Source organism: Ursus americanus, chromosome 26 (genome assembly GCF_024610735.1).
Source record: "Ursus americanus isolate L20-20 chromosome 26, mUrsAme1.1.p, whole genome shotgun sequence".
NCBI lineage: Eukaryota > Metazoa > Chordata > Mammalia > Carnivora > Ursidae > Ursus > Ursus americanus.
Genome location: NC_142152.1, coordinates 7,512,354 through 7,624,439, shown reverse-complemented (window position 1 = coordinate 7,624,439; position 112,086 = coordinate 7,512,354). Strand labels below are relative to the sequence as shown.

Below are 112,086 nucleotides of genomic sequence, written 5' to 3'. Positions count from 1 at the left end.
TTGAGTCACATGGCCAGTGATTTATGGAAGGCAGTGATCACAGAGGTTTAACATGACGCATACAGTTGGAAGTCATTGTAGTGTTTGTCAGCATCTAAAAACATATTAGAAATGACAGGATCATTTCAAAAAGCTAGTTGCATCCATTCCTGTAGTAATAATGACAAAGCCAGTGTGACTGGCAGCCAGAGTTAAGGAAAAAGGGTGTGGGGGAGTCATAAAGAAATAGAAGGGGAGGATCCCAGAGCCATCTAAAGTAGACAGTCTTCTAAGATGGCCACAATGATCCCCATCTCCTGCTATTCACATCATTTTATAATTCCCTCCCCTTGAGTATGGGCTGGACCTCCCATCTAACAAACAGAAGGTGGTGAAAGTGATGAGCTGTTACTTACAAGATTAGGTTGCCAAAGACCGTGGTTTCTGTCTTGCTAGAACTCTGTCTTTCCTTCCAGCTTGTTTGTGCTGATGAAGGAAGCTGGCATGGTGTGAGCTGTCTTCTCCATAGACAGGTCCATTTGGCTAGGAACTAGGGGCAGCCTCCAGCCAACAGCAAGTGAGGAACAGAACCCTTTGGTCCAACAGGCTGGAGAAACTGAATCCTGCCAACAACACCATGAACGAGCTTGGAAGGGGACCCATCCCCAGTTGAGCCTTGAAGTCACAGCAGCTCTGGCCAACATTTTGATTTTAGACTGTAAGAAACCTTGAGCAAGAGGACCCAGGTAAGCCACCCCCAGGTAATTGACCAGAAACTATGAGATAAGATGTGTTCATTGCTTTAAGCCGCAAAGTTTCGGGGGTAATTTTAAAGCAGCAATTGATAATTAATATAGCAACTCACCCCATGATTTCTTTTTTTTTTTTTAAGATTTTATTTATTCATTTGACAGAGATAAAGACAGCCAGCAAGAGAGGGAACACAAGCAGGGGGAGTGGGAGAGGAAGAAGCAGGCTCCCAGTGGAGGAGCCTGACGTGGGACTCGATCCCAGAATGCTGGGATCACGCCCTGAGCTGAAGGCAGACGCTTAACGACTGAGCCACCCAGGCACCCCCAGCCCATGATTCCTATACCACCACTAGCAATATTACAATGATGCTTAAAAAATTTTTTTGTAACACAGTTCTTTCTGTGGCCCTAAATATATATGGTATATTTGTTTAAAGTTATGGTAAATAAAAATAAGTTTCATCTTGATACATTTTTGAAAAGTTAACAACATCTTTTGAAATAGTTAGAGAAATCCTGTAATGTCCCAAACCCAGGGACGTCTACAATTTTGGAAACTAAAATGGACTGAAAGAGATTATATTCTCTTCTTTTCCAAAGACATTCAAATTCTAGCAAGTTTATTCCAGATTTGTTACTTATAATTTTCTTTTCTTATTTTTAAAGACTTTTTAAAAAATTTACTCCTTTGAGACAGAGAGACAGAGAGAGAGAGAGAGCATGAGCAGGGGAGAGAGGCAGAGGGAGAGAGAGAAGCAGGTTCCCTGCTGAGCCAGGAGCCCTACTCAGGGCTCAATCCTAGGACGTGGAGAGCCAAAGGCAGATACTTAACCATCTGAGCCACCCAGGTGCCCAGTTACTTTTAATTTTCTTAACTGAAAATCAGAACGTAGATAGGTCTAAAGAGTCCAGAATTGTAAAGAGGGAGGATGTGACCCATTAACATCCCGCAAGAATAAGTCTCCTTATTCTATAAATATATATAATTATATAATTTATATATATAATATATATATTATATATATAAATTATATAATTATATATATAAATATATAAATATATATATTATATATATATAAAAGCAAATATTCTTACAGTGTGGTGAACAGAATAATGGACCCACCAAAATGTTCACCTCTAATCCCTGGACCCTGCAAATATGTCACCTTATGTAGCAAAAGGAACTTTGGAGATGTCATGAAGTGAAGGGTATTGAGGTGGGAAGATGATCACGGATTACCCGAGGCACAGTGTAATCACCAGTGTCCTTACGGGAGTGAATCAGGAGGAGCAGAGTCAGAGGAGAAGGTGTGATGATGCAAGCAGAGGTCAGAATGATATGAAGAAAGGGTCACAAGCCAAGGAGTTAGGTGATCTCCAGAAGATGGAAAAGGCAAAGAAACGGATTTCTCCCTAGAGCTTCCCGAAGGAGCAGGGCCCTACAGGCAGATCTTATTATTTCTGATCTCCGGAATGGTGAGATAATACATTTATGCTGTTTGAAGCCACTGAGTTTATGGTAATTTGTTGCAGCAGCAACAGGAAGCTAGGGCATATACTTGACTTCTTTAGGATCTTAATTTGCTTCTTACTGCTATTAGGAGATATTTTCAAATCTAATTAAATAATGGCATTTTAGTACAGAAAACCAACTGAGCATCAAATCACTTGGAAGTCTTTTTAAATATACAGTCCCCTGAGCTTCATCCCCAGGGATTCTAAGTTGGGAATTATTGCTCCAGAATTAAGTATGGCTTGAAGGGAGAGCCCACTCTAACAGGGTAGATGGTTAAAGTGTAAATGGCAACTTTAAACCCACTTAAGGCTAAGGTATATTTTTAATGAGACTTTTACAATCAGACTAATTGTTTTTTAAACCTAGCATCTGGACTTCTCCAGCATTTACAGATTTCCCTTTCGATGACCCCTATTTGATGAATGAACTTGGATGCAAGCATCACAGAGAGAAGCTGACTGCTATCCGGGTAAAAAACAAAACAAAACAAAACAACAAAACAAAACCACCCTGCATGGGACTGGGAATAGGTACTGATACAGACGTACCCAGCACCAGCACCATGGTGGGTGGAAGATTGTTCAAGTGCCCTGGGACTACCCTACCAAAGTGCCACAACCTGGCTGGCTTAAACAACCAAAACTTACTGTCTTACAGTTTGGGGGCCAGAGTCCAAAATCAAGGTTTCAACTGGGCAATGCTCCTTTGGAAGGCATTAGGGAGGAATCTGTTCTAGGCCTCTCTCCTAGCTTTTCATTGCTTGGTTTGTGACAGCATAACTAAAATCTTAATGTGGCATTCTCCCTGTGTGTATCTGTCTCCAAATTCTTCCTCTCTCTCTCTCTTTTTTTTTTTTTTGAAGATTTATTTATTTATTTGAGAGAAAGCACAAGCAGGAGGAGCAGCAGAGGAGGAGGGAGAAGCAGACTCCCCACTGAGCAGGGAGCCCAAAAGGGGGCTCGATCCCAGAACCCTGGGATCATGACCTGAGTCAAAGGCAGACACTTAACCGACTGAGCCACCCAGGTGCCCCAAATTTCTCCTCTTGATGAGGACACCAGTCATATTGGAATAGGGGCCCATCCTACTTCACTATGACCTCAATGACTCATTACATCTGCAAAGACCCCATTTCCAAATAAGGTCATATTTTGCAGTCCTGTGGGTTGGATTTCAACATATGAATTGGGGGAGGACACAATTCTACCCAAAACAGGGATGTGAGTCCTGGGAGACTAAACAAACACAGGCTTGTGAAGGAGATGGTGGGATAGTAACAGCCACCTTTTATTTTCACAGAGGCTGTTCAAAGTAGGTGTTTTTCTCTCTTGCTCTGAGACGAGGAGTCCGAGACTGCGAAGGACGAGGCAATTGCTCTGAGTGCATATAGTCAGGGGCACAGCTGGGTGCCTGCCCAGGTTTCTTGGACTCCAAAACCCAAGCTTTCAATCACCTTACTGTGCCACCTCTAGGAATAGTCACAAGAGCGAAGACCTGGTTTGTAGGCCCAGTTCTGCCACAGAATAACATGAGACATTTAATAAATCATTTAACTTCTCTAGGGCTTAATTTTCTCTCCAGTAAAATGAGCCTAATAATAATATATGGGGAAGTGCAAGTACTTCATAGACTGTAAAGCATCCTGCCATTGTAATAAGTGTTATTAAGAGCAGCATCAGCATAAGGCAAAGACAATTAACATGTTCTCAGTGGAGAATGCGGATATCTTTCTGTTCCCTAGGTGTTTAAGCCTTGTATTGCTTCTATGATCCTCCACCCTCCCTCTGTGGGCCTCTCCATCAGTCCATGCACTTATCATCTAATCTTTCACTCAATTCAGACCTCCTGCCTTGTACGGACAAATGAATTCCAGGCTTTTTTTTTTTTTTAAACCAAGTTTCCTGGGGCACCTGGGTGGCACAGTTAAGCGTCCAACTTGGTTTCGGCTCAGGTCATGGTCCCAGGGTCCTGGGATCAAGCCCTGCATCGGGCTCCTTGCTCGCAGGGAGCCTGCTTCTCCCTCTGCCTCTGCCTGCCGCCCCCCCTGTTTGTGCTCTCTCTCTCTCTGTCAAATAAATAAATAAAATCTTTTTTAAAAATAAACTTAGGGGTGCCTGGGTGGCACAGTGGTTAAGCGTCTGCCTTCGGCTCAGGGCGTGATCCCGGCGTTATAGGATCGAGCCCCGCATCAGGCTCCTCTGCTATGAGCCTGCTTCTTCCTCTCCCACTCCCCCTGCTTGTGTTCCCTCTCTCGCTGGCTGTCTCTATCTCTGTCAAATAAATAAATAAAATCTTAAAAAATAATAAATAATAAAAATAAACTTAGTATTGAGTATTTTCACATCTTTTAATGTTCTTTAAGAACATGATTTTTAATTACTGTATAATATTCCGTGCTATAGATATATTATAACCCATTTAACCAATTCCCTATATAGAGAGATTGCGTTCAGATTGTTTCCATGTTTCTGCTATTCTAAACAGGGCACAGGAGGATATCCTTTTACTTAAATGTGCACTTCTAATTATTTACTTAAGATATGTCCAGAAATTACTAGGGAGAGCTTTCTGTATATATTACTCTATCAGTCAAACAACAGAAATTACAGCAGGAATTTATTGCAAGGTGTTGGACAGCCCACAGATGTGTCAGGAAAGCTAGACCCTCAGGCGTGGGTAATGGGCAGGGATGGAGGAAGGCTGGGCAGCCAGAGCCCCAGCCAACATCTAACCAATGACCCAGTGTGGCAAGGACTCCTCTGCTACCACCACTGAGGTGGAACAGGAGCCCGCGCTTGCTGCCACTGGTGGCACTGGGCCTGGACACTAGACACCATGCTGGCACCGCTGCCCCGATGGCTCTTGGATACTGGATGCTGCTGTGGCAGCCAGAAAGTTCTGCTCTCTTCCAGCTTCTAGGCATGATAAGCAACGGACACACGATCTTGGGTCACTACATCTGAGTGCCCAAACCTAGAGGTTGGGAATGACAGTCCCGGGTGTTTGCACCTCCTATGGGAAGAGAAGCCTTCCACCAAGACTCACAGGGTGGGAGAGTCCTCTCACTGCCAGTTTCACAGGAAAATATTAGTCTCTTGGTCTTACTTTAATTTGCATTTACTTGTTTGCTAGAGAGGACGGATCTTTTGGCTAGAACTGTTGGTAGTTTGTGATTTTTCTTTCGTTAACTCCTTAACCATCTTTTGATGCCTTTTCTATAGGAATATTTCTATTGGGGCATCTATCTGTCTTTTTTTTAAGTACTACTTTTAATAGCCCATGAACACCTTGACAGCCAAAAATGTTTTATCTTTCCCCCAATTTGACCTTTAACTTCATTTAGGTATTTTTTCTTTTCCCTTCAGCACTCCTGAGGGCATGTGGAAAGCCTCCTGCCGAAACTGTGGGTTAGAAGTAGATTGGTTAGTTAAGAGTGCATCTACAATGACGAAACTGTGGGTTACAAGTAGATTGGTTAGTTAAGAGTGCATCTACAATGACGAAACTGTGGGTTACAAGTAGATTGGTTAGTTAAGAGTGCATCTACAATGACCTTACTTTGATGTGCTTCCATGTTGAAAGAAAGTGAAAAAATGAAGCGGCTTCTTATTCAGGGTAGTGGAGTTTTTTTAAAAGGTATGCTACTGTAGATCTGACATTTGAGTCTCCATAGAAAAAACTCCCTTTATTTCTAGACTGTGTGCGTGACCTCAGAGGGGTGGGAGGGATGTAGGAAAATACCGAAGAAAAGCGGAGAACGCTAATGTTGCCGGAGAAAGACAGTGAAATACTCGATGATGACTTTGTATTGACTGGAAGAAGTTGCTTCTGAATCTCTCGCAGGTTGTAGTTGGCATTGTAAGAGCTGGTCACTTGCTAAGTGTGAAGAACCAGGGGTGGGCGAGGCTGGGGAAATGCAGCATGCAGCACTCCAGAAGGGCAGCAGAAGGAAAATCTGCAGGGAACAGGTGCCTCTCAGCAGTGCTGAGAAAAAGGCGCAAGAACTAATAACCACGGATTCCCGACAGGAATGGTGTGGGCGTAGCCTCTGCTTCACCCCATCAGGAAGGGAAAGATTCCCGCCCTGGGATTGTGGGGATGGCTGTGACAGCCGACACCGAACTGATGAGATCAACAACAGTTTATCGGTCACGCACACTTAGCTTGGGAGAGGACACTCCATGCCACACAGGGCCACATGGGGGTTGCACTAAGGGTCAGAGTGAACAAGCAGGGGCTGGCGGAAGCAGACCTTGTAGTATCAAGAGCGTGAGGTGCCACCTAATTCCCAAGGGAGGATGTGATTGGCTTGTTTGAATAATTCTGGGGGCGCCTGGGTAGCTCAGTCAGTTAAGTGTCTGAGTTCAGCTCAGGTCATGATCCCAGAGTCCTAGGATCGAGTCCCCATTCAGGCTCCTTGCTCAGTGGGGAGTCTGCTCCTCCCTCTGCCCCTCCTCCTGCTCGTGCTTTCCCTCTCTCTCTCTCTCTCTCTCTCTCTCTCTCTCGCATTCTCTCAAATAAATAAATAAATAAATAATCTTTGAATATTTCTGTGGGCTTGCGGGGAACTGCAAGCTGCTGCTCAAGAATAAGCAAGCGGCATGCCTGGTCCCCGTGATAAGGAGGGTTGTTTGGCTAAGAGACCTTATCTGCATGAAGAGTGCGGGGAGGAGAACTTGCAGTTAGGCTGCTGGAAGGTCTCTGGATTTTATAAGATGTCAAAACAGCAAATAATATTGAGCCTTCATTTCAAGCCTTACACCATGACAACATTTCAGGAGATTGGTTGGCAGTGAGCTCTAGTGGTTAGAAGGAGAGAAATTCAAAGTCCTGGGCAGAAGTTACTTTATGCCTTCAGAAATCGGGGACCTCAAAACCAAATGGCACAAGCAAGACAAATTATCAGGACAGGCTGGGAGTCAAAGGTTTGAGCTAAGAAGGATCTCACCCATGGTAGCAGTCAGGAGACAGCTCATTGCCCCAAACCAGCTCTCAGTGCAGCGAGTAGAGAAGACAATGCCTATGTGTGACTTAACCTGTTCTTTGCCAAAAGTACGTATCCTTCAGCCAACAGTGTGTATGTTGCACTATGAGAAAAGGGGAAGGGAAAGTGAACGCCATGGGACCCGACTCTGGAAATCCACATGTCACTCAAGTGATGGCAGCAATAGAAAGCAGCCAGACAAACTTCTGGGGGCTTCCCGGGGGTGTTTTGTCACAGTCTGACATAAGGTGCTGGGGTGGTACTTTCCAAGCAAGCCAGTCCTATCGTGGGCCTAGGGTTAGCAGCATAAAGTACAAGGTCTCACAATATTTAATGCTTCATTAAGCATTTGATGAGCACTTACCAAACACCCAGAATTCCACATCGGGTTGCATAGGACAGAATCTCTTCCCTCAAGGGGCTCCTCCTCTGCTTGGGGGAATAACTAAATTTTTATAATGAAATGGCAATGTAATATATAAATATGTTCCAAGATGAAGAGCATGGGGAAATGCTATAATAAAAGTCAGTTTTCTTTTTCATTGTATTGCTTGCATTCTATACTTTAAATGACTTACTGTACAAAAGACATTATACGGTGAAACACTTCCTTGACCTACGAGATGAATGTCTTACAAACTAATAATGGCTAAAAGTTTCTTATTGCTTTAGAACGTGTCCATTTTAGTCCAAGTACTTACAGACACCAGTTAAGTGGAGTATGGTAGAGAAGTCTCCTCACCCACAGTGCACCTTGTCCTGAGTACCCTGTTCGACAGCCCTTGAGCCTGATAGTGTTCAGTTTCTCCAGCCCTTCAGCCAACCTCGCTGTAACCATTTTCCTGGCTCCCCACCAAGACACTACAGAGACACCTGGGGGAGACAATTAGAGGAAAGCATTGAGATTTGGTCATTTGGATGTTAAGTTGGATAAATCTAGAAGGTCTAAGTCAGTTGGAGACTTTCTTAATATATCTTTCCCTATTCTAGATGAACTCCTATTCAGGGGTAGAGTTTGAATCAGACTGGGCAGGTTTCTGTCCTTGCCATCCATAGAACTTGATCATGTTGTTAGCTCCAGAGCATTCTGCCCCATCTGCAGGTCATTCTTGACCCCTGGGTCAGTGGTGGGCAGTCTTGGCTGTCCCTCAGCCACCCATGGGTGTTTTAACTAGATAAGCCCAGTTCTTTTCCTTAGAGATTCTGATTTAGTCTGGGACTTGTGCTACAAAATCCATGTGTCAGGGTTGAGCTGAAGACCAGGCATCCAGTTTAATGTAAGGCGAAAACTTCAAACAGTTATAACTGATCAATTATATGATCCTTCCTGTGAACTCATTGTTACTGAAAGTTTTCCAGCAGAGGCCAAATTTGTGAACAATTACTTCTCTATCTCCATCATAAAACATAACTATACCCTAAAGCACCTTTCTACATTATCTCATTAATCTGAGCAAATGTCCTGTGGGAGATGTGTCATAATTATTTTCATTTTGCAAATGAGAAAAGTGAGATGGAGGGAGCGTAAATTATTTTTAAGATCAAATAGTTAAGAGAAGATAAGGGCAGAACTACTGTGAAGGTAATTCCTGATCTATTACCCTGTTTGGCCTCACTTCTGAAGACACACCCTGGTTCAAGGAGATGGCTGAGAACCTAGGCCACTTGTCAGTCCATTCAGGGACCCTTAGATCGAATTGGAGATCAGAGCGGGCAGGGATGGGGTCACCACAGCCAGAGACTACTGCTGTGGGTTTTCTTTGCAAATCCCTTCTGCTTACCCATCTTAGGCCCTTGATCTCTTCTGCTCAGTAGTCACTGAGGAAATAATTATCACCATTTATGAAGGACTTACCATGTATCCAGGATGTTGTGAGCTGATTTATATGTGGTCATTTAATCATTACAACCATCCCAGCAGGAAGGTATTAGATCCATTTCACAGATACAGAAACTGAGGCTGAATGTCTTTCCCAGGATCACACAGCAAGACCACGAATCAAATTCAGATCCATTTGTTGTGAAAGCCTGTGCCCGACAAAGAGGTCACTCTTTGGGCAGTAATGTTTGAAGGGCAGGTAGGATCTGTAGGAATTAGTTGCACCTTTGGAGTCTCCCATTATCTCTCTGTGTACACTGTGGGCATTGTGTGGCTAGCCCAAGGGAGCACCAAAAGATGACATTTCACTGGGGTATCTCCAACGGGAACCGTTGTTAGATATAAGAGGCTCTAGGATTCCTGGAACTCAACTGGCTGTTAGGGTGATAGCAGGTACGGATGCAACATGCTCAGATGGAAAACGTAGTATGTGCACATGCAAGCATGTGTGCGCTCACACACACACACACGTGTGCACACGTGCACGCACACACACACGATTGTATGATGTAGAGGATGTCAGGAGCATGGGGTTCAGGCCCTGTCTGCCACTGTACATTTAAGAAAGTCCTGAGAGGAAGTAGAGAAGACCTAGGGCTTTTTGAGGACATGGTTTTACTCTTCAGATGAAGCCTTAGATGTTCTAAAAAGCCTTAAGATGAACTCCTCTTCACCTCATCCTCCAACCTTAAGCACTTCTTGGCAACCATGAGTCTCCTCAGGCCATATTCACATCACCAGCCCCTCTCCTCTCTCTGAGTGGCCTGGAGCTTCCCCGATGGGGTCTGGGGTTTGCAGCACTGGCACGGAGGTCCATGGGATGCCATAAGCTTCTGCTCCTGGGGGCATTTAAAGGCCACTGCCACCTTTCAGAGCTCAGAAACACAGGAAAACCCAGACTTCCAAAGGGCACCCTGGTCTTCCCTTCTATCCCTGGGAGTATAGCCTACATCAAAACATGAAGTGGGAAATTGTGTCCACTTTTGGTGCTAATTGTACTTTGAGTCCTGAAAGGTGTCATTTGGTGTCCTACTCCCATGCTTTCTACCACTGATTGTGACATGTGTGTGTCATATTCTCTGGCTGGGTCCTCCCCAGAGCACAGAAGCCTTTAGGAACTAGGGGCTCCAGAGAGGCAATGCACCATGGCACAGACCTTTAGAGCAGGCAGCTGTCTTCAGGGGGTGTTAGTTTAGGACATGGCTTTGGACTCAGACAGACTTGAGTTTAAATACTGACTCTGACCCAAGTAGCTGTGTGCTCTTGGGAAGGTCACATGCTTCTCTGACCTTTACCTTTGTTTCCTCCTCTGGAAACCAAGGGCATTAATGCCTGCTGTGCAATGGCCTGATAGAGCCTGTGCCCCGGACCTGGCAAGTGCTGAGCGGCACAGAGATGGTGTGACTTTAGTGGCACTGAGAAGGACCCTCGGGCCAAAACAAACCCTTTCCCAATCAGCTTCCTGACATGATCTGGACTCTACCCACCTCAACCTCAAACAGGAAGAAAGTTCTCGCTCTGCTTCTTCTTTTTTTTTTTCTTGTAAGGTTTAATTTATCTGACACAGAGAGAGAGATGTGCACAAGCAGGGGGAGAGGCAGGCAGAGAGAGGGAGAGGCAGGCAGAGAGAGGGAGAAGCAGGCTCCCCGCTGAGCAGAGAGCCTGATGTGGCTTGATCCCAGAACCCTGGGATCAGCGACCTGAGCCAAAGGCAGACACTTAACTGACTGAGCCACCCAGGCGCACCCTTCCTCTGCTTCTTGAATAGCACATGCTTTCTCCTAATGCCAGACATCTATCCCTGTGTTCCCTCTCCCTAGAACGTTGTTCTCCTTGTACCTCCTCCCCGTTCATCTGGTTAGTACCTGCCTCTAAATGTCTTCAGATGTCTCAGCCATGTTGTCACTGGTGTGACTATTTTATTAATGTGGGGAAGACAAACATTGTTTAAAGAACAGAAGCTTCTCGAAGGTGCCCATCTTACTCACTGGAGCCTGGCATACACTGCGCCTCAGTAACTATTTGTTGAAAGAATGAATGAATGAGCAATGCATTCCTTTAACTTAAAGGAACATGTTTCTCACAGGGCTAGCGCCCCCTAAAATGTTAAGTTATTCTGAGGGCATTCTGTCCATGGTCAGATACGTTGGGACACTTTGGATAGAACAGAGTTAGACGGCTCCTTTTCTGTGGGACTTCTCAATACTTCAGTGTGCTAATGTGCATTGTGAATTTCTAGGAGGAGGGTCAAAACCAAACAAGGAGCCATATTTGTCGTTTATACCTCATTGTGAGTGAGTTTAATCCACACCTTGTGAGTGAGTGAGTGATGAAGAAGTAAAGAAGTTGTGGGCTCTGAAAATGAGGAACTCTGCCTCTCGGCCACCTGCCCCCAAACTCAGAGCTCACGGACTCCTGGGAGCAAAACCAAGTCAAGTCTTATGTGTCTGAGGCAAGGGGACTGTTCACAACTCCCCCCTCACAACGGAATCTTGGCCCAGCAATCCCAGCCTGGACCTGAGTTCTCTTTACTGCTGTTCTTAAAGACTTCTTACTTGCATCAGCTATGGAGGGATTTTATCTGTTTGTCATCTTCAATAAAAAATGACTCCGGCAGCATGGTGGAAGGTTGATGTGTCCCAAGAAACAGACCTGTTCTCTCTCTGGTTTTGTTTTCTTTTATTGCTTTTGAAATCCAGCGTTCCTTCTCTCTTGCTGGCTTGGGCTACAGGGCAGTACAACTTTCCCTGAAATGGAATATCTATTTGGAGATGATTGAAAAAACAAAGCTGGCTAAGGGAAGGGTCAGGCCAGTCCTAAAGAGAATTACAATAGAAATAAAAGGGTGACACATAAGCCAGACGGGTATCCGAAACTTGGCTGGTTTCTATATTCCGAATGCTGACCTCTGGGACACGGTGTTTGAGGACGAGTTTGGGGCAGTGCCCGACGCCTCACGGTGCATGCAGCGTGTCCACGAGGTTGGAGAAAACAGAGCCGACATGAGCCTCTGAGTCCTAGTGCTTCCACCATGCTCCACAGTAACAGGCATAGTATTTATGGGCACGGCAAAACTGCTGGGGAGGAAGAGTTTGTCTCCAGCCCTTCTTTTCCACATCTCGCTGGGGGACTCCGACTGCTTCCTCACCGAAGGTTCCGTTGCTATTTCCCACCTCGGCCTGCTGGAGGCGCTAACTTCTTTCCATCCCATACATTCAGGGTCCTGATCCTGCTTTGAAAACGAATGGTTTAAAAATGCGACTTCCTCCTAGGTAAAGCATTGAATTTTCACAGGGGTGTTCCGGCGGACACCGAACAGTGGGCAATCAGGCACTGGGTGGATATTTCAGGGTAGATGGTCCTCCGGTTCCCTTCGAGGCCTCCGCAGAGGCAGCTGTCTGCTCCGGCTTGGTCGGGCTGGCACGGTGACAGGTCTTTGCTGTGCTGTAAAGGTGGGTGAAAGGGCAGCGGTGCACCAAGTGGAACCAAGAATAGAAAACAGCACATGGACGTGGTATTTTGCCCGTGGATTGGGGATTACTGTCCTAAGCAGCCAGGCTTTTTCCAGTGGAGTTTTACACAATAAAATAAATGTGTTCTGCACTTTTAGTGTTTAAATAAACATGAAGGATTTATTTCTAGCCATAATGTAAATTGGTGATGTGGAAAGTTATGGAAAGAAAATGCATGCTAAAACTTCAGACCTCCTGGTTTCTGTCACTGCTCTGCGTGCTTAAACAACACTGATTTCTACATAAATAACTTACCTCTTATATAAAGTCTGTAAGATATTTTATTCTAAGAATATATATATAATATTTTATATAATATATATATATTTCCCCCCACTATATAGTTGTGCTTAAAATTATAATTGGACACTATGACCCAGGATGTACATTCCTAAAATGTACCTTGGAAGAGTGGCTTTCCATCCATTTTTTTACTTTGACCTGCAGTAATAAATCTATTTTACCTTGTAATCTAACACACACACACACCTGAAATAAAAGTTTCATAAAACTAAGCTTACACTTGTTACATGCAATGCACTCTAGTATTTTTTTTTTTTAAGATTTTATTTATTTATTTGACAGAGACAGAGACAGCCAGCGAGAGAGGGAACACAAGCAGGGGGAGTGGGAGAGGAAGAAGCAGGCTCATAGCAGAGGAGCCTGATGTGGGGCTCGACCCCGGAACACCGGGATCACGCCCTGAGCCGAAGGCAGACGCTTAACCGCTATGCCACCCAGGCGCCCCTGCACTCTAGTATTTTTATTCTATCCTCCTCAATTTATTTTTCTTCCTTCTTTTTAAAAAAATGGATTGGGACCCCCAGTTTGAAAAACACTGCCCTAGGGAAACTCTTGCACACATATGTAAAAATGTTCATAGGAGCACTGTTGGAAATAGGGGGAAAAAAAGTGGGAAAATTACATCCAGCCAATGATAAACATTGTGTATAAAGTAATGGCAGGGGTAAAACTTGGATTGGGGTATTAGGAAAGGACTTTTTGAGGAAATGACATTTAAATTTAGACTAGAAGGCAAAGCCTGGAAAATAGCATTATACACTAAGCAGGTCTTGAATAAGCAAAGAACTTGTCACTCTCAAGGAACTGAAGGAGGCTAATGTGGTTGGGTCACAGTGAGCCAACAGGAGAGACACGTGATGAGACTGGGCTGGTAAGAGGGAGATAAATTACGCAATGCTTGAAAGGCAGCATCGAAGGTAGCAGACTTTTTTACAGAGAACAAACCAATGGTTGCCAGAGGAGAGAAGGGTGGAAAGTTGGGCAAAATGGGTGAAGGGGAAAGGGAAATACAGCCTTCCAGTTGCGGAATGAATAAGTCACAGGGACAGAAGGCACAACATAAGGAATACAGTCAATGACATTGTAATAGCAACGTAAGGGGACAGATGTCGGCTATACTTACGGTAAACAGAGCATAATGTGTAAACTTGTCAAATCACTAAGTTGTGTACCCCAAACTAATTGTGTACCAACTCTATTAAAGGAAAAAAGAACACACTTATAATGATGAGCACTGAGTATTATATAGGATTGTTGAACACCTGAGACTTATTGTACACCTGAAATTAATATAACACTGTATATTAATTATACTTGACTACAAAATAAAGAAAAAAAAACCCCAAAAGTAGCCGAGTTTTATCCAAGTGCAATGGGTAGCCATTGAAGGGCTATTTTAAGCTGGGAAATGACATGATCAACTTTATCTTTTCAATCATTGCCTGACTCTTGTGTGAAGAATGGATTAGAGAAAGTATGGAGGAAAATCAGTTAAAAGGATATGGTAAAATTCTGTGGTGGTTTGGATTGTGGCTAGGGTGGAAACAATCAGAAGTGAATTGATACAGGGGATATTTTAGAGGTAAAATTTATAAGACTTGGTGATGTCTTATTTGGAATTGAAGTTAGGATTGAAGAAAGGAGGTGAGATGGAAGGTAAGGGCTATGTCAAGCACAAAGAAATGTAAAAACACAATTCATTACTAAGTTTTTCTACAAAGGTTACAAATATAGTGACCTGAAGGGGCACCTGTACCCTAATGTTTATAGCAGCAATGTCCACAATAGCCAAACTATGGAAAGAGCCCAGACACCCATCGACAGATGAATGGATGAAGATGTGGTATATGTATACAATGGAATACTACTCAGCCATCAAAAAAATGAAATCTTACCATTTGCAATGATGTGGATGGAGCTAGATTAAAATTTTTCGGATAATTTTTTTGGATAAAGTTAATCGGATAAAGACATTATCATATGATTTCACTCATGTGGAATTTAAGAAACAAAACAGATGATCATAGAGGAAGGGAGGGAAAAATAAAATAAGATGAAATCAGAGAGGGAGACAAACCATAAGAGACTCTTAACTATAGGAAACAAACTGAGGGTTGCTGGAGGGGAGGTGGGTGGGGGGATGGGGTAACTGGGTGATGGGCATTAAGGAGGCCACTTGATGTAATGAGCACTGGGTGTTATATACAATTGACGAATCACTATATTTTACCCCTGAAACTAATAATACACTCTGTGTTAACTTATTTGAATTTAAATAAAATAAAAATTTTTTAAAAGGGGGGGCATGTCAAGGTTCATGCACACAGTCTTCTAGCAAGACCATCTGAGAAAATTAAGATGTCATTTATTGATGTAGACGACCAAAGGGGGAAGCACATTTGAGTGGGTAAAGATTAAGAGCCTGGTTTTATAAATCTCATGTCTGAGGTGCCTGTGAGCCCTCCAAGCAGAGAGTCAAGTTAGCAATCACCTGTGCAAAGATGGAGCTCCCAAAAAGTTTAGACTGGAGATAAACATTTAAGAGTCAGCTGCCTACACAGATGAGATCATTCTGGAATGACAAACAGAGCAAAAGAAAAAGAGAAAGGCCAGGAGAGAGCCATGAAGAGAGCCGACATTCAGAAGTGGCTTGAGAAGGAGGAATCAGAACAGGATTCTGAGATGCTCTGGCCACGGTCGTGGTAGTAAGCCAGGAATGTGCGGTCTGATAGGAGACAAACGAGAATGGTTTAAGAACTGGTCAATAGTCAATAGTGTCAAATGCTGCTAAGAAGTTCAGTATGATAAGACTGAGAAGCAACTGTTGAATTTAGTTACATAACTGTCACAATAACCTTAGTAAGAGCCTTTTTTTATAGATTGGTGGCATAGAAGAAGGAAAGGACATCGAGATGGTGAATGAGGCTAAGGCTTGTGAGTCTTGACTGGAAATGAAAGAAAGATAGGAATACAGGCAGAGAAGAATGTATCAACAAAGGAGGTATTTTCTATTTGTAGTTTGTTTGAGGGTGGAATATATAAGAGGCTTTGAATATTGTTTGGAAAGTTTGGGTGGGGAATAAGAGGCTGAAGATGCAAAACAGAGAGGATGACTACTAGAGCGAGAGCCTCGGTTGGAAGGCGAACCACAAGTGGCTGAATGGCTTTCAGTTAGAGGCAAGATGTCTCTTCTACTGGGGAAAAAGGAGAGAAAAAGTGTGGGGATCCAGGAAATTCTGTGGGATTGGGGTTGGGAGGCACGGTCTGATGAATGCAATAGTCTCTCTGAGAAACGAATTAAGAAGGTGAGTCAGTTTGGGATGCTTTGGCTGCAAGTAACAGAATATCCAACCAAAAGCTGCTTAAACAAGTAAAGGTCTAGTTTTCTCCCTTAACACAAAGCCCAGGACTAAAGAGTTAGAATTGTTATAATTGAATATCTTCATCCGAGAGGACGAAGATAGCTTTGCATCCTAGTTTGCATTTAGTGAACTTATTGTCCTAAACTTGTACATAAATAGAAATTCTACTTTTCATAATCCACTCTGTGCAAAGTTACAGAAAATAAGAGAGAAAGAGGGGCAGAAGATAACGGGCCCTTGTCAATTCAGGCTTACAAAGGATCAAGGATTGTTGTCAACGGGACTGCCTGGGAATGGTTCTCCCTGGGGCTGTACGATGTTGTAGCACCAGTTGTTAAGTGCATAGTAGAATCCACTGCATACTTCTGTTGGGAGAGTCCAAAACATGTGCAAGGATGGTAGGTATAAATAAACTAACAAGGGAGTGTTTGATGCTGACAGCCAGCTGAAGATGTTCACTTAAGGAAAAATGAATGTGGATTTACAATATTCAAGAATCTTTTGGTAAATAGTAGTGAAAATGTTATCCTCCTAGTCTGAAAAAATAAATAAAACATTAACTTTGATTCATGGTTTTTTACTCTAAGCTGTTATGGTTTACCTGTGGGAAGTCAGCGTAGAACTTTTCACCACTTTCTCCTTGAAATCCAACAAAATATGCAACCAAGGCACAACTGGAGACACAGATAAGAGAAAAGTATTCACCTGATGCTTTTTCATTCCTGTGCATGGTGAAGATTCAGAGACTAGCTTTCATGCGGAATGGTACTGGCCAGCATGCTTTTTACAATCTTGAATACATGAATTCCAAGATAGAGAGAGAGAAGTTCTGGAACCTTGCCAAAGATAAAACAAGGTACACGACTGTCCACATTTCTTCTAAGTCATTAAATGAAAGTTGTCATCCCTCCCACTGCCACACTCTATATCATAATTCAAAATATCCTGATATAGGGCAAATGCCCTATTTCTAAAACTATGCTTCACTTCTCATGAAATATGTTATAAAGACATGAATTCCAGGGCACCTGGGTGGCTCAGTTGGTTAAGCGGCTGCCTCCGGCTCAAGTCATGATCCCGGAGTTCTGGGATCAAGCCCCATGTCAGGCCCCTGCTCAGCAAGGAGCCTGCTTCTCCCTTTCCCTCAGTCTGCTGCTCCCCCTGCTTGTGCCCTCAATCTCTCTCTCTCTCTCTGTCAAATAAATAAATAAAATCTTTGAAAAAAAGTTGTTAAAAAAAAGACATGAATTCCTATCATAAGGTTATGATGCCTTAATTAGAGAAAGCTTCTCTGATAATATTTTGAAATATCCCTTGATCTACTGCCTCAGAGCTTACATCACTGTACAATTCCCACAGTAAGATTTTAAAAAGGTGAAATGCATGAATTTCTTCTATAAAGTCAAAAAAGGGTAATTGCCAGAGGGAAGTGAGAATAGAGGACCAGTAGAGCATTTTCAGGTGGATCAGTGCAGAAAAATTTACTCATATTCCCTTGGAAAGTTTTTGTGTTCCCTTGAAGATTCACATAACACAGGTTAAAAACTGCTGGCTTAGCGCAAATGGGATTCCATGTCACTGAAATAAAATCAGAATTTCATCAACAAGGACAAACATACAATGTCTGCAACAGGTGGTCTTCTGAGAGCAAGGGGCAAAGGGGGTCAGAGAAACAGTAGTTGGGAAGAATGGGAACTCAAACTTTCTAGAGAACAAAAGTAAGATTGCTGGGCCATGCAGACCACCCATTGAAATCTGTAGTTGAGATTTTATTGTGATAGTAACCTGGATTGGTCCTGTGACTTTTATACCAACACTCAGCTGCTCAGGCACCGACACGGGGGAGGTGGATGGTGAAGTTCATTCGGGGCTGGGGTCCTGTAAGTAGAGGCTGTGAAAGAAGAGATCAGGTAAGCCCAGCATATTTGCAACAGGACAATTATAATGATGGGCCCAGGAGTCTAAGCTGGTATGGGGGAAGGGAGGACAAAAGTACAAGCAGAAACAAAAACAAAACCCAAAAGAACCAACGTGGAAGGATCCATGGATCTAAAACCTCAATGAGGCCAAGCAGGAAAGCTGGAAAAGGGAGGTCATGGATGAGAAATGGAATGTTTGAACTTGTGATTTGTGAGGCGATGAATTTCTGATGGTAACGAGTACAGGGTGTAACCAATGGGTGGCTGTTAGAGGAATGGAGATCATTAGGAATCAGGAGGTTAAGGAACTGAGATGTAGGGATGTTATGCCCTTGCATAATGAGATCTTCAAAGGTAAAGGTGGGAGCCACGTAGAGAGGAAGGTCCTTCAGCCGGTGGGAGCAGGAAACAAAGAGGTGATCAGCAGACTGTTATTCTGAGGTGGGTAGGGCATGGTGGAGTCTGTACCGTGTGAACCAAAGAGAAGAAGAGTGTAGGGTGAAGTGGAATTGTCTGGAAGTGTCTCTGGAGACAAGAACACTTCTACTTTCCAACTCTGAGGGGTCTGGCGCTTATCAGATTGTATGAGCTCTCTGTACGGGAAACAGAATTCCACTTGCCTTCCTACGGTTGAAGTAACCTTGTGATTGTTTGTAGGTCTCCAGAGTGCTCTCATGGGGTTAATCCTGAAACGTTGCATACCCAACACCGAGAAACAAAATCAAAATGGAAAAGATGCAGTTGACCCTCGAAAACATGGGACCCTTGAACTGCAGAGTCCACTTATTTACAGACATTTTCAGTAAATATATGTTCGGTACTGTAAATGTATTTTCTCTTCCTTACGCTTTTCTTAATAACATTTTCTTTTCTCTAGCTGACTTTGTAAGAATATGGTACACAAGATACAAAATATGTGTTAACTGACTGTTTATGTTATTGGGAAGGCTTCCAATCAACAGTAGGCTATTAATAGTTGTTTTGGGGAGTCCAAAGTTATATGTGGACTTTCTGCTGTGCAGGGATCAGAGCCCTTAACCCCTGTGTTGCTGAAGAGTTGACTATATTTAAAAATTTATAGTTTCCAAATGCATGGATGCTTATTTTATAGAAAAAAAGTGCAAAGTTGCCAACATTTTTCAATTTTCAGCCACTTCTTTCGTATTCTTTTTTCCTGGATTTAGGCAAGATGTAGGCCTTCTTACTCTATGGGAAGATACTAAAATACAATTAATTTTTTTCAAATTCTACCAAGAGAATAATTTTGGATTTCATGGCCTGTACTTACTTTTTCCTGTACTTATATGGTGAGTGCCAGGCACTATGCCAGGCACGGACTCAATGGTTTAAAAAATAAAGTCCTTCTCCCCTCCAAGGAAATTTAATCTAAAAAGAAACATAGTATAGATTGCCATTGGATACCTCATTAATTTATGTATCCATCCATACATTGATTTATCATCATTTGTCCACTCATCCATTTGTCAGCAAACATTTATTAAGCATCTAATTTGGGCATAGTCTTGCCTTAGCAACTTTGACCATTGTGCATCTGTAGAGATCCATAAACTGTAATTATAGGTCTGATCAGTAAAGTATTTTTTGGTATTCCTTAAGATAAAAAGTACCTCTTATTAATACTTGACATTTGGTAGGAGGCATGCGACTGATCACCAAAATGCTCTAAGAGGTAGTATTATGTGGGTAAGGGCCTGGATTTTTAGGTCAGGTAGATTTGGATTCAATCAGACGTCAGGCAAGTTTAATATCTGTGCTCTTCAATTTCCTCATCTGTAGATTGGGAATAACACCTATCTCACAGAGTTGTTGGAATTGAGCACGATACTATCCATCTAGCGCTTAGCAAGTAAGTGCTTAGAAACTGACATGATGGGGCGCCTGGGTGGCACAGCGGTTAAGCATCTGCCTTCGGCTCAGGGCGTGATCTCGGCGTTATGGGATGGAGCCCCATATCAGGCTCCTCCGCTATGAGCCTGCTTCTTCCTCTCCTGCTCCTCCTGCTTGTGTTCCCTCTCTTGCTGGCTGTCTCTATCTCTGTCGAATAAATAAATAAAATCTTAAAAAAAAAAAAAGAAACTGACATGATGCCATTGACAAATAATTATTAAGGCAAATAGAAACAGACAAGACTGTATGGCAGCACTCCATCACTTCTTCCTTGCCTTCCTTGTTGTCAAATTCAATAACAACCATCTCGAAAAGAAAGGGTATGAAAACACAAACAAGCACACACGCTACAAATCTGTGAACCCACAGGCAGAGGGGAGAGCCCTGATAGCCCAAGGGATTCCTGTAACCTCTGTGACAAAAGGCTTTTTCCATTTTACTAAGGAATGAGCTGTTCAGAGTGCCAGTCATAAAATCCCATTGTCTAACAGAATTTGAATTACGTTGGCAAGATGCTTCACCTGGGGCTGAGAAAGCCACTGTTTCAGATCTGGCAGTGTCAGAATTTTGCCAGGTTTAAGTTTCACGTTTTTGCCATGTTTGCCATCTTGGCTTTGCCTGATCCATGAGTGGAGGTTGTTAATTCCTATAGGTCAACCAATGCATTAACTTCCTGTTGAACAGAGGATTTTTAACCGCCTGTGCATTGGCTGTGAAGCAGTTAAAATGTTCTGATGCCAGGTCCCACCCCCCAAGGTTCTGATTTAACTGATCTGGGATGCAGTCTGGGCATGGGGATTTTTTTTTAAGATGCCCACATGACTGTGATGAACAGCTGGGCTATAGAATCCTGGTCCTAGAGCCTAAGCTCCAACTTAAGCCACAGAGGAGTTCCCATCTATACTGTGAGAAGCTGATGGTGCCTGTACACACCCAAAACACTCTAGCCACCTGCTATCCTCCAACCTCACTGAGACACCATAAAGTTCATGTTTGGTCAGCAAGGTGGGAAAGTGCAAGACTAAGTTTTTCTATCTTGTTGTTCAGCACCTAGGAGCAGCTCAACACATTATCATTCTTAGGCGTTTCTCCCAGGCTACAATTACAAAACTGCCGTAGGCAATGGCAGCTGCTCTTGTCATGTGAAAAGCCATCAGAGTCTCTTCACAAGCTATGATGAAGACAGGACATCGTGTGCACTGGGAGGTCCAGATGAGTGGCAAGGGCTAGGGAGAGGAGTGTATGCTTGCTTAGGCCACGAATGGGAGCCGTCTTGTGTCGCTCAAAGCTAGTCACAGTTCTTTCTATGGTTTACAGCGTGGAAAGCTGCTGATGCTCAGGAGAGTAAACAATTGCTTGAGTGGAGAGTTCAGATAATTGTGTATGTAGAAATCTCTTGGGAGACTTGAGAGTAAGCAGAGTCTTAGGCATTGCTCGCCTTCCCATTCTGATTCATTAGGTCTGGGACAGGGTCAAGGAATCTATACTGTAACAGGTGCCATAGGTGGTTTTCATGCAGGTGGTCCCCTGATGCTTGAGGACCCTAAGCAAATTGGTTGTCAATTATATTTAAAAAATCCAAAATATGAAGTTGCATTCGAGGAGCATACAGTCTATTTGCTGTTAGAAGATGTGTGTATATGAGTGTAAGAAACAAGGACCTTGTAACAGGAAATGGGATATGATGACTGCTATATGGAGAGGCAAACCAAGCATGTGGGAACTGAAATGAGAGAGATGTCGCATTTGGCTGAGAGGATGAGCAGAAACTTCATGAAGGAGGTAGTACTGAATTGGACTTAGATGTATGGATAAGCATTCTATAGGTGGTAATGGGATAGAGCAGAGAAGAATATTATTGTACTGGAGATGTTAAGTATTTCCTGTCTAGCCACAGTCCCTTCTAAGGAGACCTGGTCCACTCAAAGCCCTAGCTGACTGGACAGTAGATCATAAGGTCCCATCCTCTGGTCAGCATTGATTGGACCAGGTATTGCCATTTGATTAGGTGAGCTCACTTACAGGCTTGCTAGCTATCTGTCCTTGATATCCTCTGCTCACAAAAATATGCTCTTCTCTTGGGAATAGAGAACTGGGAAACTGAGAGACTGAGTGACTTAAAAGAAAAGTTATGTCAAGGTAAATTGTTTGGAGTTATTAGAAATTATTTTGGAACATAAAAAACCCAATCTGTGTTTTAGAGGAGTTTTACAATTATTATTCAGTACATTAAAATATACGACTTTATTAAACTAGGCTTAATGAAGTATAATGAAGTGGAATGGAGGATGGATTAATGATGACAGGACAATTGGGAAGTTACTTTGACAATCCAAGGAAAAATTAATAAGAATGACTAGTATTTATCTTGCATTTATTAGATTGCAGGAATAGTACTTGACAGGTATTATTTCAATTAACCCCAACAACAACCCTATTAGGTAAACACTGTTGGTATTCCCATCTGAAATGGGAAATGAGACTCAGACAAGTTAAGCAACTTGCCCAAAGCTATGGCTTATAAGTAGTGGAGGCAGAGCCAGAGCCTGAACTGATCCTGATTTCAGAACCTCTGTTTTGAACCAGTGCTCTATGCTCCCCAGATTGCCAAGTGGTAAACTTTTGGCAATGGTGACAACAGGGATGGAAAGAAGGGGATGATAGCAGGAGGCAGCATCCACTGCAGCACTGGCATGTATACAATCGTGGGCTGTTGGAGTGGAAACAGATCTTAGAGACCATTTAGTACCATAACCTTTCTACAGACACTGAAAGGAGAACACACTTCTCCTGTGAGTTCATCAGGCTACAAGCAAAGACTTAACATGAAAATTAATGAAGAGGAGAAGGGAGAAGGAAGAATCAACAATACTTCTGAGATTTGGCATCCAGATGACCGAGAGAGTAGAGGTAGGGGCAGATCGTGATGCTGAGTTCCATACAGATGGAGATGGCTAAGCTTAAAGATTGGCTGAAGTCACAGCAGAGGGTGAAATCATTGGAGAGACCTGAAATAGAGAAATGAAAGTCAAGACAGAATGAGAGACAATGACAGAAATAAGATAATCCATAAAAAGTATAGGGAAGGAATAATAAGAGAGATAGGAGGACGTTCAGAGAGTATAGGGTAACTAAAGACAACATAAAAGAAGTTTCAGGAAGGTGAGGATTCAGTTTCAAATGCTACAAAGAGCTAAGGGAGGACGCAACTGAGAACAGTCCTTTGCATGGTGACGAGGACATCTTTTTTTTTTTTTTAAAGATTTTATTTATTTATTTGACAGAGATAGAGACAGCCAGCGAGAGAGGGAACACAAGCAGGGGGAGTAGGAGAGGAAGAAGCAGGCTCATAGCGGAGGAGCCTGATGTGGGGCTCAATCCCACAACGCCGGGACCATGCCCCGAGCCGAAGGCAGACGCTTAACCGCTGTGCCACCCAGGCGCCCCTGACGAGGATATCTTTATCAGTCAGGGTTTGTGGTGGCAAACAACATAAACCAACTCTGACTAACTTCAGAAAAGGGTATATTGAGGTGCGCCTGGGTGGCTCAGTCGGTTAAGTGTCTGCCTTCGGCTCAGGTCATGATCCCAGGGTCTGAGATTGGGCCCCACATCAGGCTCCCTACTCAGTGGGGAGTCTGCTTCTCCCTTTACCCCTCCCCCTGCTCGTGTTTTCTCTCTCTCTCTCTCAAATAAATAAAATCTGAAAGAAAGAAAGAAAGAAAGAAAGAAGGAAAGAAAACGAGAAAGAAAGAAGAGAGAAGAGAAAAGAAAAGGGCGCATTGGAAGAATATTGGATAACTCAAAACAGTAAGAATGAGAACCAGACTAAGAACATTGGCAGAAACCAGAGACGCTGGGAATTAGGGAACATGGTTAGGGTTTTGCCCAAGGAACTGTCTGGTGAAGAATTGCTGTGGGGTCCACCCCTCTGACGTATTCACTGCATTAACCAGAAAGTTCCACCTCATCTCTGCTTCTATGAATAATTTCTAACTGACTCTGTGCCCTTGCTTCATTCTCTCTGAAATCAAAGTTCCTTTTGCCTTTTTGACCAATCCCATTGGCCAGACCTAGATCGTGTACTCACACTCTCACAGGGAGAAGGACAAGTCTGATCATCTTCAACTTGAATAAAGGGTCAAAGAAATCTGCATCCACTAAGCCTCATGAATGGGAGAGTTCTTACATATGAAGGTGTTTCTTTGCTGCATATCCCCAAATGGTCATCACATCACTTGGGACATCTGAGACCAGGATTGCAGAAAAGGCTTTAGTGGCAAAGATTGTTTAAAGAGTGAATGAATACTGAGCAAGTTTTAGCTATAGTTATAAACTATTCCCCAAAATGGGAGAACATAGTTGAAGCAAGAAACCCTTTAGAATGGAAAACACAGGGACAGTTTGTAGGTTCAGGGAGAAGGCATTCATTAGAGACAGAGAAGCGATAAAAATCTCATTGGCCCCTGGATTTTCAGCACCTAGGATAGGAAGAATGAATGAAGGAAAAGGAGGGAGCAAGGATAGAGAGAAAGAGAGAGATGCAAGAGAACAAAGATGTATGGATATACGAAGTCTGCTGGGGAGGAGAGAAGATCCAGTTGATGCTAGGCACGTATTTATTGGGTTCCCATCAATTTAATTTGTGACTTTCTTTAGCAGCCACATCCCAACACTGTCGTGAATAATCGTGGCCCTAATCTCTGCCCCTGACTCAACACATTTTCTATTTCTATTTCCTTTTTTTTCTTCTTCTCCCATTGATTTTACAATAGGCACCATGCCCTGATTCTCAGCCCAGTCCAGCTCAGCCTGCAGTCCATGAACTAAGCGTAATGCATTCTAATTTGCTCTAATGTTATGCTGCTGCTTTTTGAGTGGGGCAAATAGATCTGCCCTGGTACCATTTATATGGTCTGGTTGGGCTTCTCAAAATCTCCAGCTCTCATGTATTAAGTCTGGCAAGGTTTAGAGGTTCAGTAGGCACTGAGGAAGAAAATGCAGCTAAGTGGCCCTGCAAGAGATTACATCCAAGACTTTGATCTCTTCATACAGTGTTCAGCACAAAGGGAAAGGGTAGTCAATTGGCGTCAGTAGCTCCTTCCCAGAATATCTCATGCAATCCAAGATAATCAAGTCTAAAAAAGTGCACTTTTTCTACCTAGCTCATTTTCGCCAAAATGTTCATAAGGAAGATTTAATTACATGGCAATGAACACCAAGAACATACAGCCTCTGTCCTTTGTTGTGGCTGTCTTCTCATGTAGACTTTTCATTTGCCAAACAGCTTGATGTTTGATGCCCATAGAAAGATTTCTTTGAGACCTAAAGAATAAAAGATGCCCCAAATATGAGAACCTGTGAGTTCTCCATTAACCTAACACACATTCTGTCAATTGTGAAATTGAATAAGAAACAATAGGGCAAGTTTTATTTTTTTTTTATTTTATTTTTTTTAAAGATTTTATTTATTTATGTGACAGAGACAGAGACAGCCAGCGAGAGAGGGAACACAGCAGGGGGAGTGGGAGAGGAAGAAGCAGGCTCACAGCAGAGGAGCCCGATGTGGGACTCGATCCCGGTACGCAGGGATCACGCCCTGAGCCGAAGGCAGACGCTTTAACGACTGCGCTACCCAGGCGCCCCAATAGGGCAAGTTTTAAATGATTTCCGAAAAAAGCTGAATACCGCCAAGAGACATGGCAAAGGATATAAACAAGCGGTGGAGATATAAAAAGGTATAATAAAATTTAATATAGCTCATATATATTTATATAATATATATATTTATGTAATATATGTATACTCCCTCCCAGATATATATATATGTGTGTGTGTATACACACACACACACACACACACACACATATATAGTGTCATTTAGCTTAGCAATTCTTTTTTTAGTAAATTAATACCTTGGGAACAATTAGTACAAGGATAATGTATAATAAAAAGAGACTGCAATGATATAAATGTCCATCAGTTGGGTTTGTTGAATAACTCATATACAGCAGCAAATACTATGGGATACTATGGAGCCATTAATAAAAATGATGGGGTGCTACATTTATCGACACAAAGAGATGTTCACAATATTAGGTTAAGTAAAAATGCCAGTGGCAGAACAGTGAGCTGCCATTTTGAAAAGTTTGGAAGAGACATACTACAACGTGGCAGGGTGAGAGGAGAAGCTTGCTTTCTTCTTCCCCTATGTCATTGATTTTTTACAATAAGCATCCACTGCTTTTATAATCAGCATAACCACTAAACTATTCCACTCACACCTCCCATAAAGCACAAAGAAATGAAAAATATTTCTGTGAGCTAGTAAGAATTTATATAAAAGGTAATGCTATTGAATCCCCCTCCTTTTCCTCCTGGTATGGGATTTCAAGTTCAGCATCACTGTGGCAGTGACAAATGGGGGATGGTTTGGTAGAAGCACGATGTTCCAAGAACTTTGTTGAAGAAATTCACAGCTGCGAGGATTTGAGGAAAGTCTAAAACGCTGTCTCCTTTTATGGTGCTGTTGTGTGTATGCCTGCATGCCCCTACTCATAGCTTCTCAGGCAGCGTTTCCACTGAACCTCAGAGCCTCTGAGTGAATGTCAAGGGTGTGGACTCCTTTCACATTCCCTTCCTCCCTCCCAGATCCCCAAAGGAAGTCCTCCTTTTAGAATGCTCAGCTGCACCCAACCCCAGTCCTGGGAAAACCTTAAGTACAGGAGCCTCTCACCACCTCCTTTCTCTCCATGGGACTCTGTTACTCCTTCCAGTCCCCTCTTTCACTTCTGTCACTTGAAGCTAATGTCCAACTGGCTGGTTTTAACTGTGGTCTCCCACCACGCATACCATACTCTTAAAGTCTTCCTTCTCTCCAGGCTCTGGAATAACATTACCTTCTATTCCCATCTCCCCTTTGGACTGTGACAACTTCTATCATGTCAGGGCTAATTTCTTAGTTAGGAGGAATTGAAATCACGCCACAGTATAGATAACAAATACCCTGACAAGTATTATGTCACAGGGCTTAGCTACACCTTAGAGAGTTAACCTGGAGTAAGGAATCTGTCATAGTGGAATTTTAGTCAGAGTTACAAACTAATAAGGAAGATATTTTTAGTGGTGGTTAAGCTCGTTAGCACCAATGGAAGTACTAGAACCTTTGTTTTCCTGTTGCCCAGTCCAGGGTCCTTCCAGCTATAGTTTGCTACCTCTTCTTTTCTCCTTTGTTGCGATTCAGAATTCTTAGCGCCATGTTATAATGTAAAGAAAACTCCAACCTTCACCACTTTAAAGGAAAAAAAATATATTGCTATAGAATATGCCTATGAAGCTGATTTGAACGGTGTTTTTAATCATCGTGGTGTCTCGGGCTTATTACCTTACGGTATATCCAGTTTAAAGCAAAAAAGAAAAAAAAATTGAGATAACATTAACCCTAGCTATACTGTTTGATAGATGGTGAGCTCTGGAGCCAGACTGCCTGGATTGAGTGACCATGTTACATGCACTAGCTAGCTCAGCCTCACACTAGCTATGTGACCTTGGGCAAGTTTACTTAACCTCCCCATGCTTCCATTTCCTCTTCTGTAAAGCACGGCCAGTGAACAAACCTACCTTATAGGGTCATTGCTAACATTAAATGAGTTGATGCGTGTAAAAATACTTGAGTGCCTGGCACAAAGCACTCAATAGATGTTCTCTGTCATAATTTAGCAGTTGGAGAAATCAAAGTACGGGGCATAATCTATATATGCATTTAGTTCGATGCTCAATAAGGAAAAAATTTGTCAAATATATTGTTGGAAATAGGAAAACTTCTAAAAGAACAATAATAAAATGAATGCTTGCATTTCCAGGCATTACAATATACAAATACAATTGATCAACGCAATCAATAAAACAAAGAGATTATTCCAACAGTAAACAGAACAATGGAACACTACAGAAATCTTTGAAAGCAATCCCAAACACACAAAAATTGAGTATCTGACAAAAATGACATTTAAAATTTGAATCTGAAGAAAAGTTAAGCCACCCAATAAATAGTTGTAAGACAAATGGTGAGCAGTTAAGAAAAGTTGTCATAGGGGCACCTGGGTGGCTCAGTCAGTTAAGTGTCCCACTCTTGGTTTTGGCTTAGGTCACGATCTCGGAGTTGTGGGATTGAGCCCTGAAGCCGGGTTCCTCGCTTAGTGGGGAGTCTCCTCGAAGTCTCCTCTGCTCCTCCCCCACTTGCATGTACTCTCTCTCTAAAATAAATAAATAATCTTTTAAAAATATTTAAGAAAATTAAAAAAAAAAGTTGTTATATATATTTTTTATAATTTACACCAAAATCCAGGTGGATTAAAAAGTCAAACATAAAAACAAAATAAAAATACAAAAAGATGAAAAATAAGTAGAGTTGATGAAGATAACTATAAATCAGCCTTTAAGGTGAGAAAGGACTTTATATATTGAAATTAAAAGGAATAAGCTACTAAGAAGCAGCTTAATTTGAATATGCAAAAATGTGAAATTTCTGTATATTAGAAAAATTAAAGATTTAGGGGGAAAAGTTGCAATTGAGGTTAAGAGCCTTAATATATAAAGTTCACTTACAAGTTAATAAGAAAATATAGGGCCCACTGAAACAGAAAATGGATAAAGGACATGGGAAGTCAATTCCCAAAAGCAGAATCTTAATGGCTAATACATTAAATAATTTAACTGGACTAATATTTAAAGGAAACAAAGTTTCAAAATGAGATACTATATTTCTCTTATAAAATTTTATTAAAAATTACCAACTTTTGATAAATTATAATTCTTATTATCTGTGAGAGTTGGAGAATAAATATTTCACTGTTTTAGGAGTGTATTTTGCTACAACCTTTCTCTGGATTTTAGTGGTAAGTGTTAAAGGTCTTAAAAATGCTTATACCCGGGCACCTGGGTGGCTTAGTCAGTTAAACGTCTGATCCCAGGGTCATGGGATTGAGTCCTGTATCAGGCTCCCTGCTCAGCGGGGAGCCTGCTTTTCCCTCTGTGATCTCTCTCTCTCAAATAAATAAATGAAATCTTTAAAAAAAAATAAAATTAAATTAGTTTAAAAAAATGCTTATACCTTTGAGCAGTAATTCCACTTCTTAAAATTTATCTGAGGGAAATAATCAGGAATGTGACCAAAGGTTTATCTGCAAAGATATTCACTGAACATTTCTCATAATAGAGAAAAATAGAACAAAACTAGGGATTGGGTAAATAGATAATGGTTTTTCCATATGAAGAATTATATGTAGTCATTAGAAATAATGTTTGTTATAGGAGACTACATAATGATATGAAAAAGTGCTCACAGTATATTAAGGGAAAATACTAGCTTATAAAACAGTATGATACCAATATTTTTAATATGAAATTTTAAAAGGTCAGAAGGATACACTTTAAAGTCTTAACAGTTGTTCATTTCTAGGTGATAAAACTGAGCATTCTTTTATTTGTCCTCTTTATACTTTTTCTTTATTTTCTATATTTCCTACAGCGAGTGTGTACTATTGTTTTAGTTGAAATGTTAATTGAGATAACTGTATGCTCACAGAAAATTGTAAGAAATAATACAAGGAGATCCCAGGTACCCTTTATACAGTTTCCCCCAATGGTAACATCTCACAAAAAATACAGTATCACAAGCAGAAATATTGACATTGATGCAATCCACTGATCTTGTACAGATTTCTTATTTCATCGTACTTGTGTATGTGTGTTGGGGGGTTCTACACAATTTTATCATATCAGTAAGTTAGTGTGTCCACTGTCACAGCCAAGATACAGAACAGTTCCTTTACAGTAAGAAGCATCCCTGCTGTTGTCTTTTATATCCATACCTACCCCCTCTTCTCCCACCCTCCCTCTTGATCCCTAACCCTGGAAACCACTGATCTGTTCTCTGTTTCTCAAATTTCTTATTAAATAGGGCAAATAAATGTTTTGATTTGTTAAATAATTTAAACTATGGAATGTTAAGTGTTCAAAATTTTAAAGTATATTAAATATTGGAATGTTAGATGTTAACATTTAAGTGTTAAGTAAATAGAATAATACAGTATATAACCCTTTAGGACTGGCTTTTTTTATTTTTAACTCAGCATAATTCCCTAGAGATTAATCTAATTTGTTGTGTGTACCAATATTTTCCCTTGCTTGCTTGCTCACTCACTCGTGCACTCTCTCTCTCTTTCCCTGCTGAGTAGTATTTATGCTATGTCTGTGTTACAGTTTGTTTAACTATTCATCTGTTGAAGGACCTCTGGGCTGTTTCCACTTCGGGGCTATTATGAGGAACATTTGTGATGAACATTTGTCAACCATGAACATTTGTGTACAGGTTTTCATTTGGACATAAGTTTTCATTTTTCTGGGATAAATGCCCAGAGTGCAATTGCTACATTTTATGGTATTTGTGTGTTTAGTTTTCTGAGAAATTACCAAATTGTTTTCCAGAATGGCTGTTCCATTTTACACCCTCACTAGCAACGTTAAGAGTGATTTAGTTTCTCCATATTCCTTGCCAGCATTTAGTGTTGCCTCTAACTTTCATTTTTACCCTTCTGATAGATGTATAGTGATATATTATCATAGTTTTAATTAGAATTTTCCTGGTAGCTACTGATGGCGACATCTTTTCATGTGCTAATTTGCCATCTTCGGTGAAATATCTGTTCATGACTTTGACCATCTTTTTGGATGATTTTTTTTTTTAGTGTTGAGTTTTAATTTTATATATATTCTACATACCAGTCCTTTGTTGGATATGTGGTTTGCAAATATTTTCTCTCAGTCTGTAGCTTGTCTGTTTATCCTATTCACATGGTCTTTAACAGAGCAAAGGCTTTTGTCTTTCTTTCTTTTTCTTCCTTCCTTCCTTCCTTCCTTCCTTCCTTCCTTCCTTCCTTCCTTCCCTCCTTCCTTTTCTCTCTTCCTTTTCCTTCTTCCTTTCCTTCCTCCCTCCCCTCCCACCCCTCCCCTCCTCCCTCCCTTCCATCCTTTTCTTCCTTCCTTTCCTTTCCTTTCCTTTCCTTTCCTTTCCTTTCCTTTCCTTTCCTTTCCTTTCCTTTCCTTTCCTCCCCTTTCCTTCCTTTCTTTTTGCCTGTGATTGTCCAGTTGATTTTAAAATCTGTCTAAAGAGGGGTGCCTGGGTGGCTCAGTCAGTTAAGTGTCTTGACTCCTGACTTTGGCTCAGGTCATGATCTCAGGGCTGTGAGATGGAGCCCCATTTTGGGATCCACGCTGGGCGTGAAGCCTGCTTGGGATTCTGAATCTCCCTCTCCCTCTGCCTCTTCCTCTCTCTCTCAAATAAATAAATAAACAAAATAAATAAATAAAACCTGTCTAATGAGCATTTGAAACATTAGGTATTTTTGATAGTGCTGACATAAGATTGCTGGGTTATACAACACCAGTTAATGTCCAAAGGACCACACTGTAATATTTGAGGTTTCCCATTTGCCAGACAGAAATTATTTGCATCTCTACCAGACAAGAATCTATAAGCTCACCTCCACTCTTACGGTTGTAAATCCCCCAGACAATAGAATGTCAAACTCAGCACTACAATGTAAGAGCACTGAGTAACCCTTTTTGCTTCTTCCCAGGTTTAATAGTGTGCCAGGAACACAAAATTACACTAGAGCCAGTGAGAATCTTCAGGTTTGAGTTTTCAATGATAGATTTCAATGCACAAATAATCAATGCAAACTTCTTGTTCTTGTTAGAATGTTCTGTTTGGGGCAGACCATCCGCTCTGACCAATCAATGGAACAAAGTGAAGGTATTTTGCTTTCCAAGTCACTTTGAGAAAGTCTCAATAGTCTTAACTCATATCTTCTTGGGCAGCAGTTCAAAACCAGGGAGTGAGTCACGGGGCCTCACTGGTCATGGCAAAACGTAATGACAACTCTCTACTCATTACTCTCTCATTCTAGGTTCCACCTAAAATTATTGGAGTCCTGCCTCTAGGCTAATGGTCCCTGAAACGCTTTCTCCTTCATATCAGAGAACTTCCATGAGTCACAAAGCCCTATGAGGATGGACCAGCTTAATAAACATGCCTGTGTTCATGACCCTTCATGACAGTGACGGACAACCCGAATTCAGATCCAGAAGCTGCAACTTGAACTTCTCTGTTGGCTGGAAAAGGTGCCAGCCTGAACTAAAAGAGGACTCCTCCCAGTGCACAAGCCTCCAGGACCTGCAGAGAACTCTCATTTCTGCTGTCTGGAGCCTTTCAAAGGCGCTATTCTTGCTGGTCTAATGCCTTGCCTTGAGGAATTCAAAAGATCACATTTATTTACTAAGTAGTGCTTCTGAACCATGTTCCTAGAGAACCAAATCTTGAAGGTGGTTCGGTTTCATTAAACAAGGTCTGAACTAACTTCTCTACCCTTCACTCCTACTTCAGTGACCTGAAAGTGGTTTCTGTTTCTAGAAAAGGTGATTTCTCCACCTCCTCACTCCTGACACATAGACCTTTATGTTACGGTCTCCTCTCTTTTATTTTTCAAAACACAAACTACAACATACACAAAGAAAGGAGTGTAAAACACGAATGTACTGCTATTTAAAGCAAAATTATGACGGGAGCATCTGCAAAACACCATCTAATCAAGAAGGAACACTTCCAGGCCAGAAGCCCCAGTGTGCCTCTTTCTTAACAGACTCCTTCTTCCCTTCCCTCCCCAGAGGTAGCTACCATCTTGACATCTGAGTTAATCATTTCTTTACTTAATTTTTTTTTAAAGATTTTGTTTATTCATTTGACAGAGAGACAGAACAAGCAGGGGTAAGGGCAGAGTGAGAGGGAGACGCAGGGGCTCGATCCCAGGACCCTGAGATCATGACCTGAGCTGAAGGCACGCACTTAACAGACTGAGCCACCCAGGCGCCCACTTACTTTACTTTATGGTTTTACCAATTTTGTAAGCATCCCTAAGTGGCATAGTTTAATTTTGTCTGCTTTTAAACTTTTTATGAATGGAGTCATACCATGTCTCTTGCTTCTTTCATTCATTGTCATGTTTATGAGCTTTGGTTGAGTCTAAAAGTAGTTTGTATACATTCACTGTTATATAGTATTGTGTGATTACACCATGTGTTTACCTTTTTAAAAATTCATTCTACTGTTAGGAAATGCTTATATTGAGGGGCTTAAGACTCTCTCTCCCTCTCTCTCTGCCCCTCCCCCACCCGATGCTGGCTCACTCTCTTTCTCTGTCTCTCAAATAAATTAATAAATCTTTTTAAAAAAATGAACACTTACATTGTTTTCAGTTTTTGGTGAACAGGAATGGTGTGACTATAAACATTCTTGTATGAATTTACTGGTGCAAACGTGCCAATAGTTTCGCCAGGGTAAATACCTAGGAGTGGAATTTCTGGGTCAAAGTATGTGGATACTTCTGACTACTAGACAAAGCTTAAGATGTTTGCTAATTTACCCTTACCAGCAATCCCCATTGCTCCAGGTGAGCAGGGGTATTTTTAGAGTTCTGGAGGAAAGGCCTGTGTGGCTGGTGATTTCATACAGTATGCCTTTTTCCTTTGGTCCTGCGGATCCATGCACACTGAAGTAGCCAGGTTACCTAAACTCCCGATTGAGCCAAAGACAATAAGTATCAAAGTCATCTTCACTGAGCAGGTGGCTGTATTGCCATAATATCACTGAAACATTGCCAAAGAAAGGATATTATTTTGACCACAAGATAATTTTGTAAAGCATAAAAATATTTGTTGCATTGAATGATATCAGCACAAAACAAAGGACAGGATATTTATCGACAATTCTGCCACTCAATAAATCACACTGCTTTTCTTTTTCCTTCCAGACCCAGCTCAACTCGCTACTTCAATTGTTTACATAACTGTAGTCACTACATGGATATATTTTGTCTTTTGCTCTTCCCCTAAACAAGATAGCATGAGCATTTTTTTTCCTACCTTGCTACAGAAGCTTTCTAATAATATTTTATTCATGAATGCAATATTCTGCCAGTAGTCGCAGGTATAGGGGGGACAGCTGGGGTTTTAGTGTCCCCCAATCCCATCCTTCATTCCCCACAAACAAGCCCAAATAAATATTCTATCTCAGGGAAAAAAACATATACTCTGTCTAAATGCAGCTTTGAGCCCCCTGGCCTCCCTCCAACAAAATTATATCCTAAACCCTTACCATGTGGAAATGCTGGCGTTCTACTGACTGCCAAGGGCATGCCATAACTGACTTCAGCGTTCCCCTGGTGGAGAGCCTTCAGATTGTTTCTGATGCCTTGAAATTTTAAATTGTGCCCATTCATACAGCCATTTTCCTTCCTTTAGATTATTTTCTTAGCATAAATTCTTAGAAGAGGGCTAATGAGGGGCACTTGGGTGGTTCAGTCGGTTAAGCATGCAACTCCTGATTTCAGCTCAGGTCATGATCGTGGGGTCCTGGGATTGAGCCCCATGTCGGGCTCATGCTCAGCCGGCTGTCTGCTTGAAGATTCTCTCTCTCCCTCTGCCCTTCCCCCCACTTGTGCACTCTCTCTCTCCCCCTCTCAAATAAATAAATAAATCTTAAAAAAAAAAAAAAAAAGAAGAGGGTTAGTGAGTCAGAGATGAATGTTTTCTCTGGATCTTGATATATAACACTAAAACACTTCACAAAAGTGGTGTTTCAGTTCATATTTGCAGTAAGGATGTACGAAAGTATATACTAGTCTGTATGTGTATAAACTACATGAATCAGGATTGTTAGCCACAAACTAAGGAATTTATTGGTGCAGAGAGTAAGCCGTGGAGACTCCACAGCCATGAAGGATACCCGCAGCACACTATAGAGAAGACTGTGTTGCTGTCATCGGGAGAGAGTACCACAGCCCATCTGCTGCGTCTGGACAGTGGCTGATGCATCAACTGCTTTCCTTTTATTTCCCTCTTCTTCTTTTTTCTTTTAAGATTTTAATTATTCATTTGAGACAGAGAAATACAAGAGCATGAGTAGGGAGAGAGGCAAAGAGAGAATCAGACTCCCTGCCGAGCCAGAAGCCCGATGTGGGACTTGATCCCAGGACCCTGGGATCATGACCTGAGCCAAAGGCAGACACTTAACCATCTGAGCCACCCAAGCACCCCTTATTCCCCTCTTCTATATCAGACTCCTAATTGGATATATTTGTAGGTTACATGTCAACATCCCTGTTGCAAATGAACTTGGGAAAATGAGTTCCGTATTTTTCCTTCAGAGACATGATCCATAATTTGACAACTTTCCCAAATACAAGAAATTTGTTCAAAATATACTGGTGGTCACCAACATGAGATATGTCTGCCTCACCTTCCATAGTTGTGAACCTTAGATAATTAAATTGCTTTTGCTAATTGGTTATAAAATAATTCCTTTTTTTATTTTTCTGATTACTATTTAAATTTCCTTTCAAGCGTCTGTGTACCGATTTTATATTCACTCACAGAAACTATCAGTCCATCTTCATCTGTTAGAAATATTGGAAATATCTCTATCAGAAATATCTGTGAATCTATTTATTAATGTTTTTCCCATAGCTGTGTAGAAACTTTGTTTTACCGTAGAGATTAAACTTAGTTGTCAACATTTTCATCTTTCAACATTTCAATGTCATAATCATTTCTATGCTAGGTGGTCAGGTAGGCTCAGTCTGTTCTTTCTGCCCCTTCATTGCCATGATATCATTTATTCTAAGAGGTGGCTGGTCTCTTGACCTATGCCCAGAGAATTCCAAGTAACACCAAAAAAGGGAAGAAAAAATGAATCTGAAACACCAATATTTGTTTTCTGCCTTTGTACATGTCACGGCTCTAGTTACTTTAGGAAACATGAAAACGTTATGCCTGTAAGTGGCTGAGATACTTGTGTCTCAGGTGGTATTTTTTGAACAAGAGAGACGGATGTGACTTTGACATTTTTCTCCTCTCTTCATCATGGATTGATGAAACAGGCAAGGGAAATATTTATTCTTTATGTCTGATCTTTCATCCAAAGGATGTTAGTTTACAAACATTGACCTCAAACTGAACCAAAACCCTAATTCTACACTCTAGAATTGGCCATTTTACATATGCAGGATAAACAGCTAAGGTATTTTATTAAGGTTATAAATACTTTACCACCAGAGTCATAAATTGGATAGTTCTCAGTTTTGGCCCTTTATTATTGTTATCTCCTAAGCCCTTTATACAGAATTGTACAACCAAGTCACATTTTCAAGAGCCAGGGCATTACGCAGTGCTCTTTGGGGCAGTAGGCCATGCTCTTTTCTCCTCCACCAACAGAAGTACAAAAAGTGCAGGTTACCTCATAGACCATTGGGCAAATGCCTAAATCCTTCTGGATCAATGTGCACATGCTTTCTGTTGCATAGGGATTTGCCCTTGCTAATGCTGCCCGTGGTTATAAAGGTCTGTAGAAGCGCTTTGATGGATGAATGGTACTTTCCACTACTTGGTGAACTGTGTGCTCCCATGGATAATAAAAATAAATACAACCAACATGATTGCATTTCAGAGAAGGGGTAGTAGAGCAGGGAACAACCAATCAAAAGTATCTAAAGCACCAAATTATGCCCCTGAGGAGTCATCTTGCATATCCTTGGTTCTGTTTCCATGGTAGTAAGGATTGCTTGGGATATTCAAAGGCAATTTAAATGCATTTAGGCCACAGCTTACAAGGGGATAATCTTAGGAAAATCAGAAGCGAGTAAACATTAACAGCTAGTAAGAGAAGCAGTATTAAAAAACCATACTCCATCTTGCTTGCTTTTTTATTTAGTGAAAAATAAAATTTTTTTTGACATCTGGAAATTATGTCTGCTTCTAACTTGGGCTTGGGATGACTCATTTCGAGAAAGTGCCACCATTTCCATATGCTAGAACTCAGAAATTTGAGGCTGCTTGTTTTTTAAATTTAATTTTTAGACGCAAAGGTATGAATTTGCATTCTTCTCCCCAGGCCAGCCTCAGGAGTGTGCAGACCGGGCACAGAAGGACCTCCCCCGCCCTCCATCTGAAAATACAACTCCTCACTGACATGTCAGCATTGCAGATTCATTTCTTTAAGCTCTGGTGACTTTCCAGCCTTCCAGAGTCTCCAGGGGGAATTCAAAGGCCCCTTGGAGAAGCTAGCTGAGACTGGCACCTTAAACATCACCAGTTGTGATCTGCTAACACCCTGGTAGGAACTTGAAAAGGGGACTCAAGATGAACAGAGGAGAAGGAAGTGCAGGTAGGAAAGACAAAATGCTTACTTCTTAATTTTCCCCCAGGGCATTGCTTGATCTAAAACATGGGACAAAAGCTTCAGGAAGCTTTGTTTATTTTATAATTTTGTTTAACAAATACTTGTGTAGCGCTTGCTAGATCTTAGACACCATTCTGTGCGTTTTACAAATCTAGCTCCTTTGTTCCTCATGACTACCTTAAAAAGTAGGCATTTTTTTATTATTTCCAGTGGAAAGATGAGGAAACAGGCACACACCTTCAGGTAAAGGTCCGAAGGGTCCCCAAGAGCCAGTAAGTGGAGAACCAAGATTTTTAGATCCAGGTCCAAATACGGCTCCAGAGTCCCCGCTCTGAACCACTCCACACTACTCATACACAAACCACGAAGTTTTTTCACCTCTCTTGGAAAGCTTTGGTATTAGCGGATGTGGATGAGGAGAGAGGTCAGTTTAATGGAACAGCTAGCCCCCAGAATTCAGCTTTCAGGTGGGGAATGTATAGTGTTTACAGAGGACTCACGGGAGACTTGGGCTGCTTTGTGTAACATTTAGAGAGCCAGAGCAACTCCCGCCTCTGTATTCATCTTTGAATGGAGATTTTGATGTTGATCAGATAGGAATTCTAATTTTCATATAAAAGAGAGGTTGAACTCCCCCAGGAGGCAATTGGGCATCAGCTTGATAGCCTGTGAAGGAAACCACTTTTTGTGCATTTGAAAGCAGAGAATAGTGGGATGGGAGAAAAAAAGGGGATTGGACGTATTTTGTGGAATCTGAAACTTCTCTTAGCATCATGGGAATTGTCTTGGTCTGTGCTGTGCAGGTGGCGTGACCCCCTCTCTACGAAGGATGTGAGTTATTCACTATTTCTAACCGTACAATTGCTTCATTATGTCCACACCCACATTTTTCTGTTTACAGCCAAAGAAAAGGCCCATTGTTGATGCCAAATCACTACCTGAAACAAGCATATCATCATTCACCTAAAATATCTTAGACTGTTCTGGGGAACAGTATTTTATTTGACACTGGAAAGCAATTTTCAATCATCCATTACTTAAGAAAATAATGTTATAATGTTAAATCTTTCTAAGTATTAAAACAACCTAGATATTCAAATGTGTTAAATCTTTGAAGGAATTACAAATAATCCTCCACAACCCTCAAAATTTGTGTTTTACTTTTTAAAATGTTATGTGTTTTTGCATATTCGTAGTTTATCCACAGAAACCTGGGTTTCTGGGCATTGAAAGCTGCGGAAGACTGAAGTGGTTGTAAGCCATTGTTCAGAGACCCTTGCATTCCAACGTCTGGATGGGGAGTGATTTTGGTCCCCCAGGGGACATTTCTTTGGCTGTAAACAGAGAACTGGTGGTGGGATGTTTTTACAGGCATTTAAGTGGGTTGTGTGTAGAGTGCTGCTAAAGATCCCACAATGCACCTGACAGTTCCCTACAACAAAGAATATTGAGACCACAGTGTTCCGAGTGCTGAGATAGAGAAACCCTGCAAGAGAGATTTTCCAAACCTTATTTGTAGGACTTTTTACATAGACCCTTCATTTTATGTTGCTTGCCTTATAAGCCCCCTGTATCCACAGCTAGTCCATCTATCTTGGAACTTACCAGCTTGTGATGGGTGCCCAGGACCATCAGGAACTCCATATTCACAGAAGGTCCGAGAAACACTATTTCAGGGCTTAAGCTTCCAAATTGCACTAAAAACAATTTTGCGAGCTTGCCCAAGAGCCTAACTTTCATGTATAGCTTAGAAAAAATATTTGCAAAGTTCTAGTATTGGAATGAACTTTCGGAATGTACTGGCTTGAAAACTGGGTACGGCCTCAATCGCATTCCTCAGTTCACATCATCGGATAACAGTTGTGTCTGTGTTGTTCACGTTCACGCTCTCTAGCTCCCGGGAGTACTAAAGAAGGAGTCACTGAGGTTAGGATGTTCTGGTGGCAGAGTAAAAAATATCAAGAAGTGGTGGTACAATGATGGGCTTTGGACCCTAGTGTCATCACCTTTGTGGTCTTCCTGGCTCTAATTCTCAGTATATTCATCTGAAGATACCAACTTGTAGAGATTTGTTTGAATGACATGAAGTGGTTTATTCAAATCATGTGTTCCAGTGTCTGAGCACATAGTAGATGTTCAGTTAATGCTAATTTCTTCTCCCGACCTATTTTTCTTAGGGAGAACTCCTCCCTTGTTCTCCTAGCTCATCAAAATGAAATGACCACCCATTTCACATGGAGCTTTGTGTCCCCTCTAGGTAGATGCAGACCTCAAGGGGTGACCACAGGACTTGAGGAGCATAAAGTATTTTTCTGCAACACAGACTCAAACCAGTATGCACTTATAATTCTCAAAACTGGAAAATGAAGCCTTTTTTTGAGGAACTTTTTATATGAACATATTACTAGGCATGGAGGAATATCCAGACAGCTCAGATGTCCTAGTTTCCATTCGTTTTTCATTGAAATTAAGAGAAAATATCAAAAATACTATTTAAATCATCTTGGGCATGTTATTTATTGAGTAATAAACACAGATCATCCAGTAGAGGGCAGTGCTGACTTATTTATGGATGCCTTCACTAGAAAATGCAAAATTTAGTACAAAACAAAAGCCTTAAATTTTTTTTTAAATTGAAGTATAGTTAAGACACAATGTTATATTAATTCCAAGTGTACAACATAGTGATTGTATCAATCTATCCCTTATGCTGTGCTCACCACAACTGTCACTGCACAGTAGCACCGTTACAGTATCATTGACTATGTTCTCTAACCTTTGCTTGTATCTCGTGACTTATTCACTCCATAACTGGAAGTATGTAGCCCCCACTCCCCTTCACCTATTCTGTCTATCCTCTGCCACTCCCCCCAACCCCCCACCACTGGCAACCGTCGGTTTGCTCTCTGTATTTATGCGTCTCTTTCTGCTTTTTGTTCTTTGTTTATTCATTTTTTAATTTTAGTGTTTTTAAAATTTTTTTTAAAGGAAGCCTCTGAGAGACAATATGCAGTTTTACCTAAGATGCTTTGAATTCAGCAAAAGTGCCTTTGTTACAAAGGAGAAGCATGGTCATCAGCTTTGCTGTTTGAACATCCAAGTTTCTGTGCTGCCTCAGCTCAGGTACCGATGAAAAGTTTCCTTGTTTCTTTCCTTCCTTCCTTCCTTCCTTCCTTCCTTCCTTCCTTCCTTCCTTCCTTCCTTCCTTCCTTCCTTCCACCCATTTATTTGACAGAGAGAGAGAGATAGAGCTCAAGCAGGGGGAACAGAAGAAGCAGAGGGAGAAGCAGACTCCCCCGCTGAGCAGGGAGCCCAACTCAGGGCTCGATCCCAGGACCCTTTTTGTTGTTTTTTTTGTTTTTGTTTTTGTTTTTGTTTTTTAAAGATTTTATTTATTTATTCGACAGAGACAGAGACAGCCAGCGAGAGAGGGAACACAGCAGGGGGAGTGGGAGAGGAAGAAGCAGGCTCACAGCAGAGGAGCCTGATGTGGGGCTCTATCCCAGAACGCCGGGATCACGCCCTGAGCCGAAGGCAGACGCTTAACCGCTGTGCCACCCAGGCGCCCCCCCAGGACCCTTTTTGAGTGCTGAGTCAAGACTAAGGTAGTATAGACACTCTGTCCCACTCTTCTGGGCCCAGTCCCCATCAATGTTCCTTTATAGACTTCAGCATGAGGCTTGTGCTGGGGAAGATGACTCAGAGTGTCAGTGGTGCCTGCCATCCCTAACTGGTCCTCAGGCTGGTCTGTGGCTCCTACAAAGAGAGGGGTTTGAGGCTGGTAGAATCTGGTGGAGTTAAACAAGCCTTTGTGAGGCCGAGCAAATAGAACAATACAGAAGACATGGGGGAGGGAGGAGACTCATTCCTCCCTTCTTCGGGAAACCAGTGACTACCTACAGAATGGAAACCTTGAGATAGAAGCCTTGACACAAGACTTGATGTTCTTGCAATAGTGGGTTGAAGCAGTGAGGTTTCCACAAATGATTCTGTAGGAGTCAGTCATGGACAAGTGGGAGTAAAGGCAAAAGATTAGGATAGATGAGTTGAGGTTGTTGCTGACATTCTGCTTTGTAAGTCCATATGAATTTCCTCTTTGGGGACACTCAACTATAGTTGGGAGACACCATTTTTTTTTATAAGTACACCATCATATTTTTAAAGTTGAGATATAACTGACATATTAGTTTCAAGTGCACAACATAATGATTAGATATTTGTATATATTGCAAAATGATCACTGCAGTAAGCCTAGTTAATGTCCATCACCATATAAGGTTCTGATTTTTTTTGTGTGATAAGAACTTTTAAGATCTACTCTATTACCAACTTTCAAATACACAATACAGTATTGTTAACTATAGTCACTATGTTATACGTGACAACTCCATGACATTTATCTTATAACTGGAAGTGTGTACCTTTTGACTACTTTCACCAATTTTGCCCACCTCACACCCTATGCCTCTGGCATCACCAATCTGTTCTCTGTATCTATGAGTTGGCTTTTATTTTTCAAGATTCCACATATAAGTACGATCACATGATATTTGTCTTTCTCTTCTTATCTCACTTAGCATAAGGCCCTCAAGTTCCATCCATGTTGTCACAAATGGCAAGATTTTATTCTTTTTATAGCGGAATAATATTCCATTTATGTGTATACCACATTTTCTTGATCCATTCATCCATCAATGGACACTTAGGTTGCTTCCCAGTCTTGGCTATTATACATAATGGTGCAATGAACATGGGAATGCATATATCTTTTCAAGTTAGTGTTTTTGTTTCCTTTGGATAAATACTCAGAAGTGCAATTGCTGGATTATATGGTAGTTCTCTTTTTTCTTTTCTTTTCTTTTTTTTTGGTGAGGAATCTCCATACTATTTTCCGTATTGGCTACACTGACTTACAACCAACAATGCACAAGGGTTTCTTTTTCTCTACATCCTTATCAACACTTGTTATTTTTTGCCTTATTGATAACAGCCATTCTAATAGGTGTGAGGTGATTGCTCGTTGTGGTTTGATTTGCATTTCCCTGATGATTAGTGATGTTGTGCACTTTTTCATATACCTGTTGGCCATCTATAAGTCTTCTTTGTTAATGCCTATTCAGATCCTCTGCCCATTTTTAATTGGATTATTTGTTTTATTTTGTTGCTACTGAGTTGGAAGAGCTCTTTATATATTTTGGATATTGTTCCCTTATCAGATAATATGATTGGCAAATGTTTTTTCCCATTCGGTATGTTGCCTTTTATTTGTTGATGGTTTTCTTTGCTGTGCAAAAGAATTTTAGTTTGATATAGTCTCACTTGTTTATTTCTGCTTTTGTTGCCTTTGTTTCTAGTGTCAAATCAAAAAAATCATTGCCAAGGCCCATGTCAAGGAGCTTACTGCCTGTTTTCTTGGAGTTGTATGATTTCAGGACTTGTATTCAAGCCTTTAATTCATTTTGAGTTAAGTTTTGTGTATGGTGTAAGATAGTTCAGTTTTATTCTTTTGCGTGTAGCTGTACAATTTTCCTGACATTAATTGAAGAGATTGTCCTTTCCCTGTTGTATATTCTTGGCTCGTGTCATAAATTAATTGATCATATATGTGTGTTTTTTTTTTTCTGGGCTCTCTATTATGTTCTATTGATCTATGTGTCTGTTTTTATGCCAATACCATACTGTTTTGTTTTAAATGGCTTTGTAGTATAGTTTGAAACCAGGTAGCGTGACACCTTCAGCTTTGTTCTTTTTCTCAAAAATGTTTGTCTATTCGGAGTCTCTTGTGGTTCCATACAAATTTTAAGATTGTTTGTTCCATTTCTGTGAAAAACTGGCATTGCAATTTTGATAGGGAAATTCTACTAAAAATTCAAAGAAAAATTAACACCAATCCTTCTCAAGCTCTTCCCCAAAAAATGAAAAGGAGAGAATACTTCCTAACGCATTTTATAGGGCCAGTAGTACCTACATCAAAGCCAGAGAAAGACACCATAAGAAAAGAAACCATAGGCCAATATTTTTTATGAATAGTGATGCAAAACCTTAACGAAATACTAGCAAACCAAATCCAACAGCATATTATGAGGACTATACATCACTTATACATCATCAAGTGAGGTTTATCCCAATAATGCAAGGGTGATTCCACATAAGAAAAGAAATCAATGTAACGCACAGCATTAATAAAACGAAAGGAAAAAAACCATGATCATCTCAATTGATGCAGAAAAAACACTTAACAAATTCAACATCATTTCATGATAAAAACACTCAGAAAACTAGGATTAAAAAGAAACTTCCTCAACATGATAAAGGGCACTTATGAAAAATCTGCAGCTAAAGTCATAATCAATGCTGAAATACTGAAAGCTTTCCCTCTAACAGGATCAAGACAAGAAAGCCTGCTTTCACGAATCCTATTTAATTTTGAACTGGAATTGTTAGCCAGGGCAGTTAAACAAGAAAACAAAACAAGACAAAACAAAACAAAAAAACAAGAGCCATCTAAATTGGAAAGGAAGAAGTAAAACTTTCTCCATTCACAGATGATATGATCCTATATCTCAAGAATCCACAAAAATACTCTTAGTGCTAATAAATTCAACAAAATTTTGGGATACAGGATCAACATACAAAAATCAGTGTGTTTCTACACACGAGCAATGAATAATACTAAAAGGAAATTAAGAGACAATTCAATTTGCAATAGCATCAAAAGGAATCAAATAACTAGGAATGTATTTACCCAAATAGGCAAAAGACAGAAAACTACAAAACACTGCTGAAAGAAATTAAAGACAACATAAAGGGAAAGACATCCCATGTTCATGGACTAAATCTTAATGTTGTCAAGATGGCGGTACTACCCAGCACAAGCTAACATTTAACGAATTCCCTATCCGTCTTCAAATGGCCTGTTTTACAGAAATGGAAAGTTGATTCTTAAATTTATATAGAATTGTGAGTTGCCTGGAATAGCTAAAACAGTCGACAAGAACAAAATTCGTGTGTAGTTTATAACAGATTAGGATCAGAAGGCTAAAAGAAGGTAAGGCTGTTGGAGCTTGTCACAAAGACTCACACTAAACAAATATCACTTAGATGTTTGCTATACCACAAGAGATACCAGGCATTGGAGAGACAGCAGCTGCTGTCCCCAAAGAGTCTGTGTCAGGGATTGGCAAACAACAACTTGGGGGACAAATCCAACTCTTAGGTTTTTTTTTTCCAATGAGGTGAAATTCACAATTTAAAACAATTAATAAACTTATTTTTTTTTTAGAGCAGTTTTAGGCTCGCAGCAAAATTGAGCAGAATGTATACAGTGTTCCCATATACCCCTTATCCCCACACAGGCACAACATGCCCCCTCATCAACATCTTGCACCAGATGCTACATTTGTTACAATCAATGAACCTACACTAATCACATCACTATCACCCAAAGTCCATAGTTTGCATTAGGGTTTACTTTGTCATTGTATATTCTATAGGCTTTGAAAATGTATGTTCTATAGTCTGACAAATGTTTTGACAAATTCTATAGGTATGACAAAATCTATCTATGATTATGATACAGAGTATTTTCACTGCCCTAAAAGTTCTATGTTCTGCCTGTTCTTACCTCCCCCCACACCCTCAAACCCAGACAACGAATGATCTTTTTACTTAATAGTTTTGCCTTTTCCAGAATGTCATATAGTTGGAATTATACAATATGTAATCCTTTCACATTGGCTTCTTTCACTTAATAATATGCATTTACGTTTCCTCCATGCCTTTTCATGGTTTGATAGCTCATTTTTTTAAGTACTGAATAATATTCCATACTCTGTATATACCATAGTTTATTTATCCATTTACCTACTGAAGGACCTCTTGATTGCTTCCAAGTTTTGGCAATCATGAAAACAGCTGCTATAAACATCCATGTAAAAGTTTTTATATGGATGTACATTTTCAGTTCATTTGAGTAAATACCAAGGAGCATGATTGCTGGACTATATGGTAAGAGTTATGTTACGTTTTATAAGAAATTGCCAAACTGACTTCCAAGAATGGCGATACCATTTTGCATTCCCCCTGGTAGTGAGTAAGTGTTCCTTTTGCTCCACATCCTTGTTTGCATTTGGTATCATTTGTGTTTTAGATTTTGGTTATTCTAATAGGTATGTAGTTGTATCTTATTGCTGTTGTACTTTGCAATTCTCTAATGGCGTCTGATGTTGAACATCTTTTCATATGCCTGTCGCCTATATATCTTCTTGATACACATCAGTTCAGCTCTTCTGCCCATTCTAAAATTGGACTGTTTTTGTATTGTTGAGCTTTAATGGTTCTTTGTCTATTTTGGATAACAGTCCTTTATCAGATGTGTCTTATATAATACTTTCTCCTTGTCTGTGGCTTGCCTTTTCATTCTCTTGACCCAGTCTTTTGCAGAGCAGATATTTTCAATTTTAATGAATTCCAGCTTATCAAATATTTCTTTCATGGATTATACCTTTGGTGTTGTATCTAAAAAGTCAATACTATACTCAAGGTCATTTATGTTTTGTCCTTTGTTATCATCTAGGAGTTTTATAGTTTCGCATTTACATTTAGGTCTATGATCCATTTTGAGTTATTTTTTGTGAAGTGTTTAAGGTGTGTGTCTAGATTCATATTTTTTTTCCATATGAATGTCCAGTTGTTCTATACCATCTGTTGAAAAGATTGTTTTTTGCTCCATTATATTGCCTTTGCTCCTTTGCTGAAGATTGGTTGACTATTTTTGTGTGGGTCTATTTATAAGTTCTCTATTCTGTTCCATTAATCTATCTATTCTTTCAATGCCAAACTATCTTGATTTCTGTGGCTTTACAGTAAGTCTTGAAGTCAAGTAGTGTCAGTCCTCCAGCTTTGTTCTTCTTCAGTATTGTGCTGCCTATTCTGGGCTTTTGCCTCTCCATATTAACTTTAGACTCAGTTTGTGAATTTCCACAAAATAAGTTGCTGGAATTTTTATTGGAATTTCATTGAATCTATAGATCAGTTAGGAAGAATTGACACCTTGAAAGACTATGGACTCTGGGAAACAAACTGAGGGCTTCAGAGGGGAGGGGGGTGGGGGACTGGGATAGGCCAGTGATCAGTATTAAGGAGGGCACATATTGCATGGTGCACTGGATGTTACACGCAAATAATGAATCATGGAACATTACATCAAAAACTAAGGATATACTGTATGGTGACTAACATGACATAATAAAAAATTATTATTATTAAAAAAAAAGCCATGCATGAACTCCTGACGCACAGAAGCCATGAGGCAATAAATGTAAGTTATTTTAAGCCAAAAAAAAAAAAAAAAGGCAGAACTGACACCTTGCTGAGGGTGTTTCTGGAAGAGATTAGTATTTGAATCAGTAGACCATGGAAAAGCCACCCTCAACATTATGGGTGGGGCATCACCCAATCCAACCAAAAAAGCAGAAGGAGGGCAAATTTGTTCTATGCTTGAGCTGGGACTTCCATCTTCTCCTGCCCTCAGACATCAGTTCTTGGTTCTTGGGCATTTGGTCTTGGGCAGTGACTTACACCATCAGCTCCTTTGGTTCTCAAACCTTCAAACTTGGAGCAAAATACAGCACTGGTTTTTCTGGTTCTCCAGCTTACAGTCTTCTTGGTCTCTGTAATTGTATGAGCCAATTCCTATAATAGATCTCTTACACACACACCCATAACTTATTGGTTCTGTTTCTCTGGAGCCCTAATACACTCTTCTTTCTTAGCATATCAATTATACTTTTTTTAAAAAAGATTTTATTTATTTGAGAGAGAGAAGAGCATGAGAGGAGGGGAAGGGGCACTGGGAGAGGGAGAAGCAGACTCCCCGCTGAGCAGGGAGCTGGATGCAGAGCTTGATCCCAGGACCCTGAGATCATGACCAGAGCCGAAGGTAGACGTGAGCCACCCATGTGCCCTCAATTATACTTTTTTTAAAAACTTTTTTAAGTGGTTGCCCTAGAATTTGCAATATACATTTATAATTAATCCAAGTTTACTTTCAAATAACGTTATTTTGCTTCACAGGTAGTGCTAGCATAATAACAAATTATTCCTACTTTAAAATAATTACAGATTTACAGGAAGTTGCAAAAATGGTACAGAGAGGTCCTGTGTACTCTTCACTCCATGTTCCCCATTGGTAACATTTTACATAATTTGAGAACAATAACAGAACCAGGAAATCGTTATTAGCACAATTCATAGACTTATTAAAATTTCACCAGCTTCACACATATGTATCTGTGTGTAGGTGTGTGTGCGTGTGTGTGTAGTTCTATGCAATTTTATCACATGTGTGGATTTGAGTAACCACCACCACTGACTAGAACGTTTATTGCTATATGTAAGGGGGAGTTTGAAATGAGGCATTTAATGAGAGAGAAGGGGGCAAGGACAGAGACAGCGAAGGAGAGAGACAGAGAGAGGGAGAGAGAAGAGGATATATAGTGAATTGTTCACATCTAAGAGACTTAAGATAATGTGGAAATCAGCTATCTAAAGAGACAATCAATTCAATGATATGCAGAACTACAGGTGGCCAACGGTGCAGTGAAATTTTCCTAGCAAGGAATCCCATAAGATTACTAAAGATAAGGAAATAATTTACATGAGACACAAGATTATTCAAGTAAGACCTTGTCTGCCTGCAGAATATGAGAATAGTAAACAACAACCCGAATGCTTCTATGATGAGTACAGGCAAACAGATGCAGAGGAATGCAGGAATGCTTCCCTTAAGTAGGGTATGGATCAAGGAGCACGTGTCCACCACAGCTAGGCTGCGAGATTTCTGTACAGGGGCACTGGAGGCCAGACAATTCTCCGTTGGGTGTGCCTCTATATGCTGCCCAGATCTTTAGCACTCCTGGCCCGTGGCCACCTGGCACTATGAAAACAAAGCATATCCAACTAATTGCCAGAAGTATCTAGGGGTTGTGATACTATGCCCAGCCAAAAACCACAAACACCTTTCTCTTCTACGGGAAGAATATTCTTCTCCCTGACTTCCTCACTCCCTGTTTCCACTCACTGGGACTTTCTTTTTGTTTTTTGTTTTTTTCTCCAGAGACTGACAATAATGAAGGATCTGGATTTTTTTTTTTTTTTTTTGAGGATCTGGATTTTAAAAGTTATTTTTACATGTGCTTTTATTATGGAAAGTGACAGCTTTCTTACACATCACTGCCTTCCATCCTGGCTGATCTATCCTGAGTAGGCCTGAGCCCATACCATCAAAAGTGACGATTACCAAAAAGAGAGAAGGGGGTACCATTCTATCACAGCTGAAATTTAAAACTAAAGGTACCAGTTATACAAAAGGCCTTGGTTGGGACTTTATTCAAAGTCCCATTAAAATAATGACATTAAGGGAAGACTGATTTGTTAAAATGTAGTAACTCTTTTTCTATCAACTTAAGAACTTCAGGGACGGAGTGCCTGGGTGACTCAGTCCATGAAGCGTCTGCCTTCCACTCAGGTCATGATCTCAAGGTCCTGGGATCGAGTCCTGCATAGGGCTCCCTGCTAAATGGGGAGTCTGCTTCTCCCTCTACCCGCCCCCCCCCACTCGTGCTCTCTCTCTCTCTCTCAAATAAATAAATAAAATCTTCAAGGAGGTTTACCTTTCAGGGCAAGGAGGATTCAATTCAATGTGGGCTTATCATTTGTTGTATTAACACTAAGCTAACTACTGCAGACTCTTCAAAAGAAGCATTAGCTTTGCTACTTGATCTCAAGGAGCTTAAAGTTTCATTGGGGTAATAATATATTAACCCTGAAAATAATTAGAGATATCAGATAGTTCCCATCAGAAGTAATTACAAAAGAGATGAGACTAGGGAAGAGGTGATTATGGCTCCGGAGAGCCACAAACATCTTTCTGGAGGAGGATGGGAGTGGGGAGCTGGGGTGGAGGTTTGCAATAGGATTGGAAAGGGAGACTTAATTATTGCAAGTAATATTCTTCAATGCATGTCAAGACAAAAGAAAGTGGAAACTTGGTAAGCAGACTGGAAAACAAAATGTTGAGGAGGGGAGCCGATGTCTCACTTTCATCACTGTTTTAAAGTTATATTTGGCTTATGCCAAGGAACAGCCTTTGACATCAGAACATACAAGGTATTCCAGGAATTAGAGAGGATGGAAGTTCTATTGCACCAACACCCAGAATGTTCTCCATTAGACTCTCCATTATCCTCAGCCTCGACCTAATTTCTATGCACTCTAACTAGGTCCCTAGCAGGCTCGTGGATCAAAACCCCTCATTTTTAAATTCTTAATTTTAACGCTTGTAGATGTTTAGAAGGAAGCAATGAAATGTTTTGAAGCTCATTTCTAGTGGAAATGAATCAAGACTAGTATCTTGACATTTTGTGTAGTTAGTGGTGTTTTGATTATATTCTCTGTTTTTACTGTGCCGTTTACTTTGGGAGGTAAATCATGGCTTGGGAACAAGGATGTTTAGCACTGAACTAAGATTTGTTTTGTCAAAACAGATAGTCAGCTAAGAGTAAGTTTGTGTGCTGTCAGAAGCACATTGTAAGGTGTTGAAATATAGCATATGGTGTTAGTCTTTTTTCTCTAATTGTGAAAGGACCCCGTCCTGAGGGACCATTGCCTTGGCTTGTGGGGACTTGTGTAGCCACTGGACGTCAGCACTGTCCTGGCTTCATGAAAGGATACAGAGATGTGAGTAGAGGGAGCAGCCGATGCTCTTTCCAAATGGGAATGAAGAAAGGGCTGAACAGAGAGTGTTTCCCTCCTTGACTCTGGCAGCTATTTAAGTTTCTCTGTTCATAATGGAAATAATGTAGCTTATATTTGAGTCCACTTTTTAAAATTATTGGACTTCTATAAATGGTTGAAATTCTGTCTGTTCCTGAATGGACGAATCCAGGAGAGGCCAGGGCTCCACTGCTCTGTCTATGGTGCCCCATGAGCTTCTGGGGAGTCCCTTCATTTATTCATCTATCTTTTATTTGCTTTGCACACTTTGGATCCAGTTTTGAGATAAATTCTGCTCAAAATAGGAAGAGGCAATCCTGACGGATGCTACTGTGACAAGAGCTTGCTGAGTATCTTCACCAGAGGCAGCAGATTCTGAGGCTGGATATTTCTCATTGGTGAATAGAACTAATGAGGACAATTAGGCACTGCAAAGATATTTGCTGTAACGGTTGTTTTTCTGATCATAATGACTGATTCTTTAAATATATAATTGAATTCCAAAATGAATTATGTTTCTATTCAGGTAAAAGGAAATTCATGATGTTGAAATTTGTTTATTAACCTGTTTTCATTTTCCAAGGCAAGGATCGCTAGTGAGATGAAATGACCCTGTGGTTTTATTATTGTTTGTGTATTAGTCCCGGGTTCTCCATAGAAACAGCTTTGTTCCCCTTTCACCCTCCCCAGAGCTGGAGTTTCTGATGGAGAATTCAGAAACACATCCATGGTATGGTCTGGCTTGGGAGACTAAATCTAATTCAATCCTTACATTTTACAGACGGTAAACAGGCTCAGAGGAATCTCTTGGAATTTTGTCACTGGAGTGAGACTCAGTGTAGTATCTTTAAGCACCGTGGTTTAAAAGTCATTTATCATCAGAAAAAGAAAACCCATATTGCAAAGGTCACAACTAAAGAGGACACCTCTTGAGCAATATCATACCAAGTTGTAATTGAGGTAAACAATCCATCAAGATCCAAGTTTAGCTAGTGTAGGTCTTCCTCGGAGAATCAGACCCATATCACAACAGTACCTGATGCATCATAATTGAAACATACTTATTGCTCTCACGTGCTAGGGTAATTCTATAGATCCAGACTATAGAAGTTTATGAACAAAGTCCCTGTCTTTCAGGTTGGACTCTAGGAAGTGATAATTATAATGGAAACAATAAATAATTAAAATGACAATTCTCATAATCATAAAAGAAGGAATATAATTACTGTGTATGAGCTGCTGTGTCCCTCGCAGGCATTTTCTTATTTAAACCTCCCTATTCTTTGTGGGTACCTAAAGATAAAGAAATACTTTACTTAGGTTGCTCAGGGAGGCACCAGCTGGGCTCAGGTCTGCAATCCTGCTCCTAGAGCTAGTGCTCATGGGCAATCTTGACTGAAACTGCCCTTTCCCATCCAGGAACCAGGCAAGTGTCTCTTACAACTGCTTTCCAAATCTAAATCGACAAGATGGCAACTCAGATTCAGGGTTCATTGGGTGTGGTGGGTGTGAGGGCATGGCGGGGGTGGAAAACTAATAGTCTGTTCCCTTCATTTAGTTAAAGAAGGAAAGAAAGATGAGGATGGTGGGAATCCCGGTCATAGGTCGGAATATCTGTGCTCTTCTTTTGACACAACCCGAGCCTTGAAACTATATTCCTTGCTCAAAACAACTGTTAGAGAATTGTTCTTGATAGGACAAACCTTGTGGCTGCTGTACTAACGGCAGTCTCGCCAAATCTTAAAGTCCTCCATGCCTTCTGTCCCTACTGCAACCCTTCCTCTGGCGCAGACCCCCGCGAAGAGGGGCGCGGCGTGCGGGGATCCCCAACATCCTCCGCACAGCGCCGCCGGCCGGCGGAGGGTGGAGGGGGGATGAGGTGGGGGGCGGTGCGGAACGTGGTGCCGCCCTGGGCGCGCCCGGACCGCCCTTCCCGCCTGCCCACTATCTGGGCGGAGCCGGGGCGGGGCGGCTCTCGGGCCCTGCGGGAGGCGGCCGCGCTGAGTCTCGTGCGCTGAGTCCCGTGCGCTGCTGCGCGGTCCGGACGCGGTCAGTCTGCCTCCCGCCGAGCCGGGAGCGCGCGGCCGCGATGAGCTGGGAGTTGGGGCTGTGGCTGCTGGCGCTGTGCGCGCTCCTCGCGCTCGTGGTGCAGCTGCTCCGCTTCCTGCGGGCGGATGGCGACCTGACCCTGATGTGGGCCGAGTGGCAGGGGCGACGCCCAGGTGAGGACCCGCGGCCGCGCCTCCTGAGGGGGAGGCCGGGCTCCGTGCGGCCGTCCCCGCTATCACCTCATCCTTCCGGGCGGCTTGGAGCTTCGGCGCCTTTCCCTGGGGCTGCCTGGGGGGGGACGAAAAAGCCGGGACCAAGGAGGCGGTCCTGCCCCTCGGTCTCTCTTGGGGGTCAGCGAGGACTTGGCCGCTTGCCGAGCGGAGAGGGCTCTGGAATGGGCGGGGCGCCCTAGGGACTCGAAATTCTTACCCCGGCTCCCAGGGGTTCTGCTGCTGCGTCCACGGAGGACACCACTTTGATAAACAGTGTGGGTCCCCTGAGTTTGTAAGGAAGCCTCCTTTTGAGAACTGGAGCCCGGTTTATCTACTTCATGAAGCTGTTCCCTCTCCCCGAGTGGTGAAATAAAATGAGAGTGTCCGGAGTTAGCCCCCTACTCACGTACTGGGATGAAAGTATCACCCTCGAGAGAACTGGATTTTGCCCGGGGCGAGATCTTACTGGCATACTGGGGGCCGTTCTGCCTCTCCCACTTTCATCTGTGCCCTGGTTAAAATTTGGTGGGCGTTGCCTAAGCACATTCTTTGTGCTAAAGCGATGTGACACGACCTCTAGCCTTTACAGCGACTCTTACAAAGTAAGCGTTATTAATCTTATTTTCCCGATAGGGAACCCAATGTTCAGAGACATTAAATGACCTACCCAGAGCTAGGCTTTGGATCCATAAGCGCTAGGGTAAGTGGGTTTCCCTGGAAGTAGTTTCCTGTGTGAAAATACCCAAAGCATGTGAGGTAGTTTACTTGGAAGTGATGCTAGCAGTGCAGAAGACAGACTCTGCTTTCCAGAGGGGGCTAGGAGGGGAGGGCAGCGATATGGCTGCCAAGGGTGTCAAAACAGGTTCTTGAGGACCAAAGAAAATCTTAGATGATACGGTTTTGTGTCCCTCCAAAGCTCAACTCTACCGCAAAAACCTTATTCCTTAATATTTCGTCTTGTTGCATTTTCTTGGGGATAACATCTGGAGTGCTGACATTATGGAGTTGGTGGGAAATACACCTATGCAAGGTCAACACTACAAAACTATGGCAAATAGATGGTTGTGATTGTCAGACCTTCTCTGGATCAGTCCTTCGCTTGTCTGACGGCTGCCTTGTGGCTGCTTTGTGGATATTTCCATTCGATCCTGAGTGCTTTTGTGTTAACTTGGACTTGACATTACTAAAAATAGGTTTTTTAAAAAATTTAATTCTGCAGAAGTTATTCGATCCATTAGTTATGTCAAGTGCTGAAGAGGAAAAATGTTGACAGTGTCTGAACGAATATCTAACAGCAAGTTAAATTTAAGTTATTATCACATATCAAGCAAAAATTAAAAGTTGACCAAAAATAGTTTTTAAGAAATTCATTTAATCTTTTCAGTATTTTACTGTTGCTGGAAAAATAGTTTTGAAGGATTTTCAGATACATTTAATTACACTGCTATTATTATTATGAACTTCTAGAATAGGCTAATTTGCATACTAATTCAATACCTTATCATTTATCTAAGTAAATAAATTACATTAAAAGTTATTCTGCAAATACAGTTATAAAGTTAAATGGTAATGGCCTTTAAATTTTAATTTAACTTTTAATTTTTTAATTTAGTCGTTCTTAAACCTGCATTGACTGGAGAGTGAGCTTTCCAGAACTCTTTTTTTATGTATAAAGCACAGATATATATATATATATATATATATATATATATATATATATATATATATATACAGTACATAAATGGATATACAGTATAACTGGTGTTAAAATTTCATGGAGGAGTTTTTAGGACAAAAATCACTAGAAAGTCTACTGGGGGTTGGGAGGGTGGTAATAAAACAAAGTTTAAGGCACATGGAGATACACTCAGGTTCCCATCAGGTTCCCAGAACAGTTTAGACTGGAAAGATGGGCAGACTCTATTAAGGTAAAATATGTATATATATAATATATATTTTTATAAATAAGTAAATCCTCCCTGTCTTCTCCATAGGTGTATTGTTTTTGTCACCTTAGAAAATAGACAGTATACTCATGTTACGAAACCTAACGACACAAAAGGATATATAGTGAAAAGCTGCCCCCAGCCACCAAGTATGCCTCTCTGGAGCAACCAATGTTTCCCACCTTTTATGTATCCTTCTAGAGAATTTCTCCGTGTTTCCAAGCATATATCTCCCATGGTGAAATTGAAGGGTGACTAAATTTAGATGCTGCACATAGATCCAGAAAAATCCATGGCACAAGTCCAGAGTGGGAAGTCTCCAGCAGCAGCACACCAGAGGAAAACTCAGGTTTTAGTTGGCAGTAACCTCCATGTGAGCAGACTCTGAAATGACTGCCAGAAAAGACTCCGCAAGCCTTGGAGGCATGTCGCGTATGAGGCAACACATGGCAGTCCACAGCAGATGTCTTCTGAATGGCTGCTTGTATGTGTCAGCCTCTGTGCTGGACCCTGGGACACCCCAGTGCCTGAGCCAGCCATTGTCCAGACCCCACGGGAGTCCTGGATTCTTCTCGGGCCAGTTCTCTTCAATAGGAACATTGACAAGCTAGAGTTTGTGGAGAGGGGTGTGAGCCAAAGAGTGAGGAAACCTGATGCCATGTCATCTGAGGGAAGGTCACAGACTTAGGAGGTGTTTATTTAGCCTTAGAGAAGCAAGAGATGAGAGGATTTAGGAAAGACATGTAAGCTGTCTTTACATACACAAAGGATTGTCACGTGCAAGCCAGGCTTGATTTATTCTTTCTGTTACCACAAGGCAGAGCTGCTGCCAATGACTCCACTGCTACGGGGCAGCAGATTAAAGGTGGACCACAGTATGGGAAAGAATCCTTGACCCCTTGAATGATTAAACTAGTCCAAGGAAGGAGGGGGTGCTTTGGAGAGAAGTAGCTTCTGCATCCTGTGAGGGAATTAAGTAGACATTAGTCAACAGCTTGAGGAGAGAATTCTCAAACTGGGTTGGGGGTTGAACTCTTGTGGAGTTTCCTTCCAACTCCAGACTCTGCTTTCAGAGACTCAGTGGGGGAGCCCTTCATGTCTTGCTAGATTCTGTGGAATTGGTAAACAAAAGTTGGTGCTAAATATGAAAGTTTTCTACTCCAGGGTGTGAAGAAGGGGGCCAGGACTGCAGGTGTACCGGGCCTAGGGGTTTTCATCATTGGTTTTAAGTCATATTTGCTTAGTCGTGTAAACATGAAATTTTTGTGAGCCTTATGCTAGTTAGTAAATAGTTACAAACAATTATATTCACTCTGTAGTCTGAGTACTGCAGAACTTTGGAACGATGAGCAGTGAGTGAATACATGATTATCTGAATGTACATTCTGCTCTTCCTGATGGAGTCCTCTGTTGTGCATTTCAGTACAAGTACGTCATACGATAGGAAGGCATTGTAGCCTAGACATAGTATTTGGGATGTTTCCAACCTTAGTTCAGATATTTACATGAAACCTCTTTCCTGAAGACAAGTTGCATTTTCTTGAATGGCTAAGAAACAGTTGGGTTTTAAAAGATTGATCATATTAAAATGTGGGCGTCACAGGCTGGTGGTCCGAGTGTGGGCTTTGGAGCTAGATGTGCCTGGGCTTATATCCCAGCTCTGCTAGGGTTGTGTGGTGTTTACTCAAAAGTTACAGATGGCGTTCTTTCTATATTCCGGTCTCTGTGCTAGGCACTGAACAGTGAACAAGGCAGACAGGGTCTTAAGGGAATTTCCAGTCTAGTGGGGTAAATTAATGTCTGTAATCCTCAGTTTCCTTTTTGTAAAATTAAGATAATTCTTATTTCGTAAGTTTCTTGTGAGGGTTCTAATAAGGTATTTGTTTAAGCACGTAGGAAGTAATAAAAAGTATTAAGCCTACAAAAAATTATAACTATAATGTTAGGAACCCCTTTGCCCCTGGCTAGAGGAATTAGAACAGTTGTTGGGTGAATATTCTTCTTTGTGTTGCTGCTGAAAAGTCTATTTGTTAAACACTTTTAGCAATAAGTAGACATTTTATTAAGCACTGAGTATGTGTCAGACACTGCTCTGGATACTTATTTTAACTCATTTTTCTCAACAACACTTTGAGGGAGATTTTATTATTAAGCCAATTTTCCAGTTGTGGAACATTAAGGCACCAAGTTTTCATAGGAGGGCATTTCCTTGCTGTGTGTGATGGAGCCAGGATTTGACCCCTGGCAGTCTCCAGAGCTGGTACTGTTACCCCGACAGGTTTTAGAATGGTTTGACTAAAACAGTAAACTGATTTCCCAATTTTAATTTTTATGATCTCAAATCAGAAATGTGTGTGGTGATTCCGTGTTTACTGGTGTGTGTGTGTGTGTGTGTGTGTGTGTGTGAGTGTGTGTTTAAGATTTTATTTACTTATTTGAGAAAGAGAGAGAAAAAGAGAGAGCAAGCGTAAGCAAGGGGAGGTCAGAGTGACAAGCTGACTCCCCACGGAAGAGAGAGCCCATATGGGCCTTGATCCCAGGATCCTGAGATCATGACCTGAGCCGAAGTCAGATGTTTAACTGAGCCACCCAGGTGCCCCTACTGTTTTTGATGAACAACACATATTTTAGTAAAGAAAGCACACAGGAACGTTGTACCACAGTCACTCTCTAGGAATTCAGATAGATGGTGGCTATCATGTCCTGCAGGGCAAGTGAGTTTTTCATTGGAGAAAAGAAGAATAAACCAGTCCTCATTGCTTTAGTGCCATAGCATTTTTGCAGTCTTTTTTTTTTTTTTTTAAGATTTTTTAAATTTATTTGAGACAGCATGAGAGACAGCAGGAACAGGGGGAGAGCAACAGAGCGAGAGGGAGAAAAAGTCTCCTTGCCGAGCGGGGAGCCCGATGTGGGACTCGTTCCCAGGACCCTAGGTTCATGACCTGAGCTAAAGGCAGATGCTCAACCAACTGAGCCTCCCAGATGTCCCTGTAGTCACACTTTTTTAAAAAAAATTAGGAGGTGCTTTCTGAGGATATTTAATTTAAAAAATTTTAAACCATTTTATTGAGGTTTGATTAGCATGTCAAAAAACTGTACATATTTAATGCATACAACTCAGTGAGTTTGAGGTAAGTGTTCACCTGGGAGACCATCACCAGGATCAAGGCCATAAATATAGGATATTGAAAATTTTAAACTCCATACGTTGTGTCCTTCATATGTGTAGTGGTATGTTTAAGACTATCTTTTTGGTAATCTTTGAATTGTAGGTATAATCCATTCCTTATTTCCTGCTCACTCCACACTTGTTTCTCACTAGAGTGGGAGCTGACTGATATGGTGGTATGGGTGACCGGAGCATCGAGTGGGATCGGTGAGGAGCTGGCGTACCAGCTGTCTACACTGGGAGTCTCCCTTGTGCTGTCAGCCAGAAGAGCGCAAGAGCTGGAAAGGGTGAAGAGAAGGTGCCTTGGTGAGTAAATCTAAAATGGCAGCAGTACTTCCTAGAAATAAACCAGAGTCCAAATTCAAATACGATTTTGAGAATTTTAGAGGAAAAAGTGGGATTTTCCCGGGCTGTCTGCTCTGGTTCCAAATGTCCCAAATGCTCAGATCCAAATCCTCTTCCTATGGACATGACTTCATTAGCTGCCCTTGCCTTTTTCTTCTCTTTTTCTGACACCTTTCTAATTACGTATTTGTTTTTTTTTTTAAGTTTTAGTTTTGTTTCCAGCTAGTTAACATACAGTGTAATATTAGTTTCAGGTGTACAATCTAGTGATTGAACACTTCCATACATCACCAGGTGCTCATCAGGATGAGTGCACTCCTTAATCCCATCCCCTGTTCCAACCCCTCCCCCCAGCCACCTCCCCTCTGGTAACCCTCAGTTTTTTCTCTATAGTTAAGAGTCTGTTTCCTGTTTTCTCTCTGTCTCTCTTTTTTCCCTTCACTTGTTTATTTTGTTTCTTAAATTCCACATATGAGTGAAATCATGTGGTATTTGTCCTTCTCTGACTGACTTATCTCGCTTAGCATTACACTCTCAAGCTCCATCCATGTCATTGTAAATGGTAAGATTTCATTCTTTTTATGGCTGAGTAGTATTCCATTGCTTAGCCGACTGAGCCACCCAGGCACCCCTCCCTTCTAGGATTTCGATGGTTTCCTGTCTCATATTTAGGTCTTTAATCCATTTTGAATTTATTTTTGTGTATAGTGTAAGAAAGTGGTCCAGGTTTCATTCTTTTGCATGTCGCTGTCCAGTTTTCCCAACACCATTTGTTGAAGATTCTGTCTTTTTTCCATTGGGTATCCTTTCCTGCTTTGTTGAAGATTAATATACCATATAATTGTGGCTTTATTTCTGGATTTTCTGTTCTGTTCCATTGACCCATGTGTGCCTTTCTACTTTTCTTTTGCACTGACTCTTGGTATTAGGGAGTGACCACCAATTCTTTCAAATGCTGGTGGGTTTTCAGTGACCACATATCTTTTTATTTTTGTCCTAGAAAAAGAACAGTTTGGTTATGTATGGCATACAAGTATGTAACCATAGAAGTTTAATTAGAGAGGATGCTTCATTTTGCTAAAATGTCAGATATTAAAGTCATATGGGATGCTGTAAAATTTTTGTTATAAAAATGAAAGAACAAAAAAAATGAAAGAACGGGAATTGAATTAGGTTTTAAAATGTAGCTTGAGGTAATATTCATATTCCTATTACAGAAACAATGCTAATTTTTAATTTTTTTGGTTTGGGTTTTGGTATAGTTATATTCACATGAAAGCAGTCTCAAGTAATAAAGTTATTATTTCTCATAGGACATTTAGTACCTAAATTAAGATATTTTGAATTTTGAAGCAGACCATTTTTTTTGTCATCTCTCTACCTGTCATTCTTTATTAAACATTAACCACCCAAAAAAGGAGTCAGCAGCCACATCCACAAGGCCTCTTGCAGACGTCGATTTCAGAGGCCTCTTGTGTTTTGCGTGGGAACACTTCTGACCGTAGTCGTTTCTCCAGCTGTTGAGACTTGCAAGTCTTGTACTGGCAGAAGGGAACCACGTCAGCATTTCTTGACTGGAGTGAGGCTGGTTGTTTTCCTTTCTTCTGTCCGATCATTGGTGCAAGCATTTCCATTTCTTTTAAACAGTTCGTGTTTCACAGTTTAGACTTTGCCCATAAAACCTTTCTATCTCTTTTATTTTCTCTCCTTGTTTGTTTTTCTTATTGGCATTACTTCTTGTATTTCAAGGTTAGAGCCTTATTCTTTTGATGAACAGTAATAGAAAGGGCCAGTATAGCTCCACGTGTTTCTTGATTGGGTATATCAGGATTGTGTCCTGTTCCTTGTTTGCTTCCTGGAATCCTTTTCTCTGGAAGGAAGCTTCTATGTGTCATCTGACTGGGGAACTCTGAATGTCTTACTAGTACAAGGCATAAATTGTTTTTCGTTTTAATGTGAAAGAGCAACTATACTTTGTGCACCTATCATAAGACAAATGTACCTCTGTACTTCTAAAGAATACTCTAAAATTTGCTTTTTTTTTTAGCTTGTAGCATAATCTTGATTTCTTTTAGAAATCTTGATTTCTTTTAACACTGTTCCAGTGTTAGACAGTGTATGTTCATGTTGAAGAGAGCCGTTCTACTTCCTGTAGACCCAGCCAGTGTTTTGTCTCAGGAGATGTTGCCTCATGACCACCAGTCCTCTTAGTCAGTGAGTTTGTTGCCAAGTCCGGTTGTAGGGTGGGTGTTAAACTTAATGCAGTAGCGAGAAGCCTGATTGAACTATCTCATGATGTCTGCACTAATTTTTAAATGTCTTTATCTAGAGAATGGCAATTTAAAAGAAAAAGATATACTTGTTTTGCCGCTTGACCTGGCTGACAGAAGTTCCCATGAAGCGGCTACCAAAGTGGTTCTCCAGGAGTTTGGTAAAGTAAGGAGCCATTTTAAATCGATAAGTCTTGCTTTGACACAGCTATGAAAGAGATTCCCATCTTTGTGCTGTCACTGAAAGGGCTTTAGGTAAATGGGTCCATGTAGTGAGATCAGTGCCCACGAGTCTCTTACACTTGAAGACCTGGCTTTATGTGATTCATCCTTTCCATACCTTAACAAGTACTAATTCCTCCATCTAGAACAAAAGAAGGTAAAAATTCACCATGCCTTTTATTTTTGTGACACTTATAAAAAGTCACTTAAGATGGGAAATTAATTCCATAGGTGAATTCTGGTTTTTATTTTCTCTCTTTATTGATGACTTCTGGAAATTCACCATTCCATTGATTTTTTTTCAAGTTAATGATACAACCATCCATCCCTGAGAATTGCATCAATGCATTTACAGGTCATCCCCAAAGTGCCCCTTTTCTGATTTTATTTAACTAGATTGACATTCTGGTCAACAATGCTGGAAGATCCCAGCGTTCTTTGTGTGTGGATACCAGCCTGGATGTCTTCAAGGAGCTAATAGAACTTAACTACTTAGGGACGGTGTCCTTGACAATGTGTGTTCTGCCTCACATGATCGAGAGGAAGCAAGGAAAGATCGTTACCGTGAACAGCCTCCTGGGTATCATATCTGCGCCCCTTTCGAGTGGATATAGTGCCAGCAAACATGCTCTTAGGGTAAGTCTGTTCCAACTCAACTCTGATGGTACTCATCTAAATATGTGTATGGGGGATATGACCATTACTGCAAGAAGTCACAGGAACTGGGCAGTGATGTAGGGAGACAGCAAGAGAGACCCAAGGAGACCTTTGGTAGACGACATCCCCAGAAGATGCTAAAAAAGACTTGAATCTCACAGGCTTCTTCCTAATTCAACAAACATGTATTGAGTATCTACACTGCCATGCCATGCACTGCAGCAGATCTTGGGAATATAAAGATAAGAAACGGTCCCTACCCTCAAGAAGTGTTTAGTCTAGTCAACCTGTCACCCTTATCCTCATCTCTACCACATCTTCCTGGCTAATTTGGGGTCTACCCCTCATTTCTTCCACACACACTTGAAGTTGTACTTGTCATTCTCATTTACGTGGCTTCTTTTTCCTTCCCTGTTGTAGTTGGTATTTGTTTTATCTGGTGTAAATATATATGCATGTCAGAAATAGGAGCTCGCCACTGGATGAGTAGCTCTGGGCTTCATATCCCTACTGGGACTAGGCTTGACTCTATTGACCATGGCATCACTGAAAGAAAAGCTAGTCAAGGCAGAGGCTAGGAGAAAAGTTTGATTTGGTTTGCATAAGTTACTAGATGTAAATATTGGAAAGAAGTGAAGTTTTAATGTTGGCTTAAGAGTAGATATGAAGAAATATTATTAAACTGTAACATGGAGCAAATTAGATCCTAAGGCCAATAGGAGACACATAGTTTATAATTAATGCTGTTGAAGGTCAGTGTAAGGAGAATGTTGCACCGTTGGAATAATGAGATGCAGCAGCCAAATGGTCCTCACAGTTTCATGAGGATCTGAAGCTGGTTCTTTAGGGCATCCTCTTTCTGCTGGGGAGAGCAGACAGTTGCAGAGTGGTGAACCGGATGCTACACTGATGATGTCCCCATATTTGGTGCTGGGGTAATAGTCACTTCTGCAGAGCAGTTGGGCAAGTCTGGGGCAGGCAGATAAGGGACGGCAGCCAAGTTTCTCATGACATGCAGGGTGCTTTCAATAAAACACAACCTGTGTTATCTGGCCTGCCTTCCAGGACTCACTGTTTTATTACTGGATTTGATCCTCTGAGACAATGTGGCAGGTTGAGACTCTAGTTAGTTAAACCAGTAGCTGAACCCTGCGACCAGGAAGCACTTTTCCAAGAACACTTTTCCTTCCCTGATTCATAACAAGCTCTAGAGTGAATTTGTTTATCACCGAGAAGTTCACACTCTGTACCAGATGTGATTTCAGACAAGGAGATGTATTAGCATCTGATGTTTTGGCTTTCATGGTGCCCTCATCCTCTTTTACTCTAGAGAGGCAAAAGGTTAAGGGTATGAGAGTTCTTGAATTTACAAAGCCTTTTTTCCTGTCCATCTGAGTCAGGCACTTTATTAATCTCCGACAGTGTGAATCCTCACAGCCCCTGTTTATTAGTGGTCAGCATTGGGAGCTGGTAACTGTTTAGTGTTGGTGAACTGTTTAACTGTTAAAAATGAACACACTCTGGGCTGGCTGTGTAGACTCTTTAATAGTTAATTCAGCTTATACCAATGTAGTCTTGGAACATTTCCTAATTTAGAAAAGAGATGAGGGGAAGTAGATGTTTATTCCGTATTTGGTTTAGAAATGGCCAATATCTTTAAGTCTAGAGGGTTTAGCTTGTTTTTACAAAAGCCATCAAGTAAGCAGTCGTATTATTTTTTTAACCAGGCATGTACTCTCTTGCTAACCCTAAAAATAAATGTTTGCTGAAATGAATTGTCTGTTAAAATAGTAATGTAAATAGAAAACGTTGAATTCTTCCTCTCTGATAATTTCTGTTAAGTATTACTAACCCCTCTCGCTCCCTCTTGTGCCAGCACTGGCACTTTAGGCCACTTTGAGGGATAAAAGAGGCCCAACCGCAGTGATTCTCAATGGAGAACACGCACCTCTTTTGGAGTGGGGAGCTGGGGACTGGTGTGAGGAGGGTGGGTCGGAATAATCTCCAGGGATAGTTTTTCTTTTTTTTTTTTTCTTTTTTTTTTTTTTTTAAGATTTTATTTATTTACTTGACAGAGATAGAGACAGCCAGCGAGAGAGGGAACACAAGCAAGGGGAGTGGGAGAGGAAGAAGCAGGCTCACAGCGGAGGAGCCTGATGGGGGGCTCGATCCCACAACACTGGGATCATGCCCTGAGCCGAAGGCAGATGCTCAACCGCTGTGCCACCCAGGCGCCCCAAGGGATAGTTTTTCACTTGTCCAGCTCCCACCATAAAAAATCACTGATGGCATGTACCACCACTGCCAAAAGGGGTGAACTGTTCCTACCGGAGGGTGATGATACCTGAACATGCCTGTGCTAGATTGCCCCCAGTCTTACAGTTAAAAATGTTTAATAAGGTCACCCAGTTATATCTCCCATCCTTTACTTGGCATTTCAAAACATATTTTGATAGTGTGCCACTATTGCCCCCCATAAAAATTTGAAGAAAAGTAATTTCATACTAAGAGCAAATATGAGATATGTGTATTTCATTTTATTTGTTGCTTTTTTTCTTTTTTTTTTCTTTTTTTGCCTATTAGGGTTTTTTTAATTGCCTCCGAGCTGAACTTGCTACATGCCCAGGTATAGTAGTATCTAACATTTGTCCAGGACCTGTGCAATCAAATATTGTGAAGAATTCCCTAACTGAAGAAGTCCAAAAGGTAAAAATATCTAATTGGAGAATAATTAGAATGCTTTAGTAGTTAGATATTGATAATGTATCACTGTGTCTCAGGGCTTAGAATTTTTTCTAACATGCATGTTATTACCATGTTATGAATTATTTACAAAACTTACCTCATAGCACTAGGAACACTGTTAAGATTAGCTGATGGTGCTTTGGCATTCAGTTTTAATAAAGGCTAAAGAAACTGAGAAGATACTGCTTATAAGTAATCCAGTATTATGTGGACGGTCAATATTCTTAAAGCCCAGCTTCTGTCAATTCACAAATTATAGCAACATTGAAAGGTTCTGTGTGGCTGAATTTTAGTACATTAAATCTTACTAGGATTTTCAAGAGGGGCTATGGTGAAAGAGCTTAGGAAAAGCTTTGCCGAATTGAGATAATTTTAGGTTAGCCTCACCTGTGCTAAGCACAGGCCTGTGCTTCCCTCAGCTCATGGATTATATGTAGTGAGTTACCCAGTGGATGACAAATGTCTTGTGAATCCAGTATCAGTAAATAATCCAAAATCCCACTAAAGACCATGAAATTTTTCTTCTTCTCCATGAAGATCGATTTCTACTGAGATGTAAATCTACTTCTGCTTGTATGTAGAAGTTTTACAGATACCATGTATATTTTCCCATTTTCGGTGGAGGCTCTAGGGTGAAACAGAATGAGCGTGCTGTTATAGGAATCAGGTGACTTGGACTGTAGACCTGGTTACTGCTAATGAGCTGTGTGAGCACAGCTGAGACACTACCTTTCTGGGCCTCAGTTTATGTATTTGTAGAATGGTAGGGGCTTAACGAGATGAGCAGTACCAGATTTGTTCACTACCAGAAACTGCTTTTATCTTCTTCCTCCATTTTATCCCCATGGACTTCATGTCTCATAGAATTCTCTTGCTAAGTGGATTGATTTGTTTAAAAACTTTTATTGCTAAAATGACATATAATTATTAGTAAATACACTAAAGATGATCTAAGGAAAAGCAGAGAACCTTCATCTTTCATTTAGCCTGCACAGTCTTATCTGGTATGTATATGATTTCTCTTAGGCTTGTGGAAATATAGCTTATAGACACCCTTCAGTAGCTATGGGGACTACAAAGGGGCATGAGGTCCCACTGAGAGAGTCACTCCAGTAGATGACCTCTATGTCCTTTCTAGCTTAAAAGTTCTGTGAAATGTCTTGGATAAACACTCAGCATTCACTTAATATTTTTTTTAACATTTCTTAGACTGTAGGCGTTGATACTGTCCAGTCCCACAAGATGGTGACCAGTCGTTGTGTACGGCTGATGTTAATCAGCATGGCCAATGATTTGAAAGAAGTTTGGATCTCGGATCACCCTTTCTTGTTAATAACATATTTGTGGCAATATATGCCGACCTGGGCCTGGTGGCTAACCAACAAATTAGGGAAGAAAAGAATTGAGAACTTCAAGAATGGTTTGGTAAGACCCATTTATACACTTCTTAATATGTATCAGTCTTGTAGGAAAGTATGAAATTCTCTAGTGCTTGAAAACTTCTCTTACTAACCCTCCACCAACCTTATGATGTAAATACAAAAGAGATAAAAAGCATTGTGTCCCCCATGCATATCTGTTGGTTTACTATAAATTACTACTGGTCTTAGAGGAAGAAGTTTCTTCAAGGTAAAATCAAGTCAAAGATTGCCATTTTATCTTTTACACTTCTGGATTGACCAGTGTATGGGTCAAAATACTCTTTCTCCACTGCTTTTCACCACAAGTTCCTAGCTGGTACGGTCTCCTTGGGTTGATACCTGGCCTCCCCTCCCACTTCTCCCCAGGATGAGGTGTACCTCAGTCCCGTGCTTAACTCTGTCAAAGCACTTATTGTACTGTTAAAACTCATGCTCACTCTCTGTGTAGTGCTGGTCCTTTGGCCTCATTCTGGAAGCACTGTGCACATATGTGTCGAAATGTCCGTGTCTGAAAAAATTCGGTGATTATTCATTCTTTTAAGAATGGATACTCATTCTTACAGAAAAATGAGGAATAATTTGAGCTATGTCTGAAAAAAAAGTATGACCATTGCAAGAGTTTAACGTATAAAGACCACAGAAAATGTAATGAGTTAAGCCAAAAAATATGGCTATGATAATGCAAAGAAAGGCCATTTCTGTGGGTGGTTTTTAATGTTATTTTTTCAGTGACTACTACCTTCTTTTAGAAATAAGTTAACAGGGATTGATATATAAAGAGAATTATTCAGTGGAAGCATACCAATGTATCATTGTATAACCTACCACTATTTAAGCAATCCACAATTTGTTAGGCACTTAATTTGTTCCCAGTTTTTGCAGGACAGTGAACATGAATCAGTGAAAAAAGCAAACAACCAAAATGCTTAAAGAGACTTAAAGGTTATAAAACTTTCACGATGCACTAAACAAGTCCAGAGCTTGAAAAATCCTGAAGGAGGCTATTCATTTGCTACCAAGTTGTAACGTGGGCGATTTATATGTGTTTTGGTAATGTTGGGACGTAGTAGTGTGGGATGGTTCCAAAGGTAGAGCTTCAGCAAAGATTTACATCTGAATTTTAAACTCGGAGGACAGCTGATAGAGTGGTGTTGTGCCCAGTGATGGACAGGAGTTGAGAAGAAAGGGCTCCATACTAGGGAGGTGACATAGCATCCTGGTTAAGAGCATGGAGCCTCGTACCAGGTTCCCTGGGTTGAAATCCCAGCTCTATCCTGTGACCTCATGCCTCAATCTCAGGCAAGTTCTTCTCTGTAAGTCAATCTCCCCATCTACAAAATGGACATTAATGATGCACTTAGTCATAGGATTGTCATGGGGAGTAAGTGAGTGAGTATATGGAAAGCTCTTAAAACTCATCTTGAAGGGTTATGCTCGTTAAGTATTCGTTCTTAATGCTTTTGTTTTGATGGTAGCAGGATATCTAGCTAGCAGATAAAGATGGAAGAGTTCAGCAATAAGGCAGAGAGAGAATACATTACAGAAGTGATTGGGTTCAAGGGAAGAGGGGACCAGGGGCTAGAGTTCCGGTGCCAACATAGCAGTTGTGCTTTTTGGAGTGTCCACAATAATGTTATTTTGTTTTGTTTGTAGATTATCTAACTGAAAAATATAAACATTACTCAGTAAATCAAGCATTTGATTACATTGAGTCTTTACCAAAATGACAGACTTCCTCTTCCTACCACCACCTTTAATATGTTATTACATGATCTTTTTTTTTTCTTAAACATTTTATTTATTTATTTGAGAGAGAGAGAGAGCATGAGCAGAGGGGAGGGGCAGAGGGAGCGGGAGAAGCAGAGTCCTCACTGAGCAAGGAGCCTGACGTGGGACTTGATCCCAGGACCTGAGATTATGACCTGAGCCAAAGGCAGATGCTTAACCAGCCAAGCCACCCAGGTGCCCCTGCTTATTACATGGTCTTATTGCTAATCACTTTTTTATGATAAACTGGGCATCCTTTCATTTCCCAAGAACATTTCTGAGATAAAATACCTTGTTCTTTACACAAAATGATATGAACTGAAAAAAAATTGTTCCTCACTTTTTTACTCAGTTTTCTCCTCCTTGCTTTTTTCTCCCATTATTTTATATATATATATGTATATATATATACATATATATATATCTCCTTTTTGAAATTTGCTTATAAGGCATCTACGTTAAGATAATGCCAATATAGCTTTTCTCAAACTAAATGTACTTATTGGTAATACTTGAATTATTTCTGTTGTTTAGGCTAGGAACATTATATCTGGAACTGTGTTTTTATGAATATATATTATTTCTCAGGATCAAGAACAATAGCTGCACTGAATTGTTATTTATTATTTTGTCTTAGTGCAAATTCTTAGAAGTGGTAAATGCATATCTTCCCAAATGAAATGTCACATCTTAAGGATTATTGAGTTGCCTTGGTTTACTCTTTAAGCAATGTACTGGAAGTTCACAAGTCACTTCAATCTGTCAGATACTTCAATTCTAAATACTCTGACCTATTCTTTGTATTTATTTATTTTGTTTAAGGATTTATTTATTTTATTCATCTATTTATTTTGAGAGAGAGAGTGAGCAAGCATGAGCAGGGGGAGGGGCAGAAGGAGAGAGTCTCAAGCAGACCCCTGCTGAGTATGGAGCCCCAATGTGGGGCTCAATCTCAGAACCCTGAGATCATAACCTGAGCTGAAATCAAGAGTTGAAGGCTTAACTGACTGAGCTACCCAGTGCCCCAATTCTTTGTATTTATTACAGGTATGAAATGCTGGTCATAGTAATAGTAGAAATTTCAGCATTTTAGAAATGCTAATCAATGCTATTCAATGATTAGCAGATGCTAATCAATGATATTTATACCTGATAGAGGATATAATGATACTAAGTCCTACAGAAATATTTTTGTGTAGATCTAGAATCTGGCTATGATTTTTATTTATTTATTTGACAGAGAGAGACAGCCAGTGAGAGAGGGAACACAAGCAGGTGGAGTGGGAGAGGAAGAAGCAGGCTCCTAGCAGAGGAGCCTGATGTGGGGCTCGATCCCAGAACGCTGGAATCACGCCCTGAGCCGAAGGCGGACGCTAAACGACTGCGCCACCCAGGCACCCCATTATTTTTATTCTAATTTAATCATTTGCCCATGTTTTATAGGGATTCTTAACAGTGAATCATAATGATATAGTTCCTGAAAACAGAAGGAATTTGTAAAAACAAAAAACAAAAATAAAAACTAGGGTAAATAAAAGGAGGGTCTGATTCATATTACTGTCACTTTGTTACAGGATGCAGATATCTCTTACTTTAAAACCTGGAAGACAAAACATGACTGAAGGAGGAGTACTTGTATTTTTTAAGTCACTGGCGGGAGAAATGAAAACAACAATCTTCTTATATACTGAAGACTAACTTCTGCTTCACTTTTCAGTAGATACAAGTTTTCTTTCAACATGTAATAATTAACAAAAGATTGCCATGAATCTTGCAATAAAGATATTAACATATACTGCATTCTTGGATAAAAAAGCATTTTTTGTATTTTTTTAATTAATTTCAGATGTTGAGTTTAGTGATTCATCAGTTGCATACAATACCCAGTGCTCATTACATCAAGTGCTCTCCTTAATGCCCATCACCCAGACACCCCATTCCCCCACCCACCTCCCCTCCAGCAAAAAGGCATTTTGAAATACTCTAGCATATATGCTTAAAATCTAGGGTAGTAGAATGCTAACCAAAGAATTACAGTAACCCATTAAACATAGATGTATGGAATACTACATGAAGCAGAGTGCAGGATAATGAGCAGATAATAAAGAAGTATCTGAAATGGACCTGCGTCTAAGGTACTCACACTCTTAGAAGAGCTGACGGGTACAAATGACTATAATTTGAAGCGGTGGGTAGGGCTCATAGCAGCCATTATTAGGCCCCTGTCACATGCCGTTTGCTATACTGAGGTGCTTTGTATGAGTTAATTCACTTATTTCTCATAACAGCTCACTAAGGTCTGTGGTATTATCCATCTTTATAGAGGAAGAAACAGATGCTCAAAGCAAGTAGGTATTACTTTCCCAAAGTCACAGAGCTAGTAAGGGGTAAAACCAGGAGTAAACTCAGCTCGGGAAGACCCCATTGGCAACACTTTACTCTAGTTATTAATTTTACTTTTTTTACTAGCAGTATTACTTTAATCTTTACCACTTGACAGTAGAAAACATACATAGGCCACAACAGAAAATCAGCAAATATTCCTTGACTGTCTACTCTCAAGAGGGGTGTAACAAGAAAAACATGCTCCTTTATCATAAGCAGTTAGTTTAGCTATAGCCAACATACATAAAAGAACTAGAATAGTTGTTGGGTAAGTTGGAGGCCCCTCAGGTAGCTATCCTTACAAAAGGGGGAAGGTGACAGAGGTAGACCTTGGGGTACAGCAGCAACAGAATAAAGAGGGTGCAGTATGGGGATAAAATAAAATACGCAAGAGGGCTCTTGCACAACCAGTGATGAAAATGGGCATTATGACTAATTGAATACACTGCATCTGGGGTAAAAATAAAAAAGATGAATTGTTGGAACAAATCTAGAATGCTACAAAACAACATTGTCACATGGCATGGTATAGACTGTAAGCACAAATAATTCAGAAAAGGGAGAGATCTGAATATAGAAGAGTGCGAGGTGACTATGATAAGCACTACACTATGGAAACCCCTCCGTAGCATATAGAAGGGTGTGAAGCCCTCTGTGGAGAGGATGATTTGCACTGAGCCTTGAAAGGGTGGGATTTAGAAAAAGGTTTCAAGAGATTGGAGTGCAGGTCAGTTTTGTTTTGTCCCTAAATCTCCAGACCTTGGTGTGCTTGCCAGTGTTTAGGGTTTGTTGAAGACTATGCCAGGCTTCCAGAATGTTACGAATGAAAACTCACAGAGAATGAAATTAGCATGGTATGAGGATGAAGGAACGAGTTCAGTTTGCTCAATTACTCCAGCCAATGAAGGGTAGAAGGGGCATAAATAAGTTAAAATGATCTTTAAAAATTCATCTGCAGGGTGTTTTTCTATGGCATGTACAACCATATACTTTTCTGCGTATAAACCCTCTCTTCTTTGATCTTTTTTGTGAGCGACCCAAGATGGAAAGGCAGCTTTTTGTCAAAGTTCATTTTGTCAAAGATGTGGTCAAGAGCTGTGAAACCAAGTGTTCACATATTGACTTTTAAAAAAGTTTATTATTTTGCCCTGACCTCTCATTTCCTAACCTTTATCTCGAACGGCCCTTCGAAATAGGAAGGAAATGGTGTGCTCATTCTATTAGTGCTGAAAGTGAGGCAGAAACGGGGTTGTGCAAGGTGACAGACAGCTGGTGAGCTGGTTAGAAGAGTTAGCAGTAGAAGCTATGGCTTTAGGATTTGCTCAACTACTGGGTGCACCAGTAAGTCACGTGAGACCTCAGTCACAATCAGTTCCTACTAAATAAACAAATAAATATTCTATTATTTTTAACACATTACTATTTTAACACTGAAGTATAGTTGATGTACTATGGACAATTTGATGTGTTTTGACATATATGGCCATACTTGTGAAACCATTAGACAATAGAGCAAACATATCCATCAGCCCCAAAGTTCTTTTGTGCCCTTTGTAATTACTTCCCAGCCTATCCCACCCCAGGTAACCAATGATGTACTTTCTACTACTATTTCTATTCCATTACTATTTCGAATACTATAGATTTGTTTGCATTTTCTGGGGTTTATATAAACGAAATTGTAGTTTATACAGATACTGCTGGTGGGAATGTAATCTATAAGCAGCAAAAGAATGAAAGTTCTTATCGTGTTATGAACATTTTCCTGCCATTTCTTTCCGCCTTTAGTTTAGATACCTAAGACACTAGTAACCACTAGACATTTGGGTTAAATCATTCTTCAGAAGCAGTACGTTCAATTGAAAAGAAATGCTTAAGGAGCCAGATCTAGGGAATGGCCTCTAGCAGTCATTATGTTGTATCCAAACACTGTTAATCCTGATGAACAAGATAAACCCATTTCCTTTCACATGTATCAAAAAGATACTGGGAAAGGAAGGAAAAAGATTTTATTGGAAGAGGTTTTATTAAAGTTTTTAAGGCTTCTGAATTGAAGTATATGTAAAGAAAATGAATAGATTATATGAAAACACTCAGGCCATATTAATGTTAAAACAAAACAGCACAAAGTTTGAAAATACTATAAAATTTAATATTTCAAATAAATAAATATACATTATACAACCTTCAATAGGATCCATTATCATTACATAAGAACACTGATATGTGTGTTTATCTTCTAGGTATGTAAAAATTATACTTGTTGACTTCTGTAAGGCAAGCCACCTATGACATTTAAGAAAGCATTAATAAATTCATTACCTAATCTTATACAAATATTTTATATTTGCTAAAGCCTACCACAATCCATAGGGCACAAATATTGGCCAACTATTTCTAACTCTTATGTTAGACAAAGTTTGTTTTTTAAACATTAAGATAGCTGATAGAATCAACTTTACAGAGCTTAGCTTTTCTCAGGTATCTGACTTGGAGGAGGAGAGAGAGAAGTCCAGTGAAGTTATGAGGAATCACATTACTTTTCTAGAATGAGAAAATAAAAACATCTCATTTGATGACAATACACTCACAGGTCAAATGGGCTCTAATACAAATGTATGTGAAGAGGTTTTGAAGAATAAATTGGATATCCCAGGGGAGGATCAGCTGCTTGTACTGTAAGGTTTCTTAAAAGTAGTGGATGAGCTTGTATACTATATCGTTCCTCATCATCGTTTGTGGCATAAAGCAATTCCCATGACAGATTGGCCCACTGACCTCTAACAGCTTCAGCATTTAACTTCCCAACTTGGATCAACAATTCTTGAAGGGTAAGTACTCTGCCAGTGTAAACTCCCTTTAAAGTATAAAAGGGGGGTGGGGGAGGAGAAGAAAAAGTTATATTCAGGCCTTTACATTTTATTTATAAACTTAGAGAAAAATTCCATTGTAGTTAGGCAAACTTAAACAGAAAGTGGTGTATTAAAATATACACATGAGTTACTTGCCTTCAGAATCAACCATCACCTCTATTCAGTAGCTCTCTGAATAAGCTTGAAATGAGAGACATTCATTCAATAACCCAAACAGCAAAATCCCGCTCCTTCTCTTTCCTTTCCCTCTCTATTCCTTACCCCGTCTCGCCTCAACAATGCATAAATCATAAATAGTAGTCAGTGGACAATCACACAATAGGCTCTTTTTAAAAAGTTTCATTGAGATACAATTCACATTCCAATTTACTCATGTAACGTGTATAACTCAAGTCTTTTTTAGTTTATTCAAATATATACAACGATCTCCACAATTTTAGAACACTTTCATGACCTTAAAGGAAACTTGCGCTCTTTAGCTATTACGCTCCCATCCCTCCATTCTCCCAGTCATAAGCAACCACTAATGTAATTTCTATCTCTATAGTTTTGCCTTTTATGGAATCATCATGTGAATGGAATCATATATGGTCTTTTGTGACTGGCTTCTTTATAACGTAGCATAATATTTTCAAGGCTCATTCACGTTGTAGCATATATCAGTACTTTATTCCTTTTTATGGTGGACTAATATTCCATTTTATGAATAAACCACAATTTACTTATTGATTCATCAGTGAATGGATAGTTTGGTTCTTTCCACCTTTTGTCAGTTACGAATAATGCTGCTATAAACATGCATGTACAAGTTTCTATGTGGATCTATGCTCTCATTTCTCTTGGGTATATACCTGGGCGTGGAATTACTGAGTCATATGGTAACTCTAATCATTTAATAAACTGCCAAAATGTTTTCCAAATGGTTGTACCATTTTACATTTCTGCCAGCACTGTATTAGAGTTCTAATTCTCCATATCCTCACCAATACTTATTATACGCCTTTTTTATTTCAGCCATTGTAGTATGTCCTTGTAGGAAGTAATATCTCATTGTGGTTTTGGTTTGCATTTCTCTCATGACAAATGACATTGAACATCTTTTCATGGGCTTATTTATTGCCCCATTTGTATATCTCCTTTGAAGGAATATCTATAGAGATACTTTGCTCATTTTAAAATTTGCTCATATTTTATTATTATTGCATTGTAAGAGTTCTTTAAATATTCTAGTAACAAATCCCTTATCAGATATATGCAAACATTTTTTCCACTCTGTGAGTTGTCTTTTCACTTTCTTGGTTGTATCTTTTGAAGCACAAAAGTTTTTACTTTTGATGAAGTCCTATTTATCTATTTTTGTTCTGTTTTGTTTTCATGCTTTTGGTGTTATATCTCAGAATCCACTGCCATATTTGAGATCATAAAGATTTACTTCTATGATCTTTTCTATGATTTTTATGGTGTTAGCTCTTATATTTAGGTCTTTGATTTATTTTGAGTTCATTTTCGTATATAGTATGTAGTAACGGCCTGCAGTTGGTTGAATGGTATCCCTCAAAGAAGATATATCTCAGTCCTAACCCATGGTACCTGTAAATCTTGTTTGGAATGTGTCTTTGCTGATGTAATTAAAAATCTTGAGATGAGATCATCCTGAATTTAGGTGGCTCTAAATCCAGTGGTTGGTGTCCTTAGAAAGGGATGGGAGAACTGACATAGGGGGATATAGGAAAGGTGTCCATGTGAAGACAGAAACAGATTGGAGTTATGGTGTCACAAGCCAAGGAATACCAGAAGTCACCAGGAGCTGGAAGAGGCAAGATTCTCCCCTAAAGCCTCTAGACAGAGGGTGGCCCAGCTGGCATCTTGATTTCAGGCTTTTGGTCTTCAGAACTGACAGAGAATAAATTTCTGTTGTTTTAAGCCACCCAGTTTGCAGTAATTTGTTGCGGCAGCTCCAAAAACTAACACAGGGTACGACGACATTCTTTGGAATGTGGCTATCTAACCGTCTCAACACCATTTGTTGAAAAGACTATTCTTTCCCCTTAGAATGGTCTTGACACCCTTGTTAAAATCAGTTGATCAGAGTCACATGGATTTATTTCTAGATTTTGATTCAGTTTCATTGATTTTTATGTCTATCTTTATGCTGTTGCCATACTGTCTTGATTACTGTTGGTTTGTACTAAGTTTTGAAATTCGTGTTAATCTGACAATTTTGTTTAAGATTGTTCTGTATATTCAGGGTCCTTTGAAATTCCATACGAATTTTAGAATCAGCTTGCCAATGTCACACAAAAGCCAGCTGAGATTCTGATAGGGATTGTACCGAATCTGTGAATCAGTTGGGGCGTATTGTCATATCATTTTGAGCCATGAACATGGGATGTTTTTTCATTTTATTAAATCTTAAATTATTTCTTTCAACAATGTTTTATAGTTTTCAGAGAATACGTTCTGTGCTTTTCTTGTTAAATTTCTTCCTAAGTATTATTAAGTAGAACTGTTTTCTTAACTTCATTTTTAGATTGTTCCTTCCTAGTGTATGGAAATACAATAGATTTTTGTATGTTTATCTTGTATCCTGTAACCATGCTGAACTTACTAGTTTTAAGTTTTTTAGAGGATTCCTTAGATTTTCTATATGCAAGATCATGCTATCTGTGAATAGAGATAATTTCACTTCTTCCTTTCCTATCTTTTTTTTCTTGCTTAATTACCTTGGCTAGAATCTCTAATATAATGTTTAATAAAAGTGGTGAATGAAATCCTTGTCTTACTACTGACCTTAAGGGAAGCATTCAGCTTTTCACATAAGTATGATGTTAACTGTGGGTTTTTCATAGATGCCTTTATCAAATTGCGGAAACTCCCTGCTATTCCTAGTGGAAGTATTTTTAGTACTAAAGGGTATTGGATTTTGTCAAATGTCTACCGAGATGATTACATGGTTTTGTTGTTTATTCAACTGATATGCTATATTACATTAATTGATTTTTCGGTGTTAAAGAAACCTTGCCCTCCTGGGATAAATACCACTTGATCATGGTGTATAATTCTTTTTATATGTTGTTGGATTCAGTTTGCTATTATTTTGTTACAGATTTCTGCATCCATATTGATAAAAGATATTAGTCTATAGTTTTCTCTCCTTGTAATGTTTTTATATGCTTTTGGTATCAGGGTAATACAGGCTTTACAGAATGCGTTGGTAAGTGCTCCTGTTTCTTCTATTTTTTTTTTAGAAGAGTTTGTGAAGAACTGGTATTATTCTTGAAAATACTTTAGAATTATGTAACAAAGCCATATAGTTCTCAGATTTTCTTTACAGTTAGTATTTTGATTACTAATTCAATCTCTTTAGTTGTTATAGTTCTGTTCAGATTATTTCTTCTTGAGTCAGTTTTGGTAGTTTCTATTTGTAGGAATTTGTCCATTTCATCTAAGTTATATAATTCACTGGCATACAAGTGTTCACAGTATTCCTTTATAATCATTTTTATTTCTATAAGGTCAGTAGTAGTGCCCCCTTTTTTTAATTTTCTATTTCATAATCACCTTTCTTATCTTTATTAATTTCTTTCTTCTGTTTCCTTTAAGTTTTGTTTACTCTTCTTTTTCCAGTGTTATAAAGTGGAAGGTTAAGCTATTGATTTGAAATCTTTCTTCTTTTTAAAGCTATGAATTTTCCTCTAAAGACTACTTTAATTGCATCTCGCAAGTTTTGGTATACTGTGTCTTGTCATTCATCTCAACAATACAGAATGATATAGAATATAATAGAAATTATATTCTAATTTCTTCTTTGACCACTGGCGACTTAGGCATGTATTGTTTAATTTCCACATATCTCTTAGTTTCCTAAATTTCTTTCTCTTACTGATTTTTAATTTCATTTCTAAAATGAAACATAATAGTTTTTGTATTCTGATTTTGTATTCTGCAACTTTGCTAAATTAGCTTATTATTTCTTAAGTTTTTTGGTAGAGTACTTAGGGCTTTTTATATATAATATCATGTTGTCGGCAAATAGTGACAGTTTTACTTCTTCGTTTCCAAATTGGATGACTTTATTTCTTTTTTCTTGCCTAATTGCTGAGGCAGGACTTCTAATACTATGTTGAATAAAAGTGGCAAGACTGGGCATCCTTGTCTGGTTCCAATCTTAGAGGAAAAGCTTTCGGCTTTTCACCATTGAGTATGATGCTGGCTGTGGCCTGTCGAATATGACCTTAATTTGAGGTACTTTCCTTCTATATTCCCTTTGTTGCCCACTTTGTTTTCTTCTTTAAGCATGGTTTCTTTCAGTCCTTTGAACATTTTTATGATGGCTATTTTGAAATCTTTGTTACATCTGACATCTAGTCACTCATAGGCAATTTTTCCCTCCTGGTGTATGGGTCTGACTTTCCTGTTTCTTTCTGTCTTATAATTTATGTTCAATACTGGACATTTTATATAACACCACGGCAGTTCTGAGCATTGACTTTTGCTCCCCACCCCCATCCCAGGGCTTGTTATTTATTTGCTTTAGTTTAGTAAGTGGCAGGATGACTTTAGTGAAGTTAATCCCTACTTCCCCCACAAGTGTGAAGCCTTTGATTTTGGTTCCTCAGGGAGTGCAGCCTTGTGAATGTCCACAGTTACCATGAGATGGCAGTGGTTTTAGCAGGGCTCTCTTCATCTATTAATTGCTCACAACCAGCTGCTAAGCTCCAATGATTGCCAGGTGGTTGCTTTATGTTTTCAACAATGACGTGGGAAGTAAATTGTTTCACAGACTGATCCAATTAAACATGGGCACATTTTTTGACCCCACAAGGGCTCTTCTCTACTGTTTCTTTCCCTGGTTCTGTTTACCTATTCAGCCTACAGTTTAGTTTATGTCTCTAACAAATTTACCAGTAGACCCTTAATTACTTTTTACCACAAGCTCCTTTGTTTTTGAGGGCATCTTAGGTGTCAATGTAGCCACACTGCTGCAAGTAAAATAATTTCCTTTGGGAGAAATTTAGAGTTCTCTCTTTTTTTAATGGTCTGTTTCTCCCACTGGGCAAAATCTCTTAGCCAGAGCTAAGGGGGTATCTGGGGGTGAGACAATGGCATGCTTCTGTCTGAGAGACTCCTCTGCTTTAGGAGGTAGAAGGGGAGCAGTAACCTCAGGTCTTCTTGGCTTGCCTCTCCCAGTGTGGAACCTCCACCTTCCAAGGAGGTAAGGGTGGTCAGGGCCCCATTATTCTCAATGGCACCAAGTCCAGAGTAAAGCCTCTATCCAAAGAGATGGGTTGGCCAGAAAGGAGTTCTCACCTCTTAACTACACATGCCCAGAACCTAGCCTCCCAACAGGTAGCGGGAGGTAAGATAAAAATGCTGAAGCCCTGACTCTCCCAGGAAAACAGTCTTCCAACTAGGAGCTGAAGTGAGAGGGAACCCTTCTTGTTTATATCAGTCTGAGGAGTTTCTGTCTTGCTGAGTTGGGAAGGAATGGGTCTTGGTTCAAATACTGCAGTCTCTCACTATTCTTATGGGGCTTTAGTTGAAAGTTTTGAATAAATGTTTCTTCATTTGCATTTGCCCTTAGGACCATTTCCAAATTTTTAAATGGTTGTTTTTTAAAAACAACTTTCATTATTTTTGATGGGGAGCACATCTATGGAGCTCCTCAAGATGCAATGCCAGATATGAAACCTACAATGAGTGTGTAACATTGAATCACATTGTGCACACCTGATGACAGTTTAAGTGTAATGAGAACAGCCACTAATTTCTTTTTTAAAAAAGTTATTCCCTATTTGGAGTCTCTGAATTTTCACAGGTCAGATTTGCTTCAGATAAAACACTGATGTCAGAAAAAATGAATCCTTTGCCACTTATATATTAATTTTTCATCTAGGAGTCAAATCCAAAGTGGTAATTCATGACTCAAATTTGGCATAGGAATATAAGCCATTTAGTCAACTATGTAATAGCAAATTAAGTTTACTTGGTTATCTTAGAGGTTATTGCACAACGGCTACACATTTTTAATTAGCTCATATTAGGTTTGCAAAAGTAAATAATGAGTCATTCTAGGATTGTACTATGTTGGCCATAAAGTCATTATTACAAATGCCTTAATGATATGATTAACACATCCATACCCAGAATGTTGTGTCTCTTTCACTTAGTTCAAATACTTTAGTTCTTTAAGGTCAATATATGAAAATGTTTAAAAACACATTTTTAACCTTACCATATTAGGGTCATATCCCAGAGAAAACAAGTATGGTTTTTCTTGTAAAATTGCTTCCTTCCACTTTTCATCGGACACCAAACCAATATACCAGTCAGTTTCATATTCTTCAAGGCAGTTAGTCAGCTCTTTAAAGTCTTCTATTGGACCTAAACTTGCTTTATCAATCATTAGTTTCAGAGTATACCTTAAAAATGGAGAAACAAAGAATTTTAGAAATTTTAATAAAATTTATAAAATCAATTTTATAGGTAATTTTGTTCAATATTTTTAAGACATTGTTCTAAAATCATACATATTTCAGATAAAAAGTTCAGGGAGAAATGATGGAGTGAAGTGAAAGTGAAGAAACCCAATAAGCCATATGAAAAATAGGTTCTCCACATAAACAAATAAAAAGTAGAAATTAAAATGTACTCCTGATATCACTACATACTAAGCTTTTTTTTTTCATTTTTAGGAAAGTGATTATTTTTTATAGTTAGAAATGAAGAAGTATCTCCTCCTAGGTTAAAAAAAATCAGTATTTTTCTGCCAGTTACAGTTTATGTATAATCAAAATGAATTACCTGAAAGCTTTCAGTGCTAGTTGGAACAGTTCTGGCTTTTCTGTGAGCCAATCCAAGGCAAGAGACCAAGGCAAAACACCACTGTAAACTCTCAATATATGACCAGGACTGGGAACCATATTGTCTACTCCAAATAAACTAAAATAACAAGTCATTACTGCATGAACATAAAAGTCTTTTAAAACTCTGTCCTTTGCAATTTCTTCCAGTACATTTGAGGCATTTTCTTCTGTATGAAAACATTCCAACTGCCTTAAAACAAACTGGTACCACTCTTCCGGAAATAATGAGCTCATCTCCCTCATTTTGGAATTAGGCAAACAGTTAGATGTCCACTCTTCAGGTAAGCTTAACAAGTGAGAATGAGAACAACTGAATTCCACGAGAGGGATATATGTCACATCTTTTTGTTTTCCTTTATCAACAACAGGGTAACCCAATATAACTGACTTGTAAAGACTGTTATCAGGAACTGTGCCTATAGAATGATCACGAAGCCCCTGTGATTCTACTGATCCTGGAATAGGCAAATTTATACCTGATACAACTTTTAATTGATCTTTTTCTTCTTTTCCTTTTTGGATAGTTGGCTCATCACCAAAAACATTATCATCAGACCAGTCATCCAAAATTTCTGAATTTAAACTATCTGTGTCTTCTGGGGATTGGCTTTGTGGTGAAGCATTCAAAGCAGGCAGAATTATTAGAGATGCTTTCCCTTTATTTTCAGTTCTGTGAACGTCCTGAACGTTGGGTCTTCTGGAACAGTATTGAACAAGTATCCACACAAGTACTTTAATAAGGTCACCTTTAAATTCTTTTAAATTATCATGAGAATCAATTATGCCAGATAGAACATTCCTGGCATCAGAATAGAGTTTTACTGGTAAAACAGTACAGGGTGTCAAGACATTTCCAAAGTGTTCATTAATAGAACATATTCTCGAATATTCTTGTTCAAAGGCACTCTGAAAAACTTCATCAACTCTTTGAGCTTCAGCAGTATGACAGGATGTCTCTTGCAATTCTAACCCCTAAAGAAGAAATAAAAAGGACTTGAGTTTATGATCACTTATTACACAGAGAAAAGCAACTATTTTTGTATATGCCATGGATTGGATTCTCATAATGAAAACATGGAAAATGCAAAAAAAAAAATTCTTAACTCAAGAGCTACACCTTTACTCAAACTTATTGGCACTTTAACACATTTGATGCTGCATACAGAAATGAAAAATTATGTTACCATTTTAAAAGAAATTATAGAAATGCCACTAGAAATTGGCAGAGCAATTAAATTGACTATGACCATAATTTTGAAAGACTGTATGTATGGTCAAGGTTTAATCATACTTACAAAAAAGTTTTTTTTTTTTTAAAGATTTTATTTATTTATTTGACAGAGAGAGATAGAGTGAGAGAGCACAAGCAGGGGGAGTGGCAGAGGGAAAGGGAGAAGCAGGCTCCCTGCTGAGCAGGGAAACCGATGCAGGGACCAATCCCAGGACCCTGAGATCATGACCCAAGCTGAAGGAAGATGCTTAACGAACTGAGCCACCCAGGTACTCCAAAAAACTTTTTTAAATATAAAATTTTTTTGGAGGGCAAAAGGCAAAATTGGAAGTATACAGCATATACAGTTTTGTATCCTACTTTATATGGCAGCATTATTCTATTGTATGATATGCCATAATTTATTCAATCATTTTCCTGTCCTAGTTTTTTAATTTTAATAACATCATCATCATCCAGATTTATGTATTTGATTACTGTCTTCTCCAACTATAATGTCAACTCCATAAAGCAGCTTTCTTTTGGTTACTACTCTACCTGCAGTGCCTAAACCAGCACTTGACACAGTACTAGTATGCAACAAATATATGTCAATAGAATGAATATTATGTGTTTTTATTTTTTACTTATTTATTTTTTAAAGATTTATCCATTTATTTGGGGGGGAGGGGTCAGAGAGGGAGAGAGTCCCAAGTAGACTCTGTGTCCAGTGTGGAGCCCAATGTGGGGCTCAATCCCACGACCCCAAGATCATGACCTGAGCCAAAACCAAGAGTCTGATGCCCAACCAACTGCATCACCTAGGCACCCCTGAATGTGTTTTTCTGTGAATTTTAAACACATTATTTCTCTATACGGAATTACTTGAAGAGGATGCACCAGGTCACTACTATTATTATTGCTATCATTGTCTACGTATACATTTTTACAAAATTATCAGTGCCTTTAACAAAAGTCAATGCTGTCAGGTTGTATTAGGATCCAGAGAAAGAACATGGAAAGTGAACATCAGAAGCCATTTTTAAATATGGCTTTACCAGGTGTTTGCACACAATCTTGAGTAGATCACTTATCCTGAGATTCCTCTTCTCTTTCAAAGAAAACTAATCCTTACACATAGGGTTGTGAAGATTTAAATAATAAAAGTGCTTTGTTGGGGTGCCTGGGTGGCTCAGTCAGTTAAGTGCTGGACTCTTGAGTTTGGCTCAGGCCAGGATCTCAGGGTTGTGAGATCAAGCCCCAGGTCCAGCTCTGCATTGAGCGTGGAGCCTGCTTAACATTCTCTCTCTCTATCTCTCCCTTTGCTCCTCCCCCCCAATAATCTCTCTCTAAAAATAAATAATTTTTTAAAAAAGTGCTTTGTAAACTTTAAAGCATATAACATATAAATTTTGGTAAGATAGTAAGTATTGCTAAGCCACCTTGTGTCCAAAAAAATGAAAAGAAAAAAAGACTGCCATCGAAAAGTATATCTACGTATATAATAGAGCATAAAAGATCAATAAAGGATTCACATTTTTAGGCATTATAAAACATACCATTTTAAAAATAGAGCCTAAATGAAGCAATGAAAATGCCCTCAATATTTTTTAAACATCTTTTTTTTATAATGCTCTCAATATTTTACATGAGATTTTGCCGTCTCTTACTTATACAGGTTAGACTAGGTTCTCAAACTTTGGTTGAGTCAGAATCACTGGAGGGCAGTTAAGACACAGGTTGCTGGGCCCTCCTCTAGTTTCTGATTCAGTAGGTCTGAGGTGGTGCCCAAGACTGTCCATTTCTAATAAGCTCCAGATGTTAATATTACTAATCTGGGGAACTGAATTTTGAGAACCACTGGGCTAAAGAAAAAGCTTTTTAGTCACCAGCAATTTTATCCCATCTGTGCTAATACAAAACATTCATTCATTCACCACTATTCATTCACCACTATTCATGAAGGGCCTATTATGTGCCAGACACTGTTTCAGGGGCTTAGGATATATCCCTTCAAAAAGAGATCCCTGCCGTTGTGACAATTACATTAGAGAGTAAAGGGACACAGACAATCAACAATGAAAATAAGTAAATTATATAGTTTGTTAGAAGGTATACGTGCTAGAAAAACAAAGAAAGTAAAGCAAGCCAAGGAGGACTGGGAGTGCCAGGATGCAAGTGGGAATACAATTTTAAATAGGATAGCCTGAGAAGGGACATTTGAGCAAAGACTTGAAGGTGGTAAGGGAGTTAGCCTGTAGTTATGTGAAGGAAGAGCGTTCCAGGTAGAGAAATAGCCAGTAGGCTGGAGTAGAGTGAGAAATTCAAGTAGTGGATGAGGCTAAGAGGAAACAGAGAGCCTGACCACTTAGCACCTCGGCTTTTATTTTATTTTTTTTTAAGATTTTATTTATTTATTTGACAGAGAGACAGCCAGCAAGAGAGGGAACACAAGCACGGGGAGTGGGAGAGGAAGAAGCAGGCTCCCAGCGGAGGAGCCCGATGTGGGACTCGATCCCAGAACGCCGGGATCACGCCCTGAGCCGAAGGCAGACGCTTAACGACTGCGCTACCCAGGCGCCCCCTTGGCTTTTATTCTGAATAAAAAAAGAGATCCACTGTAGGGTTTTGAGTAGAGAAGTGACATGAAATGAGTTAGACACTGAAGATTACTCTAGCTGAAACAGACTATCGGGAGGCACAGGCAGAGAGAAGCAGGGAGACAATCAGGAGGCTACTGCAATTACCCGGGAACGACAGAAAGCTTACTTAACAGTAGGGTGGTGTGAAGTGGTGGGATATAAGATATGGCTTAAAGACAAAGCCAACAGGATTTCTTGTTGGATTGCATGTGGGGTATGGTGGTAAACAGGAGTGAAACATCACTGGACTAAAGCCCAAATGTTTTGGGGCTGAGCAACCAGAAGGATGGAGTTGTTACCAAGGACTGCTAGGCTCTGGGGCAGTCTGATGTTAAGAGGTCAAGGAAAAGAAGGACACCTTGGTGGCTCGGTGGGTTAAATGTGTGCCTTGGGCTCAGGTCATGATCTCAGGGTCCCGGGATCAAGCCCTGATTCCAGCTCCCTGCTCAGCTGGGAGTCTGCTTCTCCCTCTCCCTCTGCCCTCCCCACACGTGCTCTCTCTAATAAATAAAATCTTAAAGAAAAAAAGAGGTCAAGGAAAAGAGAAGGAACCATCAAAGGAGACTGACAAAGACTGACCCATGAAGCAAGCAGAAAGAAGACACTGTGTCAAATGCTGCAGACAGGTCAAATAAGAGCATGTCTGAGAACTGATCATTGGATTTGTCAATGTGATAGCCATTAGAGACCCTGACAAGAGCAGTTTTGGTATAGTAATAGGTAACAGGGTCAAAAACCTAGAGTAAGTTGAAGAGAGAATGGGAAAAATGAAATTTGAGATTTATTATAAGCAATTCTATTAAGGCATTTTGCTTTAAAAAGAGGAGAAAGACGGTGTAGCAGGAGAGGTTTTTTATTAAGCCGAGAATGCTTATGTGATATAGGAGTGAAAGAATATTACTGAGTCACACTTTTGAGATGCTCAACTAGATAAGGATATAAAGAACAGGCCTGGACAAAAAGAGGACAGGTATATTTGTTACTACACTCTACCATACAATCAACACTAGTCTACCTATCAATATGTGCATACTGAAATACACTTTAAAAATCCCTACGTATTTTCACAGGTAATTAACTGATACTCTTAAGTTGAGCTATTAAGTGTATGATGTGTCTGTAACAGGTAAAATTTTACACATGTGCTATAAAAATACTAGAGAGGTTTCAAATGTACATTGACCTTAATGTTAATACAGCAGTAAGTATAACCACATTCTAGAATCATTATCCATATTAAACGATCCTGAAAACGGCCCAAGTAATGAGACCCAGGTAAGAGGAGACCTAAAACAAATTAGAAAAAAAAAAGTAAGTAATATTCAACCTGTTTTATTTTGCCATGTGAATCTTCAAAATTGATAAGACACTTGGAACTGATTCATAGCTCCTTTCATTCTCTCTTTATGTCAAGAATAGAAACAATTATTCATTGCATATCAGGGGGCATTAAATTAAACTCTTTACAGGAACAGTAACAGTTAAAAGAGAAAATCTATAAGTAATACTACATAAAAATTCAAGCACATACGTTCCAGAGAAACAACAAATTAGAACCTACTATATAAAATCCTAAATACAGTAGGAAAAGTATTAAAAGTATAAACGTATTAAATGTAAAAAATGTATAAAAGCCAACCTCACATTAATTATTTATTTAAAGCATTTTGGACATTTTTTAAAAATAAACATGCATATAAAAATGTTTTGTGTTGCTAAAAATTTACTTAAAATGCCACTACCACACTGTACAAAAACTTCAAAAAAATTAGTTTTCTCTCAACGTCATGTCTCTGAGATCTACCCATGTTGACTGCAAATAGCTCAAGTCACTCATACCTACAGAATTCACTATATGAATATAGCTAAATTTGAATATTCATTTCCCATTAACAAACACATTCCATTTATTTCCAATTTTTCTCTATTACAAATAATACTGCAGTGCCTTCGTGTAAGTCTGCTTATACAACGTGCTGTACAGTAAAGAGTTAACATAGCTGAACTCACTGCTACCCTTTAAAAGTCCTGCTTGCAAAGTTGGTTGATGGCTGGCATCTGGGAACTTGTGTTTTGGGAGAATTCTCACCATCCTCCCTGATAAAAATCTCACTGTGTCTAAACAGTTTGTACAAACAATACAGTTTATACTGAACACCTGCTTTCCTTCTGGGAGTCTGGAATCTTGGTACACACTAGGCAGATGATGCTTACATGACCATGCCCCAGTAAAAGCCCTCGGCGCTGAGTCTCAAATAAGCTTCCCTGGTAGTCACCATATCACACAGGTTGTGACAACGTGTGGCTGGGGAATTAAGCATGTTCTGTGTGATTCCATCGGGACAGGACATCTGGAAGCTTGCACCATATTTTATCCCATGTAACTTTTCTCTTCATTGATTTTGTTCTGCCTCCTTTCACTATAATAAATCTTAGCCATGAGTACAAATATATATTGAGCTCTGCGAGTCCTCTTAGTGATTCATCAAACCTGGATATGGGCCTGGGGAACCCCAAGACACATGTGCAGAAGTTTCCCTAGAATCAGAATCTAATTAGAATTATAGAATCTAAAACTGAATCCCTAAGCCATGGGATCCATACACCTTTACAACAGACTATTTACTCTTCAAGGTGGTTATACAAATTTATATTCCCTTCCAGCAGGGTGTGAAAGTTCCTGTTCCTCATACCCTAGCCAATACTTGGTAATGTCAGACTTTTACATTTCTGCCAACCAGACGTGTGTGAAATGTTATCTCATTGTCCGCCCCCCCCCCCGCAGGGATACTTTATGACACACTTTTTCGCTGAGTGTATACACTCATTGATTTGATAATAAAGTATAATTTCTACCTCAGGAATTTATTACTTTACATGTGAGACAAACCTCACAGGTATTTTTATAAGTGGCATACTATTATATAATAAACATTAATTAGAACTGGATGAAAAGATGAAAAGTGTAGAATATTTTCTATGAGAAAGAAAATGATTATTCATTAAAAAATTTATACTACAGTTTTTCCTAAATTACTTCACATATTTTAGATAACAAATAGATAATTAGGAAAGTTCAATCCAAGAAAGCATTTCATTAAAATTCTAATTTGAAATTTTTATTCTGCCTGCAATCAGTTTGCCAAGATGTTACTGGATATTTCTAAAACAAGTTTCAAGGGCTAAGGCATTTGGTAGGAGACAACACGCTACTGTCATCAGCTTCCGCATTATCTAAAACCAACCTCGAGAAGTACAATATAGCTGAGTTTGTAGTTAGCACACAATGAAAGCATTAACTTATAAAATTAGTTCATCCTTATAAAAAAAAATATTTTCTTGTTGATACTTGTATAGTACTTCATTTTGGGAGGATACTGATCATTGACCACAGCTTTTGTTATCTTGCCCTGTAACCCTGCCAGAGTGCTTACGTTGCTGTACAGTAACTAATTAGATACGAACAAACTCCCTTAAGCCCTTCAATCTGATATTATGTAAAGCTAGTTTTTTTTTTTACTATTTATGGATCTAAGCCATTGCATCTATTTGATGTGAACTCACTATAAACTCATGCAAATTTTGGGAGATAAGGTGTTTTCATGGTTCAGTGGTGGGACTATAACCTGATTTTTTAAAAAATTTTTATTTATTTATTTGACAGAGAGAGACAGCGAGAGAGGGAACACAAGCAGGGGGAGTGGGAGAGGGAGTACCAGACTTCCCACTGAGCAGGGAGCCCGATGCAGGGCTCAATCCCATGACCTGAGCCAAAGGCAGATGCTTAACAGCTGAGCCACCCAGGCGCCCCTATAACCTGATTTTATTCAAGAAAATCTTTTTTAAAAAATGTCAAATCACCTTAATGAAACTGCCTCTTACTGTTTTTATTTTATGGCTTTGCTCAAATAAGGAGCAAGAGATGTACTTCTATTTCCTAGTTAGTCCTTCTGCCATACCTCAAAGTATTAGAATCTATATAATGGCTGGATCAAGACTTTTTCTCTATGTTCATTTTTTTTTGTATTTTAAATATATTAGTGAGGATTTTTAAAGCACAACCCGTTTACTCACCTAAACTTCCAGTGGCCATTGCGGCCTGCAGTGCAGTGGTCAGACTTGGGACCATCTGGTGGTAGTACACTGTGTCTGCACACACGCAGGCCGCGGTGCCCACTGCTCCTGGCCAAATCTGAACAGGTCGGGGAAAGCCCACCAAGAACAAAGGAAGGGTGAAGAGGGGGAGTAAGGGAGAGGAGAGGAGTGCAGAGAAAACGATGAAGACCAACACGAATGGAGAGAAGACAATGTTGAGTATACATAAAGTGGTGGTTGACTTCCGACGTTTTTTCTCAGTCCACGATGCCAAAAGTACAGTCACAGCAAACTGCAGTTTAGAGATGAACTGAATCAGACGATCACGCATGATACCAACCTGCAGAGATGTAAAAATGATTTCTTTTATTCTTAAAGACTTCATGAATTTTTAAGATCCTATAAGGAAAACTATAATTTTATTATTGCTGCAATATTTTTGAGGAAATAGCTCTTATATGAGATTCCTTGTTATAATTTTCCCCAACCCACCAAGTAATAAATGTGCCTACATTTTTAAAAGTTTGGGCTCCCTTAGGAAAAAAGTGATACCAACGAGAACTAACAGAGTGCTAGGATATCTTAAGGTTGACTAACTTTTGCATTACATGCTTGTTAGGTCAGGAGAACCAGAAGTAGTAAATAGTTAAGTAACTATCCTTAATTCATCCTTATTTTAGAGAGTGTTTTATAGATTAAGAAACAGAAGTCATAAGAGAAGCCTTAATAAATTGAAATCATGTAAGTATGTTCATACGAATCATGCGAAGTATGTTCTTTAACCAAAACAGAATTAAATCAACAATAGAAATAAAAAATAATAAAGGAATCTTGAAATTAAAAGACACATTGCTGGGATGCCTGGCTGGCTCAGTTGGTAGAGTATGCAACTCTTGATCTTGGGGTTGTAAGTTTGAGCCCCATGTTAGGTGTAGAGATAACTTAAAAATAAAATCTTTAAAAAAAATTAAGATAAATAACCAATGAGTTAAAGAAGACATCACACAAAAAAACGAGAAAACATTTGAGATGAATGAAACAAAAACACAACATATCGAAACTTGTGATTCAGCTAAAACAGTGCTCAGAGGGCAATTTATAGCTAGCTTTAAATGCCTACGTAGAAGAAATATCTTAAATCGATAACCTAATTTTCTACCTTAAGAAACTAGAAAACAAAGCACAAACTGAATCTCAAGTAAGCAGAAGGAAGGAAATGATAAAGATTAATAAAATAAAGAATATAAAAACAATAGAGAAAATCAATGAAACCAAAAGCTGTTTTTTTTTATGATCGATAAAATGGACAAACCTTTAGCTGCACTGACAAAGAATAAAACAGAGAAGACTCAAATTACTAAAATCAGGAATGAAAGAGATAACTTTACCACCAATCTTACAGAAAAAATTTGGAAGGATTATAAGAGAATACTATGAATTGTATGCTGATAAATTTGATCACTTAGATGAAACCAACAAGTTCCTTAAAAAACATAAAACAACTCAAGAAGAAATAAAAAACTGAACAGACCTGTAAGAAGTACAGAAATTGAATTTGTAATTTAAAAGTTACTCACAGAGAAAAGCTGAGGCTCAGATGGCTTCCATACTACAAAATACTACATACTACAAAATATTTAAGATACATACCAAATATGATCAAACATTTAAGAATAATTAGTATGAAATTCCTAACTCATTCTATGAGGTCAGTGCTATTTTGATATCTAAACCAAACACACGACAAGAAAAGAAAGATACAGATATATACAAATACCAACCACACAAAAACACTAGCCAACCAAATCCTGCAACATATAAGTAGGGTTATAGATCATGACCAGATGGGATTTATTCCTAAAATGCAAAGTCGGATTAACAACCAGAAATCAACGTATAACACCATGTTAACAGATTAAAGGAAAAACCACATGACCATTTCAGCAGACACAGAAAATAGACAAAATCCAACACCCTTCATGATAAAAAAGACTAACCGGAAATAGAAGGGAACTTCTTCCACCTGATAAAGAACATCTACAATAGGGACGCCTGGGTGGCTTAGTCAGCTAAGCCTCCGCCTTCGGCTCAGTTCATGATCCCAGAGTCCTGGGACTGAGTCCTGCACTAGGCTCCTTGCTCAGTGGGAAACTTGCTTCTCCCTTTGCCTGCTGCTTCCCCTGCTTGTGCTCTCTCTCTCTCTCTGACAAATAAAAAACCCTAAAAAAAAGTTTCTTAAAAAGAACATCTACAATAGCTGATGTCATATCTAATGGCAAAAGACTGACATCAACTTAATGGAGAAAGACTGACTGCTTTCCTTGTAAGATGTCTGCTCTTCTATTCAACATTATACTGGAGGTTCTGGCCAGGGCAAGTAGGTAATAAAAAGAGAGGAAAGACATTTAGCTTGAAAAGGAAAAAGTAAAAATATCTCTACTATCTCTAATTTGCAGATGATGTGATCTTATACACAGAATGTCTTTAAAAATCCACTAAAAGTCTACCAGAACTAATAGAAGTGAGGTTCTAGGACACAAGATCAATATTTTAAAAAATCAATTGTATCTATACTCTAGCAATAAACAAGCCAAAAAAAGGAATTAAGAAAATAATTCCATTTATAATATCATCAAAAAGAATAATATACTTAGGAAAAATTTAATAAAACCATAAGACATGTAACACTGAAAACTACAAAATATTGTTGAACTAAAGATCTTAAAAATATATAAAGACATGTCATATTGATGAATGGGAATAATTAATATTTTTAAGATGGCAATACTCCCCAAACTGATCTACATATTTGAGGTAATCTCTATCAAAGTTTCAGATGCCTTCTTGCAAAAACTTAAAAGCTGAAACTAATATTACATCGTAATGCAGGGGCACTGAAGAATCAAAACAATCTTAAAAAAGAACAAAGTTGGAAGACTCACACTTCCCTATTTCAGAACCTCTACAGAGTATAGTAATAAAGATAGGATAGTACTGGCATAAGGATAGACATAGATAAATGGAAAAGAACTGAGAGCCCAGAAATAAACTCTCACATTTGTCATTTGATTTTTGACCAGGGTCCCAAGAAAAGTCATTGCGGGAAGGGTAGTTCTTTCAATAAATGGTGTTGAGACAACTGTATAACCAACCACATATTAAAGAATGGATTTGGAACCCTACCTCATATCATATATAAAAATAAACTCAAAGTAGACCATAGACCCAAATGTAGGAGTTACAGTTTTAACTGTAAAACTCTTAGAAAACACAGGGAATCTTTATGATTTGGGAATAGGCAGTGTTTATTAGACATGACCCCAACAATTCAAGCGACGAAAGAAAAAAAGAGATAAACTGAACTTCAGCAAAATTAAAAACTTTTTTTGCTTCAAAGGATATTTTCAAGGAGAAAGATAGCCTACAGAATGGGAGAAAATTTTTATCGTATATATGTCAAGGAACTTGTATCCAGAATATATAAAGAACTCTTAAACTCAACAATAAAAGGGCAAGCTACGTAAAATGGACAAAGGATCTGAATAGACATTTCTCAAAAAAAAAAAAAACCACACAAATGGCCAATAAAGTTATGAAAAGATGCGTAATTAGCATTCAAGGAATGAAAAGCAAAATTACAATGAGATAGTTCACGCCCACGAGAATGAGTATAATGAAAAAGTCAGAAAATAACAAGTACTGGTATGGATGTAGAGAAATCCTCAGACATTGTTGGTGGGAATATAAAATGGTACAACCACTTTGGAAAAATGTTTGGCAGTACCTTGAAGTGTTAAACATAGACTCACTATGAACTGAAATTCCAGTCCTAGGTAGATAGAGTTAAAAGAAATGAAAACATATGTCCAAAAAACAAATGTTCAAAAACATGTACACAAATGTTCATAGCAGCATTATTCATAATAGTCAAAAAGTGAAAACAACCTAAAAATCCATCATCTGGTAAGTATATCAACCAGAGAAACAGAAAGTATATTAATGGGTACTGGGGCTAGAGTGGGGGGTGGGTGGGATGGAGAGTGGAAATAGGGAAGGCCATTAATGTGCATGAGGTTTCTTTTTGGGATGTTGAAAATGGTCTAAAATTAGACTGTGGTGATGGCTGTAAATTTCTGTGTACTATTGACCTGTGTATATGAAATACATCTCAATAAAGCTAATAAAACATATGCTTACCAGTAAGAGTCTGATTCCTGTATCCAGGCTTCTGTTCCACCACACATCTGTACTGGAGACCAACAAGTGTACTACTGATACAATGACTGTCTCCAATAAAGCATTTTCTGTATTCTGCCATACCTGCAGTACACAAATTATCCACTTTATCAGGGAGAATTTGATAAATTTAAGTAAACTGTTAGAATAAACAAAACTGCAATTAAACTCAGCAATACAAAAATATTATTATTAAGTGCTTATTAGGATTACCATTCTAAACGCTCTCGTGAATCCAATGGAGACAGACAGAGAGTGGAGTCCTTGTAAGGAACTGTCCAATGAAAGAAATGCTATCATAGCAAAGGGTGACACTACGACAAACAAAAAAGAGACAAATTTAATTAAGGCAAAGTAACCTCTTCTACCATATATTATTTTGGCTAATATGATTTTTATGAGCACATTTAAGCAGTTAACTGAAAAAACTAATAAACAAACCAAAACAGGAAAGAATAAATGCCTGTATGCTGTATATTGCAGAAACATGGGAATTCCACATTTTTGTATACTTCCTAGATATAACACAAAGTTAGTAGATTTTATCTTCCTACCTAGATTTAGCAAAATCCGTCTGACAACACCAATCTTCACAAGTCTTGTTTGCTTCTCTAAGAATAAAGTCACAGTCTGCACATCCTTTGGATAGAAAGGGTTTCGAAAAATTCCAAAGATACAGACGCTTTGAATTTCTCTAAGTATCCACAGTATTATAAGCAATATCACTAAAACATAGCCAACAATAGCCTGAGGACTGTTTTTGGAAATCTGTGAGAAACCAGCAAAATGATGCAGCAAACTAGTTTCTATGAGAGCCAAGACTAATACGATGATGTAGAAAAGGTATTCCTTCCAAGTAAACGGTTTCTCTGAACGACTGGGTAAAGCCTTAGATTTGGTTCCAACTCTGTGTCTAGTCACACTGCGTTTGAAGACAAGACCCATGTCACTTAGGTTAAGACTCAGTAAGAACCCAAGTCCAGTCATGAAAAGAACCACACCAACAGTGCTGGGAATGAAATACGATGTTACAGCTGTTCCAGCAGAGATGATGAACATTATTAATAACCTGCAGAGAAAAAGAAAGATTTGTTCAAAAAGAAAAACTGCACTTTAAGAACAAGTTAAGCAGAACTTTAACATTTAAAATAATTACCGTAGGTGTGTTGACATAGATGAGCCTCCAAGGCCAAACTCTAAAACCTGCTCCATTGCCCATAAGAAAAGAGCATCAGGTGGGGGCAGAGTTCCAAGTGCCCACAGAAAGGGTAAAAATATAAACAAGATGTGTAAAATCTGATTCATTTGTTCTAGAGCTGGTATATTTACCGTAAACCTATAAGAAAAAGGAAACATTTAAATCATACCAAATAATATACAGAAGAGGATCTTCCCAGGAAAAACAAAACCCACTCCCTGAAACAAAGAACACTTACAAAAAGATCCTAGTCCCAAACTGCAAAAGATCAACATTTATAAATTGTGACTATTGCCCTTCCCCCTTATCAGCAACTACCCCTACTCAACTGTGTATGAGATTAGCACTTAGAAAATATGTGGATTCAAATGTGAAAAGAAGGAAGAGTAATTAAAAGTAGTTGACTGAAAAAAAATTGAATTTAGGGACTTATAAAACTGAACTGAGCCCAGAGTAAAAATATTTCACCCTGAATTGTCTAAACTACTTGGCTGAAATTCTACTAATGATTCTTGAGAGTTTAAAATTTTCTAATTTAAGACTGTAAGTAACTGGGAAAACCAAAGCCTTATTGATGTTCTTACTATTAGTAGCTAGCAAAGAGAGCTCTTTTTGTTCTCCTCCTTCATTCCCCCACTCCCCCCATACTGTCTTAACCCCAGGTCCCAGAATTTGAAGTCAGTATAATTAATATCAGAAGTCAGAAACATTTGGTTATGAATGTGTCTCTGTGGGTTAGCCTGGGAACTTAACTAGCATTTATAATATTGTTTTTATTTTATATAAATAGTGGTACGGATTTGAAAATGCAAACTTGTAAAATACAATCTCATAAATCAGAGATGGCTTCTATAAAGTGGAGAAATTGGTTCTTGGTATAGCACTTACCAGTTAAATATACTAGTATATGGTTTTAAATAATTTAATAAAAACTTCAAGCATAGAAGAATAAGCACTATATTACTAATTTTTTTGGAATAAAGCTGACCAAACACTGTCTGGAAACCAATAATGTCCTAATACTTATGTTCCAAAGAAAACTTGCAAGAGAAAACTAAATCTCAAAACTTACGGCATAATTATACTTGAATACCTGAGCTGCTAGGAATCAAAGTCAAGGAGAAGGCACCTTCTGTAATAATTACCCACTTAAGTGTATGTTAACAGCCCAGAAGCAAATGTATAGCAACTATGGATATAATAATGACGTGTTTGCTCACACAGATATCAGGACTATGTCAGCTAATGCACTCTTGTCTCATAATGTATGTCCTTCAAATTTTTATAAGCAGAGAATTAATGAACTCAAGATTAACAATGTGATGCTAAATTTGAGGACAATACTTTTTGTAATGTAGTTTTAAACTACATTTCATTCTGGGAAGAAAATACTCAAGTACCAAAAAGGAAAATCAAACCACACATCAGAAACTGCAGGAAGGTCAAGGAAAACACGTAGCTCTGTAGTTATTTTTCTTGTTAAAGACAACATTTCTCTAATATATTCAAGGATAGTATAATTTGTGTAAAAATAATGTATAGTCAGGAAATATTTTACCCAAATTCCATTTAATCTCCCCATATCTCTTTGTTCTTAAGCAATGACACAGAGAATCTATTATATACAAGAGTATCAGACACAAATACAAGCATATGCAATTTAAGCAGCCAAACATTGTGATCACTTTCCTGTATGACTCAGACTCAAATAATATGATTGTTGTGGTTAAGTCTTTTATATGGAAAATATGTTTAAATTCTATTTCTGATAATGTAATGTGATTTTTCTAGGGCAAAATATCTAAACCCTCAAGAAAAAAACTTTGTTTGAATCTAACAACCATAAAAACATTTCAAATTCTGTATACTAAGATCCACATGCCCAGAAAAAAGATGTTTATGGTGGCTAAGATGATATAAATATGCATCATTCATTGAAACAATTCCTGAGAGTCTATGAACTAAGCACTACAGGTTGAACACTTATCTTTAATAAAAATGCACAGAAAAAGTCATTTAAAATTGTTAATACACAAGTGTGCTGGGTAAAATAAAGAATGGGGAAAGAGAAAATATTATTATACTGTGAGGCTTGTCTCTTCGACTTTTACATTCTCTGAAATTAAGACACAATTTGATATATATGACAACTGTCCAAACTTGAACAGTGCACACATTTCATACATTATTTACAGTATTATACCTACTATATAAAGATCATCTTGATTCTTATTTTGTTGACCAAATTTCTTTTTTTAAAATTTAAATTCAATTAGCCAACATACAGTTTATCATAAGTGGGAGGTAATTGTTCTGCACAAACATGTCAACTTTTTCTATAAAAATTGATTTGGGCCTGATTTTGTCTTCTCCTTTTAGTTGAAAAAAAAAAAAAAACCTCTTTGTAATGATCAAACTGTAAACATTAAAACTGTATATTAAATCCAACTAGAATGCAGTAAAAAACATTTATGCTCTTTCATTTAGAAATTAATAATGCAGAAAGTCAAGGTAACCAAACTATAAATTAATAGTTTTTTTTTTAAATAAAAGAACCTAGGGTATCATTTTAAATGCAAAGATGTATTATAGCAAGTATATTTCTGATTTCAAAAATAGCACAGTGAGATAGTAACTCAAGAATATAAATTCTGAAAATAATCATATAAACTTAACTCTTTCTGAAGGGGGTGAAGGTATATATGTATACATAGAAATTCAAATTTACTGCTGACTTTTCAAAGCCAAGTATTTAACTGTAGTATACTTTACGGCTAGTAATTGGTAGTGGTACTAACAAACCCATTATAAATGAATTTCCCATAAACAAATTCTCCCTTTACATATTTGATTAGGTGAAGAACAACAATGATATTATAGTGTCCTCTGGTCCATAAATGTAGCACAATTAGAACAGATTAAGATTTAAGGAATAGCAAATGGCCCCCTAAGAATAGGTCAGTTTCAGTACAAAAACTGGCTAAATATTTTTAAATGTCTTGTCTTATTTTAGGCTGCCATAACAACATACCACAGAGCAAGTGGCTTAAACAACAGAAATTTATTTCTCATAAGCCTAGAGGCAGGAAGATCAGAGTGCCACCACGGTTGGGTTCTGGTGAGAATGCTCTTCCTGGCTTAGCAGACAGCCAACTTCTCTCACTGCAACCTCATACGGTGAGAAAGAGAGAGATCAAGCTCTCTGGTCTCTCTTCTTATAAGGGCACCAATCCCATTAGAATAGGACTACGTTGATGACCCACCCACCTCTCAAAGACCCCCATCTCCAAATACCAGCACATGGGGGTTAGGGCTTCAACATATGAATTTTGAGGGGACACATATATTTATTCCTTAACATTCCACCCCAGTCTCCCAAATTCATGTTCTTCTTACATGCAAAATACATGCAGCCCATCCCAACAGTCTTAACAAATTCCAGCATCAAATCTAAAGTCCAAAGTTTATCTAACGACCATCTAAATCAGCGATAGGTGAGATTCGAGGTACACCTCATCATGAGGCAAAAATCCCTCTGCAGCTGTGAACCTGTGAAATCAGATAATTTATGTGCTTCCAAAATAAAATGGTGGGACAGCCCCAGAATGGACACTTATTCCAGAAGGGAGAAACAGGAAAGAAGGGGTGACAGGCTCTAAAGAAGTCCAAAACCTAGCCAGGCAAATTCCATTAGATTCTAAGGCTGGGAAAGAATCCTCTTTGGTTTCATACTCTGCCCTCCAGGACTCCAGGGTAATAATAATCACCCAAACAGCTCTGGGTGGGGGTCTCACCCCCAAGGCTCTGCAGGGCAGTACCAGCCCAAAGCTTCCAGTTTTTAGTTTGTTGAAACCAAGGAAGTAGCCCTGACAATCTCTGAATCACTTTTGGGATAATTTTCCTCTCTTCTTAAACACATGTCAAATCTAAGAAGCCTAATAGTCTTAGTTCATTTCATTTTGTCTCTGACCCCTTTCCCTGAAACTGGCAGTATTTTTGGTCATACAACCCCATAAACTATTTAGTAGTGGTCCAGTCACACTCTTGTTGCTCACTTCACAACATGCTTTCTCATTTTTCTGCAATATGGTTAGGCCCCAAAATTTCCAAACCTTCAAGTTCTGGTTCATTTTTACTTATTCGTTCCTCCTTCTATTCATCTCTCTTTTCATATAAGCAGTCACGAGGAATCAAGCTGTTCTTTCAACCACTTGTTTAGAAATCTCCTCACCTCTATATCCAATTATATCACTCTCAAGTTCTACTTTCCACAAAACATTAGAAAGTGGTTCAGCCAAGTTTTGTGACACTTTATAACAAGAATCATCTTTCCTCCAGTTTCCAATAACAGGTTCTCATTTCTAACAGCTCACCAGAAATACCTTTAAGTCCATATTTCTTGCATGCACCTCAAAACTCTTCCAGCCTCTACCCATTACCCAATTTCAAAGCCACTTCCACATTTTAGGTATCTGTTACAGGAGCAACCCACCTCTAGTTTCAAAATCTGTCTTAATCAGCTTGGGCTGCCGTAATAAAATACCACAGACTGGGTGGCAAACACAGAAATTATTCTGGCGGCTGGAAGTCCAAGATCAGCATGCCAGCATGGTCAGGTTCTGCTGAGAACTCTTCTTGGTTTGCAAACAGCAGCCTTCTCATTGTACCCTCATACAGTGGAGAGAGAGAGAGATCAAGCTCTCTGGTGTCTCTTCTTAAAAGAGCACTAATCCCATCAGATCAGGGCCCCACCCGCATTTTCCTAATCACCTCCTAAAGATCCCATCTCCAAACACCGTCACACTGGGGGATAGGCTTTAACAAATGAATCTGAGGGGGGACACGAATATTCAGTTCATTAACAAGCCTGCACATTTCTACCTGGACACGAACCTGTAAAAGAGAGAGCCGCGATCTACAGAAACAGAGAAATAAGTCAGATTTAGAAAAGGTAAGCAAAAGGGGTTATCCAACAATTTTGTAAACAGTGTGGTAAACAATTTAGTTTAAAAACTCTATTCTCTATTTTTCCACTATAACAAATAAAAATCAATATTCCTTCTAGTTATTACAACAAAATTAGAAATAAGTTATTCATCTTATATTCAATCTGTACATAATATTTATGTGTATAAATTTCAAACTCTTCATTAGACCCTCATAGGAAAGTTCCATCTCTTTTCATAGGTCTCAGCCAGGCTATCTTACAGATTCATAGCTCGTTACTGAAAGTGAAACACAAAATTGAAATTTTGCTTATTTATCTTACCTTATAAAGGGTTTTCTTTTTACTCTTCAATAAGGTTTAATTACTGCTTTAGTATGAATGTTTAACAGAGATTACTCCTAAGAGATTAATCATCAGAACAGCCTATCATCCAATGGTTTGGTCTTGAAGACTTTCAATTCATAGATTCATTTTTTTAATACTAAGAAGAGCTCATACTACGTATGCTTAAAAACAAAGCAAGTTATAAAGTATCTGATAGCTTATTACCTGTGTGCAAGATCTACAGAAACAAAGAAAAAAATATAAAGAGGTCTCATAAGAGGAGTGATTTCGTAAGTATCCTGGGTTTGGAAAGTCGCAGTCTCTGCAGCTGTGTTTACAATTAATGAATATTCTCCTATACATAATGTCATCCATCCAAAGAGAAACAGTAGAACAGCGCCTCCCGTACTGCCATATAGCAGGGATATTCTCTTCGGGAGCAGATACCATGTTCCAAGACCACACATTAACCCAGCAAGAAAAGAATGAAGAACTGTATTGGCTACGTATTTCTTGCCAGGAATGAGAAATTTAATAGTCTCAGTACCAGCACAACTTGTAAAGTCATGTTCATCTTCCTCTGCTAAGATATCTGTGGTTAGCATTCTTTCTACTGTCATCGACTTGTTTCTGGCATATAAACTTGTGAACTGGATGAAAAATGCAGCGAAAAGCATTAGTCCACCTGAAAGTGATGCTGTGTAATAGTCTTCCAAAATGCCCAACTGATACAAGAGTGTTCCTAATCCACCCCAAACCCATGGCATCAGAAAAAGGATAATTTGATTCACATATATATAAGGAGGGGCACAATAGCCTAATTTGAATCGAGGGCCTCCAAGAACAGTCTGCGGAAAGCGCTTCAGAAAGAAGTCCTGTTTGTAGTCATTCAGCAGAGGCACATCTGGACTCATCCTTCTCATTCAGGATTATTCTGAAAGTCACATCCTCTTCCGTAACACAGCAGTCTCTAAGAAAAAGAAAAAAGTCACTACTTGACAAGGTCTTACTTAAGAGATGGCAAGGGAGGGGAACACCATATTTCTATTTTTATCTCCTTAATTCCTTCAAGGGCAGGATTTAGAACTTCACCTCTTTAGCTCCTCCCCATTGCCTGACACACACATGGCACTAAACAAATAGTTGTGAAGTTGTTTTTTACTTGAAAAGGAATCATATTAATTATTAATTTATCTAGAACTTAATATTTTGGATTAGATCTTAAATTAACTAATCTTTTTAGATTTTAAATTCAAAGATAAGTTTAAAAAGCCAGACTATGGACTCTGAGAAACAAACTGAAGGCTTCAGAGGGGAGGGGGTGGGAGAATGGGATAGGCTGGTGATGGGTAGTAAGGAGGGCACATATTGCATGGTGCACTGGGTGTTATACGCAACTAATGAATCATTGAACTTTACATAAAAAAAAAAAAGCCAGTGCTATCAACTCAAATCTGCCAGTGGTTTAACTAATTGTGTCTCCCTAAGAGTTTTTGATGTTCGTTTTTAAACTTTCCCTCTATTATAAGGGTCAGCAAAATTTTTCTCTAAAGGCTGAAGAGTAAATATTTTAGGCTTTGTGGACCACATGAGCTCAGCTACAATGACTCAATTCTGTTGTTGTAGCAGAAAAGCAGCCATAGATAATACATAAAGAAATGAACATGAGTGGTTGTGTGCCAGTAAAGCTTTATGGTATTTTTACCTGTACCTGTGGGCCAGATTCAGGCTGTGGGCCATAGCTGGCCAAACCCTGGTCTATAAAATGAGGATATTCTCTTTATTCCCTTGAATTGGAATGAAAATAGAAGTGGAAAAAGAAATAGAAATACTGTTAGTCACATCATTTAGCAATTATAGTAAACTTAGGATTTTCTGAGAATTTAAAAAGTCAAATCCTGCTAAAATAGTAACATTTCAATAAAAAGCCATTGGCAGCTCAACATGCAGTAGAAAGAACGATAAACTGGAAATCAAAAGACTCCAGGTGTCTGACTAAATGCTTATTATTAACTATGTTACCATAAACAAACCATTTTCTGATTCAAATTTTATCTTCTCTGTTAATCAGCTTCTAAAGTCTACCCAAACTAGGAAAACATGAAACAATAATAGGACTTGTATGTGCAAAAGTCTAGATTATTTCTATCTAAGGGCCACAAAAATCTAAGTATCGGAGCGCCGGGCTGGCTCTGTCGGTAGAGTATGTGACTCTTGATCTCAGGTCATGAGTTCGAGCCCCACTTTGGGTGTAGAGATTACTTAAAAAAAATAAAATATTTTTTAAATATCTAAGTATCATAGATTCTCTTCTTTTCGAGTTTTCCTTTTCCTAGGATATACTCAGTAGCTTATTCTGAAAAACAGTTGCCTGACACAAGATAGCTAGCAAAGTATTACTCAGGGATCATATATTCGGCTGGAAAAAAAAATAAGTTTAAAGCTATCTTCATAAAGCAAGACATGTAGGCCAATGAAATAGAATAGAGAACCCAGAAATAAATACTCACATACATGTTATTTGACAAGGGTACCAAGACCATTCAATGGGGAAAGGATGGTCTTTGCAATAAACGGTGCCAGGAAAACTCAGTATTCACATGCAAAAGGATGAAATTAGACCCTTAACATCATACACAAAAATTAACTCAAAATAGACCTAAGTGTAAAGACCTAAAACAATAAAGCTCTTAGAAGAGAACATAGGACAAAAGCTTCCAATACTGGCTTTGGCAATGACTTCTTGGATATGACACCAAAGGTACAGGTAACAAAAGGAAAACACAAATCAGACTTCATGAAAATTTAAAAATTATGTGCATCAAAGGCACTTATCAACAGAGTGAAAAGGCAACTCACAGAATGGGAGAAAATATCTGCATATCATATATCTATCTGATAAATATATATATCTATATTATATATCTATATATGATATATATATGATATATAGATATATAGATATATAGATATATATCCATAATATATAGAGAACTCCTAAGACAACAACAAAACAAACCAATTCAAAAACTAGCAACTGAATTGGACAAGCCCAAAAATTATAACTGAATAGACATTTCTCCAAAGAAGGTATACAAATGGCAATAAACACATGAAAAGATGCTCAACACCACTAATCATTAGAGAAATGCAAATCAAAACTATAACAAAATACCACTTCACACTTATTTGGATGGCTACTAGCAGAAAAACAGAAACCAACAAGTATTGGTGAGGATGTGGAAAACTGGAACCCTTGTGCTCTGCTGGTGTAAATATCAAATGGTATAACTGTTGTGGAAAACATTATGGTGGTTCCTCAAAAAATTAAAAATCAGATTACCATATGATCTAGGTTTTTGATTTTTCGTTATATATTCCCAAAGAATTGAAGCAGTATCAACGAGATAATTTGTAACTCATGTTCCTAGCAACATTATTCACAATGAGTAAAACATGGAAAAAACCCAACTAGCTGCATGTTACTATCCCTATTCATTTACCTTTTAGTACTTTGGAATCTTTGGTAGAGCTTAGTTTAAATGTTACTAATTTGATGGAATACTCTGTGATTACATTCCAAAGTGAAATATTCTGAAGATCTGTTGTTAATGTGGAAACAGAAAGATACTGTGATATGTTAAAAAGTAAAATAAACGCACTGATGATCTCATTTGCATTTTTTAAAAAAAGAGTACACACACCTATGTGTATACATGGCTGTGTATTGTTTGTGTAGGTGTGAAAAGTTCCAGACAGCATACATGCTAGGGTGTGCTTGTGTGCCTGTGTATTTTACACAGAACATTTTGATACCTCTTCAAATTACCAAATAATCTCTAGACTTCTCAGCCCCATGCCCTGCAAACACATCCTGCCCTTTTCCTTCTGGATGCTTCTGCTCATGTCCTCTCTTTTGCCTAGGATGTCCTTTCTTCCCTTCCCTAATTGGTATTCTTGGTCAACTTTCAAGATTGAATCTAATCCTTTCTGAAAATTCCCCAGAACACTCTCTTCTCTCTGCATATCAAACATTCCTTGTTCATACTACTCATCTTGTAACATGTATCAACACAGGGTACTTCTTGTCCTGTTCAACTCTTCACGTGTTATTTTTTCATATGTATATCTTTTCTCTACTAACAAGTTATATGTGGGCAAGGGCCAAATCTTGAGACACTTCCAATTCTCCATAATATTTAGTAAAACACCTTGGCATGGAGAGGAATATAATACATTAATGGCAGAGCTTAAATAAGATGATTAAATGAAAAGAAAATATTAAACACTGCTGTTTAAAAGGGAAGTTGGGAGTATTTACTGTTTTTGAAAACCTCTTCCTGCATATCCTGTCCCACTCACAACAGTAAACTCATAAACTCTTTAGTCTTAATTTTTTAAATGTTTAGAAAATATCTTAATTTATTTTTAATATGGAATAAATAACAGCATTTATTGATAGTATTATTGGCTCAGAGAAGATTTTGCCTAGAGCAGTATATCCCAAAGCAAAATAGGAACAAGATGGGCCTGAGGGAGAAAAATGGCTGGGTTTCTGCAACTGAAAAGGAAATGGCTAGAGAATTTTAACAAGTCAGAGATCCAATTTTAATTTGCCCTTATCCTATGCAACATTTTAACTTCCTTCAGTATCAGGAAAGAGAAGCTAGTTCATATTGGGAGAGAAAGGCAAGAGATAAAATAGCAGGTACAAGAGTCAAAATGAGGCAGGAGCAATCAATAAAGAAGTGAGAGCACATCTGGAATTATGAAGAGAATGTTCATACTTGAGTTCCCTCAAGACACCTTAGAAGCATGTGGGAGGACACTTAGATGGTGATTTGAATTATTTTAATGTGATATTAAAAGAAAGGCTGAAGGATACAGAATTATTTGCCTTACACAATGTTTCTTAAAAGGGGGTCCATGACAGCTATATGCAAAAGAATGAAACTTGACCACTCTCTCACACCATACACAAAGATAAACTCCGAATGGATGAAAGACCTCGATGTGAGACAGGAATCCATCAAAATCCTAGAGGAGAACATAGGCTGCAACCTCTTTGACATTGGCCACTGCGACTTTTTTCATGACACATCTCCAAAGGCAAGAGAAACATAAGAAAAAATGAACTCGTGGGACTTCATCAAGATAAAAAGCTTCTGCACAGCCAAGGAAACAGTCAAAAAAACTAAGAGGCAGCCCATGGAATGGGAGAAGATATCTGCAAATGACACTACAGGAAAAAGAATGGTATCCAAGATCTACAAAGAACTTCTCAAACTCAATACACAAGAAACAAATAATCAAATCAAAAAATGGGCAGAAAATATGAACAGACACTTTTCCAATGAAGACATACAAATGGCTAACAGACACATGAAAAAATGTTCAAAATCATTAGCCATCAGGGAAATTCAAATCAAAACCACATTAAGATACCACTTTACACCAGTTAGAATGGCAAAAATTGACAAGGTAAGAGACAACAAATGTTGGAGAGGATGTGGAGAAAGGGGATCCCTCTTACACTGTTGGTGGGAATGCAAGTTGGTACAGCCACTTTGGAAAACAGTGTGGAGGTCCCTTAAAAAGTTAAAAATTGAGCTACCCTATGATCCAGCAATTGCACTACTGGGTATTTACCCCAAAGATACAGACGTAGTGAATAGAAGGGCCATATGCACCCCAATGTTCATAGCAGCATTATCCACAATAGCTAAATTGTGGAAGGAGCCGAGATGCCCTTCAACAGATGACTGGATTAAGATGTGGTCCATATATACAATGGAATATTACTCAGCCATCAGAAAGAACGATTACCCAACATTTGCAGCAACATGGACAGGACTGGAGGAGATTATGCTAAGTGAAATAAGTCAAACAGAGAAAGACAATTATCATACGGTTTCACTCATTTATGTAACATAAGAAATAGCAGGAAGATCGGTAGAAGGGAAGAATGGGGGTGGAGAGACTACAGACTCTGGGAAACAAACTGAGAGCTTCAGAGTGGCGGGGGTGGGGGGACTGGGATAGGCCAGTGATGGGTATTAAGGAGGGCACATATTGCATGGTGCACTGGGTGTTATATGCAAATAATGAATCATGGAACACTACATCAAAAACTAAGGATATACTGTATGATGACTAACATAACACAACAAAAAAATTATTATAAAAAAAAGGGGGGCCCATGGTCAAAGAAGTTTGAGAAATAACACACTTGAAGAGTCACAGTGGATATCTGCAAACTGAAGACTTTGAGACATCTCTGAAGTTTAAAACAAAACAAAACAAAACCACTGCAAACCTGCTTAAAATGTATCATTTGAATTTTCCAAACTTACTTGCACAGGGAGCCCATCTTTCCCACAATATCTAGTAACAGTTCATGTGTATAGTGTTCTGTTTAGACTACTTTCAGAAATATTGGCCTGGGCTTCAATTACGATCTTAAAGATTTAGCTAAGCCAAGGAGAATTAAAGAACTGTAGGAATCAAGTAGGAATCAAGAGGAATGTCAAAAACAAAGGTACACAAGGAAAAAGATTATGAGGGAAATTTGACAGGTAGCAAGGATATCAGACTGCTGAAAAGCTTATTTCTAGTATGGGTATTTTCTTTCTAATATTTTAAGGATAAAAGAGGATTGTAGCACAGATACTAGAAATTCATTAAAGCAAAAATTATGATAGACTGGTACTGTGTGATTTTTCATTTAATTACAGATCCTGGAATATTTATAAAATATTTTCTTTATAGGCAGTAACACTTAACATTTACACAGAAAGACCTTTTAAATCCAATTTGGATTACTAGAATGGAAAGTAAAATCAGAATAATTAAAACTTAGTTCCAGGGGTGCCTGGGTGGCTCAGTCGTTAAGCATCTGCCTTTGGCTCAGGGTGTGATCCTGGCGTTCTGGGATCGAGCCCCACATCAGGCTCCTCTGCTGAGAGCCTGCTTCTTCCTCTCCCACTCCCCCTGCTTGTGTTCCCTCTCTTGCTGGCTGTCTCTCTGTCAAATAAATAAATAAAATCTAAAAAAAAAAAAAAAAAAACTTAGCTTCTGAATGAGATTTTGGTATACATTTTCAGAGACAATTTCCAAACAGACTGAAGCATTTATATGGCTGCTGCCTCCAACATGTTAAAATGAAAAATGTCTTAAGGCTTAGGGGAAAAGAAATGCCGTGAAAAGAAAGGTTAAGGGATAAAGATGGCATCACAACATTGATTTTGGCCATATGCTTTCTTCATATGCTACTCTGAAAGTGGGCCAACAAAGTAGCCATAGAAACACTGCTTTGTTTGGAATTTGAGCCATGTTTCTTATGCATTATCCAGAAGGGTGAGAAACAGATCAATTTGGCAATGTACTAGGAGGGAATTCTTATTTTTCAACTTTAACACAGGAATCAGGCAAGATATCAACCTGAAAAATCCCTTAAAACCAGAACAAAACAAACAAACAAAGATAACAAAAAGTAGCAGTTTGGAGGGATTACAATAAATTTATAGTTTTCTTAGTTTGGCAATCAGAATTCCTAAAAGAAGTTTTAGCCAACTGCATGATTTTTATTTAGTGAAGTTTGTTTTTAACCTATCATATTATTTTTATTGATTGGTTAATTTCATTCATTGAACCAACCCTTCTTTTTTCTGTTTTATTAGATTCAGATTTTCTTTATAAGAACACTTAACATGAGATATATCCTCTTAACAAAAAAATTTTTTTTTAAGATTTTATTTATTTATTTGACAGAGATAGAGACAGCCAGCGAGAGAGGGAACACAAGCAGGGGGAGTGGGAGAGGAAGAAGCAGGCTCATAGTGGAGGAGCCTGATGTGGGGCTCGATCCCATAACGCCGGAATCACGCCCTGAGCCGAAGGCAGATGCTTAACTGCTGTGCCACCCAGGCGCCCCCTCTTAACAAATTTTTATGCGTATAATACAGTATTGTTAAGTAGCAACACGATGTTGTACCATAGATCTCTAGAACTTATTCATCTTGTACAACTAAAGCTTTATATAGCAAGTCTTCCTCCTGTTTCTTCCTCCCCCAAGCTCTTGGCAAGCTTCATTCTACCCTGTTTCTACAAGTCTGACAATTTTAGATACCTCATATAAGTAGAATCACGCAGTATTTGTCCTTTTCTGACTGGCCCTTTTCACTTACCATAATGTCTTCAAGGCTTATCCATGTGATCACAAATGGCAGGATTTCCTTCCCTTTTAGGGCTAAATAATATTCCATTGTATGTATATAACACATTTTCTTTATCCATTCATCTGCTGATAGACACTGGGCTGCTTCTGCTTTTTGGCTATGGTGAATAACGCTGCAATGAACACAGGAGGGCAAATACCTCTTCAAGATTCTGATTTCAATTCTTTCGGATAAATACCCTTAAGTGGGATTGCTGGATCATATGGTAGCTCTATTTTTAATTTTTTTGAGGACCTTCCACACTGTTCTCTATAGCACATGCACCATTTTGCATCCTAACACTTTACATGGTTCTAATTTTTCCACATCCTTGCCAACATTTGTTATTTTTCTTTTTTTCTTTTTCTAATAGCCATCCTAACACGTGTGAGGTGACACTGAATACATACGTATTGATTGGGTACTTCTGCACTGTGCCTCAACTGTATTTTTGTTATACTTTCAGGAAACATACTATCTCCTATTTGCCAAATTTTATTAAATCTTTGCTCTCATATTTTTAATTTCTATGAGTACATCTTTAACCCCTAGATGTTTCTTTTTATAGAATCCTATTATTATTTCATTAACATAGTCCATCTTTCTGAGAATATTTACTACACGTATGTGTATATGCAGATAAATATCATTTAATTTCTTTGTAAATTGCCTTTTCGTGTCCTTTGCCTCTTTTCTTTTAAAGTGTTCACTTCTCTTATTAATTTGAAAGAACTTTTGATATATGAAGGATATTAACTCTGACATATGTTATAATCTTTTTTTCTCCCCCCATGCTAACTTGCTCTTGAAATACTGTTAGCAGATGCTGGTGAGGATTAAAGAGTTCATTCTGACAGTTGTTAATATAGACAAATGTGTTGACCTTCCTTTCATAGAGAAATAGGTAAATGAAAATTTAGCACTTTCCACACATTTAAACTTTTAAATACCTATGATGTACTAGGTAACGGTAATAAGGCTGCTCTCTGATCCAAAGAAGTTTATAATCCAGTGTGATAGAGATCATTCCCCTCTCTAATTATTACTGGCAAAAGTAACTCTGGAACTATTTTAATTTTCATTATCAACAGAATAAATACATAAAGTTTTTCACAAATAACATAAAATTATTAAACAAAATTAACTTGTCAAGAAAAAGTAATTCCTGCTTGTTTAAAAAATGCCTACACAGACTTTGTCAGTAATATATAGAATGTCTTCATCCATGTTCCTAAAAATCATTTTTAAAAATTTGAAAGGAAATATACTGAAGTTCTACTTTTCTAAGCATCACACCTTTACTAATTTGGAAAACAAAAAACTTCAGGTCTGGAAAAGAAAGAAAATGGCTTACCTGAGTACTCTAAAAGCATGTTATGACACAACTCAATTCTCATTTGCCCTGGATTAAATGATCTGTTCCTGTCAGAGTAGTCCTAATAAGAAAGCACCTACGGACTTCTTTGATAACCAAGTGCTAACTGTTGAGGATATTAGTAGGAATCTAGAGGTGCAAAGATAGCTATTCCTATAATTCTGAAAATACTCTATGAATCTTAACTAAACGCCATACCAGGTGTTTAGTTAAACTAAATTATTGAAGAGTTAAACTAAATTCTTGAAGAGCCTCTTGAAAGACATTTAGTGCTAAAACATGAAAAACACATTTCATGTTATAGTTTATCAATTATGTAGTAAGCACTCTCTTATGCCCACCAATAAAAGGAAAATCTACTCAAGCACCTAAAAAGAGTCCTGAAGTGAAAGAACAAGCACAATAACATCTCTTTGATCTACAAAATGTTATTTATTCAAATTCAAGATTTTAGGAGGGTCTTTGAATCCTTTAAGAGTTTTCCTTATATTCACAGGAATTGGTTTGTAGAGAAGACTGACTGGATGGAAAGGGTAAGTAGATTACTCAAAGGATTTATTTATTGCAGATATTGGGAAAGCTTCACAGGTAGAATGATGAGTTGTCAGTGCTATGACTCACCCTTCTCAAATGTACAACACTAGAATATGAATTATTAACATTCCATTATTTATGCAAAAACTAGATGGTAGAAAATGGCCAAAAGCCACATCAGCGTATCACAAATATGCAGCAGGCCCAACTGACACCTCTTCTCTCCCAATCTACCCTTTCCACACTGCATACATATTACCAATTATAAATTCAAAGCAATGAACAAGTTTTACCATTCACATGGACTACCAGAAATAAACCAACTTACTTTACAGAAAAGAAACTGAGAACCGGTGAAATTAAGTGACTTAACCAACACACCATGTCAGTTGGTGGCTGACTGAGTTTTTCAATCATACCAAGCCATTACCAAATGAAACAGAATTTTATTTTTGAGGCTAGAGAAATAGAAGGATAACTTGGGAAAAAGAGTTTTCAGGGAAAAGTGGGCCTGAGAGGAACCTCCAAAACGTCAAATGGGAAACTTCTGTTAGCCAAGCCAGTGTCAGGACACTGGCATGTAGGATTCCTTGATAAGAGATAAACACAAATGGGAAAGTGTCTAGAAGAAAAGGTTCTTACCATCAAGAAAATGAAAACAACCCACAGAATGGGAATATTTTTTTGCAAATCATATATATGATAAGGGACTTACATCTAGAATATATAAAGAACTCTTACAACTCAATAGTGAAAAAACCAAATAAGCCAATTTAAAAGAGACATTTCTCCAAAGATAATATACATTGCCAATAATCACACAAGACAATGTTCCACATCATTACTCACTCGTTAGAGAAATGCAAACCCAAACCACAATGAGATATCACTTCAAATCCACTTGACTGGTTATCAAAAATAGTATTAGTGAGATTGTGGAGAAAACAGAATCTGCAAGTTATAAGGTAAAATGGTGCAGCTGCTTTCAAAAACAGTCTGGCAGTTCCTAAAAAGGCTAAACAGAGTTACCATATGACCCATCAATTCTATTCCTGGGAATTTACCTAAGAGAAATGAGAACATAAGTCTACAAAAAATTTGTGCATGAACATTCATAGCAGAAATATTAACAGCGAAGAAGTGAAAACACCCAAAATGTCCATCAACAGATGAAATAAAATGTGATATAGCCATACAATGGAATATTATTAAGCTATAAACAAGAATGAAGTACTGACATATGCTACAACATGGATGAACCTTGAAAACAGAATGCTAAGTGGAAGACAATCACAAAATGCCACATGTTGTATGCTTCCATTTATATGAAATGTCCAGAACATGCAAATCCATAAAGACAGAAAACATATTAACGTTTCCCTAAGGCTGGTGGAGATAGTAACAAGGGTGGGAGGGAGTAATTCCTAAAGGATACAGGGCTTTTTAAAGGGGTGATGAAATTTGACTGTAGTAATAGTTGCACAGTTCTGTGCTATATATACTAAATATACTAAAGACCATTGTACACTTTTTAAAATCTTTAATCCATTTAAAAAAATATAAATTCCAGTTAGTTAACAGTGTAATATTAGTTTCAGGTGTTGAAATATACACTTTTAATGAGTGAACTGTATGGAATGTGAATTATATTTCAACAAAGTTCTTACAAAGGAAAAATAACCAGAAAAGTTCCCCAGAAAAGTGTCTGTTAATAACTAGTAGGAAATTAAAGAGTGGCTGACAGGTGTCCCAGTTAAACTACTAAAATGGCAATATCTGGTCATGAGTCTGGCTCTGGATCTATGATAAGGGTTTGGAGATTTGGCATGGGTAGCAGTGGACACTCAATAATATAAAGGACGGTCTTTGCCCTAATTGTAAAATGATTCATAAAAACAAGAACTCACCTAATATTATACAGCTGAATAAAAGAGAAATGATTGGTAAAGAGCAGATAAGCAATACACAGGTCTGACAAATAACCTCTGATGTTGTAGATTTCACTGATGTAAATATTGGTCCCCGACAGAGTTGTGAAGAGAGGCAGCAGATGGGGGTAAAGAGTTATTCATGTTCAGGGGGCCAGAAGTCGACCAAGTTGGGGCAAACGCGGTTTAGTTGGAGGTAAGGAAAGAGTACAGTACTATCTACGGGAAGCAATTTGTACAGTTTATTGGGGTAACAAGGACATCACTAAATCAAGACTCTGAACCGCAATTGTCTCTTAGAAACAAAATGCCGTAACTCAACAAACTAAAGCAGTCTTTCGAAAGAAAGTTAAAGTCACATCGGATTGATTCCTCTAGCCATTGAGTTTACCTTCCGTCTAAAAAGTGCAATAATCGCACCTGAAGGTTTTATAACGAAGAACGAGAAATCGGTGGCAATTAAAACTGCAAGAACAACGTGGGTCTGCATAGGCTTGGAAGAAGTCCCCAAGTGGGTGTCGGGGATGGAACGTACCTCGAGTCACCCTAGGGAAGAGGCGATGCCAAGGAATACCGGGAACTGCATTTCTGCAGGTAAACCCGGTTTGGGCGATCCCGCCCCGAGGCTGCCTGCGACCCGAACGCAGAGGCAGAGAAGCTCTAGCAGCCAGGCAGCCAGCTCACCGCGATCGTGCCCGAGCCTTCTCCGCGTTTCCATGGCTAACGTCAACTCTAGCGGGCGCCACCGCCGCGGAACCGAGATCTCGCTCGGGGGCGGTTCGGGCGCTCGGCTCGCCCCGCCCCTCAGTTTGCGCTCGCCCTGGGGCGCATCTCCACCAGCCGGCTAGGCGAGGCGGAGATGGGGAAGAGGCACGCTTCGTTCACTCCAGGCGTGGGCCCACACTCCCCTGATTAGGGGTCATAGGAGTCTCTCCGCCTCTGGCCTTGCCTTGGCGAGGGGGAAGGGTCTTAGCAAGCCCTGAACTTTCACCCGGGGCCGCGCTCCTACGTAAGAGCGCCGTTTCCCTGGTGACGTGACGTGTCTGCGGGAGTAGGTAGTGCTTTCTGGCAGATTGACGTGCGGCCGCCATTTCGCGAGCTTTAGCTTAACCGGTGGTTTGGCTGCGGACCCTGGAGTGTAGTGTGACTCCAGCCGCTCGCGGTCTCGTAAGTTCCATTAACCACATCCGTACTTTGGCCATCACCACCCAGCACACCGACGGTAATAAATGCTTTTAAGTAATACTTCGTACGTCCTCTTCGGCTTGGAAGATTTGGAACTGAATATACGTGCCAGCCATTGCCCTTTATTGCATATTTTTTCTCCCTGAGATTTGTGGCTGCGTTTTTAAATGCAAGGAACCAAAATGTCCATCCTTGAATCATGCCACTAAGAAGGTTATCTGTTCATTAGTAAAATAAGGCGAAGTCCATGTATCCTAATTGGAAAAAAAAAAAAAAGCTGTGGCGGACTGTTAATACTTAGAGGCAATTAAGATCCAGGCATCTTTACAGGGTGGCCGCCGAGGCCCAGTGTTGCTAGTTTAAAGTTATACGCCCTCAGCCTCCATTTTCCATGAAGTTTGATTTCTTCCTCATGTTCTGGACATCTTCCAGATTGCTACTTGGAAGTCCACAAGGTGGGCCTTTAGAGCATTAAATTGGTCTCAAATGATTTAGAGGCTCTTTAAGGGAACTCTGAAGCCAATTTGTCAGTATTAAGGTACTTGTGTTTCCCTAAGTGAGTGACACTCGAGCAATTTTGCATACTTGGGATTCCTGAGTGCTTAAGGACTGTCTTGTTTGGATCTTACCTCAAGACTATAAATGTGGCCTTTTTGTTTGTTTTCTGGCTTTACTGGAAATGATGGCTTCTTAAGCATTTAGGTTTCAGGCCATAATAGGAAAACTTTTTGTGTGTTAATATTAAAAGAAAGCCAAAGCTTATATACATACATAGCTAGACACTACTCTATTCAGAGGGAAAGTGTAGTTTATTGTTAAGAATATGGAAGAAAACCCTGTGCAATTTCAATGATGTACATATACTTGTCTTCAAAGACACAATTAGTGGGTAAAACCTTTCGTAGTTCGGTCTGGCGAGGAAATGGACTCTTAATGTTTCCCATACTTTGGGGGAAGACATAACCTTAGTCATCATGGGTCAGGGTACTGCATTAAGCATCTTTGAGGCATCTGCAAATTACTAGGAAATAGTGTGTGGTTAAGAGTAGAGGCTCTGGAAGAGTAGAGGCTCAGGAAGTCCTAGGTT

General features: G+C 39.1%; 2 protein-coding genes across 4 annotated transcripts; one reads left to right on the top strand and one right to left on the bottom strand.

Moving 5' to 3' along the window:
* Positions 1-52,147: 52,147 nt before the first annotated feature.
* DHRS7 (dehydrogenase/reductase 7) lies at positions 52,148-68,784 on the top strand. Its single transcript, XM_045810475.2, has 7 exons — positions 52,148-52,403; positions 57,711-57,863; positions 60,232-60,338; positions 60,791-61,030; positions 63,635-63,757; positions 65,006-65,221; positions 68,559-68,784. Exons 1-7 carry the CDS (start codon positions 52,271-52,273, stop codon positions 68,604-68,606), a joined length of 1,020 nt encoding a protein of 339 aa, XP_045666431.2. The 5' UTR covers positions 52,148-52,270; the 3' UTR covers positions 68,607-68,784.
* Positions 68,785-71,519: 2,735 nt separating this feature from the next.
* Positions 71,520-110,792, bottom strand: PCNX4 (pecanex 4). Of its 3 annotated transcripts, XM_087855978.1 has the most exons (12): positions 110,350-110,792; positions 105,948-106,110; positions 97,987-98,731; positions 92,448-92,627; positions 91,846-92,360; positions 91,505-91,605; positions 91,253-91,375; positions 87,035-87,395; positions 84,144-84,247; positions 79,047-80,080; positions 78,478-78,664; positions 71,520-72,226 (listed from the first exon to the last, which is right to left on the bottom strand). In XM_087855978.1, exons 3-12 carry the CDS (start codon positions 98,682-98,684, stop codon positions 71,975-71,977), a joined length of 3,555 nt encoding a protein of 1,184 aa, XP_087712104.1. In that variant the 5' UTR covers positions 98,685-98,731; positions 105,948-106,110; positions 110,350-110,792; the 3' UTR covers positions 71,520-71,974. The 3 variants fall into 3 exon arrangements, with proteins under 3 accessions (XP_087712104.1, XP_045666335.2, XP_045666336.2); XM_045810379.2 differs by lacking the exon at positions 105,948-106,110 and having other exon boundaries at positions 97,987-98,729; XM_045810380.2 differs by lacking the exon at positions 105,948-106,110 and having other exon boundaries at positions 110,499-110,792.
* Positions 110,793-112,086: the final 1,294 nt, after the last annotated feature.

What these genes read in the sequence shown, in the direction of transcription:
- PCNX4 (XM_087855978.1), bottom strand. Translation starts at nt 98,684, where the DNA reads ATGAGAAGGATGAGTCCAGATGTGCCTCTGCTGAATGACTACAAACAG. An exon ending in TCTATGTCAACACACCTACG is followed by an intron (nt 92,361 to 92,447) that starts GTAATTATTTTA and finishes TTTTCTCTGCAG; the next exon opens with GTTATTAATAATGTTCATCA. An exon ending in TCACGAGAGCGTTTAGAATG is followed by an intron (nt 91,376 to 91,504) that starts GTAATCCTAATA and finishes TGTGTACTGCAG; the next exon opens with GTATGGCAGAATACAGAAAA.
- DHRS7 (XM_045810475.2), top strand. Translation starts at nt 52,271, where the DNA reads ATGAGCTGGGAGTTGGGGCTGTGGCTGCTGGCGCTGTGCGCGCTCCTC. An exon ending in GTGGCAGGGGCGACGCCCAG is followed by an intron (nt 52,404 to 57,710) that starts GTGAGGACCCGC and finishes GTTTCTCACTAG; the next exon opens with AGTGGGAGCTGACTGATATG. An exon ending in AGAACTTCAAGAATGGTTTG is followed by an intron (nt 65,222 to 68,558) that starts GTAAGACCCATT and finishes ACTTTGTTACAG; the next exon opens with GATGCAGATATCTCTTACTT.